The sequence below is a fragment of the Microchirus variegatus genome, assembly GCF_963457635.1.
Source record: "Microchirus variegatus genome assembly, chromosome: 12".
Lineage (NCBI taxonomy): Eukaryota > Metazoa > Chordata > Actinopteri > Pleuronectiformes > Soleidae > Microchirus > Microchirus variegatus.
Window position 1 is genome coordinate 9,161,066 of NC_139813.1, and position 144,179 is coordinate 9,305,244.

The 144,179-nt window shown below is 40.1% G+C and overlaps 8 protein-coding genes across 9 annotated transcripts; 5 read left to right on the forward strand and 3 right to left on the reverse strand.

The window, feature by feature from the left end:
• Window positions 1-13,148: 13,148 nt before the first annotated feature.
• Window positions 13,149-45,244, forward strand: vsnl1a (visinin-like 1a; the record flags this gene model as incomplete). 2 transcript variants are annotated; one of them, XM_083898749.1, is made up of 3 exons in its annotated part: window positions 13,149-13,310; window positions 41,916-42,131; window positions 45,047-45,244. In XM_083898749.1, 3 exons carry the CDS (start codon window positions 13,149-13,151, stop codon window positions 45,242-45,244), a joined length of 576 nt encoding a protein of 191 aa, XP_083754875.1. The 2 variants fall into 2 exon arrangements, with proteins under 2 accessions (XP_083754875.1, XP_083754876.1); XM_083898750.1 differs by lacking the exon at window positions 41,916-42,131.
• Window positions 45,245-48,762: 3,518 nt separating this feature from the next.
• On the reverse strand, window positions 48,763-51,025 carry sf3b6 (splicing factor 3b, subunit 6). The gene is made up of 4 exons (XM_083898990.1): window positions 50,894-51,025; window positions 50,122-50,240; window positions 49,428-49,566; window positions 48,763-49,249 (listed from the first exon to the last, which is right to left on the reverse strand). Exons 1-4 carry the CDS (start codon window positions 50,921-50,923, stop codon window positions 49,160-49,162), a joined length of 378 nt encoding a protein of 125 aa, XP_083755116.1. The 5' UTR covers window positions 50,924-51,025; the 3' UTR covers window positions 48,763-49,159.
• Window positions 51,026-54,520: 3,495 nt separating this feature from the next.
• tdrd6a (tudor domain containing 6a) lies at window positions 54,521-66,744 on the forward strand (the record flags this gene model as incomplete). Its single annotated transcript, XM_083898506.1, has 12 exons — window positions 54,521-60,311; window positions 60,417-60,481; window positions 60,570-60,650; window positions 61,046-61,100; window positions 61,318-61,376; window positions 61,514-61,556; window positions 62,031-62,098; window positions 62,188-62,233; window positions 62,327-62,397; window positions 65,906-65,969; window positions 66,101-66,165; window positions 66,724-66,744. 12 exons carry the CDS (start codon window positions 54,521-54,523, stop codon window positions 66,742-66,744), a joined length of 6,429 nt encoding a protein of 2,142 aa, XP_083754632.1.
• Window positions 66,745-70,353: 3,609 nt separating this feature from the next.
• On the reverse strand, window positions 70,354-79,134 carry pla2g7 (phospholipase A2, group VII (platelet-activating factor acetylhydrolase, plasma); the record flags this gene model as incomplete). Its single annotated transcript, XM_083898258.1, has 11 exons — window positions 70,354-70,876; window positions 72,488-72,636; window positions 72,744-72,914; window positions 73,297-73,388; window positions 74,139-74,252; window positions 74,552-74,720; window positions 76,401-76,469; window positions 76,563-76,656; window positions 77,064-77,214; window positions 77,883-78,010; window positions 79,071-79,134. The coding sequence occupies 11 exons, from the start codon at window positions 79,132-79,134 to the stop codon at window positions 70,776-70,778; spliced, it is 1,302 nt and encodes a 433-aa protein (XP_083754384.1). The 3' UTR covers window positions 70,354-70,775.
• A 670-nt stretch (window positions 79,135-79,804) lies between these two features.
• ints9 (integrator complex subunit 9) lies at window positions 79,805-87,210 on the forward strand (the record flags this gene model as incomplete). The annotated part of the gene is made up of 17 exons (XM_083898832.1): window positions 79,805-79,894; window positions 80,220-80,347; window positions 80,430-80,490; window positions 80,853-80,915; window positions 81,083-81,222; window positions 81,340-81,426; window positions 81,567-81,687; window positions 81,771-81,905; window positions 82,635-82,746; window positions 82,934-83,114; window positions 83,626-83,686; window positions 84,743-84,914; window positions 85,366-85,490; window positions 85,741-85,908; window positions 86,208-86,306; window positions 86,400-86,537; window positions 87,034-87,210. The coding sequence occupies exons 1-17, from the start codon at window positions 79,886-79,888 to the stop codon at window positions 87,208-87,210; spliced, it is 1,977 nt and encodes a 658-aa protein (XP_083754958.1). The 5' UTR covers window positions 79,805-79,885.
• Window positions 87,211-89,264: 2,054 nt separating this feature from the next.
• Window positions 89,265-91,648, reverse strand: glrx5 (glutaredoxin 5 homolog). Its single transcript, XM_083898301.1, has 2 exons — window positions 91,293-91,648; window positions 89,265-90,766 (listed from the first exon to the last, which is right to left on the reverse strand). The coding sequence occupies exons 1-2, from the start codon at window positions 91,585-91,587 to the stop codon at window positions 90,594-90,596; spliced, it is 468 nt and encodes a 155-aa protein (XP_083754427.1). The 5' UTR covers window positions 91,588-91,648; the 3' UTR covers window positions 89,265-90,593.
• Window positions 91,649-93,010: 1,362 nt separating this feature from the next.
• prkrip1 (PRKR interacting protein 1) lies at window positions 93,011-93,874 on the forward strand. Its single transcript, XM_083899223.1, has one exon. It carries the CDS (start codon window positions 93,016-93,018, stop codon window positions 93,607-93,609), a length of 594 nt encoding a protein of 197 aa, XP_083755349.1. The 5' UTR covers window positions 93,011-93,015; the 3' UTR covers window positions 93,610-93,874.
• A 24,021-nt stretch (window positions 93,875-117,895) lies between these two features.
• Window positions 117,896-119,926, forward strand: LOC310934712 (alpha-1-antitrypsin homolog; the record flags this gene model as incomplete). Its single annotated transcript, XM_083898507.1, has 5 exons — window positions 117,896-117,913; window positions 118,209-118,920; window positions 119,107-119,377; window positions 119,504-119,651; window positions 119,735-119,926. The coding sequence occupies exons 2-5, from the start codon at window positions 118,218-118,220 to the stop codon at window positions 119,924-119,926; spliced, it is 1,314 nt and encodes a 437-aa protein (XP_083754633.1). The 5' UTR covers window positions 117,896-117,913; window positions 118,209-118,217.
• Window positions 119,927-144,179: the final 24,253 nt, after the last annotated feature.

Below are 144,179 nucleotides of genomic sequence, written 5' to 3' on the forward strand. Positions count from 1 at the left end.
CTTTGAATTATCAGAGAAAATACTAAAATGTAACTGATTTCTGTGTAGTTTTATTGCTGATTGACTGATTTATCTATGTGCTCTATGACAGCTATATGCTAAATAGAGAAAAAAGAACAAATGGCTAAACTGAAATGTATTTAGTCTTTTATTATATACTTTTGAACTACCCACGATTTATAATTGAAACAAATGCAGCTAGGTGTATTATGTTTAAAATAATGACAAAGGCACATTATATCACTGTGCCTTTGTGCCTGCCTTGAAGGCAGCTAGCATACTTGCTGCTAATATAAGCAAATGCTACGTTACCTAAATTGCACTTTTATATTTCACATGTCTGTCCAGTTAGTACTATTTTTTTCTAAAATGTCTCACCTAATGAATTCGTTGGTTTACACAGCCAGGTAACCTGGGTTAGTTAGCTGGTTAGTTAACTTTGTCGTAGTTTTTCCCTCTTGTCTTCTCTGTGGGGAAAGTTACAGCAGCTCTTGAACACTAGGGTTGCCACATCCGCGGTTTACGTGTGGTATTTGGCAACTTTTATATTTCAGCTGATAAACCCTATGTTCCACCATGTTCCTTATTTCATATCTGTGTGTCAAATTATTACGTGCACCCGTTTGGGGTAAACGGTTTTAAATGCTGTCTTTTCTAAGACAAGAACGATAGCAGACATTTGTTCTTGGTAGTAGAAGGTTGTTGGGCTTGTGACAGCGGTATAGTTAGCATAACTATACCACTGGGCTATTTGTTCCACATTGGAGGTTTCGCGCTTGTTCCGCAGATCTGGCAACCCTGGTTTATTAACCATACGCAGTTTAATTTAAATATGAGGTAAGAGCAGTAGTTTGTGCCTCATTTATGGACCTCAGTGAACTGTGTATAAACAAAACTCTGGCGTGTTTTTCTTTTAATCGGTGACAGCGGCGTCATATTGCTAACTAAATATCGTGAGAGAGAGAGAGAGGCGGGGATGCTCTCTCTCTCTCCTCTCAGTCTCTCTCTCCTCTCCGTGTCTGTATCCTCCTCTCAGCAGCAGCAGCAGTGTGTTTAGCAGCATCATCCTAAAGACCCACGCCGCTCACTTTCACTCGAGGCTGACTTTTCTCGCGCAGAAAATTCAAAATAATAATAAAACCCCCACACCATCAAACACACGAGAGACACCTTCACCCTCCAGAGGCTCGACAGAGGGGCAGATTGTGACCGTCTAAACAGCGTGTTTTCCCCCCCACGTCTTCGCAGGTTTTTCTCCAGACCACTCCAGACATCACACCGGACTTCTCCCGTCGACTCCGCATCCTCGCAAGGTAGGACGGATAACACTGTGCCTGACGCACGGAGCACGAAACCTAATATCCTCCTCACAGACCTCATTTCATTTGTAATACATATATTATTAGCATAATTCAGCACCCCTTTTCGTTTTATTTACACTCATTAATATGTATTTATTAGCGGGCTAATGCCAAATTAATGAGACCTAATTTACCGTAAAGACACATAGTGTTTATCAATACATCCTCCGCAGCTCCTTTATTGATCATGGTGCTGTTAGCACGCGAAAAGGCGATTTATCAACATTAGAAGATCATGGTTTGGTGTGGACTTACTCTCCCTGCCCACACACACACACACACACACCCCACACACACACTCTCAGGCTGCTATTAATATATATTCATCAGCAAAGTGAACAGATAAAGGCAACTTGTCACTTTGTGTTGGTGCAACATGGCGTCTTCGTATGTGGTGTGATGTTGTAGTTTGGCACCTGGTCCTGATGTTGCCTGGGTGTGTGTGTGTGTGTGTGTGTGTGTGTGTGTGTGTGTGTGTGTGTGTTTGTCGGTGTGTGGGTGTGCGCGCGAGCGTGCGCGCGAGCGTGCGCGCGAGCGTGTGTGTAGACTTGTATTTGTTGTCTATTTGTTGAGCTTTTCTGCCATAAACCCTGACAGGACAGGAGAGTAGTCCTCGTTGAGACATAAACCTGGTCCTAATGAGGCAGAACCTAATTTCTGCTAAATTGAATTGTGGTTGAAGTAACTGGTTATGGTTAAGATTGACCACCCTGTAAAGACTGTTGACATGGATGTAAATCAATGTAATGTCCTTATGAGGATGGCTGTGTGAACCTCTGTGTGTGTGTGTGTGTGTGTGTGTGTGTGTGTGTGTGTGTGTGTGTGTGTGTGTGTGTGTGCTTTGTGGGGGGGAGCTGTTTTGTGTAAATCATTGCAGGCAGGGAAGACCACCAGCACCCCTGTGCTACTTCTGCTGCGTGCACACACACAGCAATACACACACATGCGCACACATTTCAGGAGAAGCCTGGCACCAGGATTAGACAGAAAATCCACCAGAATGTTTCCAGAATCAAAGCTTTAACCTCTCCTCTTTTCCTGTCTGATGGCGGTTCCTCTCTGTGCTGGGGCTCTGTCTGCCTCTCAAGGTCATTCCCTGTTGGCAAATGATGGTAAAGGGACAGTGTTATGTAACAGCCTACAGCGTGGCTCAGGGGTAGTTCTTCATCTTTCACGACTGTAAAATCACTCATCTGACTTTTTTTTTTTTTGAGTCAGTCTTTACCTCACTGCTTATATGTCCAGCTGTGTGTGTGTGTGTTTTTTTAATGCTAATTGCCTGTGATGAAGTCCCAATGGACTATGAGACAAAGGAATATGACTCAGGTTTAGAGGCAGCATGGTTCTCTGCATTGCACTGCAGACTGACCCAGACTTGGTCCTTCTCATGTCTCCAGCTAAACGAACAAAACACATTGACATCTTCTATGTTGATTATGCAATAACATTTTTTTTCTTTAGATGGTGCAAAAATTCTGCCATACGTAAAATGGGTGGGGGGGTGGGGTGGTGTGTTCTGTGCTAACGAGACTGTCACACCTCTCACATCACACCATGATCATTACCATTTTGCATTTATCCTTTTCTCATACCAATGTGCATTTCACCCTGTGTTCATCTGGCGGACGGTGAAAATGTACAGGGTGGAGAACGTAAGAGGATTTGTGGCTGCTGATGAGCGCGTGTGCTGAGTGGAGATATTTTTAAGGTAGTCAAAGCTTCATCTTCAATTATTTATCCCATTAGAATAATTCGCATGATGGAAAAAGACAAATCGACCTCTTCAAATGCGACACTCAAACACGTGGAGAATGTAGCAGAAATGGATCCATGCCGCTAAATTCAATCTACCTAGACGATTTAAATGTGTAATAGTGTTGATTGTGGTTTTTGTTACATAAGTAATAACAGTCCAACAGGCTGCGTCTGCAGCAGTGGCAGCAGTCTGTGGTGTGTGGGTTTACTGTCCTGTATCACAAGAGTGTGGATGGTTTTGGTTGGTTTCATTTTAGCGTCGTTCATGACATGGCAAAAACATTACCATAATGAAAATATGTCATTAAAGCGATTAAAAAGGCAGATAATTCGTCAATAAGTTGATCTCCTCAGTGAAGGTGAAAAAACACTTACAAACACGGAAACATTTCACAAATCTGAGGCAAAACAGTGCAGTAATAAAAACAATTATTATTTGTTATTGAATTATTGCCCAGCCCGATGTTCTGCCCTCAGTCTGATCAATAACAGAGCAGATAAAGGAGTGAAAGCTTTTCATTAGCAGTTGTGGAAAGTGAGTATTACACATATGATATGGACAAAAAGGGTTATTTAAGAAAAAAGATGAATAAAAGATTGAATAAAGATTGCGTTTTCCTGAGTAGGCCTGCAAAGATGAATTGATTAATCGATGGTTAGTCGATTACTAAATTATTGAACACCTGTTTTGATGATCGACTTATCTTGATATCTTGAAAATGGCATATCAATAAAAAATTCAAATAAATATAAGATAACATAATTTATTTATCTTTGGTTTGTGGTCATAACAAAACGTTAAAGGAAGTCCTCATTTTAAGGTTTAGGAAACACCAACTGACATTTTATGGCCCAAACAACTCATTGATTAATCAAGTAAACAATGGGCAGAATAAGTGTTGATTGTGATTGCGTTGTTTGACAATAATCAATGTTGTAAGCTTACACCAAGTGATTGTGGCTGCAAACAAACAACTGCTAAACAGCAAATATCCATAAACTAGTATTTTGTGACATTTCATGGTGTGATGCTGTATTGATTCTTGGAAGTTCTGGAGCAATGTTGAAATGCTCTTAACAGTAGTTTTCTGACTGTCATGAATTGACAGCAGACGTTCTCCTCCTTCCATAGACATTCATTTATATCTCTCTCACTACGAGAGGTTTTTTTTTTTCACAATAGATGATATGTCGTAACATATCAAGTTGCTCATAATACAACCTTAAATCGTATCGTAATGCCCGTATTGGATTACGTATCGAAATGCCACATTCTTGCCAACACAGATGTTTACACAGGGAAACATTTCACAAATCTCAGGTGAAGCGTTTATAGCTAAATGTATTCCTTGAATGTTGTTATCAAAACATGTAAATTCTTGTGAAAATAGTGATTCTTGTCCTCAAAGGTTCAACATCGATTCAGCATTTTCAAAAATCGATAAAATTGATTCATTACACTGGATTAGGACTCAGGTTATACCCTGGATACTTGTGCTTAAATAAATCCATCTACTGCTTTATCCTCCACAGGAGGGTCGCGGGGGTGCTGTGCCAATCTCAGCTGACATAGGGCGATAGGCGGGGTCACACCCTGGACAGTTCGCCAGTCCATCGCACTTATTCACTCTCACACCTATCGTCAATTTAGATTGACCAATACCTGATCCCCATATTGCTTGTTTTTGGACTGTGGGAGGAAGCCGGAGAACCCGGAGAAGACACACACACACACACGGGGAGAACATGCAAACTCCATGCAGAAAGGCCCTTGTTCCAACTGGGGCTTGAACGCGGGTCTTCTTGCTGCAAAGGCAAGAGTGCTAACCACTACACCAACTGTGGAGCCCCTTGCTTAAAGCAGACGAAAGTTCCAATTAACGCTGTTTTTTAGTGTGTATCTGCGTCATTACCTTGTTTAAGAAGCCCTGAAGGTTCTAAACAAACAGTTCAGCCACTGCTGAGAACGCTGTGTTTTATTGTAATCTCGGGCTCAGCGAGATCTCTGAAAAACCCGGTCCGGTTACGTAAACAGCGGTTCTCCGGAACAGCAGATCGTCCTGCTCCGGGCACTAGTCCGGGCACATCCGGTTGCGTGCATTGAACCGCAGAAGAAGAATAAAGTCCGTTGTGGAGGTGTTTCACGAGCGACAGTGCCTTCTGACTCTGGGTCTGACTCCGGGTCAAAGTCATAAAAGGGACTGCGGTGGGGAGTCGTGAAGAAGCTATTTTTAAACATTGTTAAAACAATGTTTTGATAATGAGTAGCAGTGCATCCACCGTTCCAGAAAGGGGAGCTGCGCTTCTGAGAGCGGGTGTGCTGAATATACTGGCCAATCACAACACACTCTGTCTTCTGGGTGTGAGAGTTGAGTCTGAAATATCGCTGCTGGGGAACAGCGTCAGAAAAGAGGATTTCTATCGGCTCGTTTACAGCAACTAGGAGGTTTTTGACCATAAAAACAAGTTAATGTATGTAAGTAGACCTCCATAACTAACATATGTGCAACAGGACCACTCTATGTGAGCTTTAATAAATGTAAAACATAAGTGATTGGATTACATAGTACATAAAAGCTATTTAATCTTGCTATTAGTTTACTCTGATTTCATGACAAGAGAACTTTTCTTAGCACACAACGGTAACATGTACAGAATAAATTTGAAAATTGTTTTGAATCGAATCTCTTGGGCTCAAATCAAATTTTGAGATTCTGAAAGACTCACACCTACAGTATAAGCTAGGGTTGAAAAATTCCTTAATCAATAATTGAGCGTGCTATTAAACAAAAGTTGTTTACTTGTTAAGAAACACATCTTAAAATTTAAATGTTGTACATTAGTGGTACATTCATTAATATCTCACACAATGAACAATAATAGTCACAAAATAATGAATCACACACAAAAACAAATGTCTAATGAAACAATGACGCTCTTGCATGAAAAAAGCCATTTGTGTCACAGCCAAAAGGGTTGTCAAAATCACGCTGACAACGTTGTTAAAAATGAGATATATATTCATAAAGAAAATGAGTAGGAAGATGAAGATATTTTGAAATAGCTTCAACAAGGCATGTCGCCTGGTGCGTCACTTAAAAGAATTTGCAGCTGCAGGTTTTATAAAACAGTGCAGGGCTGAGGGGGTGGAATTTAAAAAAAGAAAAAAGAAAAAAAGGAATGTGTGATTTGTTTAAGCCTTTTCACACCATACATTAATCACTGAAGATTAATCCTCTCCCACTGAGGTAAAATATTTGTTTCTCGTTATATAATATACTTTTTGGCAGAAAGTCGGAGGTGCTGTGTATGACAACCGGCTCGTGTTGTGACGCAGGCCTGGGCCACCGGCAGCACACTGATACAGTACAGACACAGACTGAGCTCTGCTGCTGCATTGAATCAATGTAAATCCTGCATTATGTGCATTGTGAGCTATTGTTATGACATTCTGAACGTATCAGAAATGAATGAGCACATCAGGACTGCGCCTCTCATCAAAAATGTAATGTTCACTCTCCAGAGGCTTCCTATAGTAAAGTGTGTGTCTGTACTTGTGTTGGCGGCCTCTTAAGGCTGGCAAAAACACTGACCTTATCAGGACCAGTCATCCTCATCATGGAGACCAAAACCTGGTCTTAATGAGGTAGAACCTCATTTCTGAGGATCTAGTTTACCCCACGGAGTGGAAGTGAAGTGTTGTTTTGGTGGCTCTGTTTGTCTGTTTGTTTGTTTGTGCTTCCACACTTGCACTTGCCAATTTGACCAGCAGAGGCCGCCAGAGCCTTGTTGTGTGAATGGGGTGAAGTCTGCCATCTCTGATTTAGTATTGGTGTTAGGTTACCGTTAGATTTTGGCATCATGGTTATGGTTAAGGTGTAAACTGTCCAAATAAATGGAAATCAGTGCAGAGTCCTCAGATGGGTAACTGTGCTAATATGTGTGTGTGTGTTCCAGGTATTACTCACATTGTGGGGACCTACATCTGTTTACACAGTCATATTACGGGGATTTGTCTTCCTTTTGGGACAATAAGCTATGTTATATTATATTATATTATATGGACTTGAAGCTGAAGACATGTTGTGTGGTTGGGATTGGGTTAAGGTTAGAGTAAGTCTCCAGGAACTGTGACTGTGTGTGTGCTTGCAGCATCATATATGCTGACAGTATGCTCATTATGTGCCTGGGATGCTTTGAAAAGCAGCACTTCATCTTAATTCTTAATGATCTCACTTGTCCTGGGACGCAGAGTGCACACGCGCGCAGTAAGTAGCAGACACGCAGTCTTAAACACATGGCTGGCATGCGTAATTGTGACAGGCTGGAATTCCAAAACATACATATACAGAACATACATGCTGCGTAAAACAAACACTTTGTATTTCTCACACACTAGCGCGCACACACGCAGACACAAACACATTCCTGTGCAGTCAGTGACATAATGTCCAGACTGACGCACACTGTGTGCCGACATCTCTCCTGGGACACATCTGTCTCCTGCTGCAGCTACTGTCTTCAGGCTCCACACACCATATTGTAGCAGTTTGAATGGCACTGAGTCTTCAGCTTCACTGAAGTACTAACACACTGTCTTTTCAAGCAGAAGATAGTTGGCTTTCATAATGTTGAATTACTACCTTATTCTGGACTCAAGCATCCATTGTTTCTTAATTCTTATGCTCGTTTTTCTTGGTCCCTTCTTCATCGTCTGTCAGTGTTTGTCTTCTTCTTCTGCGTTGGTGCTCCGTGGCTGTTGGCATTAACTGCAGTTGAGGCCCCCTACGCAGAACAGCTGATCAAATATGTAGAGGAAGGCTAAGGTTAAATGAGACATTTTAAATGCCAAAAGTACAAGAAGAAGAAAAGTGTAGTCGTCATTTGAAATGTGTCTGTCGATGTTGTTTCACTTTCACTTTAGCAGTATTCTCAGTTCAGTAGCATCATATTTTATAAGAGACACTGCAACCTCTTTGTTCACACCAAGTCATTTTGAATCCATCACTGAATATCTGTTTCATTTGGAGGTTTATGTGGGGGGGACGTTTTTGTGATTTAGTTTGAGATTTAACTGAAAAAAGACGAGATAGAAGAGGAGGAAGAAGTGTATAATTAACAATATTAGTTCATGCTTTGTTTTTGGCACTGTGAGGCCCAGTAATGTCTGCTTAGAATAGTTTATCTTTAATCTCAAATATAAAACCTTGTCTTTGTTGTTTGAAGTCTGTATTTTTGCAGCAATGACAACATATAATTCACACCTTTATTCTGACGTGTGAGCACAGGTCATTATGACCAACATAGGAGAGGTCTATAAAGGGTGAGTTATTTTTTTGACACCTAAACTCGTGATTGGAGGTCAATTTAATAGATTTCCTCTTTATTCAATCTGTATAGTTGTGGTTAGCGCGCTCGCCTTTCAGCAAGAAGACCTGGGTTCCTGGGTTCAAGCCCCGGTTGGAACAAGGGCCTTTCTGTTGTTCTCCCCGTGTGTGCGTGGGTTTTCTCCAGGTTCTCCAGCTTCTTCCCTTGTTCCTCTGCTAGTTTGTCTCTATATGTGGCCCTGCGATGGACTGGTGAACTGTCCAGGGTGTACCCCGCCTATCGCCCTCAGCTGAGATAGGCACAGCACCCCCTGCGACCCTCTGGTGGTGGATAAAGTGATAGATAATGGATGGATGGATGGATGAATCTATATATTTTAGTTTGTTTGATCAAAATCCAAAATGCAACCAGATATCTGCACTGTTAAAAGCTGATATTCATATACTAATAACAGTTGTGTCATTTAGGGCCTAACAATGTGGGTAAAATATCTCACGGAAATGGAACATGATTTGCTGTTGTAGATTTAAAACAAGATGGTGCATTAACACAGGAGATACCATCAACTACTATGTTCTCATGCAAAGACGAGAACTGTTTCTCATATTTCTATGTGGCATTTTGTTACAAATGGCATAAAATATCGTAAGATTGAATTGCAGCCTTTGCAATTTGGTAACTGCGCTGATTTGAAAATGATTGTTTGTTCAGCCCGAGCATCATCCATCACTGCTTTCCTACAATGAGATGCCGATTTATGTCGACCGTGTCAATGTTTTGGTCCCTTCAATGAATTTTATATCACCATTTTCAGTGAATACAAATATTTTTTTTTGAAATGATGAATCAGACAGCAATTTGTTTGTATTGTGAAGGAGAAAAGGCGCTGCCGCTTTTGTTCCGATCCACTGTTGCTCTATGATTATAGTCATTGCTGAGAACCTCTGTTATGTTGATGTTTCCCAGCAAAGCTGCAGATGAAGGATCACAGGGTCAGCTATTCAATGAGGAAATTGGACAGACTCTTCTCCTTTTCAGAAGCAACTGAACATTCTGAGGATGTTTTCTTCAAAAGCTCTGCTTTTGATGCAAGATTATTATCTGGATACTTGTGTGCTCATGTCGTATGATGTGCACCATAATAACCACATACAGTACCGCCTCCTCACATACAAGGCCATGGTACTAGATGGCCCGCCTGTGCAGGGCTATAAATGTGTGGGTGAAGAGGATGTTACGAAGCTGTGCCTTTATCTCCGCAACTGACTGTTAATCCACAGTATTTGATGTGAGTGTCAGTTTGAGGGGGAAAAAAAAGTCCTCCTACACCGATATATTGTTGTTTTCTTCAGCGAAACAAACAACTTTGGGTTTGTACAAAAAGCCTTGTGACAAAATAAGGAGCAGTTGAGAGGTTCAGGTGTCACATGTGCTGCTCACCCCTCATGAATTCATCAAAGGTCTACTTGAAGTGAAGGGTTTTTGAAGAGTATGGGTATGTCGTTCAGAAACGGCATTGCTATGATCATTATTACAGCATTGTCCACCAGAGACACTGACTATTTATCACACTTAAACGTGTCAAACTCAGTTGTTAGGCACGGCGTTTCAATTATAATACTATTTAAAATGTTATGATTAGCCATCCAGTTTTGTGATATTGGAATCAGAGCTAATAGTATTTTACCTTTTTATAAATTTCACAGTGCTTTGTTTTCTCCCTTTGTCAGTTGGTTTTTGTCCATTGTCTTTTGTTATTTTGGATGTCATTCATTCATTCATTCATTCATTCATTCATGGCCTGTTTCAGACCGACTAGCTCTGTGACCACTTGGTTATTGAGCAAAGACAATGATGCTTTGCACTGCATCTGTTACTCCAAAGCTGTATCAGCTGAGGAATAATGCAATGTTTGTTGTACCAGCAGCAATTTAAATTCTACTAAGTTTATTTATTAATTGTGTTACTCGTTTGGTTCACAGCCAATGAGGAAGTCTGGTTTGTCACAATTTAAGAACGCTGGGTCTTGCTGTGTTTCGATAAAACATCAATTTCAAGGCAAATTATATCTCCAAAATATGTCTTGTTTGCTTCTTTGTCCATCTTTACACAGCTCCTGCTCTCTGCCAACAAATCTATATAGATCTAACATCACCATGAAGCTTTACAAAACCAAAATAAACACTTCTATGAGCGCAACTCACACTGGTGTGATAAATGTGATGCTATAGCTGGTTAGCTTAGCATAAGCAGGTGAAAACAGTTTCAGTCCACGGAACACAATCTAACATCCTGTCTTCATCGCTATGAGCTTGCGAGGCAAGATGACGTGAAGACACAACATGAGTTTTGCATGTTTGAGCCATCTCGTTTGTCCTGCATTACTGGCATGACGTTTTTGTTTTTATATCCTGCCTTCCATGATGGCGTGGTGAGCAGGGACCACTTTAGAACCAATTTTTGGAAACAGCCAGCTGCTGAAATTCATTCCTGAGCAATTATGTGACAATCAAACCCAATAAATGATGAGTGAGGAAGCCTGTATGCTGTGATTGTGCTATTTATTTTTATTTATTTTACTGTAACAAGGTTGCTGTTTGACAGCCAGCTGTTATTTGTGATTGCAGTGTCCGTGAGCACACCACAGGGAGAATGTTTAAAACGGTCCCGCTCGTGGTCTCATTAGTACACAGCACTAATGTGATGCTGGCATTTACAGAATGGTCTGAAAATGGGTGCACTACCTGTCTCTAGTGACTTTTAGGTGTGCTTTGACTTTCAACGCATATTGATTTAGATGGAAATCAGTAGACAAAGTGTAAGGCAGAACATCTGTCTCTGAATATAAGACACATTATGGAAAGTGGCCACTGTAAAGAAATTGAGCTTGGTGACAAACCAATGCAGCATGGCGGGCTTCAGTATATTACTGCAGCACCTCTTGGATGTTTGCCCGAGCCTCTTGTCCTCGCCCCGCCGCATGCAGAGACAGCTTGGCACTGCACATAGTGTTGCTGTCTCATATCTCCCTTGGTCTTTTCAAGCAAAAGAGGTGTAATAAAACGTCTTAGCAGGGACTAAGTGTTGAAATGTTCCAAAACTCTTACCGTGTTTAGGGAATTATTGTAATTAGGGGGTTGGCTAATGGACTAATCATGGCTATAAAGTCAGCAGTGAGTATGCAGATACTGGAAAAGGCAGCTGCAGTGGAGAAATTAAGGGACACTAAACCACAAATATTTGGGGAATAAAAGGTCACAGCAGGCCAAAGCCTTTAGGAGTCATTATTGTGCTTTTCAAGGGCCAATTCAAATTCCTATCTTAACCCTCAATCTTAACCCTCAAGCTCAAACCTTAATCTTAACTGGCCCTCAAAACCAAGTGTTGAGGGTTATTTTGTCACTTAGAAATGGGACACCCCTTAAATGCAGATACGTCTTCAGACTGTGGGGGGCAGAATAACGCGAAAGCTGCGTCCAGTCTGTCAACTCCAAAAAAGAAGAAGAAGAACACATTTACGTCACGATTATTTATTATGATCCCTTTGTCAGTCAGGTTATTAGGTTGTCAGTTAGTTATAAGATGATACTCATACAAATACCACAACCATGGACATATTCAGCTGACAGTTACCACACACCACGGCTTATTGAAAAGTAAACGATAGCAAACGATCGCTTGTCCGCACCGGCCGGCTATTGACAAAAGATCGTAAAATATGACGTCAGTAATCCATAATATGGGCCTAAACTAAGATAATACAATGGTTTTCATCATTTTTATATCTCTATTAACAAAGAAAATACTTAATTTGTAGCGTACTCGTTTCGCTGCTTTCGACTCCATCTTTGTTTTGTCAAAACACGCAATGCATTCTGGGTAGCCCTTGCTCCCAAGGGTGGTCTCGGAAAATCTCAATATTGAGGGTGATACAGCCCTTAAACTTGCCCCTCAACTTAATTTTTCTGAGAATCGGGACAGCACTTGCACAAGAGGGAGCGCACATTTTTGAGATTGAGGGTTAAGCAAGGAATTGGAATTCACCCCAAATTCCACAGATTGTCATTTGAAAATTAGACCATTTGGAAAGAACATTGCTAAAGGCTGTAACAGGTACACACAAGTGGATAAAAATAAGTCATTTATAATAATATGAAATGACAATCACTTTTACTCCCAGACAAAAATGATTGGGCTAAAAACCGATTAATGCTGCACAGCCCTGGGCTGTTAAGGCATGGAATTAAAAATACAAATCTGTTAACCTTTTTTTACTCAGGGAATGTAATGTCAAAGCTCAGACTGGTTTAAAAGGTTTAGACATTAAAAAAAAAGGAAACGACAATAGCAAACAACCAAAATTAGATAAAGCAGCTGCTCACAAAAACCCCCATTACCCATGAAGAAGAAGGACAAAGACTAATTTCCAACATGTGACACTGTTCTGCTGCTTCATGTTACAGTCCATTTGTTTAAAAGCTTATTTTTAGATGGAGCTTTGGGTTGCACTTTCACAGTTGTGTAGAAATGTTTTGGCCTTGATGAATCACTCTTTCAAATGCCCTTCAGAGTTTTTATGTAGGTTCATATCAGGCACAGAGACTTCTCTGTGTTTTGTTTATTATTATTTGTTTATTGAATGAGGTCTAACTTGATTCTCTTTGTGTGTGTTCTGTGTGATCTCTGTCTTTCTTTGCAGGCAAAATGGGGAAACAGAACAGCAAGTTGACCCCTGAAGTGATGGAGGACCTGGTGAAGAACACAGAGTTTAATGAGCACGAGCTGAAGCAGTGGTACAAGGGATTCCTGAAGGACTGTCCCACCGGCCGACTCAACCTGGAGGAATTCCAGCAGCTCTATGTCAAGGTAAAGCGTCGCTTACTCACTTTCAGGTTGACATTAGACTTGATGACATTTTGTGCGCTCACGAACAAGCACACATGGAGACAGATTTACTGTATGAGCATGCACAGTGAACTATAGTTCATAAAAGCCCTGCAAAGTCCTCATCATAATTGAGGTAAGGTATTGAGAAGTGGTATTTAATTGATTCCTGTGCCTTAAGCATTTGGACAAAATGATACCTTGATTGATATTTACCTTGCGTTTATGGTAACTTTGTCATAGAATAGTCAGAAAATGCAAGCGTAGTTAGCTTATGAGTTTGAGGGTAAAATCGATACAGTGAAATATCGTGATTTTATTGTGAAATAAAATTGTTACAAATAAACATCAAACTATTTGTGGCTTAGCATAAAAAAGTAAGTAATACAAATTGATATTTAAGCCAACTAGATGGTGACAAATGCGCACTCTCACTAGAGCTGTTGTGTGAGTATCGCAATTTATGATTTTGCAAATATTTAAGTAAAAATTGTGATAATATTGTATTGTGACTTAAATATCTTGATAATATCATATCGTAGTGTCTCTGGCGATTCCAAGCGATTAGCTTACATTAGCATACTTTTTTGTTGATATCTTTTTTCTGTCTAACATAATGGCAGACCAGCATATCAAATGTTTGGGAAGGGTAATGTACATTTCTGCTATTTCTGCTATCAGCTATGGCTGCGATCCTGATAGAAAACCTGACTGAGGCTAACTAACGTTCCTTATAATTAAATGTGTAGCTACTCACTCCAGACGCTGTTGCCGTGGCTTTTAATTCATGTGGTAAATAATCCCAGACCCAACGTCAGACAAGCAGCAGCCAGTCCAAACGAGGGAGCCTGACTTTAGAGGAAAAAAACAGCTGATGTCACAGGGCTGATGCCAAGTTTACTCTACAAGATTTAAAGCCCCTCATTTCAGTGAAGTTTATTGTCGCAAACAGGAGAACCTGCCCTCTGGTGGTGAGGTTAGAAGGACACTTTCTTCAGATCACACCACTGCATTCAGGAGTCCTCAGCCCCATTGTTTGTCTTTTAGAGAAAAGGATCAATAAATGTATGGATATGTATCGGCATTGATAAGTAGTATCAGTAAACAACAACACTGCTCCCTAAATGTAGTTTGTAGTAACAGCTGTCAAAACAACAATAGAAGATGCATCAGTGCCACCAGTGGTATGGTAACATCATTAGCAGAAGCACGAGTGTCAATTAATAATCATTTGTTGTTTTACAAAAAGAGCAACAATGCATTCTAAGTGGGTTTTCCCACAGCTGATATTAGCAGGGTTGTTTCGGGGTCACATGAACACATTCTGAATCACCACACAAACACTATTGAGGGAAATAGCGCTCCCATTTTAAATTTTGCAGGCACCCTGCCATGTTCAAATTCTCGTCTCCCCCCCCCCACCCCTTGTATCTGGGCTGAAAACCAACAGAGAGGCAGATATCAGAGGCGCTCAGATGATAATCTTCTCATGCTAATATGTAACCTACCGTATCTCATTACCTCAGACAGAGCAGTGTGAATTTATGCCATGATTTATTCATTTAGTCTTATGAAAGACGGATGAACACATTCATAGAAACAAAGATGATCTCATAATGAAAGGGAAATGAAAATAAAATAGCAATAAGTGGCCTTAAATATAGATTTATAGATAAACTACTTGGAGTCCTTCCCCAGTAAATAATACAAGTTTTGGCTTCTCATAAAATGGAGACGCATCTGATTTCTCAGGTGTGACCAACTGAACCTTCATGTATTTGTTTTTAATAGAAAAATAAATGTGCTCATAATCATTGCAATACGGAATTAATATTAGACTGTACTCATGCATCACATTGTTATCAAGGATCACAATGTGATGTATTTTAGTACAGTGAGCTCATTACATTATCATACAGTGTGATTAATACACTTACTCACAACTGTTACATTTCCTGATACACTACATGTAATGATGAGTGTATGTCCTTATCTTGCCGTCACATCCAGACATCGCTCTGAGTCGTGTAAGAATTGACAATTCATTTTTTATCGCTAGTGTCAGGAAATGTCTCATGACCAGAGGGTACTGTCTTATGTAAGGCATGCTTGGGCACCAATGGTCAAGGTTCCTTAAATGCCATTGGATATCTTGTGTTAGTGGTAACTAGAAGGAAAAAAAAGAATCCTTTTTTGAATGCTAAATATAGAATATGGCATGGCTGCCAGAAATTTTTACCAATTTGTCCCATTGAAACTGACGGAAAGGCATCAAAATCCTTAAAATTGAACTTGAAATAGGACCTAGGCTTCTCAGATATGGGAAGCTGAAGTATTAGATCACACACAATCACAGGGACACAAACACAACATAAATCAGATGGAATCCCTCTTCTAATCTCTTTACAGTGCAATAAGATAATCTGCCAGCCACAGTGGCGGGAAAATCTGTAGAATCTGCACAAAGGGGGCAACATGGCTTACATCTTGCAGGCTCCTGGAGAAATCCTATTATTGATGTATCCTATTGTGTTTCTAGGCAACAGTGTATCAGTGATGGGGCTTTATTTAAATCCACAGCACTGATAAGTGGAAAAAATTGTCTGCCGTGACCTCACATTAACGGGACAGATTGTTCCTGTGAAGAGTGACTCCATGTGTGTGCATGTTTATGTGTGTGCGGTGGTGTGTTTTGTGTGTCTGTGTCTGGGGGGGGGGGGGGGGGTCATACGTTTAGTAGGAGGCAGAGGGAGACAGAACGCGGTGTGATTACGTGGGTTGAAAGCGAGAAAGTGAGAGGGGCAGAAATGGTAAAAGTAAGCAAGAGGAACAAAGTACTGTATGTATGCATTATGTATTAGTCATTAGCACCAATAGAGTCGCGCAACAGCGTGATGAGACTTGTACGAAACAAGTTGTCTGTGACTGTGTGTGCGTTTGTACTTTTATGGCATAAACACTGACCTTATCTGGTCCTAATGTGTCGGAGCCTAATTTCTGAGGAAGTGATTATGTTTAGGACTAAGATTTAAATTGTGGTTTGGTTAAGATAAGTGTTAGGCATGAACTGGTTATGGTTAAAGTGAGGGATAACTCTTTGTTTACGCTGTCCAAATGAATGGAGGTCAGTGAGAGTCCTTAAAAAAATAGCTGCACGAAACTCTCTGTGTGTAAAGTTGTGCCTTTTCTTGTGCGTGCATGCGCGAGAGGTGACTGCGTTCAGTTTACAACTGTGCACCGATCTTTATTTTTCCACACTCCCACGCTCGTGCCCCAGCCTTCAGCTCTCCCCACGATTGCGCATATCTGCACCTGTGACTGTTATCCAGAAGCCTTCCCTGCCAAGGTGCTAAATGCAGTGTTACCTCCACTCGGCTGCCTGCCTGGAATTAATATATTGTTTTGGTTGGACATCGACACACTGCTGTCTCGCTTTCCCTTTTTTTCTTTTTTTGTCCGTCTGTGCTTCTTCTCTCTCCCTCTCTCTCTCTCTTTACTTCAATCCCCCGTGCCTTTGTGGAGGTAATCATCCTTTAGGTTGTGAAAAGGGAGCGAGAGGAAGTGAAAGGGATGAAGGGGGAGAGTTGAGAGGGAGAGGGCATCAAAGAACAGGAGGAGAAAAAAACTGAAGAAACAGAAGGGAGGGAAAGCAAGTGTCGCATGTCAGCTGGAAATAAGATGTGTTCATATCTGAGAGCAGCCTGTGATATTCAAATGTAATACTTTGTTGTAGCAATTTGCAGTATTTCTTTGTCTACTGTACCAGTGTCACTCCTTACAGTTTTATCTGATCAGGACTCAGGGTTATGAATTCCTTGGTATATCATTATAAAAGATCTCATTAGAAGTGATACTCTTGGTTCTTTCATCGGTCAATTTAGATAAGTATAACTCAATGATGTTGAGTTATGTTGTCATATGTAAAATGCAATCAGATGGCTCACCTGTTAAACCTGTTGGGTGTCAGTTCGCTCCACGTACTTTGGCTTCCTCCCAGCTTTACTAGCCATCAATGGCTGATATCAAATGATATAATTGAAGCTGGGCACCTCAGATATCATCCATGCAAACATGCTCACTTGGAAAGATTTGAAAAATATTGGGACACCACACACTTTGTGATATGAGTAAGATTTCAGCTGAGATGCAGCAAAGCTCCACCTCACAATACCAGATAATCTAGGCTGAAAATAAACACTGACCAAGACTAGATTTCTTTCTTGATTCTCAATGGGCTCAATCAAGGTTAAGTGGGCCCCAACGTTCATTTAGTCTAACCTTAAAGAGGCAAAAGACAGCGTTTGTTTCCTTAGCGGTGTGTTTGGTGACAGTACTTTCACATGACGATGATCAACTGATTGTGTTAGTCCAACTAAACCTAGACTTAAAAATAATGTGGCTTAAATTACTATTGCATGTTTATGGTCAACTGGACTCAAACTGGCCTGTATGTTCTGTGCATCCTCCTCACTTCCTGCCCTTGGGCTTTGATGTGTAAATAATAAGAAACAGAAGAAGCAGACAACAGTGAGCTGATAAAAAAGCATGGCAGATCTAGAGAGATGCATGTTTGGACTGATGAGGGGACTGAGTTTATGCATTTTTCAGCTTAAATAATTAATTATTTTGCATTTAATTGGATGGTTGAAGGACACGGATGCCGCTTGACAGGCTAGTTGTTTTAGTCTGTGATGCAATAGGTCAACCAGAATACACCTAATACTAACAAGGCCATATTGCGGGCATGTCGTGACCCGGCACACTGGAGTTCAATAAATCGATTCCCTGCTAGTGTTTGTACACTGGAACATGGACAACAGTCCAGTTAAATGCCATGGATGTAACTACACATGGAAACACACACATGACCGTCATAATGACGCTGTACGAGCTATAAAGAAACTCACCACAGACACGGAAACAAAACACCTCAACAGTGTGAAACATGAAGACAGTCATTGTAAGAACTCATGTGACATATATAAGTATCTGATATATACAACTCTTTTAATTCTTAACAGCTTTAAGAGAAGTTCCAGCCATTGAATTTGATAGGTCAGTGTGAAATATGTGTTCAGTAATTCAGTAAAAGGATGTTATAAAACTGAAAGGGTCCTTGAAGGGAACAGGGTTCCACACCTCTGCTCTACAATCACAATACACACCTAAGTGTGTGACAGCACCTTGACTGTCTGCAGCTTCCCTTAGAGGAATCTCACTGCTCATAAATCCAGGTCAAGCTGTCCAGGATCATTAAACTGACCTGCCGCTGTGTTTTTGTTTCCCAGTGGATTTTCACTTTTAGCCGCTTCACCGTTGCCAGACAGTCTTATAAAAATGGAAGAGTGTCTTTTCCGTGACAATTCACAGTCAAGCTCCTGCATGGCACAGGAGTGTGAGATTTCTCATCGCTGACACGTCAGCCGCTCTGGGAGCCATTTGTAACAGGATAATGACACTCCCTGAAATGTTAGGGTAATAGATTTTGTCACTTGATGTTTTTCTCGAGCTTGATGCATGCAGAGACACCAGCCACACTCACAGATAGCTGAAGATCAGCACACACACGTGTATAGGGATGTCCCAGACAATATATGATATTCACATTAATATTTCAGGTTAGTCTATTAAAAATCCTGTCTAACTCACCAACATAAGGTCCTTGTGATTTTTTTTAATGTGCCACAATGGGGACATGCATCTTATTTAATTAATATTTTTCACAAAAACATCCTATATGTGTGATGTTTCTGACCACCAAAAATACCCCAAAAATTGCCTTTGAACATATTGTTTTAACTTAATAATAACATGTCCCATGCCTCGTCCCAATTCCAGGCTCAAGTAATAGATCAGAGTCAGTATGTGGCATTTACAGTACGTCATATTAACTGTGTTTGATATCACCTTTCATATTTTAATACAGTACCTCATTTTGTCCTGCTCTGTCTTGCGCTGTCCTGTCTTTTCTACTCTGCAGTGGGTGAATGTTGATGTAACTTGAGTTTATAAAGACACTCTCGAGTGTTTGAACAACAATATAAACCCAAACACACCCTGCTCGCCAAATATGTAGAGAAGAAGTTTAACGACACAAACACAGCACTGGATTAGCTCACAGCGATCTGGTGACACTCCCACCTTTTCTGTCCTTTATGAGCCGTACGTGCTGCTGTACAGACGAATGATGAGTGAGTCTGTTCTTTCTTCTGTCTCTCCAAACTTCAGTCGGGAATATTTTTATTTTACCAAGTGACCGTGACGACATTGGATCAGGATCATGCACCAAAAAGCTGATTGTGTGTTAGTTTGTATGCCAGTTGCCAGTAACATGAAACGAAACATCACTGCACATTGAAGTTCATTACGACACACAGAGCACCTCAGTCTCTGCTCACGTTACTGACTGCATGTGTGTTTGGCTCCTGCAGGTCATAGGTCATGGTTTAGCATCATAATATGCGAGGTCAGGAAAACAATTTGACATCCTGAAATGAAAAACGTCAACACAAAACTCTTGGTTTGTAGCTTTGAATTACATTTGATTCTGAAGAGGGAGAGGAAGGCTGTGCTGTAGAAGCGTTGTTGTCACACACACACACACACACACACACACACACATATGCACGTTAACACTTATTGACACAGACGCTGACCAGAATATAGATGTATAGATGGATTCCACTCTATTCTTGCTTGCAAAGCCTCAAGGCTTTTTCTGTTGACTGGAGAGTGTGTGTGCGTGCGTGCGTGCGTGTGTGTGTGTGTGTGCGTGCGTGCGTGCGTGCACATCCGTCACTGGCATTCAGTAGCTTCCCTTTGCTTCTCTGGACAGAGAGACAGGGCATAGGAAGGTAAATGGAGCGACAGACAGTCACTGACATCATCTGGCCAGCAGCCTGTTTTCTGTGAGGAAACATATGTTGCCTGATCACAGGAGACAGAAGACAGATGGATGGGACAGTGATGTGGTGTTAGATTGACGTGCAAAATAGTCTTTCTCTCATCTGTCTCTATCCAGAATGAATTAATTAGAACATTGTTTCGTAATCATTTAAAACAATTTAATGACTGCCTCAATCTGAATAAAAGATCAAAACAACAAAAACAGCTAAAGCTGAAATAGATATTTGATAAATCAAAACATCTGACATTGTGGCAATTTTGACTTTTTAAAAGGGCGTGAATAAAGTTTTCCAAAATTAGTCTTAGTCATTTTTATGGAAATGGTGTACCACCATTCTGTACTCAGATAAGACACAGCAATTATTTGATAATAATAAAATTCCTGATCAAACTATGTTACCATGAAATTGTTAAGTGCTGCAGGAATTCACTGGCCTGAAATGATGCTCTTCAGATGAGAAAAACAGATGCTAAACAAATGTCAATTGATCAGAATTTCGATTTTACTTGCAAAAATTATCAATTATACTGATTATAAATCATATTGCAATCAGATTTTTTGACTATATCTTGTAGCTTTGTTGAGGAATTCAGTATGTGTGATCGATAATAGTGTATTGAAAAACAGACTGTAACTTCAAATATATTCAATGTTTCCTTAAATACAGAATTACTTACTCGTATTTAACGAATTTGGCTTAAATTTGTTATTAGTGAAATATGTTCTTTAAAATCTGTGTTAAAAAGCTCAATATTCAAACCTCTATCTCTGATCTAGAGTTTTTGCTCAGCGTCTCTCAGTCTCAGGTTCTGATTGTAAAAATTAAAGGAAACATTTCCAATATCTCAAAAACAGTGTGGAGCCAGAACTCCACGAAGAGGTGCTCCTCTCTGCTGACGGTGTTACCGTAGGCTGCATTGACAATAACACACCTCCCTCATCAGAGTTCACTTATTATTGTATCTATTAATGCCTTTCTGTTAACACCATCACAGACCACCTGTAGGTGTGGGTGTGTGATCACTTGTGCAGACAAGATGCTGTGAACGATGGAGGTGCAATATAAAAATGTTCATCCTCTTCTTCTTTTCCTTTGGGCTGCTCCCTTCTAGGGTCGCCACAGCGAATCAGCCTCTTCCATCTAACATCTAACGTTCTCTGTATCCTCCTCTCTCACGCCAACTATCTTCTTTCACTACATCCATAAATCTTCTCCTTGGTCTTCCTCTAGACCTCCTGCCTGGCAGTTCCAACCCCGGCATCGTTCTACCAATATAGTCACTATCCCTCCTCTGTACATGACCAAACCATCTCATTCTGGCCTCTCTGACCTTATCTCCAAAACATGTGCTGTTCCTCTGATTAACTCATTCCTGATCTTATCCATCCTTGTTACTCCCAAAGAGAACCTCAACATCTTCTTCTGTGCTACCTCCAGCTCTGCTTCCTGTCTTTTCCTCGGTGCCACTGCCTCTAAAGCAAGGCTATTCAACTTAAGGCCCGGGGGGCCAGAACCGGCCCTTCAAGCAATTTGTACCGGCCCAAGGCCCATTAACCCATAAATAATGAATGTATTATTAAAAAGCCTATTTCTTTACAACACTTTACGTCCCTTTTTGGCAAATACTAGTACAGCTGTAATTGTAGGCAGTCTATGTACGTACCAGAATATTTTGCACTGTGAGCCAACTGTAGCAATTGTACCTGAATATTATTGGTACTGTTACTTATATTTCTGCAAAAATAGCGTATTGTGGCCATTGCACCTTAATGTTGTTTATATTGTTACCTCTAATTTTGTAAGAGCCAGTTGTGACTGTTCACTGTTGTGATTTCATTTAATAAGTGCTAAATAATTTATACAATTTTGTATCTACCCTGACACTTTTCTCCACCCGTTCCAACCAGCTTGAACACGTTTCTTCACCTCTATACCACACTCTCCATTGCTCTGGACTGTTGACCCTGCACTTCCCCATTCCACCATCAAGTCTCCTTATCTACATTCCTTCCAGACAACACAAAGTACTCTCATACCTGTCTCCCTGATTACATTAGCTGTAGTTGTCCAGTCATCTTGAAGCTCTCACTGAGTCTTTCTCAACTCCCCCCTGGAAACCATACAACACTCAGCTTCCACCACTTTGTCCTCTTCATCTTCCTTGTCACCAGATATAGACCAGGTATAGACCATCGTCTATACAAGATGTAGTCTACCTGTGTGCTCCAGCCTCTTCTGGAAAAAAGTATTCACTACAGCCATTTCCATCCTTGTTGCAAAGTCTACCACCATCTGTCCCTCTGTGTTCCTGTCCTGGATACCAAACCTGCCCATCACTTCTTCCTCACCTCTATTTCCTGCACCAACATGTCCATTGAAGTCTGCACCAATTACCACTCTCTCACCTCTGGGGATATTCTGTATTACTTCATCTACCTCACTCCAGAATGTTTCTTTCGCCTCTAACTCACATCCCACCTTTGGGGCATATCGACGAACAACATTTAGCATCACACCTTCAATTTCTTGCTTCAGACTCATCAGTCTATCCGACACTCTTTTCACCTCCAGGACATTCCTAACAAACTCCTCCTTAAGGATAACACCTACTCCATTTCTCTTGTAATACAACTTAAAACCTGCACCTAAGCTTCTCGCCTTGCTACCTTTCCACCTGGTCTCCTGGACACACAGTATATCCACCTTCCTTCTCTGCATCATGTCAACCAACTCTCAAGCTTTTCCCGTCATCGCCCCAAAGTCCCTACTCTGAGCCCCAGACTCTTGCCTTTCCTCTTCTCTCTCTATTTCTGAACATGCCTTCCTCCTCTCCTCCTTCAACCTAAAACGTTCACCCTAATGCTTTAATAATTTTGCATATTATCCGTTGTCCCTCTTGAGACAAAGACAAAGGAGATGGAGACCAGTTAATCTGTTGGGCCAATATTTGCCTTTTTTTAATTATCGGAATTGGGTGATGATTTAATGCAATCTCTCTGATAGAAACACACATTTTATTGCATTTATTGTCCAGACACTCTGCTTTTTTAGGCTACTTTGCAGTGTGGGAAATTGTTGTCAGTGCTTGAGAAGCAATCAGTTCACCAAAGGCCCCTGTATTCAGAGGTTCTCTGAAGTCTCCCATCACAGGACAGAATTATCAAAGGCTGTAAAAACAGTCTACCATTATGCTGGAAGGTTATCAGAAACTTATTGATCAATAACACCAAAAATATCCTGCCTAATGTCACCTCTTTACCCACTTCCTCTTCTCTCTCACCTCCTTTCCCCTTGGTCCAAGAGGGCTTGTGCCTTCCATAAAAATAAATATAAATAGCCGTTGTCATCTCAGAAGCTCTCGTGCCACTCTCCATCATTGTCCCAGGCGTACACACACAGACATTTATAGCTGAGTGCAGCACGTGACGGCTCCTTAAAGGCCACTAATTCAGTTTACATGGGATAGAAACATCATTTACGAGCTGGACTGCTTTCATTACACCAACAACCTTGACTCTCTGTGACGGTTAGAAGTCGATCAGATATGAGCTCAGATAATTTGAGTCACATGAATGGGTAATGATAAACAAAATGACTCCCTCATTATGATAGTTTCCACTGTTTAGAGGGCACAGTGGGACGAGACTCTGACAGTGAATTAGTGCACTGTAATTGTCATGGAGACAAACAGTGTTTATTTTTCTCTCCTCTGTGTTTTTTTTCTTTTCTTTCAGAACAAAAAATTGGTGTTAATTCCTAAGAGCGTCAGTGTCACTGTCTGCAGATGAGTCACGTCAGAAATGAGTTGTTGTAAAGACAAGTGGACGCACTAATAGATTTATGAAAACTGCTGTTTGGTTTCACTGCAGTGTCTCACTCCTGACTTTACATTTCTAATTGAATTATTCAGCTTTGTGTCCCACCGCTACTGCCAAGGTGAGAGCGACACAAAGAGGAAGCTACAGAGTGAAAGTTTGGATGCGCATCATTGGATAATAGTGTATATTCTGAGGGGAAATCATACTCAGGTTCAGTGGTGTTTAACCATTGGCCTCATAGGAAAACATCACTTGATGTGGTTGAATGGTGAAGGCAGCAGAGCACAAAGCATTATGTCTCTGTGGTGCAGTCGTTTGTTAGTGAGAATAACCTTCCACAACAAGAAGGGTTCAAACCACAGTCTCAGCAAGTGCTCACCCATGAGAAAGACTCCATCCCCACAAGTGTGACCTATGGCCTTCATGTGGAGGGACACAAGTGAGAAGGGAACTTCTTAACATTTCTGTTGTGTATGAATATAAAATGCTGTGACCGATTAATAATGCATTATTTACAAATAGAAATAGCAATTTAAAGTAACTAGAGCAGTGCCTGTTCAATTTGTGCATGTATTTGTACCGATAGCTTGCATTTCATATCTAAACAAGACAACACTGCACACACTGGTGCCCTTAGTCAGTGTTGGGGTAGTTACTCAAAAAAGTAATTAGTTACTAGTTACTGCTAAATTGTAATGAGATTATGAGGACAAACATCATTTAGCCTGCCCACATAGTGTTTATTGTATAATGTATATAACATGGCATGTAAAACCATATGATCCAACGCAGACTGGATCATTTCTGCGCAGTCATAAAAATCATTGTGTATGTGTCATATTATGACACGAGTACAGTCGCAATGAAATAGAAATAGAGTAGATCCTAGTAAAACGTGTTGACAGATTCTCAAGAGTGCACTTTTCATTGTTTTCACTCCGTGGTCTCAATCTGATCTCTTTAGTTAACTGCGCAAAGAGAGAGAGAAGAGAGTTCTGTCACGGGGAGTTCATAATCTGCGATGTCCAAGTTTCACTTTTGCGCAAAAGAGGCTTTCCAGCATTTAATAAGTGCTGTTCCACAGTGTACCTACATCTACATTTCTTATTATGTCCCCTGGACGCCCTGCTGGCTAAAAGCCTGTTTTCCGGCGTCTCCATATCCACCTCCATTTCCGTCCTGCACCAGCAGCTACGTTACTCAAATCGATCTCCATGACAACAGTGCCCAACAGACACACACAAGCAACACGCATGCACACATATCACTTAAATGGATCAGAACTTTACACACAGGCAAACACGGCATGGGTAACGCAGAAAAGCGTGTTACTATAGTCAAGTAAAGTAGTGTAGTTACCGATATTTTTAGTGTAATGCATTACTTTACTTCGTTACCAAAAAAAGGAATATCGTTACTGTAATCCGTTACTTTGTAACTCGTTACACCCAACACTGCCCTTAGTGAGTCTCCTGCCAAATTTGAAGCCTGTCAAGCAACACGTTGGACAGATATGCTGTTAATAGACAATTTGTTTAGTGGACTGCATGTGTTTTTGTAGAAGTAATGAAATGTACAAGTTTCCTTGAATGCATCTTCAGCAGGGGTTGCTGCTCTTACAAGATTAAGAGCTGATCCAGTTGCGTTGTTTTGGTTAATGGAGTCTCTAAACAGTTGATGAGAATGCAGCTTTTCACCCATATTTTGTGCTTGGCATGCTTCTAACCAATAGCAACCGTTGCTGTTGAGCTTCAGTGCAAAGGAGTGAGCGGTGTCTCCACATGACTGAAGAAGGCAGCACAACCATCTGCCACTACTGAAGCCAGGGTTTGCAGATGCTGATAGGATCTAAAATGTCATATTGGGGCAGACTAATGTGATTAATCAGTTGACCAGTGGTGTGGACTAGTTCATATTTCCACGGTATCTTTGGTTGGTTGTTTAACTACATTAACAACTTATGCCAAGATATCCGGTGGATTTAAATCTCATGGTCAAGTAAGGCCATCTTGCATTCGTCAAATCAGCACATGTGGCTTCCCTCACACCAGCTTTGACGTAGAGGTTTATTAGATTAGAATCTTGGCTTTCCCATTTGTCCTCCTGCTCTCCTTATGTATCTACATTTTCCCCCTGCCATTTGAAATCATTCCCATTCAATCTGTCAACTTTTCTTTTTTGATAACTCTTTTCTGTCGAGCAATCCAATCCTTTTTTCTTTTTTTTTTTTTGGTGAAAGCTTGGCTTGACATTTTGAACAGTAAAATAATTTGATTGTCAAAAAGCTGCACTCACTCATGGTAATAGGTTACTTTCTAAAATAAATGCATTTTTTAAAGCCCAGAGCCTTTTATCAAAAGTATTCTAAAAAAAAAAAGGAAGGATGGAAAAACATAAGCGGTGCAAAACCGCAAGAATTTAATTCTGCTACATAATCACATCAATATAACAGCTCGTACCACGGTTCAGATGGTTCTGTAATTGCATCTGTATTATTTCAACATTCAGATAAACACATTGGTACGGCTGTGTAAATCCACTTGCAGCCGTGGTGATGCGGTGGCCACATTTCATTTCATGGCTACAGAGCGTCTGATAATGTGGCGGCTGCAGCACAGACAGATGCTCGGAGCTGGTGTTTTCAAATACAGTTGATGAAACGCGTTTAATTATGGAGGCTAATCTGAGCGAAACCACAGCACAAGAACAGCTTTAACATTTGCTGCATCAACATTGAAAAGTCATTATTTTTTTCTTCAATTAGAAGTAAGGAATATTTAGTAGAAATGTTTTGATGGTGGCATTTTTTTTCTCTGACTGTTCTTTTGGATGTCCCAAATACAACGTTCTTTAAATTTAGCACTAACATTCCTATACTATTCCGATACTAATCTTTGGTGTCCATCTTAAAACTGTGATGAATGTAAAAAGGAAAATTTGTATAATCGATGAATCTGTAGATTATTTTCTCAATTAATCGTGTACTTGTTTGGTCCATAAAATCTCGATTGGTGTTTCTCAAACCACAAAAAGATAATGTTCTCAAATGTCAACAAAACTGATTCAGTTTAATGATTTCTTTGTCACATGGAGCAAAGATGTCATAAAATATTCACATTTAAGAAGCTGAAAGCTTGTTCAAAAGATTAATCAACTATGAAATTGTTAGTTGCAGCCCTATTTCATATACGTTTATTTTACTGTAGACAGCTCATGGAGAGTTATTGTTTTCATATTTAAAAAGCAATCAAAAAAACACTGATTTCTTTCGATCAGAGTCTTAAAGTCTGGAGTCTTTCTAGTTTCAGTAAGGCTGTTTGTTGTAACTGCTCAGATAACTGGTCCAATAACTGGTGTACGTACTGATGGAAACACATCAATCAATCAGACTATATTTAGACAGCACCTCTCATAGAAAGCAATACAACTCAAAGTGCTTCACAGGATCAAATCAACAGTTTTTGTTATTTACTGAATGATGCACAGTGATATCCGCAGTGGTAAGCTAAAAACCAGCTGATATATTGGTCGATGTAATCGTCCACTTCTACCAACAACGTCTTTATGAAGTGTTTTTCCTCTGTAGTGTTTTATTCTGTGGCTTAATCTGTTGCCTGCGGGGTTTTTCCATCGCACTTAATGGTGTAGAGTACTACTCCACTACTATCAGAGGAAATTATTACAGGGTGAAATTATTATTAGCTCGATTAAACCTGTTGTCACATTTAGTTTGTAAGCCATTCTTTAAGTGTCTTTCTTGTAATGTCTACCCTTAAATCAAGATCTGTCCGATTCAGCTCATCACATAATGTCCATATTTTTCTTTTTTACTTACTTAATTTAATAACTGTGAAAGTGATCGAGCAGCTATGGGGAAAGAGAAAAGGAGCAACTATTGTTTTGTGCCATTGAGACCTGGTTTCCCTCTCAGGCAAAGTCAAAGTGTGCACACCAATGAGTGGTCAAGGTGATGATACTTGGAAGGGGCGGATGGATGAAAACATTGGTGCTATTCATCTTAATGCAATGCATTAATAATACACTATAGAGCACATGAATACTAATCTTTTGTGGTGTAACCTTTTTTTGGCATAAACACTGACCTTGTCAGGACCACTTATCCTTATGGTGACCAAAACCTGGACCTAATGAGGCAGAAGAATTGGTTGTTTAGGACTGAGATTGGAATTGGTGGTTATGTTATGGTTAGGGTTAGATGTTAACTGGTTGTGGTCAATGTTAGGGACAAGGCTTTGTTTAGTCTGTACCAATGAATGGAAGTCAATGCAGCATCCTAAGAATAGCTGTGCAAACCTGTGTGTGTGTGTTAAAATGGGTCATAGTCACAGACTCATCTGTTTCCCGTGGGTCCCTGTGTCATGAGAGAACAGCTCGCTCATTATTTGCACGCACCTGAGGGTAAGAATAAACACACACTAGAATAAGATGCGTGACTTTTGGAAATGAGGGAAATAAAATGATATGAGGCATTTTAACGTCTTGTGGGTGTTTCTGCTCTTAGTCAAATGGAAAATAAAAACAGAGGCAACAGAGAGCGAGAGCTCATGAATGTTTGCATAAGTTGTTTTTTTCTTTTTTCTTTTCAAAATAAACTCCGGAATGATTGAGCAGCCTATAAATGCTGCATTTATGCCTTAGGTGAAATAGAGGATTTCACCTAATAGAGGATAGAGGATTTGATGAGGCTTATAAATGGAGGTTTGATGTAAATAATGAATCACAGTGTAGACATCCAGAGGAAATGAATAGTAGGTGGCGTGTTTTTTGTAATGTGGTATTTCCTAAAATGTCTCCTTTGTTTGCACAAATACACACTTCTACATTGGGTTAAACAATGAATAGTTTTCAAATCACAATCTGAAATGATGCAATCAGCACACCAACAAGGGTGTAATTTATTTTGAATAGCTCTAGTTCTGTACAAATGTAACATGTTGAAAACATGTCATAACCTTAAGTTCTCAACCTTGCATTGATGGACAGAACAGTTTTGTTTTATTCGTTGATTTTTTTGTTACCTTCCATAGAGTCTGGCCCATGTTTCACAAAGATTCAGTTGCTTCCAAAAGTTAGTTAGTTACTCAGCTAATGATGTTTAACAGCCACGAACAAAGGGAGGAGGATAGGTAACGGAGACAGGTTTAGATTACATAAAAATATACACAGTAGCCCTTTAATGTTAAGATGCCGTTGTGAGGTAATGCTCCACCTATTTCACAGTAAAAGAAATGTTCACCAATTACAATAGCCATCTAAACAAATAGCATTTCCCCAAACTTTTCTGACTACTACTTCTTCTCTTTCTCCTGTCACCTCTTCCCTCCCTGGTGGCGTCTCTTGGCTCCAGCGTAGCGGGAGACACTAGCAGTCTGATAATGCACTCGTATTTTTAGAAAAGGTGGCATCATATTGCACAAGCTCCTGTGGATTTATCTAGCCTTGCGCTTCATAGACCAGCCATTCTGGACGCACCACTGCTTTGTGAAGATAAAACAAGCCAGACCTCCTGCCTTCTCTGTTTTCCTGCCTCGCTTTTCGACTGAGTCACAGGGAGCAGAGGGGAGTCCTCAGGTCTACCTGTCAAAACCCGGCAACCAGTAGTGAGTCACACTCTGCATCCTGCTCTGCTCGACTGCTTTTTCTTGATCTGATTAGAGTCTGAATTCATAAGGCAGAAACATGGCAGTGGTGGATTGTTCCGGACATCGTCTATTTTGTGCTGATAAAAACCTTTCTTTTCCTTGTTCACCTATATTACGAGCAGACTAGATTGCTACTGATGCTGGTTATTGATTGGAAGTGTCACGATATAAGAACACTTGCCACTTCTGCTCATTTTTACCTTTAATGCCAGTGACTCCTCTCCTCAGAGGCTTCCACTCTCTGTAGTGCCATCTGCTGTTGTGCTGTCACCGACACTCCTTGTGTACAGAGTTAGTGCTGCCAGATGGGTGTTTTGTAATCACAGATAAAGCAGGGTCAGGGACAGGACTGCTCTAAAATTCTCCTTAAATCACAAGCTGTCCAGGAAGCCAGGCCGATTCCTGGAAGGTGCACAATCATTCATAATGGACAGTGGAGGGACGTCGGGCCACAGTGTCAACGCAGGGGAAATGTCCTTTTGGTTTGCATGTAGTGTCATTTTAAAGTGCTGTCAGTCTACGAGAAACTCATAACCAACCTCGTTACACTATGGTTTATGTTTGTGTCCAGGGGACATTTGTTAAAGCCCTTTGTGGAGCTGAGGAGAGTCTGGTCTGTAAAACTGTCTGCAACACACAGACTATCACAGCGACCTTGGCTATAAACGAAGGTCACCTGTATTATTGCTGTCTGGTTCCAGCTCAGTAGCTGTTGGAAGACGTTCATCCTAATATAATGTCTTTCATTGGGTCAGTAGTCAGTCGGGGCTTTGTTGTTGTTGTTCTCATATCTATAAGTAATCAGAATCCCTCGTGCAATGCTTGTTTTTGTTGCATTTGAATAGTTACTGTTATTGTTACACAACAAAAGCGTGCGCTGTGTGAGAGGGCTTTTAAGAAGCACTTTTAGCAATTTATCTGTTCCATTTCTGCTGATATCCATCCATTGTCTACAACTTTATTTGTACCAATTCCAGCTGACATGGGACAGAGTGTGAGGTACACACTGGAGAGGTCGCCAGTCCATCGCAGGGCCAACATATCCAGATTCATTCCCACCTACGGGCAATTTAGAGTGTCCAATTAATCTCTGCATGTTTTGTGTGTGACATGTGGGAGGAAACCCCACACACACACACGGAGAACATGCAAACTCCACACCTTCTTGCTGTGAGGCAACAGTGCTTATCTCTTATTCATTATTTACATTTATTATGTTATCCAAGCCACAGTCAGCACACACCCACCCACCCACACACACACACACACGCATGCACACACACACACACACACTGGTGCCCTGAGTAAGTAACCTGCCAAGTTTGAAGCCTGTCAGGCTACAGTTATGCAATTAACAGACAGACAGACTTTCCTTGCATTTATAAATAGATATATAAAGTGTGAGCAGCTTAAATTCAGATTATATACACAAACACATTTACATAACAGTGACACACTCCTCTCTCTGTTGCCCATGATCACTCACACACAAGCAGGTCTTTCAGACCGTCGCTCCCGTGTTCCTACGTCTCCCCGCTGTCCGTCTAAACCCATGGGTTTCCCCTCATTTTTGTAGCCTAGATTTGTGCATCTGGCAGTCGCTTATTCAAAGTGTCGTCACATGTGACCCACTTACTGCACCAACTGCACTGGTCTGTCAAAGTAAGGGTAGATTACACATGTCAGAGCAGTTGAAAGCAGTGACAGTGTCAGTACATGTCCACGCACTGTTAAAGGATAACAAAACTTCTGAGGCTAACGCCGCCAAATGACTGATTTTGAAAAATGCCAAGAAGTGGGCTGAGTGCTGAGTGAGGGAGAGTGGGGAGCAGTGCATGAGGGCGTGGTTTGCTAGTGAAATCTGTTGTTGCAGCTGTATGAGGTGCTTCGTGAGATGAGCCTCTCAATCGCTCACACTGTGCTTGGAAAGAGAGAAGCGATGAAGCGACAGAACTGGTGTTTATAAAAGGGGGAGGAGTCTGGGACAACCGCATCACTCTGGCTGGGTAAGATTGGACTCAGAAAGCCATTGGTAAAATTTGAATGCAGTAGCTGGTGTTTTGACCAGAGAGAGGCAGTAGATACACCGGTTTTGTATAATTTCAATATTTTACACAAAGCTGCAACTGGATCATTAACTAGACACCCATATACACTGATTTACACCTGAAAAAACGTGGTTTTGAGATTTAGTTACACAGTTATTGAAGAATGTTGATGTAAGGCTGACTTGAAAAAAGTGTCACAATCACAATTTTTCCCCACACTCTTCTGCCATACTACAGCACATCACCCTTCCCTTTCTCTTGTTAGCACTTTCCTCCTTCCTCGTCTCTTCGCCGCAGCATAACAGCAAAAGCTTGTGAAGTGATTAGAATTTTAAAAAGGTGGCATGGAATTGCACAAGCGTGTGGTGCCAGTTAGTACATTTTCTTACACAGTTAAGTCAAGCTGCTATTGTTGCCTGTTTCCACCGTTTAATTGGTCCACTGTCCTCGTTCCAGTATACATTGATTGAACATAGTGTCTGCCTTTCAGCATGACCTTCTTTTTTAGAGTTGGTGTATTGTATCACCCAATAATAAAATCAACTTCAGCTTGTAGTGTTGAGCATCATTCACTATCTTCTGACCATCCACAATTTTCAAAACGTCTAATTCTTAAAGCTGACAGAGCACAAATTCAGACTCCATGTCAGTCCAAAAATTTCGTTTTTAAAACTGTTGTCGTCGTCTTCTGTGTACCAGCTTTTTCCATTCTGTGTGGGTCAAAGCCTGGTTGTGGGAACTGTGGAGCATGGTGCAGAGCGTGCTGACCACTTTGAATCTGGTCAAACATATCTCTGCGATAGTCCCAACCACATTATCTTCTCTACCACATTGACATTAGTGCAGTTTCATACAAAAACTCTCCCCTGCCAGTGGACAGCTTTTGTTATTATGTTCAGCAGTGGGCGTGTATGTGGGTCTGTAGGTCTGAAGGGCAAAGTCACCCCAGAGTAGTTTCCCTGGACACGTCGCAGATTTTGTCTAGAGGACAACATTACTAGATAACTGAGTCTGGACAAAGGAAAACAACCTTTGCTGTAATAAACACAACAGATTCAAATAGAGCTTTAAATTACTCTTCAGTCCTGGATGCAGTGGTAACACCTATGGATACCTTGGTAACAGCAAAGGTATAGATAGATAGATAGATAGATAGATAGATAGATAGATAGATAGATAGATAGATAGATAGATAGATAGATAGATAGAAAAGGTAGTGCAATTGTAGTATTGCCAATCGTGTAATATTTGGAGAGGCACATCAATAATAGAATGATTCTAAAAAAAAGTTATCCAGCCCTAGTGTTTCACACACGTTTTGCTCTGGGGCTCCACCTGCAGACATTTTATGATACTGCACCCAGTAGCTCTTTATAGATGTCATTCATGAAGTAGATATTTGTAATTTTTTTATTTGTTGATTTATAAAGTGGAAATGCTGGTCCTCACTTTGTCAGCGACCTGGTCCTCAGTATGCCGCAAGTACAAGAGTGTGTGTGTGTGTGTGTGTGTGTGTGTGTGTGTGTGTGTGTGTGTGTGTGTGTGTGTGTGTGTGTGTGTGTGTGTGTGTGTGTGTGTGTGTGTGTGTGTGTGTGTGTGTGTGTGTGTGTGTGTGTGTGCGTGTGCACGCGCTCAGACCCTGAAGGTTTGGAAGCGGTAGCATCTACAGCAGCGAGCTGGCAGAGTTTCTGTAGCTGCCTGGCACGTCACTGAGGGTTTATGTAACAGACACACGCAGGCGCTGTCTTTCTCATGCAAACGTACACACGGAGAAGAGAGAATATCCCATTGTTGGATTATGCATGTATCCCTCCCTCTCAAGCCGTTGCGTTCTGCTCGGTGAAGTAGCATCTAAGCGATGCTTTGATGGAGCAGCATAAACAGGCATATGCAGAGACAGCCAGTCCTGTCAAGCCAAGGTCCTTGCGAGTGTGTTTCTCCAAACAGGCTTGACTGTATGTGACATTGTTTGCAAAGAGATGCATGAAACATAAGGCATTGTTTACACACCACTCTGGTGACACAGTGATGGTAGCAGATGAGCGACAGAAACCGTAAGAAACCAGTCTAAGCCACTGTTTTGAGTGCGTCGCCAACAGGGAAAAGACAGACCTCAAGTGCTCTGAAGGGCAAATTATAGACTCAGACTGACCTCGTTACTCTTGCTCATATACAGGGGGACATGAACAGCCAATAGCAAAGCAGATGCATATTGATAACAGCTCTAGGACCCTTACAGTGAGCAGATACAGTTCAACCTTGTGGGCTTCAGGAATGCTGAATTGGTCTACAGGAACAATATCATTCTATAAATTCTCTTCTGTTTTATTAAATTTAAACGTTATATTTTTGGTGGTCACTGAGCAGCTAACAGCGAATGAGCTGTCTTCTGTGGCTTTAGACCTGTAGGTAATTATAACACACAAATCAGCTCCGAGGCTCCAAAAAGTGTCTAGAGACTGTGCCGTGTTAATGTATGTTGGCCTGAGACTCTGGACTCAGGCAGCAGTGATGAGAAACATAGGGCGGTGATAGATTTGGAGTTTGTACTGGAGTTTTGTCTTGTCACTGGAGATAGCGGTGTCAAGGTAAAGGAAAGGTTTGTTTCAGCAGGTCTGCAGCTCTTCAGCTTCCCTCTCTTTTGGTTTTGAATTAAATCTCCAAAACCGAAGCAAAAAAACAACATTTATTCAATCAGTTGAATTAAGGGTTACTCAATATGACCAATCAAGGTTTGAGGAAAAAGACACTGTACATTCACAATTGATATAACATTGAAGCATGATATGTCATTGACTTTCTATAATGTAAAAATGCAATGCAATGCGTCTGACTGTTATAGCATAGGGGCTTCTTACTGCTGTTGTTTGGTATTAAAGAGTTCTAGTTATTGTGACTATACAGTAGTTGTTATTAGTTAGTATGTGAAATGCTGTTGAAAGTTCAGCATTGAGCTTGTTTGTATGTGCATCTTAATTTCAGACTTCACGGGTTTTGCCTTCGAAATCAAATAATTAAATCTCTACCTTAGAAATTTGGCTCTGCTCAGTCGTCACATTAACACTGAAGAAACACAGTCATAATTGAATAATTAAGTGATAAATGAACCAACACATGAGCTGAAAGTGAAATATAATTATTTGTTAAGGACTGGCATTGTTTTAAAACATCAAGATGTTTTTTTTCCCCATACTGAATGCTTCAAAATGATGATGCCGTGACAGAGCGAGTTCGTCAAATTATTTATTATAAACTATTTCAACTCACTTCCAATCACAGAGGCTTAAATTTGCCATTTTACAAGTGATTTTCTTGCGTCTCTGATAACAGTAATCCAGTTACATGCACAGCTCCCACTCTGCAGCAGAATGTGCATATAGCAAAAAAAAAATATGTATTTATTCGATTCAAATTCTAACCCTTGTGAGAGCTCATCACTGGAAGCTTTTAAGCTGCAAGATGTCTGACCAGCTTAAGTGTCATCTGAAGAGCTGGCCGCACTGGCCACGCAACTGAACACAGCTCTGGACCAACACTGTTGTTACCAAACACTCAAGTTATTCTCAGACGCTAATCACTCGTTACTGATGGAGCTCATCGGCGGCGGATTCCTGTTGAATCACTGAACTCGTTAACACTTCGCTGAAATCTTCATCTGCTCACTGATTTAGCAGCGGGTCACTCCTCTGTTAAGTGTGAAATGGCGTGACTAGTGAAGTGTGTCTTCTCGCACTTCCTCTCTCCGCTTCTTCCCTCTTTTGCTGCCTCCCCTCCCTCTCTGGTGCCCCCTCCCCCCATTTTGTGGATCAGTACCAGGTGCCATCTTGAAGGCTGATTATGAAAGCTTTAATGTTCCATTTAACAGCAGCATGTTTTGGGTTGTGTGTGCATGCTGGGTTAGGCCTCTTACACACACTTACACGTACACATTTGTTTTTATATTTGAGTCAGGACACATCATAGATAGAATGCATTCCCAAGCCCCTTAACCTAACCTGAAACATCACAACTCACTGTGTCTTAATCCTGAAAACCCTTTAAAGTTGTGGGTTTTGGTTTCCATGAGGACGACTGGTCCTGATACGATCAGTGTTCATGCCAGAAAAAAGGTCCTGAAGAGGTTACAAATACAAAAACACACATACACAATGACATAAGCCATATTCAGCCAGCTGTGCTCGTGCGTCTGGCTTTTCCCTCAGTGACTTAGAAACACTCTGGCACGGAGCCTGTCCTTTGATGACCGACACCAAACAGCAAATAGAAGCCCAATCAGGAGAGGGAGATTGGACTTGATGGAAACGTTAACAGCCTCGTATCTGGAGCTGTAAAGGAAGAGTAGCTTCATGTCCTGACTGGGTCATTTCGCGCGTTAAATGGCAACTGATTCCTGTTTTATGGGTTTAATTAAACTCGTGTTAAACCGCTAAAACAAGGCGAGAGTGCCCCCACCGTCATATGACCAAGGACGGTAATGAGGGCTGCATTCAGCATTATACACTATATGGACAAAAATATTTGGGCACCCGACCATTATACCAACATGGACTGTATGACATATTCAAATACCCATTTTGCAGTTTCTATGTGAATTTGTGTTCAATCATTCTGTAGAGCATTTATGAGGTCAGGCACTGATGTTGGACAAGAAGACCTGGCTCTCAATCTCTGTTCCAATCCCAGAGGGGCTGGATGGGGTTGAGGTCAGGGCTCTGTGTGGACCATCAAACACGCCAAACCATGTCTTTATAGTCCTTGCTTTGTGCACTGGGGAACAGTCATGTTGGAATAGAATTCAAAAATGTCTTGGTATGCTTTAAGAGCTTTAAAAAGTAGTTTTGAGCCATTCCTCGCCTGGTGCAGACACTGCGACTCAACATCAATATACAAAATACAAATGTAATTTATTTATAGTTTAAAGTTGAGCTGTAAACAAAACTGTCATAAGTCTCAAAAGTGCAATTTTGAAATTAGAAAGGAATTGCGAGTTAAATTGTACTTGAACTACAACATTCCATCACTGCAAATTGCATTAAAGAATAATAATAATAAGTAAACTTAAAATCAAAGAAAGACTGCGCTGCACTGTTTATACTCAAAGTTGTGATGTTGACATTGATCGTGAAGAAAGAGATATTGAACCATCTTGAGTTTCCATTTGTTTTCCATGCCATTCCATTCCGTGTGACGATGCTGTTGAACTGTTATTGGGAATGTTGAATGGCGATGAAGGACAAATTCGATCTGTTTTAAAGAACTTCAAAAATTAGTGTACAGCCTGTTGGAACTTATTGGAAGAAGAAGACTATGCACTTTCTTTATTTCTTATCTCTGTTTTTACATAGCAAAGTGTTTCATAACCTGTCAGATTGTCAAAAAGCCACAGTGGCTTTATCTCACCCTCTTGGACATCTCACCCACATCGCTTACCCTTTTCCCCTTTCCCATCTGTCCACGTGCTTCCTCCTGTTCCTCTAGGCTCAGGCAGATGAGCCGAGGCATGGCCGTACATACTGGGGCAGGAGGCAGTGCTCAGGAGAGGAAGCCAGGTCACATGTGCCCCGAAAACATCAGGCTACATCCTGTTCTCTCTGGAACAATCGCACTAAAGCCCCCTCGCTTCTGTCCCGAGGAGGATTCTCTCCTCAAATTAGTTTGGCCTCTCCAGGGCAGGAGGGCAGATCAGGGCCTGAGTTAGGGGAATTTGAGCTCTATCACTGTCACACAGCCTCCAACACTTTCTCTGCCACTCTCAGTCGACTCCTCCTCATCTTTTTGCCTCTCTCTTGCCGTATCTGTAATTCCTAATATAATTTTTGGTCAGTTAATTATTGACTAAAAGGTGGGTAAAACTTTAAAGAACAAAAGAACACATGGCTCTGACTGCTTGCTGTTTGGAACAAAAGCAGATTTTCTTCGAGTCTTTTAAATGTGTTGTCCTCCATCTTGAATAAAGCTCCTATGATAATATTGGACCAAGGGATCAGTTTGGGTAATTACCCAGTTTTTGTTTACAATTCATAGTTTTGAGCATATCCAGGCTTCAGAATTACTCTCACCTCTCCCATCAACATGCAGTAAATAAAAGCTGTAAGAACACACCGGGCATTGTCTGTCCAGTGTTGAAGATCATAGAAAGGTTAGAAAATAGCAATCAGCTGCTGAACATAGTGGAGATGTAGCTGTAATACTTCCCTCAGAAGCCAGCACAGGTAAAAATAGACCTAAGAGAAGAGTGAATATGACAATTTGATTCTTAAAGGGGTCTGAAACACAGCTACAAACACTTGTGTCGCTGTATTTCTGCTCAATTTGTACAAAAAAAAGTAACATTTTGCCTTAATAGCCATATCAACTATACGAATAGGTCAGTATTGATTAAAATGTGAAGTAAGTCTTTTATAGTGACATCTAGAGGAGAGGCTGAAATTTACAACAAAGAACTGCTCCTCTGCTCACTCCCTCCCTTCCCTGAGCGCTACGGTATCATCAGCTGGTCAAATGTCTTCCTCGTCGTCTTTCTCTGTGTCAGCAGATGAGGTTCGTGAGGCGAGAGAGAGGGCGAGCTACCGCGGCCGTAGCAGACAAAGCGGAGAGAGTAAAGCTACTCTACTTTGGCTACAAGTAAAGCGACGCTTGATTTGATCTCTCGCGTTTGTCTATACAGGCTCCCGTAGAAACATGGCGTCGTGGCAATGCAACAGCTGCCCGCGACCATGTTATTTTACGTGCCTTTTTGAAACACTACGAAAATTAAACAAAAACTATTAAACAGTGACTAGACAATGCAGGAGCACTTAATATGTATAAAAAAGTGGATTTTGGATCATATAAACCCATAAATACTACACAGTGTCCCTTTAACAGCTTATTTTACTGCCCTCAAGTGGCCAGAAAAAGAAGTTAACGCAGCTTTGACTGATTGAGCTGAGCACAGTATTAATCTTTACATTAAATAATAAGTCTGTTATTAATTAATCACTAAATTTAAACTAATTTGATAACTGGCATGAGCATTTTATTTTTTACCTTCTTTGTGAATATTGTCTGGTTTCATTGCACTTTGAGGATGTCGTCATTTTGAGGTTTCAAAAATACTGATCTTCTTTTAACATTTCCTGGCTTCTTATGTACCTAACGACAAACTGATTAATCAAAAAATACTGAACAGATTGATAAAATAGTACAGTAAAATAGTTTCAGCTGGAAAACCGCATGCTGGTCACCAGCATTAATAGCATAGTACAGGCTGGTTATATCAGCATATGGTTGCGTTTTGTTGGTCGACCAGCTAAACCAGCACAAAACAAGCACAGACCAGCATGGAAATCATGCTGGTCTATAGTGGTTGTTTTAGCCAGGAGCATTACTATAAATAGACTGGTCATCATTTATCATTTAACACATGAAGCTGGCATCACTGACATCATCAAACATTATAAAAGCTGACATTGCTCTGAAAACCTGTGAATCCTTGACTGCTTCTCTCTCATTCAGTTCTGCACATTTTGTCACAGACAGGATCTCTTGATATTTCAATATATTAAAAAAAAGAGAAGAAGGTTCTTTTGTCAACAAGTTTCCATTGACTTTGCATATTCATGCTTGCAGTGTTCACTGAAAATGAGCAAACAAAGCTCAAGAGGTAACACAGAAGTTCAGGAGCGTCTGATTCTCTTCTTCATTGATTCCCTTTGTTCAAGTTAGTCCAAGTTATTTTTGTGAGATCAGCTTCAAAAGATAACAAGATGTCCACTTCAACAACATCCCAGAGTAGAATATATCCATTTCCTTTATGGATGCTGTTACTGCATCAGCAGCTCTCTTCTGTTTACATCAGTCCTCAGAGAGAAGCCTCGCTCACTCAGCTTAGATTTCCCATTGGCTCGAAGAGTTTTTACCAGAGAGGTCAAACGAAAGGTCGTATCTAATGAATCACTGGGCTTCTGGCGGCCGCCCACAGGGTTCATCATCTCCAGTAGATGACGAGCCGAGCAGAGGCTCAGCGGTCATCCATCTGCAGAGTTACTGCGTTACCCTCTGACCCTCTGTACATGTAATGCTGGGATGCATGCGGAGGAGCTTTAAGCCGATGCATTTATTAACTTGTGTTGAGTGGCTTTAGGAGACACTGGACAGGAATGGATCAATATGACTGTGTATAATACATTTTTACAAGCGTCCTTAAAAAGCACAAACATGTTTTATGTTCAGCAATAACAGTTTTTACATGTTTAGACTTGATCTCCAGCTGTGAGAGCACATGAGTGGCTCTGTCAGCTCTGTGTCAGTGACTCTGTCCTGTTGTTTGCTTGGATCACATGTATTTCATGGATTTGGCAAAAAAAACTTGTGGACGTGACTTGGATTTCAGTACGACTGGTACTGAAAGTCTATACTAAGGGTGTAAAGTGACACAATCATACGTTAATATATTATACAATGATAATATGATACAATGATATCAAGTCTTTTGGTTAGATTTGCTAATATTGGTTGACATCAACAAATCTGCCATAGTACAACTGATTTTCATACTGCTCACAAATAGCAACTAAAACATGATTTGACATATTTTACTTGAGTACAGTCTTGTAGGAACTGTAGGTAGGATTCTCATTCTCATTGACTATTGGTCAATCATTTCATTCATCTAGATCAGGGGTCACCAACCTTTTTGAGTCAGAGAGCTACCTTAAGGGTAAAAAATAATATGGAGGGCTACCATATAATATTTTTTTGTTTGTTTACCATTTAAATGATTAATATTATGCATTCAACTGCATACACATTCCTTCCAGTGCTTACTCCTAACGATTACCAGTTTTTATAAACAATATCAAAGATATTTTACTGACAGATCATACGGATACATGCAAGTGAGGTGAAGTGAAGTGAGCCCGCGGGCACCGTATTGGCTGCCCGCGGGCTACCAGGTGCCCGCGGGCACCACGTTGGTGACCCCTGATCTAGATTCATCAAGAACAAGCTCCTCCTCTAACGCTGTATAGATAAGACACAAGTATTGATCAATGTTTATGGGTGTTTTCATTTTGGTACATGATATTGTTCTTCACTGAATAGCCATATTGATCCAGATTGATCATTTCACCTCTAGTCTATAACCCGTCTAAAAGCAATGATTCCCAAAGACTGGGTAGAGACCCACAGATGGCTCACAGGAGATTTTTTTGCGGCCCCCAAAAAACAATTGCATAATTTTAAAAAGTAATAGTAGGTGTTACAGATATGACTCTAAATTAGTGACTACACAATGCACAATACACTTTTGGGGGGAAAAAAACTAAAAGCAAATGCTAACATGTTAGCGTGCTAGCATTTGGTAATTAGCAATAAATGGAAAATGCAGCTCAGGGCTGATGAGAAATTCACCAAGCAGGTTTTATTTGCAAATGAAGTTTGAATTACCTTTTCGACCAAATGATGGCACTAGATGTTATTATTGTTTATCATCGTGAAATTAGATGAGTCTGATAGGATCCATTAAAGCTGAATTACTTGAGTAGATACAGGTGACACCCATGTATCTTAACAATTGTAACACTTCAGATTTGTGTGAGAGGGAACTGTAGAAGTCATATGTGTCAGGACACATTCGGTGTGTGTGTGAACATTAGTGAGAGCAAACCAACCACTCCACCAGCCGCAGGCCACCTGCCGTGTGTCGGAGACCCTGACCTTCCTGTGCAGGGGCCTGAGGGAGGACGACTGCTTCCCTTCAGGGATCAATAAAGACCATGACGGTGTAATCACTGTTGCTTATTTTAGAACTTCATCTGCATCTGAGAGGAAAGACTGCAGGCTGCAGATGGTTTGAAGTCACAGGTTTTCCCCGGGTAACGAAAAGTGAAAAGACGAATGATGCTTTTAAAAAACCCGACAGGGTTCATGGTTACATAAACGTTCAATAAAATCAAAGTTGATTACTGCAGGTAATGAACGTCCGTCTGTTCTTTAAATGCACATCATTGCTTGTCATTATGTTTCCAGCACTTAGCTGCAAACTGCTGCATCTTAGTTAATGTTAAGAAGCAGGTTTTTCCAAACAAGCTGTAAATAACAGGGGTTTCAAAACTGGAACACATGATCAGAAAATACCCCCCCCCCCTTTTTTTCTTTATCATTCCAGTTCTTCCCTTACGGTGACGCGTCCAAGTTCGCCCAGCACGCCTTCAGGACCTTCGACAAGAACGGCGACGGCACCATTGACTTCAGAGAGTTCATCTGCGCGCTGTCCATCACATCACGAGGCAGCTTCGAGCAGAAACTCAACTGGGCCTTCAACATGTACGACCTGGACGGAGACGGCAAGATCACACGGGTGGAGATGCTGGAGATCATCGAGGTAACCACCGTATTGATTTCACATACATCGTCCTCAGGGAGTTTGTGGGATTAGATTCATGTTTTCTTCCCGGTTTGAATCAGCTACTAACAGGCCATAGATTTTACATTTACAGTGTGCAATATCATTTTAAGGCTCCCCTGCCTTCCACAGTAAAGTACATGACACAGCACAAGGTCTTGTTCACTTTAGAGGCTGCTGAGTTACAGATCGTGGCACTATTTTAAAGGTTTTTTTTTATTAGGACAAGGTTATTCAGCAGAGGTCTGAGCTTGTTGGGCCTGACAAAAGACACTAATTCTTCATGTTCTCAAAGAATATTAAATGAGCAACAAGGGGATTGTGTTCAGAGGAGAATCATTGCAAAGTTGTGGAACATTTATTAAACTTTAGGGTTAGGAATTAATGAATGCATTCTTATTTTTTTCTTTTTTAAACTCCACACAAGTAACACAAATGATGTATGGCTTAGTACATGTTCAAAAAGGAGCAGTAAAGAAAAGGCATTCCTTTACTGTGAGAGGCCGTTTGAGGAATAATTCAGTCTTAAGCTCACGTTACATCATACTCTCTCACAAACAGTACTATAGTGGCGTACATTTACTATCATACTCTCTCACAAACAGTACTATAGTCACGTACATTTACTATCATACTCTCTCACAAACAGTACTATAGTCACGTACATTTACTATCATACTCTCTCACAAACAGTACTATAGTCACGTACATTTACTATCATACTCTCTCACAAACAGTACTTTAGTCACGTACATTTACTATCATACTCTATCACAAACAGTACTATAGTCACGTACATTTACTATCATACTCTCTCACAAACAGTACTATAGTGGCGTACATTTACTATCATACTCTCTCACAAACAGTACTATAGTGGCGTACATTTGCTATCATACTCTCTCACAAACAGTACTATAGTCACGTACATTTACTATCATACTCTGTTTCACGCTATTATGGATGCAACAGACCTGGAGCAACAGGTGTATCAGGACGGAGCGGATCTTCTCCTGAGGCTGCTGTAGCCTACATCTGACTGAATTATTTCTCAAACGCCCTCTCATACTCTAGAGTTTCTACTTTTTCATCTTCTCAGTCCATTATTAATATGAATATTATTGCTGGATACAACCTGATGAAATATAAATAATACATTGAATACCATATAGACTTGAACAAACTACACTAATTTACTATACACTTAAGACATACTGTACCCTCATCCATACATCTCTGTAGATCTGACTGCTTTGTGATTCCAAGTGATTTCAATCTGCTCCCTGTCCCTCACGTTGTGATTTGAGCCCACTTGAGATCATTTGATGTCCAGCAATACATTTTCCACAACCCTTTACTTGTTGTTGACACGGACACACACATGCGATCCTAAAATCACTGCTCCTTTAGTAGAAGGTATATTTTGATATGAGATGTATTTATTTTTCCTGTTTTTCAATTACATTAGTCTGTCACCTTTCTTTGACAGATATAAAAATGTGTACATTTTAGGAATAAAGACAGAAACAATTTGCTTTCTTTGAGCAGTTCAAACCAAAAGCCAACTATCTATATATCTAAAGAAAGAAAGAATCAATGAAAGAAAGAAAGACGTGCGTTTGTCAAGGAGAAAGTGTAGCAGGTCAGTATTAACAGGTCATATAAACCACAGATTCTCAGATTGTTTGGCTAAGGACTCCATGCAAGATAAAAAAATACACCTTCATGTATTTCCCTTTGAATTATTGTGTCATATAAAGTTGATTTTACAGGTTCACACAGTGGTGCGGTGGCTAGTCTTGTTGCCTCACTACAAGAAGATCCCCAGATCGGATCCTCGTTGGGCCGAGAGCCTTTATGTATGGAGTTTGCATGTTCTCCCCATTTGTGTTGTGTGTATGTTCTCTCTCCAGCTTCCTCCCACAGTCCAAACACAATGTGAGAGTGAATGGTTGTTTGTCTCTGTATGTTGGCCCCCGCCTTTCGTCCTATGTCAGCTGGGATTGGCTCGAGCTCCTACACTCATGTTGAGGATAAATGGATTTATGGATGTTGGTTTAAAAAGTAATCACTGTCAGTCACACTATAGACCTGTATTCTGTTTATCAGGATAATGTTAATTTATGAATCTGGAGACTTAATAGATTTTCCCCAGACCCTCATTTGAAAATCACCACACTAATGAGGCAGTAACATCTGCTTTGTGACCAGTGATCCAGCTGTGCTGTCTTTTTAAGAAAGGAAACGTCTACTTTCACTAAACTTGGGACACAAGCCACAATTATCGGTAATGTGACAGTTGTGTAGTGAGTCCCCAGCTGAAGACTGTGCTTCCTTGATTCCTCTTTCCTCACATTAGTCCTCACATAGCAAAGAAAAGGACACAGGTGAAACAAACATGGATACATATCATATACGTATCTATCATATAAAGCAAGTTGTGTCTGGGTGTCTGTCTGTGACCGGCATATCCTGCTAACTGTTAGTCAGATCGCCCTAAGATTTTGGATGTGTCAACAAGGGGTAGACAGCGGCTCATCAGCAGTAGCTGCGCTGTCTGGGAGTGGAGAGGCTGTCCTCACGGTGGGTGAGACATTTTCACACAGTCTGTGTCCATTCACCAATATGCGAGCACATATTTATTTAGCATTAGCATGCAACTTTTTTGCGGCTAACTTGGCAAACCTGTTTCCAAAGGTAAGCTAGCGAGGCTACGATTAGCATTAGCGTAACTAGCTGTTTTGTGACTGCCAGCCATGCTGGAATCTCTTTACAAGGCATATTTGACTTGCGATATGCACATACTTCCCACAGGCCATGCACTAGTACATAAGAACCTTGATTTTCTAATTTATTTTAAAAAACCTGCTGCTGTCCTCTTCCTCCCCCTGCAGGCGATCTACAAGATGGTGGGCACGGTGATCATGATGAAAATGAACGAGGACGGCCTGACCCCCGAGCAGAGGGTGGACAAGATCTTCTCCAAGATGGATAAGAACAACGACGACCAGATCTCGCTGGACGAGTTCAAAGAGGCGGCCAAGAGCGACCCGTCCATCGTATTACTGCTGCAGTGCGACCTGCAGAAATAGGCCATAGGGCCAGCGGGGCGCTCCGCCATCCGCCACGGACTGCACAGAAAGAATTTCATGTTCCATTCAGTTTGCAGCTATTTCCACTGAAAAAAAATTATTATATGCTTGGACTACCTTTCAATGGATCTGCTTCTTGTGTTTGAAACACTCGTGTGCATGAGAATGTTATTTGCTATTTTAAAAAAAAAAGAAAAAAGATCTACACACAACATACACGGGGTGTGCGGGGTGCACACACTAACAGTACACACAGACACACACACACACACACAGTCTCTCACCACACATTATTAACACCTCGCACAAATAATATATATATATATAGATATATAAATATGAATATATATTTAAATTATTTAAAGATCAACTGCCAAAATGTGAAGTGTGCAAAGTATTTTCCATACACTTTCATTCTACTGGAGCTTGCGCATCAGTGATGTGCTGCGTTGAATTTACCGCTACTCTATTTATTGTTCCGAGTTTACTGACGCTAGCTGTGCGTGTTTCATTATACTGAGTAACGTCAACCGAACCAAACTCCTACGATTAATGTATCTGCCTCCAACACGACGACTCACGCCATCGTCTCGAATATTAGCTCTAGAAGAGATGGTTTGTCCAACTTTTCCTTCCAAAAAACATGCTTGTTCCGTCTGGAAATTATATTTAAAAAATAAATAATAATAACAACGTAAATGTAGTTAATTTGCATGCCTTTAGGTTCTGCCTTAAAATGCTCCTCATTCTGCATCCTGTAATCGACAGAAAGCCTTATCAAAGCAGCGTGTGGCGACACTTGGCGGGGGAAAACCGTGAGAAACCTTTTTTCTTTTTTTCCAAACATGGAGCGAACGGGCGGGAATCAAACACAGTATCGTCATATGGGATGTAATTTTTGTGATCTGTCTGGGTGTTTTTTCTTTTGACTGCTTTAACTGTGGGAGCATGTTTCCTTGTAGATTTTGATGTATTATATGTTGCTAAGAACTAAAAAAAAAAAAAAAAAAACTGAAAAAAAAACCAACCCTGCATTTAAACACACTTTGTGAATTAGGAGATACTGAATGTGGAGATAAAAGTGAGAGAGGAAGAAAAAATAAGAGCTAAATTGGTAAATCGTTGGACAAACAAATATTTTAATCAGGACTCTCTGGAGAGTGAATGAAGCGTAGGAAGAACAATTATTCAAGCATTTTTAAACTTGGGTTAAAACTATGTGTCACCATCACATTGTTAACTTTCCCCCCCTCTGACTAGCCTGCAGGTTGCATATCAATGTGATGAATTGTGAGGAGGTTTCTCTGTAGACTCTGAGCGATGAAGAAGAGCAGCCTGTGCAGCAGTTGACGTTATCGTTTTTGTCTTTTTCAGTGGAAGTAAGCGAGTGCTGGAGAAGTGAGAGGAGCAGTGAAATGGCGTTTCATGATTTCACTCCAGAGGAACGGCCCTTTCTGTAAAAGCCATGTGTTGTTTCGTAGATTAAACTATTCACCCCCCTCCCTTACTTCAAGTCTTTCCCTCAATCAGTCAATCTTTTTGTACTTTTTTACTCCCTTCTCTCACATTGCACACGCACCGATGCAGACTTTGATGTAGAGAAGTTCAGTTAAGCGTGGCGCCTCCTAGAGAGGATTTGGAAATGAGCGCTTCAGCTCACGTTTAAACAAATGTACCCAAACATGTCAGAAAGCACCACAAATACTTGCATTAATAAATACCACCAGTGTTTTAGGAGTGAAAAGAGGGCTACAGCGGTGAAGTGGCGTATAAAGACAGTGTTGAAATAAGGACCTAACAAACCCATCCATTGTGTTCTCTCTCTCTCGCTCTCTCTCTGCACTGTGGCTCGTCCCTGTCAGGTCTGTATTCTGAACTTCTTTACATCTCTAACAAAAAGGCAATGTTTGTAATTACATCCCTGCAATTACTCTTTACTGCTATCAAGATACCAAATGTAAGCGAAGGCGACCGTGTACAAGGATTCTTTTTGTAGCATGTATTGTGTCCCCGACAACATGGCTGCACTATTCCCTGTGTTGTGATTTACTCTAATAAAAGGAACTCTATGGGCTCTTGTGTCGTCTGATAACTCAACAACCTGATGTAGATCAATGCAGAGGAAATAAGTTCCCATACAATTTAGCAGTTTAAAATGATGATGTATTTCAGTAGATGTTTTTTTTTGGTACTTATTTTGTCTTCTGTGGCTTGCTACAGCTGATTTTTTTTTGTGCAGTTTCCATGGAAACGTGCAATTCTGAAGCACCAAATCTGACTAAATGTTGGTAGCACACACGTACTACTATACAGTGAGTGTTACTGGAAGCTCACTGTTGCACACTCACACACTGGGCACGGTATATTCTCTCAAGTAGTGAGTATCTCCATCGGGGCTTCAACTAATGATTATTTTCATAATTGATTAGTTGTTTTTTTCTCCTGAAAATGACTTAACGTGTTTCCCAAACCATACAAATAATTATGTCCTCTTCAAACTAAGAAACTTACTAAACAAAACAAAACGCTTCCACATTTCATGAGCTGAAATAAAGAAAATAATACATTTAAAATTAACATTTTGTTTGTTGAAAATATTATGCATATTTTTCCTCTATAATCTATGTTATTGTAAGTTTAATATAGCTTTTGGACAACTAAAACTTAACCAGGTGACAGTTAAAAGGCTGCTTTAAAACAGTTGACAAATTAAAATAAAAGCAAAGCTTTTAAAGCAGGATGCTTCATCTTTAGAAATCTGTCCATATCACAACATGTACTTGATAAACACGTGGGACAAAGAAGTTAGAAAATGTTTCTTAGTTTTAAGTTGATCAGCTCTTTTTCTAACAACACCAATGACAATACTTCTTTCAGGTGCAGTTTACATTTTTTTTTATTGTCTGGCTCTATCCTGGGATAATATCCCTACTTAACCACTAGATGTCCCTGTTGAGGTTTTTCCCCCACAAGTTGTGCAGAGTGCTTGTACTTTCCATATTTTCTATAGGAGGGCAGCACAGTGATGGGGTGGACAGCTATGATGCCTCACAGCAAGCATGTTTTTGGTTTGAATCCCAGTATGACTTGGGACTGTGCATGTTTCTGGTTGTCGGGTGAGGTTAATCCCAGTGAATGTGGGTGTGATTCAGTGAAATGTTTATTTCGATTTCTCCATTTGGTATGATAGGTGTGAATATTTTTTTACATCTTACATCCACACTTCTCTGTAGAAAGTATGTGATATTTGTGTTATATATGCGACACATTATCACAGATAATAGAGGTTGATATAGAAGCTGGATTCCTCACATCCACAGAAAAGTCCAACTTAAAGCAATAGAAAGAAGGTATTATCACAAGCTTCAGGCACAATTCAGAGCTATGTAAACCTCTTTCCTACCTCTGCAAATGTGGGAAACGGGAATGTGGGAATGTTCTGTCTATTGATCAAAAAGGGCACTTCCACTACGTTACATATACAGTGTAAAAATAAAAAGACAAGAGCTTTCAGAAAATTGAAAATTTATTTTACAGAAACCTTACACTACATCATCATTATTGATCACCTCACATTGCAGGTCATGTCTGCAGAAATATGAGACTGAAAACAAAAGGAAAATAAAATAAATCTGCACAGGCAGATTTTCAACATGTCACCCCGGGTGAATAATTTATCGAGTCACCACTTTAAAACCTGGTAAACATTTTTGTTGTTAAGTCTGTCGATTGCTTTGATGGGAAATTAAACAAGTCTTAGTCCCGAAAAGTCAAACTGACAAGTGAATTATGGGAAACAGCATTTGTGACTGGCACATTTCATCTCTGTGCCTTTACACAACATAAACACTTTGTACAGATCAAAAAAGAAAAAAGCTGGATTTAGAAAAGGGAACAAAAATCTTCCCCAGAATGTTACTTTGGAGGATCTGTGTTGATGCCGTATTTCTCTTTCAGAAGCTTCAGCTGTTCCTCTTTCTTCTTTGTGTCCATCTTCTGGAAAGCCTGAAAAGAGATGGCAAACCAAAAACTTTAATTTGACATTTGAAATTAGCCCATAGTAACATGTGTTTAAAACATAAAATTGCTTAAATGTAATACTTTAGTCTGACTTTTACTACACTATTTTCCAATGCTCAGCTGTTTGAACTGACTCCACCCACACAGTAATAATCATACATACTCTGTTTGCGTTGTAGTAGAGCACCACCAGGTAACGGTTGCAGACGTTGAAGCCCGACAAGTGGTCACAGGCGTTCTTGGCATCGAAGATGTCTTCATATACCACATAGGCTGTTCCTCTTGATTCAGGTGTGTTCCCCCTGAGGAGATGGAAACAAAACAAAATACACAGGATGTGTTAATACAACATTTTCATGGAACTAGAGCAATTCAACTGCTTTGGCCAATGTCATCTGCCCGGGAACCCACACAGAGAAATTCATTTTAAGCTATGTTTGGACCAATTAATGCGCTGCACATTAGACGATATGACCAAGAATAGTGTGATAGTTCTCTACATTGTCTCTGTTATTCTGACAGTTGACAAGTTAAGATACTTTTTAGTGCAGAATAATTAGCTTTTGTTCACAGATCTGATGAGACATAAATGAGTATGTTAACATACCCCTCAACCTGAAAATAAGGCAATTTCAAGGATATGTAATTATTTGTTTATATGGCTTTACCACTTTTTGTTTTAGGGTAAGCGGGGAGTTGATGTCTTTTCCTTAAACTGTAATTTTGGTTAATGATCACATGAAAATGAATGCTTTTGTTTCTCTTTGTTCTAGGGCAGCTACATGTCACCATCCCATCTCTGCGCTCAGTGAACACATGTAGCCCACTGAAGGCTTCCATGGAGTATTAAGACTTACGTTCTTATTTGCCGTATTGGTCCATATTTCCCAAAGATGTCGTACATTTCCTCAGCTGTGATCTTGTAAGGAAGGTTCCTGATGTACAGGATTCTGTTTACCTCGGGGGGTAATCGTATCTGCAGGGAAAACACATGACACATATTGTAAGACAAAGTAGTAATTACACAAATACATAATAATCACTACTAAGCCAATTCAGTTTCAAATCTATGTCTTATTGTGTGTAAAACTTAGTGTTTTGAAATGTAATGGCACAATTAGAGACACCGTGTTTCCTTCACTATGGAAAGGAAACACGTGTACTTCAAGTACTTTGATCGTTTATGAAATAAGTTGAACTACGCTACAGTATCTTCCTGATTATCATTCCATATCAATCTTTATTCCAGATTGTTTCAGGTTATATAACAACCCTGAATTCTATAAAATCCTGCTTCGAGGTAACAACAAGCAGACGTGAGATCATCTTCGAGCCACTTGTGTTCAGCTGTTTATATAAGCGTGCGTTATAACCATTCAATAACTGCGTTTCAGATCGAAGATAATCTCGTGTAATCCACTTCACTTAGCAATTACTATATTATATTACTTGAATTATCAACTGAAAAGAGAATAATAGCAACACAGCCTGTGTGATTGTTTTGAGATTATTAACGTGCTTCCTGGCTAACACTATGCTAGCGGCGGCTAACACTAGCCCCTCGACAAACCACCGCTGTTTGTGATACTGGCCACAAAATATACACCACTTCGATTATCTTGAACTTACATTAGCGCGTTTCGCTGCTTGCATAGCCATGATGGTCGGTTTATGTGTACAATTCTAGTCCCCAAAACGACAAAACAGATAAATATGGCGGCTCTCGTCTCCCCACGTCAAAATGGCAGCGGCCCCGTCTCCAACCGATGACGCACTTCCTGTCTTCGACTTGTGGCCCATGGATGTATGTGGCCACATGGAAAATACAATGCTGCCACCTACAGGACGATAGACGGCACTACAATTTTTCAGCTTTTGGTGAAACTGACTTTTTTTGTTGTAGTTGTTACAAAGAGCTTCAGTTGTTTCACAGAATGAAAGGAAACAATATATGGTATATTAAGACTTAGATGAATCAACCAATGTGGGCTCACTCAATATATTGCTTAGAAAGTGAAGAAAAGTCAAAGTCTGCTTAGGTTTTGCTCTAAACTGTATAAGCATTATTAGTGAACACAATTTTATATTGATATTAATTTGTCTTATACAATTACAACAATGTCTACATTTTGCAATCACTGAAATTATGAAATCACCTAATATAAACTGAGGTTCAGTGATGTGCAGAAGTACATAGGACCAACTGAAACTGTTTGGCTTCGGACACAATTACACAAGTGTTTGGCAGGACTCAAGACCACGATGAAATCATCAGCGTTAGCTTCTCTCACTTCTGTTTGTATCCAGGTTATGAAAGAATGGGTTGTGTCAAAATGATTAACACACTGTTTCTGTGGTGACACTGATTCATGCCTCTGCATTTGACAACAAATCTTACAAGACTCAGCAAATCATGTCCTTCAGTTTCATCCTGTCTGTGCAAGGGACAGTGCTGGTGAAATAACTGCTGAAGCAACACCGTCCTCATCGACCCCTCAAAAAGTGTCTTTAAACCACAAAACACTTGTCAAATCAATTCAGTACCACAGCTGGCCTCAGGCTTAAGTTAAATTAGCGGCTGTTTAAAACACAACGTTTTTTGACACATTTAAGAGGTCTCGGTATCTTTAGATATTTTTAGACACCCCAATGGTGTTTATCTTAAGTTTTTTGGTTTTATTTTGTAGGTGTAGATTGCAAGGTAAGCGCACATTTGCACATCTGTTTAAAGTTTTAAAAACCAAAGCATTAAACTGGTTTTACTAGTTTGCGACAAACGCAATGTCTGCTGTTGTTGTTTATTATTATTACTACTATTATTATTATTATTATTATTATTATTATTATTATTATTATTGTTGTTGTTGTTCAATTCAAGATCAGTATACAACTATGATTAATGCCATTTAGAATGTTACATTTGTGTCAATAATAGTCAAGCACAGGTGATGCTGAGGTGGTGGGAGAGGTACAGGGAGTTTTTGGACATTTTTGTATGTGTATGCATGTTTGTGACACACAGAGAAAGATGAGGTGACATGGGATTAGATTAGACTAATTTATGGATATATATAACACATTAAAATAATTAAAAATGACTGCACTTTTAATACAATAGTAGAAAGTAAAAAGTCGTTTGGTCACTTTGTTTTTCAGTAATGCAACAGCGCCACCTACAGCACATGTCACAAAAAAAAAAAAAAAGGTCAGGGGGCGGTTCCAGCAGCACGCGCGTGCCGTGGTATTACTTCGTTAACGTTTGCCACGAGGTAATAGTTGCTAACGTCAGTCTGCGGTGGTATTTTATGTTTTTTTCTTCAAAATTAAACTAAAATAGTTTCAAAGGCGGTTTAATTATCGTCTGAGGCATCAGTTCGCTCCAACAGAAAACCTCCAGAAGTGGACTGAGATTGCCGAGGTGAAGGAGGAACATTTGGGCGGTCTGAAAAAGGTTAGTCGCGTCGTGTGTGTGTGTGTGTGTGCAGGGTTTCGCTGGACGGACATTGAGTTGTTTTAACGTGTCACTGCCGGTGTCATGAGTGTAAAAACAGTATCCGGTATCTTCATGACTTAAATTGGGTGAGTCGTTGTGTGTTACTAAATTCTTTAGACTCGTTGAAATGTTCCGTTTGATCATTATCAAGCTCAACGTTGCACCTGTTTGTCGGCCATTTTCATAGCTACTGCTAGAAGCTAACGCTAGAAGCTAAAGTTGACTGTCGGCCGCGAATTACATTTGGATGGAGAATTAGCCACTGAGTTCCTTTAGCAAGGTGAGGTGTAAAAAAATGACCAATAATGGACAACCTGATGTTAGGGCCCGTTTACATACACATTTGTGTTTTTTAAACGGAGACTTTCCCCTTCACTTGTGCCTTCTGAAAAAAAAAACTCAGGCAAAAGTGGAGATTTAGGAAAACTGCGGTTTCACAATTGCATGTAAACTGAGAAAAACAGAGTTTTAAGCATGGATGTGTTATAAACTCTGGATAGAACACCGCCCCCTCTGCCTTGAAGACATTTTGTCACGGTAGCCACATTAGGTACTGCGACAAAAAATACTCATGGGGCCCAAAAAGCAATTTTCCCATTAACCACAATAGTAAAAGACACAGTAATAAAAGTGTCCACATGACACATCGAGACATGCACACAGGCTTTTATAGATCTTTTTTATTTTCTCTGTTTTTAATTCACGGTTTCATATTTGAAAAATCTTCCTAAAGCCATAAAAACCCTAGAAAAATCTTATTTCCCAGAGTGACGTCACAGCTGTGTACGAGCACATATAAACTAAAAGTCACGGTCAATTAAATAAACCATTTTTATACATGAACATGGAAAACAAGGGGGTGGGGGGGGTGATCTCTGAAGACATGCTGTTACCTGTGAAACACGGGTGCTCTAAAACACCCAACATTAGCACTTGGTACTTTCCTTCTGTAAATTGAAAATGCATTTCCTAGGTCCTTGAAACGTTAATGAAAAAAATAATTTCCTGTAAAGTTTTGGAAAAGTCATGGAAATATTGCATGGATAATATTTTGGATGCGTATTTATGATAAATAAAATGATGTAATGTGCAATTAAAATTTAAATTGACACGTAAGTGTCAAGCGGAAACAGGCAGATCACTGGCACCGTGCTTAGCAACTAGAGCTGAAACGATTAATCGATGAATCGATTATTATTCGATTACTAAATTAATCGCCAACTATTTTGACTGATAATCGGTTTGAAACAAGTCTTTCGAGAACATCATAATTTCCAGCTTTGACAAACACTGATCAACGTTTTTTAAAATTTTCTGACATTTTATGGATCAAACGATAATCAGATTTAATTATTAATTATTTAATAATTTGAATAATAATACAAAAATAATCATTAGTTGCAGCTCTTAGCGACCCTCCAGTCCTCACATGGGTTTTGAGATGCTCTATTCAACGACAAAATGCCAGGAAAGTGTAATTTCAACGAGTGTGATATCATTTCACTGCATCTATGCAAATAAGGCGTACGGAGACGATCATTCAGTCCTCAAGATGAAAATAGGTAATGCACTATAATGTGCAGACTAGGGCCTCAGCTACAAATTGTTTTTGTTATTGATTACTCTCTTGATTGTTTTCTCCTTGTCTTAAGACCTTATGTAAATCAATGTGTAATGTTTTTCAGATAATATCCAGTGCTGAAACAGCAGTGTGGATGACCGATGACGGATCATGGGTGGTTGATTTTTAAGGAACTGCCACGATGTCCTCAGTCCAAGCACTCCCAGCACAAGGATCAGATGTAACTATTTTCATAACCAGGGTCCACTTGCATCCACTTTGTACGTTTGTAGAGTTCTGGGGAAAATTTAGCTTGGAGAGGACTGAAGAATACGAGTGCTTGGCTCAAGACATTCAATCTGTTGGAAAAACATTTGAAGAACATGAAGGAAACCCTGGTGATAAATGCTTAGTTCATGTAGATGGCATTTGGAACAGGGCCCGCATTGTCTCAAGAAATGGGTCAAAATTCAGTGTGTTTCTCTTTGACAAAGGGGTGACGTCTTGCACCACCACAAACAAGCTGGCATGGGGTAAAAAGGAACACTTCCTCCTACCGCCTGAAGTGGAATTTTGTGTGCTAGCTAATATATTACCACTCTCAACTGAGGGCAGATGGTCTCCAGTAGCTCTCGAGTTTTTGAAAACTCTCTCTGGGAGATCTGTGAAAGCACATGTGCAAGATGTACTGGTGTCCCAGAGAACATTTGTCCTGCACATCCCCTACCTCACCAAACAAATGTATGAGATGGGATTTGCCAAGAAGTTGTCTCCAGACATGTTCCACAAGTTCATGCTCATGTCACTGAAGTCCACCGGTGTAGCCCAAGTGTCATCACAGACTCAACTGATCTCTATGGATGCAGGTGTGAGACTGCACAAGCAAGAGCTCTTCATGGTCCCAGAACTTCCGGCAGGAACTGTGGAGACGGTCATAGTCACTGAAGTTACAAATCCACAGAGGATCTTTTGCCAGTTAAAGGTCTTCTCACAAGAGTTGAAGAAACTCTCAGAGAAAATCACACAATGTTGTGAGGGCAGAATGATGAGTTGCACTGTGGGTCCAGAAATGATTGGTTTTCCCTGTGCTGCAAGAGGAAGTGATGGCAGATGGTACCGGTCTGTTCTACAACAGGTATTCCCAAACAATGGAGGCGTGGAAGTTTTGAACATTGACTATGGAACAAAACAGCTTGTTCAGTTGGATAAGGTGAGACCACTGGCTTCAGAATTCCTCAGGATGCCTGTTGTGACCTACATCTGTTCCCTACATGGAATCATTGACAGAGGCATTGGATGGACAACGAGCCAGATTGAGTTTCTGAGAAACCTTCTTTTGTGCAAGACTGTGATTGCTAAATTTGAGTACCAAAGCATGGCTGAGGGTGTACACTATGTCACTCTCTATGGTGATGATAATACAGACATTAACAGTCTGTTTGGGTCTAAGGAAAGCTGTTTGCTGGAGTATGAGAAGACACTAAAAGATTTTGCCCTTCACAGCCCTGCATATAGCCATGAATATCAAGCCCAGCAAGGAAAAAGAAAGATGTTGACATCTGTGAAGACTGAAGAGGAAAAAGAAGGGAAAGGAGTAGTTGAAAGGTTAGCAGCAGAGGAGCTGTCACTGAACTCAACGCATGTGGCATTTGTTCTCCATGTATCCAACCCATCAGAGTTTTGGGTCCAAACGCAGAACTATGTGAATGAGCTGGATAAACTGATGGACGCTATCTATCATTTGTACAAAGAGTCAGAGAACAAAGACGTGGTGAGAGAGCCAACTGTGGGGCTGTACTGTGCTGCCAAGGCAGAAGATGGTGACTTCTACAGAGCAGTTGTGTCTGAAGTTGATGAGACACAAATCAAGGTGTTTTTTGTTGATTATGGAAACACAGAAGCCATTGAAAGGAATAATATCAGATTTCTTCCTGACGAGCTCAAAAAGCTACCACGGCTTGCTCTGAAATGCAGCCTGGCTGGTGTCAAACCCACAGATGGGAGATGGAGTAGAATTGCCTCTGAGTTTTTCACCAAAACAGTCACAGACAAAGTACTGAATGTTCATGTGATGGCAATACATGATGAGTACTATGCTGTACAGCTAATGGACCCAGAATCTCTGCAGGAAAAAGACCTCAGTACATTGATGTGTACTTCTAACTTTGCTGAAAGGGCTGAGGCATCGAGCCAAATTAAAGGCAGTGTGTCCTTCCAACCTGCCACTCTGCCTCTCTCACAACATCCACAAGTCAGATTCACAGATGTTCAAGGGAACAAGGGATTGTCTTTCCAGCCACACAACACCATTGACCCTGTCATTGGGGAAAGAATTTCTTCCTTCAAGGAGCACATGTTTCGCATTGGGAGTGTTCTTGATGTTTCTGTGTCCCACATCGAAAGCCCAAATGACTTCTGGTGCCAACTTCTGCAAAATTCAAGTCATTTGAATTTGCTAATGCGTGACATACAGGCTCACTATGCAGGTAGTGAATTTCAGCCTAATGTAGACATGGCTTGTGTTGCACGTCATCCTGCTAATGGAATGTGGTACAGAGCAATTGTAATCGACAAACACAAAACACCTCATGTGGATGTGTTGTTTGTTGATTTTGGTCAGGCAGCAACCATCTCCATGTATGACCTGAGAAAGATAAGGCCAGAGTTTCTCACTCTGCCTGGTCAAGCTTTTCGATGCAGTCTGTTGAACCCTGTTGACCCCTCATCTGCCATCAATGAGTGGAATGATGTTGCAGTTGCAAGATTCCACAAATTTGTGGAAACTGCTGCTTCTAACTTTGTGACTTTAAAGTGCACCATATATGCTGTCATGTACAGAGAGCAGAAGATTCTTTTCAACATTGTGGATCTAGAGACTCCATTTGAGAGCATCTGCACCAGCATGGTCAATCTTGTCAAAAGTGCCCTTCCCAAAAATGTCTCTGGACCCTCTTTCCATCTGGGCACATACTACTACTCAACGCACAATGTGAAAACTGGGACAGAGGAACAGATGACAGTCACATGCGTGAACACTGTCGGCCAGTTTTACTGTCAGCTTGAGCGGAACACTGATGTGATAGAAAATCTCAAGATGAAAATAGGAAAACTTTGCCATCAGCTAGAGAATGTAAAACTCCCATCATTGTTTGGAACTTTGTGCTTTGCCAAGTACACTGACGGACACTGGTACAGGGCTAAGATCAAGACCACAAAGCCAGCAATCCTGGTTCACTTTGTGGATTATGGCGACACTATTGAGGTGAACAAATCCGACTTGCTTCCAGTACCCAAAGAGGCTAATGATGTCATGTCTGTACCCGTGCAAGCAGTTGTCTGTGGTCTCTCTGATGTCCCTGCTACTGTTGCAAAAGAGGTCAACAGCTGGTTTGAAAAGTTTGCAACAGAATTGAAATTCCGAGCTCTAGTTGTGGCCAGAGAACCTGATGGAAAACTGCTGGTCGAACTGTATCACAAAAACACTCAGATTAATTCAAAGATGAAGAAGATGTTTAACATCGAGATGAACACAAAAGAGAGCATTGTCAACCATCGCCAGAAAGCAGTGAGACAAGAGCACAGGCCCCCAAAATATTTTTCGAAGCAAACTACAGAAATGGATGACCAAACACAAAATGTCAATCAAAGTAGTTACTCTGCCCCAAAACCAGCATTCCAAATGAGGGATGAGCCAAAACCTGTCAAGACGTCTGCAACGAAGCCTTCACGCTATGCTTGTGAAAATAACCAGAAGGTCAAGGCTGTGCCATTACAGCTGTACACACCTCCTCCCCAGCGACAGTCCTGTGAAATAACACCAAGTGATATGGGAAATGGTTCTGAGAATGCGAAAAGTGACCATGTCAAACCAAGAAAAGAGAATCTGTCCACTGACACCAACCAAATGGTCAAGTCCAAGACCTCTCATACAGACGCTCCGAAGGAAACTGTGGAACAACTCCCTAAACTTGCAGACTTGCCTTCAAAATCAATAACACCAGGTTTGGAAGCTGACGTTTATGTCTCACACTGCAACAGCCCATTGAGTTTCTACCTTCAACTTGTCAGGGATGAGGATGAAATATTTTCTGTTGCTGAAAGCCTCAATGATCCCACATCTCTCCCAAAAACCAATGTCATCATTGAGGTTCATCCAGGTGACCTTGTTCAAGCAGAGTTTGCAGATGACTCCTCATGGTACAGAGCTGTTGTGAAAGAAATCCACAGCAACTCAATTGCTCATGTTGAGTTTATTGATTTTGGAAATTCAGTAATGACACCAATTTCCAAGCTGGGCAGACTTCATCAGTCTCTTTTACTACTACCTATGTACAGCACACACTGCATGCTGAGTGGTGTCACTTGTGAAAAAGAGGAAATGCTTGTACCAGAAGTGCTGTCATCTTTTAAAGCAGTATGTGGTGAAGGAGAAAAGCACCTCAAGTGCCGGTTCATCAGGCAGTCAGGATCTGTGTGGGAAGTCAGCCTGGAAGACAGTGGTGTTAATGCCACTTGCAAAGTACCTACTACTTGTTCAGCTGATGGTTCTGAATTTGCAGTGGAGAAACAGGAACAGGTGAAAGTAAAAACTCAACAGGACACGGAGAAGCCACCATTGAACCCATGCTCTCTACAATACCGTCAAAAAGAGTTTTTAAAGGGACAACAGTTACAGAGCTACATCACAAGTGTAAATGATGCTCATTCCTTTTGGTGTCAGAGTGCTGACTCAGAAGAACTTGAGAAGATCACATCTGGTGTCTCAGAAGTTGGGAATGCAGTAAACCACAAGCACATTGACCCAGACACCCTTTCCCCTGGCAGCCCGTGTATTGTCCTCTTTTCAGATGATCATCTTTGGTACCGTGCAGAGGTAGCTGACAGAAAAGGAGATGAACTGTCTGTGATTTTTGTGGATTATGGAAACAAGTCCCAAGTCTCCATTACAGATGTGAAGGAAATACCAGTTGATTTGGTGGTCCTGCCTCCCCAGGCCTTTTTGTGTGAGCTTGAAGGCTTTAATTGTTCATGTGGCTCTTGGGCCAGTGGCGCGGTAGATGAGTTTTGTGCACGCACAATAGACAAGTTGTTAAAGTTGACTATTGGCAGATTAACCAGGGATGACAAAACCATCAAATACTTTGTGCAGGTGGAATGTGATGGCCAGATCATGAATGACGTGATGAAAACATGGTGGAAAAGTTCCACAACAGAAAACAAACCTGACACAGGTGAACTGACTACGTCGTTTGAACCGTCACTGCAAAATGACCCAGCTGTGAAAGAGGTTGCACAAACTGTGGATCAACCAGAGTATTCCAAAAGCCAAGACATTCTCCCTCAGAAAGAGCACAGTGAAGAACAGTTTTCTAAAAAGCTTGTTGACCCTCACAGAGCAGATGAGGGTAAACTAGTCTGTAGTCCGAAGACCAATGAGACCCCCAAAGAAGAGGCTACCCAACCTGAGGATCAACCACAGTACCCCAAAAGCCAAGACATTCACCCTCAGAGAGAGCACACTGAAGAAAAGTTCAGATCAGATGAGGCCAAACTAGTCTGTAGTCCACAGGCCAATGAGACCCCCAAAGATTTAGACTCTTCTGAATCCCAAGTGAGGTATCGGACATCATCTGCATGCAATATGATGGCTCGACATGAAAAAAGTGATTCCATTGAAGAAGCGAACACAATCCACACTGTGATGCTACTTCAGACTGAGTCCAAAGACACAGAAGACTCCATAGAACCTTCACCTAATGACCAAGATATTCTTATCTTGAACTCTGATGACGACGTTTGTGAAAGTGACAAAATCCCTGAAGAGGACAGTGTTTCAGTGTTGGACACTGTCGAACCAGATGACATGGAGTGTCCAGTAGATGATAAAGAGGACACGGACAAGTCAGAGATTCCAGCAAAAGAGGTGGCATCTTCAACTGAAGAGGTGAAGACCTACAACATGGGAAGCAGCTATGATGCCATAGTTTATTCTGGTAAGTTATATGTAAGTCACAGCTGAGTTCAACTTGTTGTCATGTTGTCGGTAATGATTGTATAAAGTGAATCATTTTGTTTTTTTATTTCCTTTGCATTTGCAGTTTCAACCGGTAAAATTGCCACAGTGGGTGACTGCTCTCTCACCAGTGTGACAGCAGTGAAAATGGTAAATTGTGTTACTGAGACTTTTGCATATACTGTGTGTGAAGATTTCGACACAGCACAGTCTGATCTGTGTTATCTTTTCTCTGAAGGTTCCACGTGATACATTTCATCCCAGGGAGAGTATTAACCTACATGAGTGCATAGATGTAATTTCTGAAGACTTGGAGCAGGTGAATATATTTGTTTGTATCATTCCAAACGGTACATAATTGGGGATGTCCCAGCAGTGATTTTATTTTTTTTGTCATATTGCACAAATTTATCAAACCTTTCATACTATTGAAATATTAATCACTCTGCAGTTAATTTAAGCTGCACTTATATCCCAAAATATACAACAATATAATATCACCATTTCAAAAGAAACTTATGAAGTTATCGCATTTTCTTGTTGACTCTGCATCTGGTGTGACAAGATGGTGTAACTGCTGTGTCTACAACAGCGCCATTCGTAAAAATTCAAAAATTGATTGATGTTTTTCTTGTAATTGGATGGAGTAGTATGCAACCTTTACTAAAGAGAGCTGTCCATATACCATGTAATTATGCGTTTGTCCTCCAACAGCTTGATAATGACTTGGTGCTGTCCTCCCCTGTGCTTCCTGACCAGCAATTGTGTGGTAAGCAGTTCCTAATTAAAAAAATAATAAATAAAAATAAATCACACAACACTCCATACAGACCTGCCAACCTCTACACATTTTGTGTAGCAGATACACATTTTGACATTCAACTACGCTGCTACAACCACTCAATTTTGCTTCATCCACAATAAATGTAGTAAAAACATAGTAATACACAGTATGCGTGATGTGAAATGACTGTTCGTCTCCCCAGATGCTCCAGATCAAGCTGACTGTGGCGTCTCAGAGATGCCATGTGTTGCATATATTGAGGTAAATCCTTTTTTTCTTATGATTAGTGAATAAGGAGCTGAACCTGTTGCAGTACATGACAGTTTTGATAAGCTGCACAAGACAGTCTTGCATGATATAAAACAGGCAGATGAATGATGGATAATGTTATGTTTCAGACCGACTTCATGACGGAAGACGAGGCCTGTGCTCATCATGAAGGTACATACTGTTGTTGCCATTATCTCTTACTTTTGTAGTCAACCTTCTGTCTTTTTGAAAATGAATTTAACATGTACTGTATTTGTACAAAGTGTATGTTTAAAATAACATGTAGAGATAAGGGGAGAGGTATTGGTAATCCAGGTACTTTTTTGAACACACGAAAAAGTGTATAGTTTTTTAATATAGGGTGGAGTTTTATCAGCCTGCACATAACGATTGAAAAGGGGCATATGTGGTGAGCAAGATGAGGTATGATTTGGATGAAGGGAACCTTTTAATCTTTCTGTGGTGACACAGACTTTGCCACCTACTGATCATAACTCCAAATATTTGCTTAACAACAGCGAATGGAAACATACATAAATGTGCATTTTCTTGTACCATATTTTTGAAAATTGGGATTAACTTGCATTTCTCGGTTTTTAAATGCAAAGCTTGTTATAGTGATTGTTCATGTCTCTGCTTCCTCAGCTCTGGTAGTTGACACTGATGAAACCAGCCAGTCTCAAACCTGTGCAGCTGCCTCTACAGACATGATGGTAATGAATTACATTAGATTAAATATTCATCAATCAAGTTGCAAAACTTGCCATGTCTGAAAAGTGAAATCTGTTGTTTTGCTGTTTAGGGTGATGAGTTTGAAGAGGTGACGTGTTTGATAGATGCCTGCACAGGTATCAGACTTCACTACAGAATGTTCCAGGAACGTTAATGTTTACTATGTGTTAGATGAACGGTGAGCTGATTTTCCTCACTCTGCACTGCAGGTACACATGATCCAAGTGGTGACCGCAAAGTCACCAGTGCTGAAGAAGATGACATGATCACTTGCATCACAGTAAGAGTTTATGCTTGTTGGTTTCATCCCAGGGTCAACAAAAACTGAACTGAAGAATGGTATATCAACAAATTGCAGTGATTTAAAAAAAAGTTACTAGCTAATTTCTTGAATGTAGGGCTGGGCGATATGGACCAAAAGTCACATCTCGATATATTTTGGTTGAATTACGATATACGATATATATCTTGATATTTTTTCCGCAAAGTGAGAGCTGTGAAATGAAATGCTCAGTCAAAGTCAAAGCCAAATATGAGTAGTTTTATTGAAAACTACTCATATAATAATAAAATGAAAACATAAACACTGTATAACAACAGGAGTGCCTTTTATAAAATCAAAGCTCCATAAGGTGCACATTTAAATAAAAAAATAAAATAAAAATAGCCTATAAAATAGGCCAATCTTTTTCTGAATTTAAATGTGTGTATATGAGAAAAGTACAATATCAAAATGTTTTAGTTTGACAACTATAAATGGCTTTTGAAAATCAAATTACAGATTTTCTTTTCTTATAAAAGAACAAAATATGACAAACCCTAGTAAAGGACAGCATTTATATATAGAGACAACAAAATAAAGTGCTCATTTTCAGAAAAACATTTTTAAATATCAGCTTCAGATTACCGTTTTGTTAACTTATCTGAACAGTCTCGACCAGTTGCACAAGAAACAGAGCAGCAACTCAATAAACATTTCCCCCTCTTTTATTTTACTTTGATAAACAGTAGTGCTGTCACATGTGCTGCTTGACCACATATCGCTGGTCAATGCTAAATGGGTGACGTTAGCGAGCCGTTTTGCAAGGCTCTGTCTGACTTCACATTTGTGGCAGTGCTTCTCGTGCACAATAGTTGCGACTGGGAACTGGGATGGACTCGGGTCCATCGTTTTCATTAGCTTTTCATTAACGTGTCTTTGGCAATGTGAAAGGATACCGCTTTTGTTATTGCACACCACTTGTCTGGAGTTTTGTCGGGTTGTGGACGGCTTGCGCCTGTGGGTTCTGCAGCGCGCAGTTTCACACACTCTGCATATTGCACTTTGTGCCACGTTTTTAAGTGGTGAAAAAGATTCGTATTGCTTCCATCGCTGGCTGCAACATGCTTATGGCACTCCCTACATATAGCGTGGTTTTGTTGCTTGTCCGATGATTTGTATCCAAAACATCTAGAAATGATTGAGCCACTGCTTTTTCTTTTACTAACCCAGACGCTCTCCTCCGCACGCTCCGCAGACGTTGCTGCTTTCTCCATGTGAAGCGGAGTGTCTGTTCCTGCCCCTCCCCTCTCTGTGCATGAAAGAGCGGCGGGGCAAGAGGAGCAATGCAGAGAGCTCCGGTCAGCGGCTTGTCTGGAGCAAGGATCACAGCGCTAATTTATTATTTTTAATATCGATATACGCGATATGGTCTAATTCCATAAAATATAAAATAATTTAAAAAATATATTGATATATCTTAAATATCGATATATCGCCCAGCCCTAGTTGAATGCGTGTCTATTTGCAGATATTGCGAAATTGAAGATGTTTCTTGAATGCATCTTAAAGCTGCTCCTCTTAACATGCTCTGATCCCTTCATTACTTTTACCTTACTAGCACCCATGCACTGGACTTTAACATTTTAATTACATTTTTTTGAAAATGGCCTTTATGCTTGAAAGCCCATCTTTTCTATCATATTTTCAAAAAAGCATTGCCATGTCAAATGATGACAAAGCCCAGCAATCATTTCAGAAAGTGTTCTATTGGCATTTCCACACACAGTCATCTCTAGGGATTTCACAGAATGGTCTGAAAAAGAGAAACATCCAGTGACTAACAGATCTGGTGAAAATGCCTTGTTTGATGCCAGAGGTCAGAGGAGAATGACCTTTTGAAGCTTCTGTCCGATCATGCATTAAATCAGTCGGAGACAACTGAAACATTGGTAACTTGTTGCATGATCCTGCTGGAGGGGTATCAACAGAAGAAACTGAGATGAATTGTGAGCCACCGTCTCCAGCCAACAGCAGAAAAACAGATTTATCAGTCCAGTTCAGTTGTGGTAAATCTGCCTACTGCAGCCTCAGATTTCAGTTTTTGGCTGATGAAAGCTTTTGTGCTGTTGTATCCTGCTCTGCTGTCTCACCACTCTACTCTGACCTCTCTCTTCAACAAGGTGTTTCTATCCACCAAGCTTCTGCTCATTGGCTGTTTTTTGTTTCTGAGTGAAACTCTAGAATCTGTTGTGTAAAAAATCTCAGATCAGCAGTTTTTGAAAATACTCAACACAGGCTCGTCTGGCACCCAATTTCACGACAAGGACTAAATCAGAGATTGCTATTTAATCGCTATTTCCATATTTATTTTAATTCCATGTTTGTTTTAATGGTAATTAATCCGAATGGGAATCAGAGCAGTTAATTGAATTCCTGAAAGTGTATTTATTTACCATTAAATTGAATAATTTCTTAAATTTCAGGTCCAGGACAAAGTACTTGGTGAGTCATTTCTAAGAACAATTATACAAAATACAAATAAAGAGGGGTTTAATTAATCTAATCAAATCTTGGACTGTTTTTATCTCAGCAGTGTTTTATGTGTGTGTATTTGAATATTTACAAACTGATTACTTTTATTACCACCAAAGCAACTAATTTGCCTTATCCACAGAATGACTGTGCCTCATATGTCCTATGGTGTTATTTTATTTTGTACAGTGTGATGATACAGCGAGAGATTTGTATTCATTTCTTACAGGAGCCATTTTAGAGCACGATATGGAAATTGGAGACATGTCTCTGCAGGATGAGGTAAAACCTGATGAGGTAAAGGCTGTTTTAATTCAGTTGATTGGAGTTGATCATGGTCAGACTGTGCAATTGTGTAATACTTCTAAACTTGACAAACTTCTGCCAGTTTAACATTTTGCATTTCTTTTTTATTTGGTTGAAAATACATTGCGGTTAAATAATTTCTCATGATTATTAAGTGCATCACCTGCATTCAGTTATTTGTCCATTTCAGTCGATATATTTATGAGAATATAATCGACATGCTTTAATTTTCAGCTGTCAGTGCACTGCATTATCATAATAACAATTTTGCTGTGGCGTCTCTTGCCACCTGTATAAACACCAGAGTGTAGAGTCTGTAAATCACAGACACAAAACCAAAACTCTGGAAAGATAAGTGTAAAGTAACCTCAGTTAGCAGTATTGACTTCTTCTCCGTCTCTAGGATAACTCCACGCCTGAAGAAGTCATTTCTGCTCTTCACGAAGACAAACTTCCTGGTTTGTAGTTGATGTTGTGTTGTGTGCATTCATTTCATTTATTTGTTGTCAGATTGTATCGTTGCCATATTCACATGCTTCTGTGATTACAGCTTTGCCATTGAGTGACACTGAGCCACAATCCGACTGTCCAGATTTGGTAACATGACAAACGATAATCCACTTTCTAACATTAATGGGAAAAAATCACACCACATGTGTTGAGTGAATTTTCTTTTTATGTTCTTCAGACTAGCCCTGTGGATGAGTTGCCCAATACTGCTGAAGATATTTGTTTGACAGATGTCTCCACAGGTATCAAACTTGATGATGGAGAATTATTCCCCCAAAATTACAGAGAATTCCTTCTCCTAGATGAATAATCACTGCACACCCTGCTGCCGGTTTATAATCCTCATTATACCATTATCTCCTTGTTCTTTCAGACAAACATCCACAAACTGAAACAGAGGACAGTGAGAAGATGGAACACACACCACCCAAACAAGAGGTAACCAGTTCATTCTAACACCAGAGGGTTTATATCTAAATGTGAATATAAAACGTGATGTTTGAAAGCAGAAGGCGTTGAGAAGTAAAAAGGTACGATGTAAATCTACTTGCATCATATTTGATAATTCAGATGCTGAGAATATACTTGAAACAAGACTTAAAGTGTCTGGGGTCATTGCCTGCAGTCAGGCTGTGTGGTGGGATTCACTGAGTGTGTATGTCCTGAGCAATCTGATCACAAGTAGTGATTGATCAAAGTGTGACTGTTGGCATTAATGCAGCAGTGTGTGTGATTTGTGGTCATTGTTGTTATTGTTCTGCCTCAGTTTGGTCTTCATGAACAGAAATCATGCACAATTATTTCTCAAAAAACAGGCTGTCAAGTACTATACTATCAGACCTGACTGAGGGAGCGTTGGAATGTATATACCCATACAGGGGCGGGCAGGGACAAGAAGCATTTATCTGCCAAATGACTTTTGAGAATGTTTTGCATGGGCACTTCATGGTGTTTTCACTTGCCTGTGTCTTGACATGGATCATTTCCTGTGTGCAGTGTGGGAATGTCAGTGGTTGACACAAGATCTAAACACTGCTATTCTGAGAAACAGAGAGAGTTGTGTGGAGCTGCTCGACTTCATCAGCATTGTGTGAACTACTTGATAAAGAGTTGAATGTAACTGTTATCTTGTTTTATTCAAAAGCAACAGCATTTGTTCTGAATGCACTTCCTTTTGAACACAATCAGAGCATACATTCCCTCCTTTGTATGCAAATGCATCATCTCTATTCATGAGGATAACACGTTTGTCTGACTGCAGATGTTTGTGTGTGTACTTGTGACTGGATCAGGCCGGATGTTAATAGCAGGTCTGAACAGGATCTGTTAGATCTCAGGTTCACTCCATTGTGCAGTTTTATTGTCGGCTCTGTTTCTCAGCAGTTGTAGCAAAAAGTAAATGATGTATGACATTTTTCAAATTGGTCTGACCAGTAAAATGTGTTTTTAAACATATTTATTTTCATAAAACACCAAACACTTTTGTTTCCATGATGCATAAACTTACATTGAATTTTGCCATATTGCTATTGAAGAAAATTCTGTACGATACATATTGTTACTGAATTACTGGCCAACCTGATTGTGTTCTGATGCTCACTCACTGTGTGAACATCAGTGTCAAAACAATGAAAATCAAACATTTCACTCATCACTGGTAATCATTACTGTACTGTTTGAACTATTCTATATCATTGCATTAAATTTCCTGATGATTTTTCCAGGATTTTCAGGAGAGCGATGTTTGTAAAGAAACGTCTTCCCCTGATTACAGCTTTGGTGAGTCATTTTAAGCTGCATGCAATTCCCCTGGGATTCCACTCAATGCGTATGCGTCTCCGTTACGGCATCCACTTTAGAAAATGTCTCAGCTTCCACTGTCTTATGCCGTGTATTGGCTGCGTCGTTGCTCGAGCAGTCCCTTGCTTATACAGAGAATAGGAAAGAGTTCCATTTTTACCGGACAATGGACCACAATGCTTCACTTCAGCAGAATTTAGCGCGAGCGGAACTAGAAGTCAAACACCGATACACGTGTCTAGTTTGTTTTCAGAATAAAAGCCCCCAGTTGACACTGTAATGGTATTTTACGTATCTACATCGACACTCCAGTCGGTTGGTGAAACATCTGTTACTTTGTGTTTCCAGTACATGTGTTTTTGGATTACTGCGAGAAATTTCTGTCTCAAGGCTCCAGCTTTCCTACTGTGCTGCACAGCGGATGGGTGTGTGAACTAGGGCTGTAACGATACACAAATTCACGATTCGATTTGTATCACGATTTTTGACCCATGATTCGATACATTCCACAATTTTTTTTAGATTTAAAAAACATTTTATTCAAACATTTACTTATATAGCAACTTAATGTAACATTTAATAACAAATATTTTGGAACACTGAACAGATTTGAACATAAATAAATAAATAAATAACCAAAGATTTCTCTTTTTTCTGTAACAAAATAATACTGTTGAAAAATACAAAGTAAATGATCAATCAGACTGGGATTTGTCCCCAAAGCATGCTGGGAAGTGTAGTTCTTCATGAGAAGCAGTTTTGTTCCAGTGGAAATAACTTGTTTTGATAAACAGCAAAGGTAAGACAACATTTCCGCTTGTATTTCTTGAAAGTCAGTTGTTTTGCTCTTATTTTGGGGCTGGATCCGTGAATCTTGTTCGTAGAGTGATAAAAATGGTACCGTTAGAATCTGTGAATTCTCCGCTGTTTACATAATCACGCTGACGATCCGGTGCCGCTTTTCAATGTGTGCGCTGTAACAGGTTTTTTCCGCTCCTGCGGGTTTACTCCATCGGTGTTTTAACTGTGTTTGGTGAACATAAGAATGGTTTATATGAGCTTTTAGCTGAGTTTCTGACCTTGCTGTGGGTATGTAGTATGTCTGTGTTTGTTAAAGTTAGACATGGTTTTATGACGCTTTTGTCGCTCTGTCTGACGCAGTAAAGAAGAGATTAACGCGATTAAAAAACATAACGCGTTAATGATGACTGTAATTAATTAATCACAATAAACGCGATAATTTGACACCCCTAATAAAAACAAGTTTGGTAGCACTAACGGCTCATATCATGTGGCTGACTGGAAAAATAACTGGGAGTTAGAAAGGGCGTTTCGCGATTCTGTTTTCTCAGCCACGACACAGGTTCGTGGCTCTGAATATCGTAATTTCGATTTCGATACGCATATCGTTACAGCCCTACTGTGAACACATCCAGTGGGTATTGATGGATTGATCACACGCAGCAACAGTGCAATGCGCCACAATACGCATTCAGTGGAATCCCGGGGTTAGTCCAATACGCAAAAACTTTATAGGGGTCACATTTATATTATACAGATTTGTGAGGTACCACCCATAATAAAGTGCCATGGCAAGCAGGTGTGGTTAATCGTTTTTTGCAGTATTTTATATTTCCTCTGTGTTGTATCTGTATTACTTAACTTTCCATGTCTTTCCTCCCACTCAGAGCACCAGCTGTCGAAGGTAACCCATCTCACTCTGATCATAAATGATGGGTCTGCTGACGTTCTGTATGATGAACAGCAGCCCAAGGAGTAAATGTCTCCCATTTGCTCCTGGTGTCACTGTCAGACTCCAAACAAAATTGATCAATTGCAGACACTTAAGTTCGTTGTAATAGGTTTGAGTTAAGGTTTTCTTTGTTATTTTGCTCTGTGTGCTGAAGGGCAGTGTTGATTTGAGTTGACTCAACTGGTTGTGTGTCTGCTTTGACCCAACATTTTATTACATGTTTTCAGTTTTCGAGTTTGTTGGCAGTGTAAACATACACACGTTCCTCTGCGTTACTTGGAGTGAGCTGTTGTGTTGCCGATCTGTTCTGATAAACTGCCACCACATTCTTTGTAAACAAATGTTGAGTATTGAAAAATCTTTCTTTGAAGATACATTTGAATGGTACCAAAGTGAAAAAGAATGTGTATATATTTTGTTTCAATTGTGTGGAAACATGCATGCTTTAAAGACATTTTTGTTTGTGTAATAAATATCAGTACACCTGTTTAAAATGAGTCCTGCTTTTCATGAGTTACCCACCTACCCTCATTATATAGCCCCATCTTTTGATGCCGTTTTATTTGCTTGTTCTCTGCAATTATCTAAATTTGCTATCATTTTTCAGAACTCAAAACACAAGCTGAGTACATTTAGTGAAACGTATGCCTTATTGACCATGATTTACATGGGAATTGGTCTGAAGAAGTAAGGAAATGGAAGAAACGTTTGTATACAAACCAAATTTATTGGGTTTCTCGTATATATAAATTTAAATATATTGTCAATTCGAGAGTAAAAATGTAAAAGGTGGTTGCATTTCATTGGACAGTACTGAGTAATAACTTGATGTAGTTGTGTAGTGTTTCTGTGCTTCTAATGTTTCATTACTTCATTTGAATCAGGATGATTTAATATAGATTAGCAGCATCTTGTCTAAAACTATAATTGGTTCTTGTTTTTCAAATACATCCCTATCATGTCATTCAGGCCTTATCACAGCAATCATAGAAAAACAGCTTTCAAATCATTTAAAATCATTTCTCTTGGAAGCAGATGTTAATATGGAATATTTCATGTAGTGAAAAAAAATAATGCACACTGACTGAGAAACAAAACTAAAAATTAAAAAAAAAAAATAACCCTTGCACACTCTTGATTCATGTGCATAAACTAAATGTATGCATGTGAAGCAAGAGTGTTGAAGTCTGTTACCCATTTTTTTTAAGTGAATATTTCACTAACGGTGAAACAAGCTGATTGTATTAAACATTCAGGCCATGTGAAACAAACACTAGAGTATTGTCACTGTTGATGAGGTAGAGGCTGGCTGTCCTCTTCATTACTACACCAAAATGTTACCTTCTCTGTCCATTTTCAGAAATAGAACGTGTGAAATGGCAAGAAAGAAAGGCCCGCCATGACATTTTGAGAACACCACACACACAGTGAGGTGGTTCAGCTGATGGCCTGGTAGTCCCACATTTTCCTGCAGTACATGAGGCACAGTGGCAGTTCAGATGGAAGAGTGAAGCATGGTAATATTCGTTCCTGGAATGAGGTTGTCGTCCTCGCCATTGATGAGAGGGTCCCATTGATTAAAGTTCTTCTCTAAACCTGCAAAGTTCAAAATGGTTGTGAGCGTTATTCAGAAATCCGGCAATGCACAGGGATTGAAAATATGGATGTCTCCTTTTAAAAGGTCCAGTGTGGATATACTACACATGAAGTGTGTTATTGCTTTTTTTTTTGCAGCCTTTTAAAGGCAAGTTAGGCAAGGGCCTAAGTGTGTGTTTTGCATTTTGAACCTAAAGCTTATAATGCAACTGAGGAGGAAAAGCTCTAAAAGCATAAACCAATGGAGGAGAAGGAAATGCCACCCATTCCCTGATCCACTTGGGAAACAGCGCATGAGCAAAGGAGTCCTCTTGCATTCCATTTCAGTCTAGAGTTGCATACATACTGACTCAATCTCACATCCCTTTCCAGTAGTGGCTATTTCTGCCCTCTAGTGTATGTTGTATTCTTTGAGCACCAAGTTGTGCAGATCTGTTGGTATCCACACATACAGTTAGGTCCATAAGTATTTGGACATCGACACAGTTCTCTTTATTTTGGCTCTATACACCACTACAATGGATTTGAAATGAAACGAACAAGATGTGCTCTAACGGTACACTTTCAGCTTTAATTTTAGGGGATTTACATCCAAATCAGGTGAACGGTGTAGGAATTACAACACTTTCTATATGTACCTCCCACTTTTTAGGGGACCAAAAGTAATGGGACAATTGACTGAAAAGCTATTTCATGGACAATTGTGGGCTATTCCCTCATTATTTCATCTTCAATGACACAGGTAAAAGTTCTGGAGTTGATTCCAGGAGTGACATTTGCATTTGGAATCTGTTGCTGTTAACTCTCAATATGAGATCCAAGGAGCTGTCACTGTCAGTGAAGCAAGCCATCATTAGGCTGAAAATCAAAACAAACCCATCAGAGAAATAGCAAAAACATTAGGTGTGGCCAAATCAACTGTTTGGAACATTCTTAAAAAGAAAGAATGCACCGTGAGCTCAGCAACACCAAAGGACCTGGAAGACAACAGAAAACCCCTGTGGTGGACGACAGAAGAATTCTTTCCCTGGTGAAGAAAAAGCCCTTCACAACAGTTGGCCAGATCAAAAACACTCTCCAGGATGTAGGTGTTTGTGTTTCAAAGTCAACAATCAAAAGAAGACTTCACCATCGTGAATACAGAGGGTTCACCACAAGATGCAGACCATTGGTGAGCCTCCCCTAAAAAGTGGGAGGCACATATAGAAAGTGTCGTAAATCCTACACCGTTCACTTGATTTGGATGTAAATACCCTCAAATCAAAGCTGAAAGTGTGCAGTTAAAGCACATCTTGTTTGTTTCATTTCAAATCCATTGTAGTGGTGTATAGAGCCAAAATAAAGAGAACTGTGTCGATGTCCAAATATTTATGGACCTAACTGTACGTACGTACGACTGAGTGTAACGATACCAGGAACCTGTGCAGTCCGTGTGTATAGTCCGTGTCCATGTAGGGTACATGGACCACCACAGAAATGGGGGCAGATGATAAAATCTGTCTCAAGGACACTAACCTGGCCCTTCAATATCGCTTATTCCCACACTCTGGATATTTAGCAAATGCTATATGCTGAAATATTCCGCAAGGATCAAGGACTTGTTGTTCTTACCAAGATGGCGCTGCAGAAAGGCTAGTGTTGCTCTGTTGGAGAGGTTGATGGCGATCTCCGGGTCGATCTCACCCTTGAGTTTCATCAGTTTACCGATCCAGTTCCCTGTCAGGAAGGTGAAGTCTGGGAAACTCTGGTGGACTGTACCTCTAGGAATCGTGCATTTGAAGGAAAACGTCAATGTTAATTCAGAGAAAATAACAAGAATCATAACTCTGTCTGCGAGCGACATCAGTTCTGACACGTCGTACAGTACCTGATGGTGATCATTTTCCTCGGTATGACGGCCGAGTCAAGCTTCTTCATGCGGCTGATGTTTCCCGCCCACTGGAACTTCTCAGAGTTGATGAAGAAGATCGGCTGCTTCACACGAGGAAAGATCTCCTCGTCTAAAGGAAACATCCAAGCGTCCAGCGCTACACCACACCTGATTTAACAGAGACATGGTAATCGATACGATCCACATCTAGGGTTAGTTATATCATATCATTTAATACTGGTGTCATAAAATGCAAGATTGTGTGCTGCAAGTTCTAAATGAAACTATTAGTGTACAATTGAATTTCTTAAATTGTATTTTCTTGTTCCCTCGCTCACCCTCGTATGGAGGATAAAGCGGTAGAAGATGGATGGATGGACAGATGTATCCTTGCTCCTCTATGACGGTAAACTGAATATTTTTGGTTTGTAGATTTGTTGACAAGTAACAATATCATCATTTTAAGGGTTTGGAAAATGCATTTTACAATAATATTGTATGGTATTGGTAATACTTAATATTCTTGATGGAATTATTAAATTCAACCTACTTGAATTTAACCTCTTTACACAGAGCTTCAATCATTGTCGCTCCTCCAAAGGAATGTCCCATCGCTGCTATCCTACACAGATCCATGGAGTTCTGTCAGTGGAGGAGAGGATAATAACGAGTGATTAGTACGGTGTTAATATTAAATCTCAGCCTTGCTTAAAGGAGAACATCAACAAATCCCTTAGGAAGAAAATATTGTGTGTATCATTATCTGTTGGATTTGCTTTGTTCTTGACATTTATGTGAACACATTTGCTGCAGTATTGACCATGGCTCGCTTAGAAAAGAAATGTGCAATCTCAGTGGTACTGCCCTTGTGTCAACACAGATTAAATTAAAGGTTTTTCTGAGTTGTTTGTAAATGTTATGACTCTACTTGTTATGAACTAAAACTAGTTACATAAAAGCAGACTGTGTAATGTAATGTGATAAGTAAACATTTAAGTCCCATTCAAAATTGTACTGAATTGAAGTTGGACGAACACCGAGATAATGCAATTAGTCTAGTGGAATTGCGGCTCCGTGTAACCCAAGAGTCAGATAGAAGCTCTCCTGGTTGCTCTGCACATGCTCAACAGTTCCCACTCTCAACTTTTAAAACACAGAAATAGTAGAAGGAGCCGATACACAGGAGAATAAGACATATAATATTCTTCAGTCCATTGATAGTGGGCAGACTCAAAATTGTGCTTAACATGCTAACAACCAGCTGTAAACGAAACCAGAAACTGCTCAATACTGACAAGCTGAAAGAGGACGTGTCGCCACCTGGTGCAGCGGAGGCAAACACACCACAATGAATAGATCTAATCTACCGGATGAAGTTCATGAAACGTTTACCTCCAGCGTCGTCCAGTCAAACCGTGTTTTCAGGGCATTTTGCATTTGTTTCCCCGAGTTGATTTCAGTCAGTTTTTCCAGAGCCAGAATGCATTCGTTGGCTCTTTGTTTCACCTGGAGGGAAGAGAACAAGTCACACAAGTTCAGAGAAAAAGGAAATAAGCGCAAACTTAAGACTGACACACTGTTAAGGGTCATATTTAAAAAACCCTCAAACATATGTGGTTTATATTGAACACGAGTCATACTGTGAGTGTTTACTGTGTATAAAGGTCAGATGTGTAATCCACCTGATGTTATTCCTGAACCCTCACAACATGACTATGGAATAATTTCACCACCTTCAACTTTGACACAGTGACTCTGATAATAGCTTGCTAGCTAGCTTTCCCTTCCAAAGCAAACCCGCTCACCTGTTTATTTCTCAGAGGGAACTCCATCTCTCCCTGCTGCAGAACTCTATAGTACATCCACTCCTGCGCTAAGTCTGGGGCTGAGGCTGACGTACAAGGCACAGTTTCATTCGTCCTCTCCGACTCTGTCTTGTCTCGAAAATAAAACGTGGCCGACGCAGACTGGTCTCTGCAGAGTGAATAATTGTGAGGCAAAAAGGAATAGATTGGAAGTTGGAAAGAAGGACAACAAATCAATTAGTTAAATGAAAGAACATTCAGAATATATAATATGACACTGGCTGTCATTTCTGAAGCAAACAAACATTGTAGTTGTAGCTTCTCAAATTTGTAATAATTAGTATGTAATATCTTCAAATTGTTCAAAACAACCTGAAGTTTGTGATCATAAAATGATAAGCCCAGAAAATAATCAGCAGATGACAAAGATAGTCGTTAAATGCAGTTGTAGATGAGAAAATAACTCAATAATAGGAAGTTTTACTTTTTTCTTAACCAACAGGCCTACAGGCCTAACCCTAACCCTACCCTCAATGTAAACAATTGTATGTCAATTATCTAAAGAAGAAGTGGTTATTCCTGTTCCTTTTTTTACCCCCTGATACACAAACTAATGAACACAGACACTAAGAGCAGTTTAGTTGTCAACTTTGTTCAGCTTTTGTTAGAATGCATAATAAGTGCTGTGGTCAAAAGGGCATTTTTTTCCTGCTGCTGCTTTTCTAAACAGACTTATTTGACATTGTGACTGAATAACCACAGACTGAACAACCTCTGACCGTCACGTCACAACTACAAACCAGGTCAACACCACCACCCCTGCACTGCCCACACGGCTTTTTCTGTGGCTTTAACGCACTGAAATAACACCTCGATCGACGTGAGTGACAAACTAAATGCAGCCATTATGTTTGTCTCCATATGATGCCCTTGTCTCTAGACTGAAAAGAAATGTGATGACCTGGTTCGTACCATTGTCTGAACACCCTTTCCACTCCACACATAAACAGACAGAGACTGACCGACTGCCTGCTGTGCCAACATTCAAGCACAGCTTCCTTTTTTTCAGTGTATATGTCATATGCATATCCTAACCTTAACGATGAATAGAGTTTATATAGACTGGACATGTGTCGTCCTCTTCCTTTGATTGAAGTACTGACGAGGGCTGAGCGGCTGCGGATGCTTTTCTAAGGTTGATTTGTGATAAAAGTCAAGCTTCCGCTGTATACAAACATCACTTTAAAGATATAATATGTAACATTTCTGCACTCAAATATCTAAACCCTTTTTTGTAATCTGTATTTCTATTTAAGGTAAAGGACTGTTTCACTTTGACGATATCAGCTTTACCGTCTATGCTATCACCCAAAAAAGGGGTAACCACCCTATGGAAACCTTTATGTGAGGAAGGAAATATTCTGTACTACTAGTTGAACAGTGTGTTGTCTTCTGTATCGTATATTTTATTGTGTGTATTTGTGGATGGTTATTATTATTATTATATTATTATTATTATTATATTATTATTATTATTATAATAACTATTGCTTTTTGCAGCATGTTCTGCCAAAGAAGCCCTCCCTGTACGACGCAAATGCACAGATGAACCAGACAAGACAACAGTTCCCATGATCCCACGCTGCTTCTCAACTTCATCATATGTGGTGTTTTGTTATTGTTTTGATTAAGAGACCCCCTAGTGGCAATTAAGTATAAAACCTAACATTACATATCCTACATCCTTTATCCTCTGTGATTTCCTAATTGCATATTTTGATTTTGATTCAAAAACTACATCAACATAATATGTTAATATTATTAGCAGGAAGTGCATCTAATTATTTACCTGTGTTCAACAGACGCCACGATGAAACCCTGAGAGGCCAGTTCTGCACATATAGCTGAATACAGAGTCCTGATGAAAGAACAAGGACACGTCAGTCATAGAAGGAGAGAGGTGAGCTGTCATGAGCAAATACTGTAGCTGTATCATGAATATAACATGTACCTAAAGGCTCCCAGACCATGGGAGAAGATAACTACAGGACATTTTTCATTTGATTTGAAGGGAGCATCCAAGTAAGCTGGGATCTTAAAGGATCCTGGAAATAAAGAAAAAACATGAGCTTCATAAATCACACTGATATTGAGCAAAAAAAACAGCATTTAGATGGATGGTACTGAGGAGAGGAGTAGGAATATTATTAACCGTCATAACAAACAAAAGCAAAAACCACAAAGATTTTCAGTTGTTAGAGAAATTAAGAGAATCCAGTCTGCTTGGAGATCATCTGCAGCATCAAAACAGGTTTACACCTGAAACAGACGTTCTCTCCTTAACCTGATCACTGTATTGTTGTCATAACTGATGGTGTTTTTATATTGGTCCCAGATAAGCCTTGCTTTCACTTTGTTTTCCTCTGTTATTACTGTTCAGTGAATTCAATTCCTCACGAATGCACAAAAACATGTCTGAACAGGCCACACTGTTATAAAACACATAAATTACCAAAGAGGTAGTTGAAAATGCCTTCACTGAGAGTTCTGTTGATTTTCATGAAGTCTGCCAGGCCGTTAAAATACTCCCTGCATGGGATCCAGTCTGGTTTGTCTGCTTCCCCAGTCTCTTGACAAGGATAGTAGAGGCGGAAGAAGCTGCCCTGTGTGGGCGAAACACAAAATGGTAAATCACACAATTAGGCAACTGTTGTTTATTGTGATGTGAAAAGTGATCTTCTTCACCAAATGTGAGAATATTCTACACTCTTTCTCTGTCGTTCTGAACTTTAAAACTTTGTTGAACCACAGCATGAGTGACTATTTAAAGGTTCAGTGGGTAAAATGTCTGTAAAATTGTTTATATATTTGGCAGAAATTGAAGATTGAATTTGTATGTGTATTTGTGTGAATAATTGCTGTAGACGGAACAGTTTTTACAGCAGCAGCATTAGGTGTAATTACTGACATCATGAGTTTAGGTACATTTCTTTACAGGTGTTCTTTAGTAAATGGGAATGCTGATTTACCAATTTGTTCCAAAGTTTCGGTCACATTTTTCAGCCAAATTATTTAACTTTTTCCTCAATTTTGTTGTAATTGGAAATTAATTAAGTATTTGTCACACTTGGCAGATCACACACACATACATTAAAGACAACAGGGTGAGAACATTTTCTAGTTTAAGTACATTTTCTATGCTACTGTTCAAGAAGACTGAACGCAGATGTAAGAACTACACAACCACATTTTGTCCCCTTTGACTCATTTGTCATGTTATGTATGAGCAGATAAGAGATAATAGAGAGTGCATGTGTGCTTCGACTTCTACCTTTGTGCTGTGGTCCATCATGAAATCAGTGCATCCCACTGGGTTAGGGCCCTTGGCAGGAGGGATCCCAAGGTGGTGACTGCCAGTGTTCCCCATGGCGAAGACACTCAGCGCGTAGCCCCTCTGCTCTGTCAGATAAACAACAAACTAGTAGTATTTAGTGAGTACTTGAAAGGAAGGCAGTAGAGCTGCAACTAACGATTATTTTCGTAATCAATTAATCTGTCGATTATTTTCTCGATTAATCGAGGAATCGGTTGGTCCATAAAATGTCAGAAAATTTAAAAAAAAAACATTGATCAGTGTTTGTCAAACCTGGAAATGACGATGTTCTTGTATGTCTTGTTTTGTCCACAAACCAAAATGATTCAGTTTTAATGATTTCTTTGTTATGTGGAGCAAAGACTAAGAAAATATTCACATTTAGGAAGCTGAAACAATCAGAAATCTTGTTTTAATCATGAAAAAAGCTTCAAACCGATAAATCAATTATCAAAATAGTTGGCGATTCATTTAGTAATCGATATATCAATTAATCGTTTAAGCTCTAGAAGGCAGTAACGGTGATGATGGTAGAAGGACAACAGTCCACGAGATTCAGTTTTGAATCAAAAGAGTAAAAGACACAAATTAATTCTGGATTCAACTTTAAAAAGAAAATAACAAACTGTGGAACACGGATTTCTTATTATAATAATAACCTATTTGATTTAAGCCTCTTCTATGTGAATATGTTCTGCTATCACGTTTGGTTTATGGACCATACAAAAACAAATGATTAATGATGACACAATCACACTTATCCTCACTAACTACCAGCAGATTATAGATTATAACTCCCAATTTAAAGCATTTCACTGAACCAACACTTGTCAATACATAATCCATATATTGTTACATTTAATGTGTGTTACATCAGTGTCTATTATTTGTTATTAACTGTTTTATTCACGTCTTTAATCGTTACCTTCATATTTTGTAAACACATTTAGAGTAAAAAATAACGAAGACGAAAGTAAATGACTTAGTTGTAAAAGTGTGTCAAAGTCTCTGACTAAACCTGTGGGGGTTTGACCAGGTTAACAACATCATTTGACAGCTTTGGAGACGCTGGCAGATATACTCGTATTCTCGCTGTCCGTAACATAAAACATAATATAAAAAATAACATGTGTTTTCAGTCCATACCTGTCCTTGTCCACTTGCAAATCCCTTTAATTAATAACTGGACAAATCCTCCATGAGAGAACATCGACCTCAGGCGAGCTAACCAACTGTCCTCTCGTTAGCTCGTCAGCCACACAAACGCTAATAAAAGTTTTTAAACTATAAACAACGTCCTGCGGTAGAAACAGTAAAACCACGTTGGCTGCCAGTGATAATACATCAGTTTCGCAACATTATCAAGGAAGCGGTTTGACTTTGTCTCGATCCCTGAACCGATATGAATCACTTGGGAGTGGTTTGACCGCCTGTCACTGTTGTTAGCTATTAGCATTAGCGTAGGAGGAGGCTAACTCCTATGACCTAACCCGAACCATTGAGAAAACCTCCTCCACGTTTAACTTTACTCGAGTTCTTACAACACATGCTCATCACACGTTTATGCCAAGACACTGAGGTTGTTATGAGGAACGCTGCAGGGATGTCAGTCTTTGGAGCAACTGACAGCCCCGCACGTGCATTTGTTGACAAGAATGATCTACATTTTTTTTTACCGACATTTATTTATTTCATCATTGATTGATTGATTAATTAATTTCTAGAAACCTGCTGTTTTCCAGGGCAGATATTCACAGGATACATTTGTGCTCTCTTATACGCCCATTATTCTGTCTGTGTGTGTTTGGTGACAGTGACATGACATTACACTCCTCGTCTCAAGGAGGCAGTAGAGAGTGTTGAACACCGGAAAAACAAAGCGAGCGTGTGGAAGGAAGGATGCGGTGTATGCATAGCCGACTGTCTTGAACTCATTTGTCAGACAATATTTGTGCGCAAGAATGAAATTGGTGAGTGATTGTGTTAACAGTAAAGACTATAATTAAATTTAAAATAGCCAAGCAAACCCTCGTTTTTATTAAAGCCTGTTAGCACGTACTTTATGGCATCTAGTTCAAGCTGACTGCTAGCTTGGACTGCAAATAGCTCCCTGTCTCATTCAGTGAGGCTTAAAAAGGCAGCCAGCAGTAAAGCTGTCTAAATGGTTTAATTTAGTAATTGTAATTTTGTGAGCAATTGTATTTGAACGAGACCGCGTCTCTCCCCTGTACGCCACAAGACATTCATGCTGCTTCTTCTGTATCTGCATTTAACTGTTTGTTTTTCCTCTATCAGTACTGTCTGTCTGGTCATCCTACGTTGCCTTGCAATGTTCTCAAATTCAAATCCACCACCGTCATGCTGGACTGTGGACTGGACACCACCTCTGTCCTAAACTTCTTGCCTCTTCCTCTTGTGCACAGGTAAGTCACTGGCATCAGTGGCACCTTCTGTATGTTCATGGAATTTTTTCAAAATTTTCTGAACCAATGTTTTTTTTTAAAGCCCAAGGCTCTCAAAGCTGCCTGGCTGGATATCCAAGGATGGAACAGTAAACCTGGAAAAGGTAAACCATATCCATGTGTAAGATCATCTGAAGTAATTTGTTTTTCCCTCTGTGAAGCATTAAAGCATCACTCTGTACCTGCAGCCTGATTATCATGTTAGTCATTAGAGGGTCTGATTCTGGTCATTTCAGTCACTAGCTATATGATTATTACGTTACACACTTTTTTACAGTGTTCCTACCCACTCACTAAGCACAGATTTAAGTGCAAAGTGTCAATGAAAGCAGCACCATTGTCTGTCAGTGACCATAGACATTATTTTGAAGCAGTTATTTTCCTCTAAGGTAAAATAAAGTTGTACAGTGTTGCTTTAATATGTAATGATTTGTATGTAAAATGATGTTTCTTTACATTTGTCCAGGAGCTGAAGGAGTGTGCAGGGAGAGTGTTTGTGGACTCACAGCCAGAGTTCTGTCTCCCTGAGGTGAGAAACCCAGCCAACACATTAAATGTTTATCTAATAAAACAGTGATCGTAACTGATGATAATATGCTTTTTCTGAAGGATGTTAGAATGTGATAGACAACAAATGCCATACTTGAAATTGGGAAACCTACTTGATCTGAGCTAATTCAAATTGTTCAACCACAGAGAGAACTGTTGGATCTGTCGACTATCGATGTCATCCTCATTTCCAATTACCACTGCATGATGGCCCTGCCCTACATCACTGAACACACAGGCTTCACAGGAACAGTGTATGCCACAGAGCCCACACTTCAGATAGGCAGGTAAGGACATTCATCCAGAGGATTTAACTTTGTTTATGGCATATCTTGCACCATAAGGGACAGTGGTTGGGTTTTAAAAATGCTTACATGTTATGCTTCCTGCTTTTCTCTGTTCAGACTGCTGATGGAAGAGCTAGTTAACTTCATGGAAAGAGTTCCCAAAGCCCAGTCTGCCACCTGCTGGAAGAACAAGGAATTACAGAGGTATATATGTACTGTTTGAATTTATCAGTCATTTACAAATGTTTACTTACTGGTTTTAATTTAAAAATGTTCTGTAATTTAATGTTACTTTTTGACAAATCTGTTACATAATAGTGTATAACACATTATATTTGTATTAGGTTGCTCCCATGCCCACTGAAAGATGCAGTGGAAGTGTGGACATGGAAGCGATCCTACAGTATGCTGGAGGTGAACTCTGCCCTAAGCAAAGTTCAACTTGTGGGTTATTCACAGAAAGTGGTAAGAGTTTAAATTGTCCTGCATATTCAAACCTATTCTGCATAAAACAGTCGGTATCTCCTATTCATTCATTTTCTCTACAGGAGTTATTTGGAGCTGTAGAAATCTCCCCCTTGAGTTCCGGCTACTCTTTGGGCAGCTCTAACTGGATCATTCAGTCTCATCACGAGAAAGTGTCCTATGTGTCGGGTTCATCCCTCCTCACCACACATCCACAGGTAGTTTAACACACTGTTTCCAAAACGTTTGATATGGAGAGTCACAACCCAGTTCACAATATAAAATGTGATACATTTCCTGATTACGCCTGTAAATAATTATGTAATGGATTATTTTCATTATCAATTAATCTGTTGATTAATTTCTGAATTAATGGAGGACTGCACAATGTCAGAAATTGTTTAAAAATGGGTGTTTCCCAAACTTGGAACACCAAGAAGAAATGATGATGATCTCTTGTCACAAACCAAAATCATAAAACGTTTTCTGTTACTCACATTTGAGAAAGGTAAACATTATTTTAAAGGGGAAATATTATGCAAAATCAACTTTTTAATAATTTAAATCCTTATATTTGGGACTCTGTAGGTCCTATCAGTTGGCAAAGTGTGAAACAAGATGACTCATGTTTTTGTGGTCCTCCTCAGTCTAAGTCCTCTCTCCCCCATTTACTCATTTACTTCTCCAGCAGTCAGTTTTTGTGTATCTACTTATGAGTTCAGATTGGGACAGTGCACAGCTTCTTAGTTGTACCAGAGTCCTGTATAAGCTGATTAATATCTGTAATTCTCTGACAGAAAACACAAAGTCATGTATCTGTTAAGCAGTGAGTAACAGGCTTTGGGTTTTGTCTGATTATATTCTGGAAAAAAACCTGGGTAGATGACAAAGCTCCTCTTTAGTGGGTTTTGATGAAATTTCAAGTATCTCTTTTTCTCTTTTCCCAGCCGATGGACCAAAGCTCCCTGAAGAACAGTGATGTTTTGATTCTGACAGGCCTCACACAGATGCCAACTGCCAACCCAGACGGCATGCTGGGAGAGTTCTGTAATAACCTGGGTAGGTTCAGGTGTATTTGTGTAATTACCAGATTAAATGGCCGTTTCATGTGGGTTTAATGCAATTTTGTAATAAATATTTTCTGGTGAAAGTAACCTATGCCTTAAACATTGTGAAATTCACTGATGAATGTCATTGTATGTGATCAAAGCTTTATATTTTTTTGTTCTTTTTCTTGAACCTGTAGCCATGACTATCCGTGCTGGGGGCAACGTGCTGGTTCCGTGTTACTCGTCAGGCGTGATATATGACCTGCTGGAGTGTCTGTACCAGTTCATCGACAGTGCAAACCTGGGGACCACACCATTCTACTTTATCTCCCCTGTTGCCAATAGCTCGCTGGAGTTCTCTCAGATTTTTGCTGAGTGGTGAGCACCTATTAATCAAAATTCACTCTTTAAAAAAATCTGTCCTTTGTTGACCCAAATGAGCACAAAAATCTCACATTAATGTGTTAATTGTGTGGTGCTGTTCTGCAAAGCATGAGTGCAGGTAATGAGGTGATTGAACTGCTGCTAAATGTTTTATGTTAAGACTGGAGAGGGCGTGAATGTTGCCAGTGATGTTGTTTTCAATTAAAACAATGTCAGTAAAGCCAGTTTCCTCATGAAGTTAAGTGTTTGTTTTAGTGTAGTGTCGTCTGACGTCCTGCTAATAGATTTCATTGCAGCATGTTGATAGCGCCTTGATTTTCACTTATTCATATTATATTTAAGATCATTCAAAAACATGCCTGTTGTCACCATGCTGATTAGAGTTATTAGAATTACAGGACTCTGTATTTGATTGCTGTTGATTTCTCCACAGGATATTGCTCAGATTTTCTGATTAGTGTTATGCTATAGGGTTAGGTTATATCCTCTTTTTTTTTCTTTCCAGGCTTTGTCACAACAAGCAATCAAAGGTGTATCTTCCAGAGCCTCCGTTCCCTCATGCTGAGGTGAGTCACGCTGCTGCGTCTCTGGTCGGTGAAGTGAACACTGCTGCGTTTCAGGGATAACAGATTTTTGGAAATCCTGGTGAAATCACTGTCAAGTCGCAGTAAAGAAGCTCACGACTGGTCTGCAGTTAAACCAGTCACAGTCTGTGCAGCTCTGACACTTTTGCAGAATCATATTAAATATATTTGTACATTAGAATCTCTTCTCTGTGTATATATAAATTAACCTTTTATATGCTGAAGATCTTCCCTTTTTTGTTTTGGTACAATCAGAGGGAAACTTATTCGGCTGATAAGTGGTGTTAGTCAGCATTTCTGTGGGGATAACCAAACAAAACAAATACTGTGTTTAAAAGGACATTGCTAACAGAATGGTTGTTTAATAAAAACATGTATATAATCATGAGATTTTGGACTAATTTGAGACTAATGTTCTCAAACTGTCCTTATTTTTGGAAGACAGCCAACACTTGTTTGTGTTGGACACTGTTAGTGTGTCCAGCAGCAGAGGATACATGTCCTGATATAATCTGTACAAACCAACAAAAGTAAGCAGAGAACTCTGCACTACAACAGTAATTATTGCAAAATTATATATTTTTTTAATAGCAATACAATACAAGTTATATGTACTAATGTGTCACGATACAAACACACTATGTTATACTTAAGACGTGTGACATTCTTTTTTAAAAGAGGTAATCTTAATTTGTTCACCATAAAATATCTCGCTTATTCTACTTATGCAACAAAAATTTGTAAAAATGATGCCTGACAACCTTTTACCTTCATAACCCAAACAGAGTCTTAAGCATCTACTCTATCAATCTTTTGCTTTCATTAAAGATTTCTGTGGACTGGAACTATGAGAGGTTCCCCATTTTTTGAAGCTTTTGCGTGACTGAAAATAATTAAGAAAAAAAAAACATTTTCACCCAGTCAGAACTGAATACTCCTCTCTGCACATGTCACTATATTGACAATCAAAGAGATGTTAAAGATGTTTCAACTGGAACTGGAAGCCCTGATATTAACAATAATTTCTAAATGTTTCAGCTGATCCAAACCAACAAACTGAAACACTACCCCAGCATTCATGGAGACTTCAGCAGCGAGTTCCGTCAGCCGTGTGTAGTTTTCACTGGTCATCCGTCTCTGCGCTTCGGGGACGTGGTTCACTTCATGGAGCTGTGGGGAAAGTCAAGCATCAACACCATCATCTTCACTGGTAACTGCACAAACCTTAGTCAAAACCTGCATGTGAATGACATCCTGTGTACAACTGCTAATATCACAATTATATTCAGTATCCATTATTCTGTTCATTCATGTAAATATGTGTTTCTCACTCCCAAACCTAACCAATTATCAGAATATTTGGTGTTAGGGCGGCAATGATTAATCAACTATTGATCTATTACTAAGCAATTAATACATTATTGTCAGCTGTTTTCATAATGAATTAATCAGTGTCAAACAATAATCATTGTGAGTATCTTTTAATAATTAAAACAAGCTGTGATAACAATTTCAGTTTTTTTGAGGTTAGTGAAACGATTATCGACATTTCTCATAAAGCCCTAGTGGGTGAATAATTTAGTTGATGAGTAACTGAATTATTTTAGCCTTAATCCTGTGATTGTGAAACACATGCATTGATTTTTCTGTGTCATCACCAGAGCCAGACTTCTCTTACCTCGATGCCCTGGCTCCCTACCAGCCACTGGCTATGAAGTGTGTCTACTGTCCCATCGACACACGGCTCAACTTCCACCAAGTAGCAAAGCTGCTGAAGGAAGTCCAGGTATGCTGTGAATATCGCAATGTTTCTGGAATTATTCTATTGTCAAATATAGTCACGTACCTTCCCTACAGAGAGGATTAAAGATACAGTGTGTAAAATACTCTTATCTTTTTTGGAAGCATCTGGAGAATAAAGGCCTTTTGGCTCAGTAAATTTGAGCATGAAAGTGAAGTGGACCTCCTGTGAGATGTTCACCACATGGGCCATTTTTATTGAAGCAAATCACTGTCCTTTGTTGCATCTCCTGCAGCCTCTCCATGTGGTGTGTCCAGAGCAGTACACCCAACCTCCACCCAGCCAGTCCCACCGCTCTGATCTGATGCTGGAGCTGCAGCCTCCTCCTGTGCCCTACAGACGCTGCTCTGTACTCAACCTACCCTTCAGACGCCGATACGAACGCGTCTACATACTTCCTGAGGTGAGGCTGCGCATCACAGCGGAAAGTCGCATGAATATATTCCTCTTCAACTTAACTCATTTGAAGAACTCAATAAAGTCAGTCGATAATGTTGAATAAAAGATAAATCGCTGCACCTTCAGAAACAGATGGCGAGTGAGTTCTATCGATTCCCTCAGGAAATGGGGAAACAGTGACATATGGTGGATAAAAAGCTGTCAGAATTACAGATTGAAATGCATTATGGAAATGTTCAAACTCCTTTCAACCAAGCAGGTGGCCAATTTTCATGTCTATAAGTCTGGTTCTTCTGTTCCAAGTTGGCCAACTCCCTGGTGCCCTCTGAGATTAAACCTGGCATCTCCGTGGCAACGGTGTCTGCAGTGCTGCACTCCAAGGACAACAAGCACACACTGCAGGTGTGAAATGATACCACGAAATACATATTTGAGTGTAGCTGTGATATCTGTGCACACATTTCACTGTTTTCTTTCATTTTTTTGCATCACCAGTCAGTGCCCAAACCCCCTCCAGTGCCTCCCAGCAAGAAGAGAAAGCGAGTTATGGAGGAGCCCCCTGTGGTGCAGGCGCCCAAACCCCTGCTGAGTGGAGCGGTGCCCTTGGAAGCTTTCCTGGCCACGTTACAAAAGGTGTGAAAAGTTCAGACACGAGTGGGAACTGCATTATTGCTTTTATAAGAGCCAGCAGTTACAGTTAATTTGTGTTGTTTGCCCTCTTGTCATTGACTGACATTTCCTGCAGCTTTACTGTTCCCTTCAGAGCCATGACTATTATCCCATTCAACGTGACATTGCTGGGATTAGCTTTTATTTTACAGCAGAGACCGGGGATTTTATCACAGAAAGTTCAAATAAAAAAAACTAAACCAGGTTTTTTTATTTGATTAAGCATGCTCCTGCTATAACTGATTTTATTACTGCCCACTACTCCATCTGTTTTTTTAGTTTGAGTGAAATCCACCATCTGTCTACTAATGGATGGTGCTTCACACAACTACTACTTTTCAAAGTACATCTCATTTCATGTGCAGGCACTTGCAGGCATCCATCTTGCAAAAGTTAAACAACAAAATGTGTCCCAAAAATTAAACTTAATGCTGTGTTTTCTGTATATCTTTATTTGCAGCATGGTATCACAGAGGTGAAAGTTGAGGAGACCGTAGACGGACACATCCTGCACTTACAGGCTGAGGACACACTGATCCAGCTGGAGGAGGACGGGACGCACATCGTGTGTGACAATAACGAGCCACTGCGAACCACACTGAGAGACCTGGTGCTCCGCTTCCTGCAGAAACTCTGAAATCTGTCTCATTCCTTCCCTTGGTTTTTAAGTATCCTCGCTTTGCACGGACAGCAACAGAATCAACATGGAAGACGGTGAGAGCGGGTGTAAACAACTGACCCCACAAACAGTCACATTGTCAACACTGCAAGGTTTATTATAGTTTCACTGTAAAGTTTTGTAAAATAGTATTTTGTATTAAAACATACTACAAAAATTATTTCAGTCACTGCAAACTCATCATGTCGGAAATATAGTTGTGAAAATGAGGACGGGATCAGTCGCGAGTTTTTCCAACGGAGGAGGAAGAAGAAGAAATACAACAAAACTATGCAAAGTTAGTCCCTTTGAGTTTACTGTATTTCACATAATATGACTTTGTGTTTTACAAGCTCTACAGTGCAAATTAAATCCAAATCTTAGCTTGTGACTAACTCCTCGGATGAAGGTAATATAGCAGAGCTTTTAATGAGTTACAAAATGCACACAGCTGTGTGTAAATATGTCTTTCTCAGTCCTGTGCACCTCCACAAAAACATAAGAGCAAAGGACATTTAAACATGTTATATCAGGATGAACACGCTTAATTTAGAGGCTTCGGTTAAAGACATAAGCAGAGGAATAACATGCTTTTTAGCCTCAAGAAGTGCTACACACATGAAGTTTTTTGGTGCACTGCTTGTGTCCACATACAGTATGTTGCTACATTGCTCTTGGTATAGATTAGATGGCTGGGAATTGAAATAACATTAAACTATGATTTTATTAGGGGTGGATCTAGACATGAGACGTATGGTGTTATAAACTTTAACAAAGATATCACTGTTGCAATTGCAGCTCTAAAAAACGTCCATCATCTGTCTGTTAATTCAAGGAACGCCTGTTTGCTCCGTCTGTCTGACTGTTAATCACATATCTGTCCAATGGTTCACTTGACAGGCTTCAGACTTGGCAGGTTACCGGTGAAGGGTGTCGGTGTGTGCTGTGCTGACTTTGGTGGCGTTTGGACAATGAATGCTAGAGATATTGTTTAAAATGTGACGGATGCCATGGCATTGCAACCATGGTAGTAAATTGTACTTGAATGTCCTCTGTTAAAAGAAGACACCAGTGTGTGCAGTGTTGACTTTGTTTGGATAAGAAATGCAAGAGAATTCTCTCTGTCTGTTAATCGCACATAAGTAGAATGGCTCACCTGACAGACTTCAAACTTAGCAGGTGACTTACTCAGGGCTTTGTTTGGATAAAAAATGCTAGGAAACGGGCACCGTGATGACTTTTCCTCGTACTATCGAGAACATGACTGATGACTGATTGCTTGACCAACCTATATGATTTCTGTATTCTGCGTTTGACAAATCATGAAAAACAGCTCACACCTTGGGCACAGTATGAAGGAAAAGTTCTTGGTTTTGATACTTTTATACTTGCAATATGTTTAAACTGGTTATTAGCCTGTGCCCAGCTTCAACATTAAACAATCGAATAATCAACAACCAATTGAATTAACTGCCTCTATTATCAATAAATTTTTTGGTCCCTATCTTCTTTATTTTCAAACTGAAAGTAAACTGAATATCTTTAATTTATGAGGGAGACGAGACATTTGAGGAAAATAAAAAACGGGTCACTGTTACGGGTGACTATTGGGATAACAGTTTAGTTGGGTTTGTCTAGGTTATTTTCTTTGTGGCTGTTTCAGATAACGGAAACACAAATCTACTGTGTGTACTACTAACCAGGTTACAAACATGTTTTGTTTTTGTAGCCCTGAAACATGGCCGCTACCATTGCTCTATTATCAGTGACACCTGTGCTTTCTCCACATCTCCACTGTGAGAAAGACTGGGTGGGGCCTTGTAAGCAGTGTGATCCAGTTAACCCCCTTATCTTGGTAACGCATCAAAAAATTCCTTTCTCCGGTTCGTCTGAGGTACTCGGTGTCTGTTGGAGGCAGATAAACTTAACGCAACATACCGATACATAAACTACTGTACACAATTAAATATAGCGCTCTGTCCCTGCCTGTTGCACTTAATAAAAACCAGCAGTTCGCTTATTTGTGTCTCAAAAATATTTAATTGCTGCAGGGTTTCCATAGAGCTAAAATAAAAACAAATAATAATAATAATATGCTTACAATATACAATATATTACAGTGTACTACACGACCATTGTTTTGATAATACAACTGTGTCCAGCAGGAAGAACCTCTAATGTAGAATTGAAAAAGTGAGAAAAGAAGCAAAACCAAAAAGAACCCAACCCTTCCAAAACAAAGCACTCAACAGATTGTGTGACAGCAGACATCAACATATTCAACAACTCTGTCATATTTAAGCAAAGAGAGACGGTGTTGCATTTTAGCAGATGAAGACATTAAAACAGAGCAGACTTTAGGTGTAGTGGTTTTTTGGCAGGAAGAACAACAATGGAACATAGACAGTTCCATTGCATGTATGTTGACAATGCACATGTATAAAATGGTGTCACTGTGGTGTGGTCCACATATGGTGTTCGCTACGTTCCTTATGTGGTGTAATCACTGTACATGCTGTTCTTCCAGGCAGTGCATTTGGAAGGTTTCTGGTGTGACCCAAGAGCATCACACAGAGCTTCACACAGAGCTTCACTCAGCCCCGGTGCAACCTGAGAGATATTTGGTCTTGAACTGACAGCTGGAAAAATAATGAGTGAAAAGTAAAAGTAGCAAAGGCATGATGAGGATGAGCTGTTACCATCATTTTAATATAAAACATCCAACCCAGATCATTAAGTGTTGACTTGACATTGCTGTATATTATCTGGTTTTAACAGGTTGGTGAAAACAGATTTATTTTTAGATAAACTTAGATTTTTGCGAGATTTAAATGACAGGACAAAACCCAGTCTTTGCCTCCTTCTACCATGTGGTAATATTGAAGATCAAAAAAGGGGGGTTGATCATGTATAACAAAGCAACTGCATTGTCACAGTTTCAATCTGGTATTTCTGATAGCAACAGTTTTGGCTGTTTTCAGTGAAAATATCCACTTGTCAGGACTTGCTCAGCGCTAAACATAGCAAAGTTAGGGACTAGTCATCAGAGTTTAGCAGTGAAAGGAGCAGAGGAAAAGAGATCGCTACAGAAATAGAAAGAAAATGACAATGACAATCTCGGTATAAGCAGAGTAACAGGAGCTCCATATTACACTGTTTATCGGTACGACCGTAATTAATCATAGATAGTCAAGACTCTGGATGGAGTGGTGCCACCAGAAATGCTCACTCTTGTAACTTTCATCTGCACTCCAAGTTCACTTTTTCCATGGCTGCCTGGAGTTGGTTCATATGAGTCGGGGATTGAACTTGATTACTGTGTCCTCTGTCTTGTCAGCTGTTTTGAAGTTCATACTCGTCCTCTACTTGGATTCTTTCTCAGTGTTCAGCAGTGCAGAGTCGATCCCCAGCTTCTTGAACTCCTCCACCAGGTCTCCGTTCTGGTGCATCTGGAGCAGGATGTCGCAGCCTCCCACAAACTCACCATTGAAGTACACCTGAGGGATCGTGGGCCAGTTGGAGAAGTCCTTGACACCTGTGGATGGCAAACGGTACATTGTCAGTGTGAAGTTTACAAAAAGCAAGTTATTACGGTTGAAGTTTGAATCCTCACCATATACTATACTGCACAAGTTATGTTATATACTATACTGAGGAAAGTGCCGATGTAACCCAGATCCAGTGAGTATCTTCCTCATTCCTTATCGTAGCTGCTAACACCGTTTAAAAGGAGGAAATACGAGTTGAGCTGTTGAATGTTTAGCTGGAAAAGCCATAGTTATTTCAACGTATGTTCATGACGTTTGTGTTTGAAGCGCCACACCCTGTGGCCCTGCTGCAGGCCACTGATAAAAGCAACAGAAATTTTAACTGAACAGAACACTCAGTTGACAGTGTGTTTGGTTTACTTTAGCCGATTAAACATTAGAGTGTAAACAATGAAGTGTAAACAGATGCTACCAGAGCATCACCAGCAGGATGACTGACTCCACCTTCGCTGTCCATTACGGATAAGTTTGCTAGTGCGACACAAACTTGTAGTGAACACTTCACTCACTGACCTTGTCTGAGATCCTGGTCTTCCAACACGTTGTAGGCAGCGTAGTCGACCACCCCGTGCATCCGCAGGATCTGCACCACGGCGTTGCTGAAGCCGCACATGGGCTGAGCCGGAGTCCCCTTCATGAACACCACCACCTTGTCCTTCTTTACTATGTCACCAAGGTCTTTATGGACGTCCGAGCACAGAAACCGCCGTCCCGAGGCCGACCACAGGCGTCCGTCGGTTTGTCTGGGAAAATAGACCGCTGTCCCTGACCGCAGACACCGGGCAGTAGCTCTTATTAGGTTATTCATCGTATTTGGTTTGTTTTATATCGCTATAAACACAAATATAAAATAGCTAACGCCGAATGACTTGCTAGTCTACAAGCTAGTTGGAGCCAGTCACCTCATTCACGCTGGAGGGGGCGGAACCATGGATGTATAATATGAACTGGATAGAGCTCCGCCCCCTCTGCCTTGAAGACCATTTTTGCATGGTGGCCACTGTGGGTACTGCAACAAAAAATCCCATGGAGCCCAAAAAGCAATTTTCCCATTGACCACAATAGTAAAAGAGACGCGTGTAAAAGTGTCCACAGGACATCTCGAGACATGGACACGGGCTTTTATAAATCTTTATATTCTATATTTTTAATTTATGGAGTTTCATGTTTGAAAAACATTCCTAAAGGCCATTAAAAAGCCCAGACAAATCTTATTTCTCAGAGTGACGTCACAGCTGTGTACGAGCACAGCCAAGCGCGGTCATGTGGCGTCTCGGGAACAGCGCTGCTGTCAGTGAACCGGACGACATGAAAACTTCATGAGAAATGGGAATAAATGAACACAATGAAGGGGTTTTTGTTTACATTTTTAAAATATTATGACAAAGCAGGTTTTAGTTGTTTATTCGGCGCTCATTAACATTTATTTTCAAACGTATTATCGATGTATTAACGAGCTGTTTTGTGGATTCATTGAGGAGAGGAGACTGACATGCTGCACTTTATCACTGTGTTCAGTCCCGGACATCGACACACTGATGACGGTGTGGACTGTGGAGCTGTGACCGACAAAAACGACATGATTCCTGTAACACATATACAGTAATAGTCACGGTCCTAACCCAAATAAACCATTTTTATTGATCGTTTTAATCTTTAACTCCGTCATTGTACGTTTCAGCTTACTATATTCACTTCGCTATCGTTGGTTTTGCATTTATTTACAAATCCATGGTTAAAAGCCGAAGTTAACGTGACGGCGGTATCCATGAAATCCGCTAGCGCACGTTATTAGCATACTCCCATCATGCCTTTCGCTGTTCATGTACGCGCCGAGCAAGTTGATAACGCGGACGGCTCGTTCACACATAGCCGAGATGAATTATGGTAGGGACACGACTGCTCATGCTCTATGGGCCCCGTAACCCGGAAATAAACGCGGAAGTCAAAAACTTTTTGGGTATATGATTGGACGTCTGCGCTCTAATAAAGTATATTTTCATTTGCTGTTGAAGTCGCACGTCATTTACGTAAGCTACCCGTAAAATGCAACTAAAAGTGACAAATTGACAGCAACAACAATAACACAACACGTTTCTTTAAAAAATGATTGTACTTGCTTTAGAAAAATCCGATATGGGAAAGTAAAACATTTTTTTTTACCATCTTACGCAATAGCTTAATAACTTCCGGGTCGTCGAGAAGAAGCCGGAAGAGAACGCTGACGACTCGAAAGATGGCGGCGCACACGCAGAAAAACAACAAACAGGGGAAACCTCCGGGCAAAGCTTCGGGGAAAGAGGCTCAGCCTCTCATAATTGCCAAAAGCCCGGCAGAGGAGCAGCGTCTTAAGTTGGAGAGGTTGATGCGGAACCCTGACAAACTTGCTCCCATCCCGGACAGACCGAGGGACTGGAAACCACGGGCTCCACCGGAGTTCGTCAGGGACGTGATGGGCTCCAGCGCCGGCGCGGGCAGCGGAGAGTTCCATGTGTATCGACACCTACGCCGCAGAGAGTACCAGAGGCAGGACTTTCTGGACAAAATGTCCGAGCATCTCAATAAGGACGACGACTACCTGGAGAAGCTGGAACAGAACAAGCAGGCTGCCGACGAGAGAACGGCCAAGCGCAGGAAGAAGCGGGAGAAGCTGAAGCAGAAAAAGATGATTGTAAAGAAAGCAAAGCTTGAAAGTAAAAATAAGGACGCAGATGGAGACGAGAAGAGCTCAGACAGCAGTGAGGAAGAGGAAAAGAAGAAGGAGGAGGAGGAGGAACCAGAAGCTGAGGATGATGCAGAGGCTCCCAGCTTCATCATGGGGAAGAAATGACTGTCCTGCAGTGAAGCGATGAAACATGGAATTGGTCCCTAGTTTAACACAAGTGATATGCATATTAGAGAAACAAAGACAAGTCAACTGATGGACTCTATTTTTACCAATGGTGTGATTTAATAAACAGGATAATGCTACTTCAATGTTTGTCAGAAACATGCAATTCTTCAGAATCTTCATAATGATTTAAAAGAACAGTGTATGTAGATCTGATGTGTAGGGATTTCTTGTATTTTTCTTTATTGTATATTTTTTTTAAATAAAAAAAGACTACATAATATCCCAGTGTTATTTTATGTGTTTGCTTCTTTGCAGCCTTGTGAGACTGCCCCTCGCAAAATCTGTTGCCCGTGGGTACAGCAAGGCTGCGCACAGCAACCCAAAGAATGAAAAGGCGTGACTTCAGGAGTATCAGGAGTTTCACGTGCGATGTTCTTTGGACAGGAAACCTGCTTTCCACGGAGGTGGTGCCCCGCCCGTTTTCCATGGCTATCACCTTTCTTGAGGCAGGTAGATTAAAAAAACCTTGCAGCTGGATATTGTTTTGCAGCAGGAGAAGCTGTTCCTGCCGGGCACTATCAGCTGTCACAATAACATCATTTTAACTATCATTTTGTTCCTATACCCCCTCACTAGTTACTACTTTATTTTAAGAATGATTTCACTCATTTATCACTCACGTTGTCTTCAGAAATTTCTGTCCAGGCCTTTTGAGTACAGCCCTCTTTTGGAGGCTTGAAGTCTCAAATCAGTTTATCTCCTCTGGAGTCAAAATCTGATCATGTTAAACCTTTCTTCAAAATCCTATTTGTCTTCTGTCTTTGCACAACAATTAGATAACAGATTAGAGCAATCAATGGTAGAGAGATGAAACAACAGGGTACAAAAAGCATTGGTCTCGCCAGTCATTAGTCTGTGTCAGCTGTTCAAATAGTCAAATAGGTCAATTTGTCTTGTGATAAACTTGACTTATTCAGAGCAGCCAGTGATGCCAAGTTCAGTATTCTTCAGCGTTGACCTCATGCAGCAATCCTCATCTGTTCAGTACTTCGTTGTGCTGCTGTGATTTATGAACAGACGGTGTCATTTATAAGATGCAAATTTCTCCGGGGGATTCTCTTCTCCGTTTGAAGATTATTTTTTCTTAATCACGTTTTAGATTTATCGATGTTCTCTTGTGAGGGTGAGGCAATATTGGCACAGAATTCTGTTGTATTTATTATTGTGAATAGTCATGGTTATATTGCAACTCATTTAAATTAATGTCCTAGACGCTAAACATGGCATATGTCTACTGTTAAATTAGATGCTTTTACTTAGTTTTGTCTGTCATATATTTTCCAGTGATAAATGATCCAAGCTGATATAAAAGTTGCATACTCTCAACGAAAATATAAATGCACGAAGAAAAACTTGTAGTTATGTGACAAAATAGAGTAACTATCAAAAAATAACAGTTTATCAATAAAGTGGCTTTAATTTGCGAGCATTAGGATCAATTTCAAAACAAAAGTCCTGGAGTAATGGCAGGAAAAACACAACGGGGGTCGATGATCCAAGTTCACAAACTTCAATAACGTGTGAGTCCACCATTAGCCTCACTCAGAGCGGTACACCAGCGACGCATGGACATCACCAGGTTGTCGATCGTGGCCATTCCTCCAGCAGAGCCACTTAAAGTTGTCCGGTCGTTCTGGGAAACTGGAACACAGTTCACTGTCGTTCCAGTCTCTCTGAAAAGAGTCCACAGGCGGTTGACAGTGGAATGATGCACATTCAGTTCATGACATGCCAATGGCACACTCCCTCATGATTTGTGACATCTGTGGCATATTGACAAGTGACAAAAGTCCACAATTTGGTGTGCCCTTTTATTGACCAGACCATAAGGTGTGTCTGTGTACTGGTCACGCATATTGACCACCACTCTGCCACTTTGCTCCATGACTCTCGTGAGTTGAAATACTCAATCTGAGATTGTAGTCAATAGGAGAGGCCAAGTGACACTGGACTACTGGGTTTGAGCAAAACAAATCATTCCATAAACAAATGCATCAAGAATCTGAGCAAATGTCATGACGTTCTATTTTTATTTTTTTATTTTAAGTTTGTGCGTTTATATTTTTGTTGAGTATACATAGATGTTTGTCCAGTTTTACATAGCTGTACAAGAGTTCATTATGTGTTTCTATGCTCATTGTTATACTGCACCAATGAATAAAACTTATATTTTGGAAAATAAAATGTATTTTCATGTGCACTTGAAAATATATATAAGTTTTATGTGTAAAAGTAACATCACAATGATGCTGTGTTTGGTGGGTTATGTATTTATGTCCCTTTTAAATGGTGCCATATTTGTAAAGAATATGCATATTTGTGGGATGAGCATTGATGTTGAGTGTGTGGATTGCACCCATGGAAAATGTGCCAGAAAACTAGTGGGATCAGCTTGAACGTGCTATTCCTGCCAGAGTGACAAATGCTGGTTGAAAAATTGGGTTGTCATTCCACAGCAGTGTGTGACCAAGCTAGTGACACAAAGACACAAAGAAATAATCCACCAAACACACATTTCCTTACTTTTTTGTGCTAAGTTAGGATAGATAAAATACTTAATCACTGGCCATGGGGAAGAGTGGAATGAAAACTTTTATAATACAGTGTAACTTTTATGAGTTCTTAAAAATAATAATTTATATGCTTTTGAAACAAAGTTTTAATGCGCTAGAATGTCTGAAAGACAAAATTTAATAAAAATGTGTGATAAAGATTCTCACTCATGCTGTGAGTAAGAATCTCATACTGCAGTGGATCAACATAAAAAGACAGTGAGAGAACTGTTTGATCTGTTGTGACTTACATGTGTGCTACATTCAGAAACTGATCCATTTGATATGCTATCCCTTTATCATTTATTTAAAACCCGAGGGATCATTTTCTTTATTCATCTTTTTTGGTATAATATCATGTACACACCACATGTGGTGTTGCATTGTATATGAAACTGGGCTGGTGTTTTGAGTTTTTTGTTTAAAATCAAAGAGAAACAAAAGTCATTGAGAATGTGCTATTAAAGTGAGGAGATTTATACGGAGATGGTGAGTTGTCTGAGATTTACAGGCCACATTTACTTACTATGGCCCTGCAGGAGGATCACAGGCAATCAGTGGTACAGTATAGGCAAGCAGATTGCAGATATAGTCAAGAGCCAGACTGTTCAATGCTTTAAAACTAGTATAACATCAAGTCTGAAACCCACAGATAACCAGTGAAGGTTTGGTGTAGTGTAGTGTGGACACTAAGCATTAGTTGTTTGTATAAGCTGTAATTTTTGTATGTTTGGCTTCCTGATGCCAGAATACAGGGTTACTACGCAGCATGGAAAAGTATGCAATTTAATTAGAGTAATTTCCAGGTCTGGATAAGTATGGAATAAGGGAAAAAAGTATGGAAATTTTTTTGTGTTTCCAGACTATTATCTCACTTCCTAAAATTAAATATATTAATATATACAAATCAAAACAAGTTGATGACAACTTGACAGTTTGACAAGACACTGATATGAAATAATCAAGCTGGCTGAAGAATGGTGTCTAGTTACCATGGTTACTGTTACTGTGACTGCGATTCTCATTTATTTATTATTTTCCATACATGTCGTCGAGCCAGCCACCTTTTGTCTACCGTGATAGTGTCATGGGTCAATGCGAGTTTTCTGAAAAATTAGTGAAGGATTTTAAAAGCATTTATTTACATAATAAGCATCTAACAATTGGCATTCAGGTGTTTAATATTGACTGAAAAATCCTCAGAGAAGTCTGGAAATTTGAGTCTGGAAAAGTCTGGAATTTTGAAATGGAAAATGTGTAGGAACTCTGAGAATAAAGTGCAGTGCAAAAATGGAATCTGTACAAGATAATTATGGTGTGCAGTACTGATGGTGAAAAGGCCTCCATTAGCCGTCATCCAAAGTAGACTACCTATTGGGATTCACACAAAATTGCCATCTTGCCTTGGTAAACCAAGGCAATCATTTCTAAATCTGCTAAAATCAAAACCCTGGCTTCCCTCTCTCATTCATCAAGTCTGTTCCCAGCATGCTCTGAGAAATGCAGGTATTTATGTCAACAAGTCACTCTGAACTGTTTTATTACAGGTCTTTACAGGTCTTTGTTAACAGTCACCTAACATTGTGTTCCCAGCTGATTCTTTCATGTTTATTATTTTAAAACCCCAACACATTGTGCAGCTGCCTCCACTCACAGACAGAGCTATGTGAGCTACAGCCTGCCAACAGGACTCAACTCACGCTGAGTCGTCTCAAGGGGGAAGTGGAAGGTATCAGCGTGTTGGGACAAGAAACACTGCCTCACTTTGCATTTTCTTCCTCCTTTTTTCTGTAGTGAAACCTCAGAGCACTTCTAATTGTTACAAGTGTCTGACATGTTCTTTTGAAAATGAGCGGTTCTCTGAAGAAATCATCTGGAGGGATCAGCGATCAGCATCAGCCTCAAGGTACAGTGACGAGGAATACTTGTCTGGAGCTGGGCTTTTATACGCACCCACTGTCTTACAATATTAATGAAATCACTGTCTATAAACTTTATTGTACTTTTTAAAAGCGAACTTTCTTCTTAGCTGCCTTTCTAATAGTCATTTTCCAGGTCGGTGTGTTTGGCATTGTGTAATGTACGTAATAAAAGGGACATTAAAAGACAAGGTTGCACCATTTATAAATACCTTCCTATTGTGTAGTCTTTAGGGGGAACATATGCTCCTTACAATAATCTGTCAGAGTTTTGCTGCGTATTCCATTACACACAAACCCTGCTGCTCACTGCATTTAATAAGGCTTGTGAAAGCGTTGGTGCAAGACTACTAACTTGTAAAACTGCAACATGCTGAGCCAAGTCTCTGTCTCTGTTTCCACAGATGAGAGGAACGCGGCGCAGACGAGAACCTTCACTAGGTGGATGAATGTGTTTCTGCAGAGAGTAAGGACACATGCTTGTCCAGCTTAACACATGCGTTTTACCTTTTTTATTGTTTAAAAGTTATGTTACTGTAATCACAGATGAGGTTTATGTTTTGTTGTTTCCAGTGTGACCCTCCACTTGAAGTGCACGACCTGTTCACAGACGTCCAGGATGGCAGAGTACTCATGGCCCTGCTGGAGGAGCTGTCTGGCTGCAAATTAGTGAGAACCAAACCTAACACTGCAAAAATAATAAGCTTTTCACTTTGCATTTGCAAACTGGGCTGGCTCAAAATGGACATGGAGGTTTCACTACATAGAACCAACTGTCATTTTTTTCTTTTCTGCTTTTTGCTTCCTTTTTTAAAGCGGACCTAGACCGGAAGTTCCAATTAACGCTGTTTTTTTTAGTGTGTATCTGCGTCATTACCTTGTTTATGAAGCCCTGAAGGTTCTAAACAAACAGTTCAACCACTGCTGAGAACGCTGTGTTTTATTGCAATCTCTCTCAAAAAACCCGGTCCAGTTACATAAACCGGCTGTTCTCCTGAACAGCAGATCGTCCTGCTCCGGGCACTAGTCCGGGCACATGCGGTTGCGTACATTGAACCGCAGAAGAAGAATAACGTCCGTTGTGGAGGTGTTTCACGAGCGACAGTGTCTTCTGACTCTGGGTCTGACTCTGGGTCAAAGTCATAAAAGGGACTACGGTGGGGAGTCGTGAAGAAGTTATTTTTAAACACTGTTAAAACAATGTTTTGATAATGAGTAGCAGTGCATCCACCGTTCCAGAGGGGGGAGCTGTGCTTCTGAGAGCGGGTGTGCTGAATATGTCACTTCCGGGTATTGGCCAATCACAACACAGTCTATCTTCTGAGTGAGAGAGTTGAGACTGAAATCGGCTCGTTTACAGCAACTAGGAGGTTTTTGACCATAAAAACAAGTTAATGTATGTAAGTAGACCTCCATAACTAACATTATGTGGTGGCTTGTACACCTGTGATTATAGAATTTAGGTTTTCACAACATTATAGTCACTGAGAAAAAAGAAGTCGGCCTCTTTTGGGAGCTGTGCCTCAGTGTGGAGTCCCTGCTGCAATGCCCCTGTTGGCAAGGCTATTAAAGAAATTGAAAATAATCTGTTGTTCCCAAAAGAGCAGACCTATTGCTCAGCAAATAAGGACCCTGTGAAGCTACATTACATAACAGCACCTCATTTTGAAATAATGTAAAACATTTTCCCTTTATCATCTCGTAAAACCACACTATTCAATACTCTGCCGCGTTTGTGATAAATCTCCTGCGTGCATAATAACTTATATTATGAAAAAAAAAAGTTATGGCAATGTTTATTACATAATGCATTAGGGTTTTTATTATAAAATGCAGGAGGTTTTCACAGAATGTGGCTTTATTTCATAATAAAGTGAACATTTATTACCATTATTACCAAGTGCATTGTTATTCAAATTATGCAGATTTAAAGAAATGGTTCATATTTCAACACACATGCTTATCTTTTCTTTTCTATGTTGATTAAAGTACAAAGCTCCAAATTACAACCTGCTTAACTTATCTGGGCAGATTTGAAAAAGGACACAACGTCCAAATTAAGTGGTAACTGGCTGTGATGTCATCCATAAGAATCTGCTCTTATTTTGAAGCCTTGAAATGTATAATTTGCTCTGTTTTATCTAAATGGAAAATAATTTACAAAATCAACATTGACATCATATTCTGCTACAGAACACCTGAAACTATTGATTGCGATCATGACCTCCTCAGTAACATGTTTACTGATGTTATCAATGTACAGTGAAATAGGCTCATTGCCAGCGGTGTCGCCACCCGGTGGGTATTCTCACATCCTGATTGACTTCACAGATAAAACCAAAATACTCCACTTGTAAAATTCAGTCAATCTGTTTACATCTTATTTGATTTGTCTGCTTAAAAAAATAAAATAAATAAAAATAAAAAAATAGGCACATTTGACTTTATCTTAGTGACTTCCTGGAATCCTGTTGTTGCTGTGGTGTAACCAAAAAAAACAACAACTTCAGGAATTTCTTGAATCACAAATCCACTGCGCATGACAGAAGAAGTGGGAAAACAAAAAATATCTTATTGTCTCGGGTCATTTTAGAACGAGACAAGCCAGATGTTTGTCCGTATGTTTTGCCTTAATGCTAGGATGAGCACACCAGCTGCTGAATGGAGCATCATATGTAGCTACCACACACACACACACACACACACACACACACACACACACACACACACACACACACACACACACACACACACGGGGTAATGCTTTTAATTTGTAAAGAACTTTGGTCAACTGTGTGTGTTGTTGTAAATGGCTATAGAAATACAGTAAAGTGCATTACATTACACACACTAATATTTCATATTTAATATCAGCTTTACAGGTTTAGGTCATCTTCGTGCCGCATATTCAGACTCAACAACATTTCCAAGGCCCTGGCTTTCCTGGATGATAGACACGTGAGTGTGTTTGCGTGTGCAGTGATGTTGTTTCGACATGCATTACATTCACGCTCAGCTCCAGAAAAACTAGATTTTTGAGTGATGTCTCCTCCCTGCTGTCACTCAGGTGAAGCTGCTTGGCATTGATGCCTCTGGTATCGCTGATGGAGTTCCTTCTGTTGTTCTAAACCTCATCTGGAACATCATCCTTCACTTCCAGGTAGGTTTTTTTTTTCCTTTTAAACCTACATGACATCACTCTAATATCTATTCTATGATATTGTCAAACTTCTTGTTGCTGACCTGGCAAACACCTTTGCTGTTTTATTACAAAAACAGGTAAAGGAGTTGACGACAGGCCTTCGGAGATGTTTGTCTTCCAGCCTCTCATCTTTACCAGAGAGCAGTTACTCCTCCTCCCCTGACCTCTCTCTGCAGCCAGATGATATTGGCATCTACTCCTGCAACACCTTGCCAAGCAAAAGCAGAAAGGCTGCCAAGGAGCCAAAGTACCACGGAAAAGCTATCAAGACTCTTCTGCAGTGGGTCCAAAGATGCACGTCAAAGTGAGCATAAACAAGAGCCAATCACTTACAAAGTCATTTTGGTCAAAGAATCATCCAGAACCACATCTTTCCCAATTATGTAATTTGAAATGTGTAGGTTTGGGGTGGAGGTAAATGACTTTGGGAAGAGCTGGAGAAGTGGTCTGGCATTCTTAGTTATGATTAAGTCGATAAACCCAGACTTGATTGACCTGAGGGAGAGTCTGTCCAGAGAACCGCAAGAAAACATTCAGCAGGCCTTCACGATCGCCCATCACAGTCTGAACATACCGCCTCTGCTGGAGCCTGAAGGTAAGAGCTAATTGATTACCAAAAACAAATATCTGAATAATGTATACAAAGTCGCAACTGAATGATGAAGAGAATGACAAAAAAAGAGCCTGCAGACTAAGATGAGGTTAAATTAGCAAAGGTCATTCATGCATGTAGTGTTTAAGAGTGTTTCAAAATCATTTTCTGCATCCCATTGAGTCCCAAAGTGTGAGCTACAGCCCCCTGATGGGTTGTGAAGGTACTGCAGGTGGGCCACAAGAGCTCATTAAAGTTTAAAATGTTCAATTTTGTCATTAATTTTCAAAAAATCGTGCAATATTAAGGATTTGTTTTTAATAAAGTTCCCTAGCAAATGATTGCCATGTAGTCCTTGTGCTGGACTCAATCCTGTATACATTTAGCTGGAAGGGCATCTAGCATTAAAAAAAATATATCTGCCAAATCAAATGTTTGGATCATCTGGACCCCCAGAGAGGTCACCTCATTATACCCTGAACTTAAAAACACAACATTGCTATTTGTAAGTTGTACAGCTAAATTGAACTTACTATAGATATAAAGTAAACACAGATTAAGGATATTAGTTACATATACTTACATTCTTTAAGGCAATCATTTTCGAGGTTTTATTCTCACGTTAAGTCAAAGTATCATGTTTTGTCGTGTAGATATGCAGAAGCCTGATTTAAAGGTCAAATGTTTTCGCCCTGGTTATAAAATAACTAACATATAATTTAGGGTTTTGTTGGACCGCAGAGGATTTTTGGAATTTAAAAAGTTTTTTTTTTTCCCCAATAGCTGACATTGAAGATCAACTGTTTCTCCACCTACAGGAAAGTCTTGTAACAGTCCATGTTGCTAATGAGTGAAAGCTTTCACCCCACAGACCTGACACAGACGTCACCAGATGAGCGGTCCATCATCACTTATGTGTCCATGTTCCTGGGGCACTGGTCACACACAGATGAGGTCAGTGTGGCTTTTTCAAGCATGGGACAATCATGTGTGAAGTAATTTTAAAATGTAAATATATTAATAATGCTTCAAAAAAGACAACAATCAGGCGGATTTGCTGGACTTTCATCGAACACAGTTACATACACTCTGATTTATCTTAATATTTAGCAGGTTACACCTGGGAGCTGCACAATATGGCCAAAATATCCTACTGTGAATATTTTTGACAGATACTGCAGTTGTGCCATCATTCATATGTGATATGAGGATTATTGTTCCATCTTACCTGTCATTTTTAGATTAGATTTATTTTGATTTTTTAGCATCTGTCAACCAAACATTTTTTCTCTTATCTGAAGATCAAGATTTCATCATAATGCTGTCATGTAAGATAGGATAAGATAAGATAGTCCTTTATTTGTCCCGCAGTGGGGAAATTTACATAAACAATTATTTTTATGTGACATGACATCAAATAACTGCAGTATCTTTTGATTTGGATATTGTACTTGGTTATATTGCAGTTTCAGTTATTAATATTATTGACATTAATCACAGAACTCTAACAGTAACAGAAAGTTGGTTAATATATTTTAAAGCAAGCTCTGCTTTCAATTTTTATACTTCATATTCAATGGATACCATGACATGACTCATTTTTAAAAAGCATGCAAAGTAACACATGAGCACAGGTTGTGTGGTCCATAAAATGTCAGAAAAGTAAAAAGTGTTGGTCAGTGCTTCACCAACCTCAAAATGCCACATCTTGTTCATCATATTTAGTTCAGTTAGATTTAATTTAGTTATAGGAGAAAAGAAACTAAGGCCCACTTTACATTACGCTTTTCGCGACCGCGGGAACCCAGTGTAAAGAGAATTCCCGTTGTCTTCAAATTTTCTCCCGACAACTGCGAAGTGGTCGCCCGACAACTCAGCGGGAGTCCCTGACAACGTCAAAGTGCGTATAAAGAGAACGAGTCGGGCTCGCGACAGCGGGAGATCAGGGTTTAGGCGATTAGCATATATTGCGTGCTAATTAGCATATACCGCTGGACTTTTATTCCAAAAAAAAAAAATGGCGGGGGTGAAGGATGGCCTCTGAAACCAAGTGCCTGATCAGTATCTGGTCCGAGGATGAGATCCAGAAGAAGTTGGAGTCATCCAGGAACAAGATGGCCTACGTAAAAATGCAACAGCGGATGCGGGAGGCCGGCTACGATCGTACAGTCGAGCAAGTAAAGAGGAAAGTTGTAAACGCCAACATTTCGAAAAGTGTAATATAAAGTGGGCCTAAATAGTTCATTATGAATCGATGAATCTATTAATCGTTACAACTCTAGTAACCTCCGTGTACACACTGTGTCACAGGATCCTTTGACGGATACTGAGGTTCCTGAGATCCCTAACTTTGGCTCTCTTGAGTCGGTCAGCCTCGGAGAGACCTGTGCTGACAGTGCAGAAGCTCAAGCTTTGCTCAGAGGTTTGGAGAAGAGCAGCGAGCAGCTCCTGTGGAAGCAGTGGTCCACAAGATCCTCCTCGCTCCGCACAAAGGAAGCAGTTTCATCCGACCTCTCCTCCAGCGATGGTGACATCCTCTCATCTCTTCAGGGCCAAAATATCACTGAGCAATCTGCAGCCAGTGCTGCCGCCTCACCTTTCAACAACAAGAGAGGAAGGTGTAGAAGCACTAAGCAGCCGCCCAGTCCAATGGATGCAAGCATAGTCAACCCGGATATCCGATCATGGATGGAAAAAGGGTCAGATCAGGTCAACAACAAGCCAAGAGTTAACTTTTCTTTGAGTTCAGAGGAGGGGATCTACAGCTTATCAGTGCTGGACTCGGATGAGGAGGAGGCCTACAGCTACATCCTGGATCTGAACAAAGAGGTTTTCCAGCCATATAATCAGCCAAAGAGACAAGTAGCAAGAGTGGAAGAGGAGACAGTGGAGGAAATGCATGCAGAGTCAAAGTCCTCAGAGGGAAGTGAGATGTTACATGGTCAGGAAGCCCCCTCTGTGCAATCTGAATTCAAAGCCCAGTCTCTGCCTCACAGGAAGTTTGATTTGGACACAAGAGGAAATATTTCCAGAGCGATGACAAAGAATAGACTTGTGTGCGATGTGCAGCAAGAAGATGAAAGCACGAGCAAAGAGAAACCAGGGGAGGAGAGAGTTGTTAGAGGGCAGATTAATGATTCTGGCGATTCTGTTGACAGAGAGAAGGAGGAGGAGACAGTGGATGTTCAGCTGGTGACACATGGAAATGATAAAAGAGAAAAAGCAGAGATTCACAACATTTCTCGCTGGCAGAATCAGGTCGAGAAAGAGACTGTCACAGAACTTGTTGTAAAAAGTGTGCAAGTGAATAAGAAGAGGGTAGTTAATGAAGAGGAAGAGGAACATTCAGCCTTTATGAAAGGGCAGGACAGACAAGAAGAGGGTGATATTATGAAGGAAGACAGGGGAATTAAAGACAGCTTAAAAGAGGGATTTGTGGCAAATGATGAAATATTAAGTGCTGAGGTTGTGTGTGAAGAAGAAGAAGAGGAGGGAAAAAAGAATCAGAAAGACACTTTTCCCCAAACAGAAGCTTTGGCCAAGAACAAGAACAAACAGGAGTACACAGACAAAGTCACACGATCAATGGACTTTACAAGAGCAGAGGGAAAAGACACAGAACTGAAGATTAGGAAAGTTAAAATAAGTGAAGAGACGACAAGAACCAATGATCATGTGGAGGGAACGACCTCAGACGGTGACACTGATGGAGTCGTCATTCATGCTGGTGATAACAGCAGCAGAACACGCTCTCACTCATTCAGGTAGGCTTTGCTGTTTGTCACTTTCGAGTAAAAACACACTGTATACAGGAGCCAGTTCACAGTCAGACTTTGGGCAAAATATATTCAAAAATGTACACAAATATATTTAAAAGTTAGATTATCATTGGTTACCACATGAGTTTCAACTATACCTGAATCAGGTATGTTTTAATTATTATTATTATTTTTTTAAATTAAGTAATAAGCTGTGGTAGTAAGTATGTAATCAGTCAATCTAGTTTATGCTCTAATAGTGAATATAAAACCATGGGTCTACTAATGCATAAATTATATCCCAAATGTCAGTATTATTTCTGACTTGCAGGGCCAGGTTTAGGATTAGAGCAAGTCAATTAAATCATGAGTTTTATCCACATCAAAAATACTCACCTTTTAGGGATCGCGGCCCTCTGTTCTGAGCTCGGCTCATGACCTAAGCAATGCCTCCGTCTCCGAAACTCTGTCGATATTAACACGTTTTACTGCATTTATTATCCAATTCTTTTACAGTCCTTTTTTCTGCAAGACCAGTGCAGAAGTGTCAGCCTCTCTTAAAATCACTTTATTTACATTAACCTGAAAGCTCCTATGGTTACTACTATTATTATTATTATTATTGAATTATTGATGATTAATGCCAAAACAAATCCTGCCTACTGTTCCAGTATAACAGCAGCTGTCGCTAGTAGTTTAGCTGTAGAATGCTCGTGTAAGTTAATTTGAACAACAACAGTTGGCTGAAAGCAACTCGATTTTATTCCGTTTGAAAATACAAACGCTGCAAAACTTTATTTTTTAAGAACGAAAACAGTCTAAAGCTTGTGTGGCAGGTCGTCTGCCACTGTTGGCTGCTCAACACAAATCACCAGACAGTCACTCAGCTGTATTCTTCTTATATTTTAATCTTCTCACACAGCTGAGAAATAAATCAAACCCACGCTGACTCAGTCTGGCTTGTGGGGCGCACAAGGCCACTCATTCTTAAGATAACAAAACTCAAACTAGACGATGCGGCACGTCCGTTTTCTCCTGTGTTGTTGGCAGTGGGAGAAATCACTTGACTGGTGACAACTCATCAGGTGTTGACTTCTCTCCTGCAACCATGGCAACACTTGTGCAAGTCATGGAAATACAAGTAAATACAGCACTTCATTACGTTCAAAGATCTTAACTTAGGATTTTGGCAAATAATTACAAATAATAACACATTTGACTGAAATTGGTGCAAGTGCCAACGTCCCTAAATAACATAATGTGGTTTATTGGCTCCTGTTGGACTTTCTAGTATAACATGTAGCAAGAATATATGAAGGTAACAAGTGATATATAGAATATATAGAATTAAAATGATGCTTTAGTTTTTCACACAATTTATCACAAAAAAATAAATCATGCTTAAAGGTGCATTATGTAATAAATCTAAAGCAACTGGTCATAAAATCCTCCTAATATGTCACAGAGACTCAGGAATAATGTTCATATAACAAACTGAACTCACCAACAACAACAGTACAGACAAAATATTTGCTTTAAAAGAAATATTGTGCAGACTGCAAATCATGTTTATGTTTTGAAATCATGTTTTTGCATGTGGTGCCACCTACCGCCGTCTACCAATCATTTGCAGTCTGTAGAGTCTTAGCTGCCGAGCAACCAATTTGAATTGAAAATTTGAATGTAGTAACCGTTTTTGGCCACATTCTTACATAAGGCACCTTTAACAAGTAAAATAGTGAATACGTGGAACAAAACAGAGCACTATAGAGCACAATAAAGAATCTTGCATTCATAAATATTATCTATGTATTAATATATTCAAGATGATTATAACATAGTATTTAGTGTATTTAGCGCTATTATTGTAACTGAGGTGCCATAATGGATATGTACATTGAATTCTGTAATCATTAAGAAAGCAATAGATCATTAAATGTAGGCCATAATTCCGTAAAAAAATAAAACTGGGTCACTCTCGTTTGCTCGTGACAGCTTTTGTTTGTTCATGTCACCATTTGCAGTAAATGTAAACTTTTGAAAAGTGTGATTCTATTTCTGTTCGACTTAAAAAAAGAAAAAAAAGAAAAAAGATTATACCTTCTACAGTTTTGTCTGTTCAATATCTCTCTCTCACTAAATCCACTTCTGCTTCGATGGGACAGTCATTGTTTGGGGGGCAGAACTTTGCTCTAAGAGCCAGTTCTTCCACACAGACTAAACAGATACTTACATTTGTGTCTCTGCTTTGTTGTTATTGATTATGCATAACTTTTGTTTCTTGATAACACATATATAAGTAGCTAATTTTAGTTTAAAACCAATTCTCCTGTGTTTTATCTACTTTGCAGTGGTGAGGGAGGATTCATTCTTCAGTCCTCTGCAGCCTCCTGTGACATAACCCCATTAGAGCTGCAAATTCTCTTAGCCCTGTGGATCCTGCTCTACTGCTGCTTCATCCTGCCTGAAATGAACCTCTGAGGCCCCCCCGCTGTAAAGCCTTCTTATTAAGCTATGCTTATTAGCCCAGTTTCCACTAATGAGCCAAACAGGGACACTTAGGGCTGCGTTGACTCTTTATCTGTGTCACTAAATTTCCCTCAAGGCAACATTTAATGATTATGTTTGCCTCTCGCTGCCAGCAGATATAATTTGTCACTTGGGCTATAGTCTCAGATAAACACATTGTTTTCTGTTGTTGCACAGATTTTCAGCTGCCCGCTCACACACTGCACACATGTTGGTTTTTGTGTGTTTTTGCTGAACCCACGTCCAAGATGCTTTTGTTTGTTTACTTTAATGGCAGAATTGCTCCACATGGTGGCACTGCAGCATCACAGCGGGACGTGTCTGGCATGACAGACTGCCCATATAGCAGTTTGCTGCCTGCTGGGTATTCCATATAGGGCTTGTTGTTTAATTAGAAGCCGTGTTGACATGGTGTGATTAGGCTCATAATATTTAATGAGCACTTTGACATTTCTTAGACTCACTTGCTGCGTTGAAGTAAAAGTTCACCAACAATGTAGACATTTTCTCTGACATTTTTATGACTTTTGTGATAAATGATAAAGCAGGCGCTTGCTCCTGGTTCCATCGCATAAAACATACTGTATTCTTAGGATTTTACTTTGTGAAGCACATTATGATGGAATACCTCAATGTGCACATTAAAGGTCCAGTTTGTAAGCAATAGTGACATCTAAAGTTGAGACAAACAGAAGAGCAGCAGAGTGTACTAAGGTTGCCTTTGAATTAGATCCCTGCTTTGGAGCCTGAGGAGGCCGACAGCTCGAGGGCCGGGCTTCGGGCCAATTACCACATCATTACCTCGGACTCTGGTCTGGCTTGGGCTTTGTTTTAACCTTCCCCTTAGAAAGATGTGTTTGTGTTTCAGCTTAAACCAATTTAAACGGTGACACTTGAACACAACAATCTGCTCTGCGCTCACCCCCCCCCCCCCCCTCCCCCCCCCGCTCCACGTCACTCACATAACTGTCACTCATTCACAGATCAGATATCTCTGACACCTCTCTCCTGTCGACTTCAATATAAAAGTTTGGAGATGGCGAATTGAAGACAATAGAGAGGGGAAAGGCAAATTAACAAAAATCTATTTAACAACCCAAAAAATGCTTTAAACACTTTTCTAAATGAATTTAATATAGAAATAAAATTAATAAAAAAAGTATACTTAATTAAAAATGCTCTGATAAGGTCGGAGTCTAATGCCACTTTGAAACCCCCCAATTAATCCAATTTTAATGTATGTAGCATTAACAGTCAACATGTTGTAATTGGTTTAAAAACTTAAAAAAAGTCAGGGTTGATTTGGTTTCTGAAATTCTGAAAACCTGGCAAGGCCTAGATCGGGCTCCACCCCCTAGTTCAACTATACATAGACAACATCATGGAGAGCAGAGAAACCCAACAAATCACACAATGAAGCTAGGCATCGGTGGAGAGAGAAAAAAACCCCCTTAAATTTAACAGGAAGAAATCTCTGACAGAACCAGACTCAAAGATGTGCAGACATCTGCCTCGACCGGTTGGGGTGAAAGGAAAAATGGGGAACAGAAGGAGGGGAGAGAAGGGAGGTGAGGTAGAGACAGAAGAAAGAGACAAGGAGCAGATATACAACAATTCTATCAACTTATAAGTTTAGACAGAGTTCTGAGTCTATAGAACTACAATGTCATTTATATAAGCAGCTGCAGAGATTGTTGATAAAAAATATACTGATATCAACTTTAATTATAGCATTATAATAATGGTGATGATATGTATGATAATAATAATGATAATAGCCTCGAAACTAGATCTGGATGCAGAGTTCCAGGGCCGGGCTCAAGCCTAGAGGCCACTACTTTGAATACCACAGAACAAACAGAATAACACACTTGCGCTCTTTCCACTCTTAGATTCTCCCACTCTGTTGTTTCTTCCCCCCTTTTTTGTTGGTTGAGTCATCAGGTTTATGTGGGCTAGAGTCATTCTGTGTCATTTGTGCAACATGTGTCGTAAGAATTATGGTGACCTCTATCAACAAATACTACAGCTACAAAACCAAATAATTGTGTTAGTGCGTGATTAAACGCAATCATACAACAACATTAAAAGTAGTATGTAACATTTCTGTTAATAAACTCTCCTTAATGTTAAATGTTACACACTGTACTTTTAAAACTGGAGCAAAATGTAAGTACACCTGTTGCATAACTGTTCAAAATCCATGTTGACCAGAGTGTATTTAGGGGGGGAGTGTATGCACTAACCTAAAATGTCCATGAAACACAAACACGCACACGCACACACACACACACACACACACACATACACACACACACACACACACAAAAAATGGTGAAATTCTAAGAAAATAAAAGCGTGCTGCCATTGTTTGCTTGGAGCTCAACCCACAGGTCAAAAGCTCAGCACCAAAGATCGATGCACTTTCAACATTACCACCACCCCCGCAGCTGAGGAGCTGGAGTTTGGTGTTGTCTCTGAATCAGACCGAACGAGGGACTGCAAGACAAGCCGCAGTGATGTCAGTAATGTGGAGTTTTATGTTGCAAGCACTGCTTTAAGTTTTTTATGGAAGAGAAAGCTCTTCCAGCAGGCATCTGCGAAAGCAACGAGTGGTCAAGCTGTTCACGCAGTTTCACGTACTGGCCCTAACTACATCCTTGACCTGTTAACTTTACTGTGACCTGACCACCAGAACCACTGCGGAGCCCGATGTCCAACTGTAGCTAGAGCACTCCATATTTATTCCCGTCCGCTGACCTGGTATCAGACCCATGCTGCGCCAAACGCTTCTGGGTCTGAGAGTTGGAACCAGGCACTGGAGGCCCCTGCAGCTCACAGTCAACTCCAGTGTGAACACCACCATCATATCTGCTCTCACAGATCTGCAACATAGCGAAGGAGTTGGAGGTGGAAGGGGTGGAAATCTGGGGTGAATGCACACTCTCCCACATCAGTGTTCCTTGAAGAAAAGCTGTGTTTTTAGCCTACGGGGACAAAGGAGCTGCTGGTCTACTGCTGCTGTGTTTGATTAGTTTGTGTCGCTTAGGGAAATCTGAACAATGGATTTCAAACACCAAAGTCATAAAATCACATATTTGAACTTAATGGTGGATGCAGAGCTTGGGCAATAAATCCTGTTTGTCGTGATGTAAAATCACAAATGTTGTAGTAGTAGAGGGTTTTACAAAGCAACACAAACTTTAGTTTCCAGTCAGAAAAGGCTGTCAAACATCGAGATAAAGGCCCCTTTTACACCTGTAATTAAAATGTGTTTTCTGATTGCAATTGGATAGCGCCTTACCACCAAGTGCAATGAGTCTCTGATGAGTCTCTGATGCATCCCTGCTCCACCCACAACAACTGAGGGTGCATTCACACCAGCATTGTGGGTAAACACAACCAAAACATACATGCGTGTAGAACCCTAGCCGGGAGAAATGGCTTAGTCCATTGTTGCAGCGTATGTGTTGTATGTTCACATAAACGACATAAAAACCCAAGTACCCGATGATAGGATTTGATGCAGCTCTATGTTTTGCTCTTATGTGGTGGAAACAGAAGTTGCCCTGAAGTAACCAAGAGATGAGTGAGTTTTCTTGTTCATTGTTTGTCTTCTCCTTCAGTCATTCTTGATGCAGCGCCGCCTCAGGCGAGGAGGGGAATATGTTATTCAAAAGGTTCGATTTGTTTCACTGAAGTTCAGTTTGAAAGAAAACTCAGACAGGCTGAATGTTGCATCCCTAAGGTGAACTGTGTCCCCAATCGTACCGAGTCTGACGGGCTATTAGGTGTGAAAATTACCTAAATGAGCGGAGATACGTTGTCGGCTCAACAGCGGTGAAAATAGTGCAAAGTTAGAAGATGACTTCTTTCCCTGCTTTGTAAGGCAGAGGATTCTGTACAATATCAAGACTTCACGTGCAGCTAACGTTGTTTTTGTTGTTCATATGGGATCACACAGGACGTGAAGAAGAAGAAAGGGGGAGGTCACATAAGGCGGGATGACCATGACTGGATAGTAATCGGATCTTAAAGCTCACATAGAGTGGTCCTGTTGCACATACATGTTAGTTTTTTTTGTGAGCGGAAGCATCTTGTGTCTCAGGCTGGCTTTTGGAGCCGGTGGTGTTCTTAGTGCAGTCAGTCACCTCATAAAAACCTGAACTACCACTTTAAAGGAATAAACATTTAATGTGAACAGACAGTCAGTAGTCAAACAAACACCTCTACAAATATATTCAAATGGAAAGATTAAATGAAAATGAATTTCAGCGAAATTAGGAAAAGTAATGTTTGCTCACAATGCATCACCACCCCACTGCACAACATATTAGAGATGAGCTTTTTTTCATAAGCTCTTGTCTTTTATGGAGAGGAGATGCTCACTTGTGACAGCTGGTAGCAACATATTCACACAGAAGGTGCTTTTTATGGGCGTATAACCTCGCTCTTTTCCAATTTATATTCATAATTCATCTGTAACCTGTTCGTTTTCTTAATGACAAACAAATCAGAGTCCAATGAGGTGCAAACCATGTCAAACTATCCCCCACTCTGATGTTTTCAGAAATCGTTTGTCTTCCTGAATTAAGCTTGTAGAGCTTCAATTTGGAAAATAAAGCTTGAAGTCTAATATTGCACAGTGTTGTATAGTTGTAGAAACATATTTGTCTGTTGACTATAGTTTTTTGTTTTTTTTAACCATGCAATGGAAAAATCTACAACAAAAAGCAGAAATAGAGGAATTATACACATATCGTCCAAAATAGGGTAAAGTTCGTACTTTTGATTTATACTTGCCCAACACCAGTTAGGTAATGGTATGCACCATATGAGTGTACGGAAGTGGACCTGTGTAGATTACAGCATGTGGCCTTTACATAGTGTGTTTGCTTATCTGTGAGTGTACACGTTATTGATCCATGTCGCAGAGGAACGCGATGACGGCGGTGCCCCGCAGTCACTTTCAGTCTGTTGTTTGGGAGCACGATGAATGATGCTGAGTAGGTTCTCAGTCAGCAATAATTACTGCTCTCTATACATCAGTGAGTCAAAGCCTGCAGTCTGGATCACACAAGTTGTAACAAGACAGCTCAGAGCAAATCCATTAACACACAGATTGTTTTCACAGGCGGGCAGAAATGTGTATCCCTAAGTTCCAACTCAGGAAATCCCACAGTTTGGAAAATCTCCCGAGGTCTCATCACTTTTCCCAGACTCGGTCGACTTCTCTGGAACATCATCAAAATATATTTGTCTTTGTCACAGTGGGATACTCCCCCGCCCTGGTATAAGCATTTGTCTGAGACCCCTGAGAAACATATCACACATAAACTCTCATCGATAATGTGCAATAAAAACGCCAAAATACACTTTCTTCTCATCCCTCTTTTTTATTTATTTGCAGGCCAGTTCTTTTTATTCTTTCTGTCTGTCACCACTCCTCAGGCTGTTCATGTGGTCATGCGGCTGGAGACAGAAGAGTTCAAATCCAACAGCGGGGGCGATCTGACATACATCATGCTGGAATCGTGATATATAACAACCTCACGGGACTTGTCCTGATCTGAGGGAACATTGTTGATCCAACACATGTCTGGAATTCAGTGAAAATCAAACACCTTTTTGTTCGTCCAAAAGAAAAATGATGAAGAAGCGATACCCAGGTGGACGGTCGTGTCGTGTCCCTCTGTTGCTCGTCATGTTGGACAAAATCGAGCTGAGAACAATTGAGGCACTCAACAGAAAGAGATGAGATAAAAACATGGCAATGTGTTCCTGCCTTCAAAGCCAGCATCAGGGGAAACCATATAGACTGTAGAGTACAAAGGGATGTAGTCTTTCCGAAAGTGGGACAAAAATAGTAGTTAGCCACCAGGGGGCGACTCCACTGGTTTGCAAAAAGAACTCTTTGGGGAAAATGAGCCTCCTTCTAACATCAGTAAACATTTCCCTGAGGAGTTAATGGTCTCATTTGCTAGTTTTATGGTGGCACTTTAATGAATAATGTCCCCATTTAGAGGAAAATAGACAATAAAGCCCATCAACTATAAGTGGACATTGGTTTGATCCAATCGGGGCCTTGTTGCAGGTGACATCTGCAAATTTACTGTTTTAAAAACTGACTAGGAAATCGCAAATCAAGATACTTTTATTAAAAGTCAGTGGGGCAAACACGTATCTTAAAGGGCCCATATTGTGCAAAATCAACTTTTTAATCATTTAAGTACATATATTTGGGACTCAGGGGGCCATACCAGTCCCAAAAATGTGAAAAAACAAGACTCAGTCATGTTTTAGTTGTTCCACTTAGTGTAAGTATAGCATAGGAATTTACATACACGCCGCGCGGCGCATTCATCGTTTTTCTTCGATTCTAATGTTTTTATGATCGCGAGAAGCCAAAATCGTGGTCACCATGCATTACGGTGAAACGCAGTAACAACGTGTAAACGGACATTACTATGGGGTATATGGAGCGGGGGTTGGGACGACGGTGCTTGACAATAGGTGATAAGTGGCGACAGTATGGCTGTGGATAGTAAGTTAGATCGACACTCCCCTGGAAGCAGTGGGTGTGTTTACCTGGGTCTCATTCACATGTAAATGACCAGGCACAAAACCGAGCATTCTGAAAAGGGCTGTTTTGGCAGAGTTATTGAACTACTATTGTGCTTCATCCTTATGATATTTTGACTTAAGCATGACACAGACATGTTCATTAGGGCATCAGGAACTAGTTTAACTTGGGTTAATGGGGTATAATATGGGCTCTTTAAATTGTAAATAAATTGTGTTCAACACAAATTAAAAATGTAAATGCCTTGAGAATTGTTATCTTTTACCGATTTTAAACTGCACTTCCTTGTAGAATCAGTTTTTTTTTTTTTCATTTGCAGTTTTGAAATCCTAAAGCCAAAGCACATCACCATCCGCATATTTGATGTAGAAGGTTTTTTTTTTTTTTTTTCTGTTGATGCATCATCTGAAGTGACTTGATTTGAGGGGAATTGGAGATCATACTGAAAACCCAGAGAACAGCAGCTAAACTGCACCGTCTCCTCCCCCTGTTTGTTCTGCAGCACCTTTGAAAGTTGCATAGACAATTCCTTTATTTTCACAAAGTGACAAAATGCATTTAAAATTGCAGTGATTCATCCTCACAAATGAATCTCTGTGACTCATTCACAGGCATAAAACATGTCCTCCATTACAAAAGCATTTTCTCTTCTGTCACTTCTTTTGCTCTTTGCAGCTGTTCCCTCGCTGCTGCGACGTATCTGTTTTCTCCTATATTTATCATCTTGGGCAATTATTGGAAATCACTTTCTAGGAACATAAAAGATAATTTGCCAACACACATACACACACGCACACACATTTGCACAGCATTCGTAGTGAGGACACTCATAGACGTAACCATCACAACTAAATGCCTAACCCTTACTGTAACCTCAACCCAATACTAAACCACCCACACACACATACACACACACGCACACACACTTTTCTATAGCAGGCTTTGGAAGACATTTGCTAGACCTTTTTTTTTAACCTCAGCATATGCGAGCCCTTTAGAGAAGGAGGTGATAAAAGATGACAAATAGAAGATAGTTTGATGGATATGACAACAGATCTATCACAAATAACTAGAAATACCAGCCCATTAATCGAGGTAGGTTCAGCTGACTGCTGGGAAGAAGGTCAGCTCACACTATGTTTTTTTCACACATGGATCTCCTTGCTGTGGGGTCTCAAGATCCAAGACCTTGTAACTGTCAAACTAACAACCTGAGAGCTTAACAGCAACCCAACAATAGATTATAAAAACAATCCTTAATCACACATTTGTGGAGATTTTCAGACATCTGGCTATAATTAGCCTATACTTCTGACTTGATTTATATTATATATAACAGTAAATATTCCCCATAGGGGTTAATGGTCTGAAATGCTACTCTCAGATTTAGGCTGTGTCAATGATGTTCCCATTTATAGGAACATATAAGATGAAAGTACTTTACAGTCACATATGAGTGTATTCCAGTGTGACTGACAGCTTGTTTTGTGCAGTTGGTGCCAAGACGCAGGCGACGTCTGTGATCTTCTGCTCTCAAAAAACAACTGACATGGCAGCAGTCAAACCACAAATTAGAACGCTTCACAACGGGTGTAGGTTTTTCAACCGGAAGCCTATGCTAATTTTTATACACAGTCTATAAGCGAGACAGAGCTCGGGGAGAAATGTGTAACCATTTGTACTGATGGTGCGTCAGTTTGCTTCACGGATAAACTGTGTCAGCCTAAAGGTTATTGATGAGTTCTGTATGCTGCATCGACAAGAATCCAAAGACATGGATTCAGATCTTCACTGTTTGGAACACAGCTCGTAATTTAGTGAAGCTGAAGACAGTGACATGACACACTACAGGGCAGTAAGCCTATCCTTAATTGGAGACAGTATTATGAAGGGAGTCCTTGGGTTTGAGAAGCCCAGCTTTATACAGCTATTTATGAACAATCATTTTTTAAGCCACATAGACCTCATATTAGAGTGGACACAGTCTTATATACACTTATTTTGAAAAATCTTTTGAAACCAGAAGCTAGGGAACACAATTTATAAAATTGACATCGTGTTCTATTGAAGAAGACGTAAAACTAGTGATTGAGATCATTTAGTCTTCAGGAAAAACTGATTTACTGATGTTATAAATCAGTGTTTCCCAATGGGGAGCCACTGCCCTGCATGTTTTTAAGATGTTTCCCTGCTCCAACACACCTGATTCAAATATTCAGCTCATTATCAAGCTCTACAAAAACCCCCGACAACAAGCCGCTCATTTGAATCAGGTGTGTTGAAGCAGAGAAACATCTAAAAACATGCAGCAAAGGAGTCCCCGAGGACCAGGATTCAGAAACACTATTGTAAATCAAGTGAGAAATACTAATTTTTCCAAAGACTTTCATTCAAATGGTGGCTAATCAATGAAGTTTTACTTCCTGGTTATACTCACCCTCAACTAGAAGACTACATCCACTTTTAATATATATTCTATACTGAACAAACATTATGAATGAGGTCTGGAATCTTTTTTTAATGATTACTGTCAATTTGCAATAATGGCGGCAGCAATATTCTTTAATCATTATGATATTAAAACTGACTGCAGTCGAGTGTAACGGTGATGGAAAAATGACATCATCCTACACTTGTTATCATACCTGAGGATGACTTTTAACTTTGATGTTGCTCCTTTAGAAAAGGCACCATTTGATGTTTCAGAGCAGATTTCAAGTGAAAACTGAAGAAAGACACACCGACTAAAATGAGGGTCAGCCGTGTCTCCTTGAATCCCGACAGACCTGCGATTCCCCGTCGTATCGCTTCGTTTCTTTAAACATGTGATGACTTCTGTGAGCATGTGATGCAACACATTGCAAAACAGATACACTTACAGTTTGTTTAAAGCCGTCCATTAAGTCACTGGAGGTTCTTTATGCTGTGCAATGTGAGTTCTGTTGCATCAGTGAAGATAGGCCGGCCTTATATCTCTGAGTACTGATCAGACATGAGGCACTGGTCCTGGTTAATCTTTGACCAAGTTGTCTGTTGACTCTCAGAGTCGGTGTATAAAACGGGGAAGTTTCCGTCAAACTCTTCGGCAGCACAGAGGACCTTGAAAGTAAGTGAAGCACTTTTGAATCTGGTTTTTAGATGACTGATGATCATCGAACACGTTTAATTACTAAACTTGATTAACGGAGGTGAAGCTTTAAAGACATAGTAACCAAATATCATCATTTGAGAAATTGATCATTTCTGTATACATGTTTTATCTGTGGATGTGTATTGATAATTTTTTTTAAAAAGTAGGGTTTTATATTATGAAATACTTTTATTTCTAAACATTTGTTCATTAATATTAGTGGGAGTTACCGACTGTTATTAAACCTAATTTACTTGATTTGATTTGACAGGCTGTTACGATGCGTGGTATCTTTGCTAGTTGTGCTCTTGCAGCTCTGCTGCTGGCTGTGACTTTAGCACACCCACACGGTCATGACCACAGTCAGAGCCACAGTCACGGCCACAGCCACGGCCACAACCATGACCACAGTCATGACCACAGCCATGACCACAGCCATGACCACGGTCATGACCACAGTCATGACAACGGCCTGACCTGCCGCAAGCTGGCCAATCCTCATGCCAACTTCGGCTTTGCCCTCTACAAAAGCCTGAATGCCAAGGCTGCGTCTGGTGAGAACATCTTCTTCTCGCCACTGGGCATCGCCACCGCCCTGTCCATGATGTCGACAGGAGCCCGTGGTACAACGCAGAGTCAGCTCTTCTCCACCTTGGGCTACAGCGCTTACAGCCAGGACCAGATCAACGCAGCCTATCACCACCTCTTAAGCATGATCGGTGAAGGCAAGGAGTATCAGCAGTTGGATGTTGGCAATGCTGTTGCAGTGCGCACTGGTTTCAGTCCTCTGGACAGCTTCCTCACAGATGTTACGCACTACTACAAGGGTGCGAGCTTCATGGTTGACTTCAATAAACCCGAAGAGGCTACAGCTGAGATCAACCGATTCATTGCCAGTAGAACACAGGACAAGATTAAAGATATGGTGAAGGACTTGGATCCTGACATGGCCATGGTGCTGATCAACTATGTCTTCTTCAGAGGTAGGAAACATACACAAACACACAGACACTACATCTGTAGAAGCTCAGAAGCATGTGTTGTTTAAGGAAAGAACAAACCACTTTATTGTCGCACCATTTTACAACTTGATACCGCTATCATTTGACGTATGCACACACTACATTTGCTTTCTTCTTCCCCCCCCCCTCCATCACCGTATGACACAGGACAGTGGGAGAAACCTTTCAATCCAAACCAGACACACAAGACACACTTCAACGTGGACGAAACCACCAAGGTTGACGTGGACATGATGAGAAGAACCGGACGTTTTGACTTCTATCAGGACTTCGACAACCATACCACCGTCATCAGGCTGCCCTACAAGGGGAACACCTCCATGTTGATTGTCCTGCCTGATGAAGGCAAAATGAAGGAGGTGGAGGGCTTCATCAACAAGGACCACATCAGCCACTGGCACGACAAGCTTAACAAGAAGTAAGAGAGATATTTCAACGTGGTAGTATACTAGGAAGGGGGATATTATACAGAGATGTATTTAATTTCCTTATAAAGCTTGCACAGAGTGTGTTTTGCAAACCAACTGTGCATTCTTTTTCCCAGCTCTGTGAGTCTGCACCTGCCAAAGTTTTCTATCAAAGCTGATGCCTCTCTGGGCAGCACGCTTACTGAATTAGGAATCACTGAAGCCTTCTCCAACGAAGCTGATTTCTCTGGCATGTCCACAGAGGTCAAACTCAAACTGTCAAAGGTAGGTTCAGCAAATATGTCCTTGCGTGTTTGTTATCTGAACTATCTTATCACTGACTCCATCCTGCTCCGATTCCTCTACAGGTGTCCCACCAGGCTGTGCTCAGCGTGGATGAAACTGGAACAGAGGCAGCAGCCGGCACCACCTTAGAAATTATGCCCATGAGTATGCCCGAGACCGTGGAACTCAACAGGCCTTTCCTGGTCTTCATCCTGGAGCATTCTACAAGGAGCATCCTCTTCATGGGCAAGATCAACAACCCCACATCCACGTAAATTTGCTTTGAAACGGGTGTTTGGTGTTTGTCACGTTTTCACTCTGCAGTAAGTCTCAGTAGCTTCTGAACATTCTCTTATTTTTACTTCCACATTTGAAAAGCACTGTTGCAGTGACCTTAGAAGAACTGGTGAGATAATGAATGAAATCTTCTATGAAGTAAAATATGTGTCTGATGATACATTTACTACCCACTAATATCTGAACCTGGCAAGGTGAAAAATGTCTAATTACAATTTAATGCATTGTTTCCATCTCATTGTTGGACTGTAACACACTGAGCCACCGTTGTTATTGCAGTGTTGCTGTTTCAACATGAAATAAAGTCTTGTCATGAACAACTGACATGTTTGCGTTTACATTTGTTCTTACATATTGTTATATAAAGGTGCATTATGTAATAAATCTAAAGCAACTGGCCATAAAATCCACCTAACACGTCACAGAGACTCAGGAATAATGTTCATATAATAAACTGAACTCACCAACAACAACAGTACAGACAAAATATTTGCATTAAAAATAAGTTTGTTTTGAAATGTTTCGTTTTGGCATGTGGCGCCACCTCCCGCCATCTACCAATCATTGCAGTCAGTAGAGTCTCAGCTGCCGAGCAACCACGGGTTGCCAGTTATGACAGAAAACGAAACCTAAAAGAACTCGGTATTTTGGATGTAGTAACCGTTTTTGCCATGTTCTTACATATGGCACCTGTGTTTACGCGTCCTCCTCGTGTGTGTCTGGGTTTTTTCCGCTCGGTTTTCCCGCAGCACGTTTTGAGCTCGCCTCTGGTGGCTTCCTCCCTCTTCTCGCCTCCACAGGCGTCCCATGATTCTGCTCTGAGTGTCACTGAGATATAAACAGAATCAGTGGCCACCACAACCATCTTCTGGGTAATATATTTCTCTTTGCCGCCATCTGTCAGAATTGACAGGCCCTTCTTGGTTTTCATCCTGGAGAGCTCCTCCGGGAACATCCACTTCACAGGAAAGATCAATACGCTAGAAAAATGAGAATCGTGATCATAGCTGTCATCACAAAGACCATGTAAAGATCAAAATCATTGATTTGTTACTTGTCATACCAATACTTTAGCAAATGTACTTGTGTATGTGTCTCTGCATAAGTGTATTTTACTAAGGGTTGAGGTTTCCTTATCATAATATATAATGCAACATAAAAACACATTATTTTTGTTGAATTATCTTTAGTGGGTAATGATATACTCTTCTATTCGGGTTAACCAGATCGTTGTCATGCTTTTATTTGGTCATATAAATATGCGAATACATGTTGAGTCATGTGAATGGATAAAAACATTTTGCAGTATCATGGCAACGAAACCCCAGGAGTTTAAGCGGTTAAGTTTCAGATAGTGATGATACAATAGAGGCAGGAAAATGTGACCTGAAGGACATGAGCCTCACACGGCTCATCGCCCTTTGACCTGTCAACAGACGAGTGGCTGCAGAAGTGCTGACACAGCGCAGCCTCGTCAGTGACCACTAGTTCTGTTGTCCATGAGAACACGAGAAAAAAAAAGAAGCATCAAACATCAGAATGCATAGACCTCTGTAGAAAGAAGAATCTATTGAATTTGGTCAACTTGCTTGAGTTGTGTAAGCTAACACAGATTACATTGAGTTACATTCCACAGGCACAGTTACAGTGCAATTATTATTATTTATGGACAACTACTGGTACACTGATTAATTTATGACTGGTCAAAGGAAGGACATATAAACTGGAACACAACTGATCTGCTGGAGAAGGTACCTCCCTCAGATACCATCATATACTGTATGTTCTTTAATTATTCTCTCTGAAGTCAGGCTGTAATTAAACACTCATTCACACTGTTCCGCTGCACTTTATCGTGAATTACAAAGAGAATGTATTTCAAGTGCAATTTCAACAGCTTTAACGCATTTCAAGGACTGGCACATTTTTCAATTGGCTTGTGTTACATTTACAGATATTAGATGATTATTAAATATAAACACTTTTACAGAATCATGAAGCAATTGTTTTGCAAGGCGAAAGCTTCCCGGTAAATTACCAGGTTTTGGCACCGTTCTAAATTCTGCTGAGTTAGTACTTGGAAGGAAGTGTACTTTGCTGTGAACCTTACACAGATCAGATGTGAAGCTGTGACTGTGCCAAAGCTGTTTGTTACATCGACCAACAGTATTTGCGTATACAGTGTTTATGCCACATAATTGATGACACTGTGTTACGCCATGCCTCGTGACGTAGCTATACTATATTTCTGAGACTGCTGAAGACAGTTTGTTTGAGCAATTAACTCAGTCTGATGTCGATACATGTGAAGACTCAAATAAAAAAACACACATTTCCACTAGTTTGAAAAAAAAAAGGTACAGGGAAGCATGTTTCATTGAAAATCATACCTATTGATTCATTTAAAATAAACAAATAAAACAAATGATCAGGACCTTTTTCAAAATGAAAATAAATGAAAGATGAATACACAGTTTGTGTGAGTAAGAACAGAACTTTGAGTTGAGCTGTGAGTGTGTTCTTTGCACAGCAGCCATTTTGACAGACACAATAGCACAGAACACAGTCACTGTTAATTTGATGAGCAACACCTGCACTTTTCCTGCTAAAACCTGTCAAAGTGGCAGCTCTGCATAGGGACACATTTGTAATAAGTGTTTAATGGCACAACACTGTTTGTTTAACAGCGTGTGTATGCACAACATTCCAGCTTTAGACTGACACATTATCACAAACCTTTTTGTCCATCAATTTGCATTAGCTACACACCCACAGCGCAGCTTATGTGTCACTGAACAACCGTAATTCCATATTAGTGCAGCTATTGTTATTGTACATGTATAACTGTGATACTGCTATTGCTATACCTGTACTGTAATGCATTATAAATTATCATTATTGATGTAATTGTGTGAAACATGTTTTCTTGATCAGTTGCTCTTTGCGCATAACATTTATTGTTCAACTGTTTGCTGGGGAAGAGCAATCCTGAAGGACAGATTGTAAAGCCTAGTCAAGCTGAAACTGTGGTTTGTGAATCTGAGCTATATAAATAACATTGACTTGAACAGATTTAGCTTGAGCTCGTGTTCTTCACTAGTGGGCTAATTTGTTGGGATTTTCCAGTTAAGGTAGCCTCACATTAGTCACGCGCTGATATCTGGTTTTCATCTTGGGTAAGAAATTGTGCTAAACAACATGACCTGAAAGAGTGACCAGTAAATCATGCAGAATGCTCTGCATTTTGTACATCACTGCCAACAACAGCCCTTGCATAACTGCTGTCTTGAACCGAGAGCTGGCTTGAGAATATGTCTACATGCTTAATTAATTTGATTCAAGAGCCAAGCTGGTCTCATGTCTGCAATTAAACCCACCTTGGCACAGAGTTGGGGGCGATGAGCAGAAAACAAACCAGGTCATTGATCAATTTAACCCACCGGTGCTTCTGGTCTCAGCTGATAACATTGTACAAAAACAATGGCAATACAAAGATTTCTCTCTCTGGGTGCTTTTTTGGGCCAGTGTGTAAAAAATTAGGTGGAACTATTTTAATTTGTCAGAAATAGAAGCCAAAATAAATACACTATTTATATATGTACAGTCATCTGACAATATGAATTATTGTTTTTCATTAGCCCAGAATGAGTCTTTTATATAGAAGCTGGGTCAACTCTATTGAGGCTGCCATTTTGGACCATCTTATGGCGCTTTTCCACTATACAGTTTCAGCACGGCTCGACTCAACATGGTTTTGTATGGTTTTCCATTACTGTAGTACTGCCTCAATGTGGGCGGAGTCATCGTAACAACTACATGAAACTGCAGTGACTTCGTTTTACATGTGAAACACACAAACTAGTGACTTGTAAAGCCGTTGTTTTCTGTGTACTGAATCATGAGACTGAAATACGGCAGAATGGGTTTGCGATTCAGCTCGCGATCGCCACCGGCATTGTTCAATTTGAGTCTTGTCACGCCACTCCAATCAGTGGCCGGCAGTCTGTTGACGTCATGTATAGTATCGCCTCAGCTTGTTTGGAACCTCGCCAAAGCAGGTATTAAAACAGTACCAGATACCAGGTATGATCGCCACTGAAAAGCAAAAAATGTGCAGAGTACTGGAAAAGTAGCCAATGATGGACAAATTATAAAGGACTTTTGCTGTTCATTGAAGGTCACATTTTACACACTTTGCCTTTACTGAACACTGTTGCATGATGACCATCACCCACCTCTGAAAACGGCTCGGTTTTTTTTATTCTGCAGCTAAAAAGAATTATAGTTAATGGTGGTATTTCATTAAATACAGAGCTGCTGGCTGGTTGGCTCCTTGTCAAAAGTAGACCTTGAACTATCACGTTGTTTATTTCAAAACCACCTGCTGTACAATCCTGATTATTCATTCAAAAGTATAAATATTGGATTTGGAATGGATGCATTCCCATTTAGCAGCACATAATCTATTGGGTCATTAATCACTGCAGAATTATTATCTGGACAAAGCAAATGACTGGTCCATGCTTACCTTTGAGGAATGGTTTAAACTGCCTGCCTTTAGGGCGTGGATGGTGTACAGTGCAGACTGTACTCAAGTCCTCAGGGATAGCAGCATATATTTTTAAATACACTTAATTACAGTTCAACACATTCCAACCTTGAAAAACAGATGTCTTTTTATATTTTCAGATCATAGATGACTTCATGAAAACCAAACCAAAGTGCGCTGAACCATACCAGGTTATCATACTGCATGTTAATTATTCATATACTGCATAATCACTGATGCATATACGATTCAGTGTTAAAAACCATTCATTTAATATCAATAATGCACATTGCAATACCGTCTCCATATCAAACAGAAATGGGAGACAGAGTCAGACGGAAGTACGTATCTGAGGTTGACTGCAGTGACACCTGGGAACACAGAGTTTTACTCAAAGAACATAACACACCATTTTGTGATTATTATGAATCATGGCTCAGGATGAAGACCGCTTTCAAATATTCATGGCCGCCAACATGAAAAGTAACAAACAAAAACTGGCCATCAAAGGGCGTCTGGACTGTCACAGAAATTAACCCAATAGGGCAATATACTGCAAATAAGCAGAGCAGGAATCTCAGTAGACCACATCATATGAGTCGTGGTGCATGCTGGGAGGCATCCTTTTTACACCCACTTCCCAGCATGCTGTGCTTGAGGACATGGTTATGGATATAATGGACAACTGAGTAAATTTACTATGGCGTATTGTCAGAGACATCACAGCTGCCTGTTGAATATTGCATTTTGAACATTTAGTAACAAGTAACACGATGTAGGTTTGCTCACGAGGTCCCTCTACAGGTGGGAAATAATATTGTCTGTTACAACTGTATGACAAATATGTCGTTATGACACACAGGGGACTGTAATTTATGCAATAAAGTAGAATTTTGTTTCATCATGGTGCCGTCCCGAAACCTGAACTTCCATACTGCCAATGCAGGTGATCCACTCAGGCTTTGATGGCGGTGCCATCAAAATGACTGTGGCCATATCATTGGAAGGTCGTAATCCTATATAGTGTTGCTTTAATGCTGCTGTCAGTGATGTTGTGTGTTGGCTTCCTCTCTGTCCTGAGTGTTCACCAACATACAGAGCCTTACTTCACAAGTCCTTGCAAGCAGTTCTCTGTCTTGATTAGATAAAGATGTTGTGTGACGCATGAAAGGATTTACTGGCAGAATGTTGAGATTGAGAGATACAGGTCACTGACCAAACCACGCAGGTCCTACACACTGCTTATTTAAGGTGACACACTCATGAACCAGTTTTATTGTGCTGTGAGGAAACATCTCATTGTGCTGATTTAGCTTGTTAGTGTAGTGTTTAGCACTCTTGCCTTCCCCAGTCCAAAAACATTCAATATGGGGATTAGGTCAATTGGACACCCTAAAATGACTGTAGGTGTGTGTTGAGCTGAACCAGAATGGGTCTGTAAGAAGAACTACACTTCCAAGAGTTCACCAGCAGCAGCAAAATGGCTACCTGTCACCTGATCAGTCATTGTCACTGATTTAGAGCACCTGTGAGGACATGGAGGGACTCACTCATTCAAGCAAACACAACATCAGAGAGAAGACACTTCCAAGTTCACTTATAGGTTCAGTCCAAAGACTCCAATGGTCGGTGAAATATTTTATTTACTTTCATGGTGTTTGAAATGCTGCTTAAAATGTTCAAGTTTATGTTTACCTGCTGTGTAGATTCAGTGATGTTGTGTTAAATTAGTTTTCTGAACAATATTTCATTTTGAGTTTGAGAAATGAAAGGTGTGAGATACAAAAGAATAGCACAAAGTTAAATGATAAAACTTTACTAAAAAAATTTGGAAAATGTATTAAATTAGATTTTCTTTATTCTATTTAATAGGCTTAAGTGGTTAATTAATTTAAAATCTTTGTCTTTAAAGTTTTACAACCTAATTTACCGACCAGACCAATCAACTGACAAAGCCAAAAGGAAAATTAAAGTGATTGAGTCGGAAAGTTGAGTTTGTCCTTTGGATGGTGAATAAGAGAAGAACTTGTGAGTGTGAGAGTGGATTGTTGTGTGTCTCTATGTGGCTATTTGTCTCCTTGCTATGGACCGGCAAACTGTCCAGGGCCGTACCCCACCGATCGCCCTATGTCGGCACCCTCCGTGACTCTCATGAGGAGGATAAAGCGGTATAGGAAATGGACGGATGTACAGTAGGTACTGAGATGATGGTTATGGCGTCAGGGATATCCATTGTGTATTCTGAACCTTTTTCAGTGACACATGGACATTTTGGTTCAGAAACGTCTGTGGTTAGTAGTAATGTTCGCTGGCAACAAATAATCCTGGCAACTGGGTTGATTACAGCTTTCAGAATTGAAGCCATTACATGTGCATTTAAACTAAGGCCCCTAAAATGCTATTTTTGGGATCTCAAAACGGCACCCTTGCATTTATATACAACCAATAAACACATTTGGGGAAAATATTGATGTCATAGCCCCAGCTCTCAAGGTTTATGAGCATGCATATATTAGTAGAGTTAAGTCTGCACTGGTGAAAGCCCCCAATCCCCCCCCCCCCCCCCCCCCACCAAATGCTCTGGAAAACATCATAAACTCAACATTATTTCTCGGCCTCTGCACAAAAACGTGTTCATTAGTGTCGAGCTACACGACTACGAGTGGAAAAATCTCTCAGATCTTTCCGCTTTGGTTATTATTCCTGCTTGAAGAAGATCAAATGCGTGGTACGCATGCAGAACAAGACGTGATGTGACACATTGTGAAGTGGGCATCTATAATGCATACAGAATATACTGACGCTCTCAGGTGGCTCGTTCTCGAGAAAGGGCGTCTCGCAGCAGAGACGCGACTGACTCGCGGGGGCCACGGAAAAAAAGTTGACAAAATATGCACTGATGAAATAACTGTTCTCATGTCCCGCTGACGTATACCAGTCGTAAATGGCATTCAAATCACATCTCTGCTGCGAATGGAAACAGGGATTGTTCAAAGATTCTGTTTGTTCACATACGAGCTGTCATATTGTGTGATCACACCAATGGATTTTTCTGATTTATGGTTAAGATATTTAGCTTGTTACGTTTGCGTCATTGGATAACAAAAATGATTGGGCACAGCCACACACCCACACATCCAACACACAAGCAGCATCTGTAGTGAGGACATAGACAAAATGCATTAAACCTGATTATAACCCAACCATAAAAGCAGGTCTTAACCCTGAAAGGGCCCTTTAAAGTTGTGGGGCCCAGACAAAATGTCCTCACAAAGATGGGTTATTATGATTTTGGACCTCACAAATACACACGCAAACAATCACAATCATTGCGGCAAGTATTGGTTGCAAAGCATGTCCGGATCAAATCAGTCCTGCTCTCTTTAAGGTGAAAAACCAACAGCTGTAGCAGAATCTCAGTGGAGCTTGTTTCCTCTTTCAGCTCTCGACTGTTTTGTTTTTTCTCTGCAACTTTTGGCTCACAACTTTCAGCAGGCATGATTAACATTTAAAGCGGACCTAGACCGGAAGTTCCAATTAACGCTGTTTTTTAGTGTGTATCTGCGTCATTACCTTGTTTAAGAAGCCCTGAAGGTTCTAAACAAACAGTTCAGCCACTGCTGAGAACGCTGTGTTTTATTGTAATCTCGGGCTCAGCGAGATCTCTGAAAAAACCCGGTCTGGTTACTTAAACGGCGGTTCTCCTGAACAGCAGATCCTCCTGCTCCGGGCACTAGTCTGGGCACATCCGGTTGCGTACATTGAACCGCAGAAGAAGAATAACGTCCGTTGTGGAGGTGTTTCACGAGTGACAGTGTCTTCTGACTCTGGGTCTGACTCCGGGTCAAAGTCATAAAAGGGACTGTGGCGGGCAGTCGTGAAGAAGCTATTTTTAAACATTGTTAAAAAATTGTTTTGATAATGAGTAGCAGTGCATCCACCATTCCAGAGGGGGGAGATGTGCTGAATATGTCACTTCCGGGAACTGGCCAATCACAACACACTCTGTCTTCTGGGTGTGAGAGTTGAGTCTCAAATCTCGCGGCTGGGAAACACCGTCAGAAAAGAGGATTTCTATCGGCTCTTTTACAGCAACTAGGAGGTTTTTGTATGTAAGTAGACCTCCATAACTAACATATATGTGCAACAGGACCACTCTATGTGAGCTTTAAGTTAGAAGTTTAAGTAACTGGCTGAAAGCTGTAAGCAGAGAGAACTGCTTTCCTGACAGCGAAAGAACCATACATTTCCTCAGCAGAGGTCAAAACAGCACAGAGAGTGAACTAATAAGCCACAAGTTGCTAAATCTTTCTCTTCATGATCAACAACAAAAAAACAGGGTATGGCTAAGAAAATGTAGACACCATAACATGTCCACACCCCCTTTTGTGTGAAAATGTGCCTTTCAATTTGACTGAAAAACAACAGCATGAAATCATAAACCATATTTTTTTTTTTCAGGTATGAGGAGTCAAAGTCACAATGAAGTCACGTCATAGCCAACAGAGTGAAAAATGAAGAAATACAGATTGCTGAGTTTCCTTTTAACATGCATCTATCAAAGGTATTCTGAAAATCACTTTATTCTTACATGTATCATATGTTGTCTCTGCACTGCCCCTTTTCATGTGTCAATATTCACCATGTTAGGTGTAAAACAGCAAAGACCTCACTACTGAGCGTTCCTTCACCCATTTCCACTCCCACACCTGATTCCACTTAACTGTCATCAACCAAGTCTCTACATCCTTCCCATTTTCTTTGTTTTCCCTCTGACAGGAACACAGGCTGCACGTGAAGTCCCCGCCTGTGTCTCACATCTACACCAAAGGTAATGCATGAAACAAAGTGAGTAGATTATTTTCACGTTGTTGTATTTTAATGGTTATTGGACCATGTACGAAATTGTTTCTGAAAATGGACGTGCATAACTTTTAAATATAAGCACATGTTTGTTATATTAAAAGTCCAAAATTAGGCCAAATTAGGTTGACATGACTCTCTCAGTGTTTCTTAGTATATCAGTGTTTTGATCACATGTGTGCTGCACAGGAAATCATGTTTTTTTTATGTAAAGACGGCTACATAGCGCTAGTGAATGGAGACGGCTGCAAACGGCCTCAAAACAGACAGAAGAGCCCTGGGTCTTTCAGCAATTTGAAAGGCTTCTTGACCTCGTACACTCTATGCTGCCTCTGTATACACAAACGCTCCCTCAGTCAGGTCTGAGGGTCTGAGTCTTATACTGCTTGACCTAAGCTTGTTTTCAGAAGAAGGATGCAGAAAGTAAATAATGTGACATCTGAATAAACGGAGGCAGAACAATAACATCATCAACCACAAATATTACCAAATGTTAGAGATATAAAAGTATTTGTTCATGAATGAATATTGTTCTTGTAGCTTTATGAAGAAAGATCTCTTGCTGTATGTATGGCCTTGGTCGTTCTCTAAAAACTTCAACATCACTAATATACAAGTGTTTGCTTGGAGAATACATATAAAAATGGACTTAATAATATACAACAACATGACCAGTCATTAAGGGGTGATGCTGCTTATTGCAAAAAAGCTCAGTTTGAATGGCAGTCTATAGGACTATTGAGCCTTGTCCCCACTTAATCTGGGGAGGTTTTCCTGATGAGATAATGGTCTCAATCACTATTTTGGGTTCGTATTGAAAAGCAAATGATGTCAAATTTAAAAAAAAAAAATGATATTCCCACTTTGATGAAAATAGGTGACAGTCCTGTCCAATTGCAGCCTGGTTGCAGGTGACAGTTGGCCTGTAACTGCAGTTTGCTGCATTCACCCAGTGTGTGGAGTGGCTGAAGCCCCCGATCTCTCCGTCTTTCTGTCTCTTAAAGGAAGCAAGAAAAAAAGTGAACTGAACAAAATGCAACACAGCAGTTTTTAGGCATCGTGCCAGTAGTTTTTTACATTCAGTCGCCGGCACTGTCAGAGCACTTTCTGTCATCCAGAAGAGGTGTAGTCGTTGTGGTGACAGGAAAGTTACAGTATGCCTGGTTCAATCGGTTTCAGGTTTGGGAAGAAAAGTCTAGCAGAATTAAAGTGACTCTGTTTTCAGGTCGTTCTGATGTGCGTGGCTCTTTAAACATGAGTAACCACTGACTATTAAATGTCAATATTGCCTTTAGACTATATGTTATGTGGTTATTTTGTGTAGGTGGATCAAGTATGAAAACAAGAAAAATCTCGAGTTTCAAAGTCGAGATCTCAACTTTCCAAAAAAAATGTTTTTTTGAAATCGTAATTTTTTGAAAACATTAAAAAAAATGTCTTCTTTTATTGAAACACGAGATTTAAATTTTTTGAATTTCAAATTTTTTTTCGTCATTTTTTTTTTTTTCCTCGTGTCACTTCAGGGGCTCCGTAGAAAACAGATATTCCAGCGCAGCTGCAAAAAAGTCTTCTGACCTGCTGAAAACAAGCCTCATTAATCAAATCAGCTCTCCAGAGTTCAAATAATTAACTCCTGATGGAAATCAGATCAAGAGTGACAAAGAGATGCACTGGGACAGAAGGACTCAACAGTCAAGTGAAGTCAGATGTCTGATATGACAGACGTATCCCTGATGGCAACAACAGTCCCCGCGCTCTGCATGTTTTCAAGCATTACATGACAAGGATACACAGACGACGGCTGATTTGAAACGTTTTAATCATACTTTATCTGCGAGCAGAGGGCTACTGGACGGGAGTGGGAAAATGCACGGTCTTCTTGCTCAGCATTATGTTTTGCATCTCGTTCCCTTGTTACTGTAATAATGATGGATGAAGAAACAACAGACTAATTTGTGGCATCTCAACAACAGTGCTAAAAAAAAAAAAAGTAACAGGGATGCAGTTGCTGTCAGTGACAGTATTCTCCCCTTTATTTCTCCCTAGGCTCTTAGTTATTAACTCACAGAATGAGTCCATGCACATTAAGTTATTTTTAATTACTCTGCACTCATTATATGGAGGACAAGATGTAAAGTCACAGCAACACCTGAAAGGGCATTGGTTAGCAAAACAAGGCATAAATCAGTTCAGCATCTAAGACAAAGGAAAGTACAACAACAAGTCCATATCAGAAACTTAAAACTTGACAACAAACATTTTGGAATGAGAGTAAGATGCATTGATATGGATTTGTTCTCTCCTGGTGTAGTGGACTGTCTGGTGTGACACACGTCGGCGAGCGTGGTGCAGGAGCTGGAGGTGTTAGGAGGCAGCGATGACTCATCCTTACATCAAAAAACGGTCTCATTTCCATGTTTATATTTAACCGTCTTGCTGACATTAACCTCAAAGTCAAAGAGTGCGATTAACCTCATCTTCCCTGTGACTACGGGACTCATCACAGGGAGTGTTGAGAGAGTCGTTTGTCAATGCAGCGACGCCAAGTGAGCCATTGGTTGTCAGGAAGTACCTCGCACACGTACATCTCACGTCTCGTTTTCTGTTTGCACGCGTTAAACATACTAGTGTGTGTGTGTGTGTGTGTGTGTGTGTGTGTGTGTGTGACAGGTGGAGTAATGTAAATATGAGTAATGGTGCTGCAGAATAATGTAGAGCAGAGCTTCCCGAACTTCACTTCAGGTGCTGTGATGACTGCTGACTTTTAAATTAAGATTGTTTTTTCCTCAGAGCAAAGATGTATAACATTTGTTTCAATTAATTTGTCAAATGGGAGAATGCTTATATCTCCCACCAAGGCCCACCAGTGGACCATGGGCCACACTTTGGGAAGCAGTGAGTAATTATTGAATTATTCACAGGTTACTAATGCTGATTGCCAGTTATTTTGGTAAGTTATTAATCATTTTGAGCAATTTTTTGAATGAACATGTTTCAATTTCTTAAATATCAGTATTTTATAGGTAGTTACTTCTTCACATAGGAAAGAGCAAAACAAGACAAAGACCTAACTGATGATTGAGAAAATAACATTTCAGATTTATCCATGACAAAAGCAGTCAATAGTAGCTGCAGCACTAGTTTGTTTGTCACCAGGACCTGGAGAATCTCCTCACTGACGGTAGAAGACGTGCAGGAACAACCAGGGTTTGAGAAGTGATGTGAGTGGAAATGTGAAACCTCTGGAGCAAAGTTTTTAAATGCATTGATTTTCCACGGGGCCCACGGTTGGTGTAGCGGTTAGCTCTCTTGCATTTGCAGCAAGAAGACCCGGGTTCTTGGGTTCAAGCCCCGTTTGGAACAACTTCAGAACAAGGGCCTTTCTGCAAGGAGTTTGCATGTTCTCCCCGTGTGTGCGTGGGTTTTCTCTGGGTTCTCTGGCTTCCTCCCACAGTCCAAAAACATGCAATTTGGGAATGGTTGTTTGTCTCTATATGTGGCCCTGCGATCTGCCTATCCACGGCACCCCCCGCGACCCTCTGGTGGAGGATAAAGCGGTATATAATGGATGATTATTCAGAACATTATACTTGAATTTGAAGATTGAAAATATACAGTTTGTTGATTTTTGTGGGAAATGCATCAGCCAATTATTATTTACAGCGTAGTAATTTACAAGCTTTCAGATATCTGTAATGGATCTCACACACACACATATGCAGGTTTGCCCAGCTGTTCTTCTTAATGTTGCAGCCTACACAGATTGTTCTCCTTAATCGGAGCCCTAAACTTCACCAGCTCCTCAGAAAGGAGGTTCTGCCTCATTAGGACCAGATATTGGTCTCCATGAGGATTTCTCATATTGACAATGTCGGTGTTTATGACAGAGAACGTCCTAAAGAGGTGACAAATACAGGGATGCACACACACAATCACAAATGCACACCAGTAGGGGGCACTGTTGTGCCACTGGTTGAGGCCTTGCACCTTGCCATTGTTCATTTAATGGTCCACTCATTTGAGTTTGTAATTTAGACCAGAATTAAAGCACAGCCGCTCCTCCGTTCATTGGTCTACTTTACACTTCAAAGTCAAATGAGTCTAATGCTTGGAAGGTCATGGAAGAGCGATCTCTCTCTCTCTCTCTCTCTCTCTCTCCCTCGGATCATCTCATCACAAGTGTGAGCTGTCCCACACTCTCAACCAGCGTAAACACATTGACCCCCCAAAAAACCCTATTTATTGATTCATTTTCCTTTCAACTCAACCAGTGTAAACAACTTGGAAAAAACCCCAAAAACCTTTAAATGATATAAAATAACTTTCATGAACTTTTGTGTAAAAAGTTGCAGATTAGCACTTATTAATTTATTGATTAATCTAACTTTTGATCGAGACGCTTGTCGAGCGCTTGTTTAATATTCTGTTTAAGCGTGTGTTTTTCTGTCGGACTCAAATCTATCTTCACATTGGCTTTGACACAGTAATCAGCCGAAGGGACAACACAGCGGTTACTGATTACACAAGCGTCCGTAATAAAAATCAAATGAATATATACAGCGCACACATGTGGCTCAGACCTAATGCACCTAATGAATGTCTGCTTATAACCTCGTTAAATGTGCATCAAAGCCGACGGAGTAAACGAGTCAGGAGCGAGGTTGACAGAAAGAGGCTGCGTCTGCTTCAAAGACAAACAATAAGGAAAGTGATAATGTTTATTATTTATGTCTGTCTTGCCACAGAATATAGTGTCGTACGATGAGAAGATGTTTCATGTTGAGGCCTCCGTGGCAGGGAGAGGGGGGGAAAAAAGGCACAAGAAAGTAAATAAAAGGCGCTCGTACGCTCGAAATATTTGGTTTGGAGTTCTTATTACGGTAACTGGTGCTGACAGTCCAAAGCCCGTCACGCACTAACATCACTGACCTGCACAAACACACGCACTGCAACCGTGTGCGAAACCATCCTGAGTGGCAGCCGACTTGATGTTCGAATGTGTTGCTAAACGCCGTGACCCCAAACTCTAAAAGTTTGTCTTTGCCATTGACAAATGGGATCAGACGTAGTGTGTTTTAACACTGAAACCTGCTGCGTTGGACGATTGACTGCCTCTGAATCACAGTCGCAATCTATCAGTGCAGGTCAGTGGTGTGACAGCAGCTGCGTTTCATTATTATTTCCCTGTCATATTGCATCAAACCTACAGAATCATGCCGCTCTGTGCGCGTGCTTGATGCATGTGTTGACTGTTTTCTTTTGACACCTGCAGCTCTAAGATGTGTGGATGATTGTGTCTTATCCATCACAATCTAATGCATGGTGAAATTGCTGCATATCAATCCGGAACATAAATGCACAGGCACATACTGTATATATGCATAGATGCCTCCTTCATACCTGGCATTAACATGCATCTTGGGTGATTCCATCACAAGTGGACAGCGCCAAGTGCATCAAGTCACACCAGGCATTAACATGTGACTCCACACGGTGTAGAGTGATTATTTGAGATCTAGTTTCCCTGCTCTGTATACTAATAACCATGCACTTTATACACAAGGCAGAAATGCACTTCCTGTGCCTGCTCCACTTGAAATTAGAAGCAGAAGAGTAATAAATCAAAACAATGCTGAATACATTTTTTTTTTCTCATTAATTTCCGATTTTGTGGGTTGTGTTAATACTCGACGATGGGTGGGTCTGACACTGAGCACACGTTCACAGTTGAGTAAAAGATTCAGTTACACTGTTTTACAATGTTATTCCTATGTAAAGTGCTCAATAAATGCATTAGACCACCCAAAACCATAGCTGCCCTAAATTGGTAATTTATATTTCTGTAATGGTTAATACATGTAGATGCTCTTTAACTGAAATTGTATTTTTAATGCTGAAATATAATTGTTATTGTGATCCATTCATTTTCAAATCTACTGATTTATAGAAAAACCTGAAAAAATTGCATATTATTTCTTGATAAGAAATAATATGCTGGTGTGTACATTTAAAAAAAAGGAAAAGGTAATTGTATTTCTTTGATTGAAAGTATCTTTAGATATGCTAATAACACAATTTCACAACAGAAAATGATTGAATTTTCTGCTTGATTAATTTCTGACTTCTCAGCCCAAATGTTGGCATTGAAAGGTGAATTCAGTTCGTTATTTGCCAAAAAAATAACAGTAATATTTCTGCTTTTTTAAAGATTTCTAAAATATATTTGTATAAGTGACAGGTGGTCTAATAAATGTGTCAAGCACTGTACTGTATGTAACTTTCTATCAACCAAATATGAGTTCAACAAATTTGATATAATAAGAATGGTTGGCGACTCTAATGGCTGACTACGTAGCAAGAGTTGCTAATGTTGCTGAAGTTATAGCAATGTGATGTTTGTCACTGTCGTCTGCACCTTGTCTGACAACAATATTGGCAACGTTGAGAATTTAACCTCGTCTGATTTGTCTCATGTCATGTTTCAATTAATAGGATTTTATAACTAGCCACGATAGATATACCAAGTTGTAGTTGCATATTTGGCCGATGCTGCTTGGAAGGTTGAACATTTCTAAACTTCAGAAACATGAAATGAGCGAAGTGATGCCCATGTACCCACAGTTCAGTTTGGCCAAAGTTGTTTGCAGCTCCATTCAAAGTGAATGGAAAGTGTTGATTTGTGAGTTGTGCGGAAAGTATACCATTGAACGTGACTAGAGTGATCAAATTTTAAAGCTGGTCAATTTTTAAATCCTCCGCACGTCTGAAGAGCCACAAATCAACAAATCGACCTTTTCTTAGTCTGTTGTTTTCTCAAGTTGTGCCCTCTCTAAAAATGCTGATGGAGAGAGTTTTTACAGTTTTGTGCATGGTAGAGTTACGACGTTCTCTTCCCGCTGGTTACGCTGTGCTGTTTGTTTACTCTCAGGATCAGCTGATTGAAGCTAAGCCGACCGGCTGGTTTACCTGCAGAAATCTGGAGGAAATCACACAGAGGAGGAAGAAGACCACAGGGGAAGAGAGTGGGGTCTACACAGGAGAGGCTTTTGGATACAAAAATAGTAAATACTATTCATTCAATTTTTTTTAAATTATATTTTCCTGAGTATATCGTACCTTAGTTTAGCTGTAATCAAAAAATTATTAATATGCACTGAGCAGTGTAGCTGTACTCTCTTTGTATCTCTTTGTATTTTATATAGTGACAGTAAAGTATGACGGGCCGTGTAGGCCATAATTCCTTTTTTTACCTCTCACATACACAATTTTACCTCACAAATTCACAATTTTACCTCTCACATACAATTGCTTTACCTCTCACATACTCTCTTTTACCTTTCACATACAATTGTTTTACCTCTCACATGTAATGTGTAAAAACATGTAATGTGAGAGGTAAACACATTGTGAACATACATGTTTTTACCTCTCACATTACATGTTTTACACATTACATTGTGAGAGGTAAAACATTTGTATGTGAGAGGTAAAATTGTGTATGTGAGAGGTAAAAAAAGGAATTATGGCCTTCAAGGCCCCTCATAGTAAAGCTCTACATCCATCTTGTATCTTCATGTTAACATTATCATCCATTTCATTTGTATTTGACCTGTGTGCATCCTGCAAGTTCTCTTGCAGTGCATGACCAGCATGTTCACAACAAGCCTGGAGAGGCGTACACAGCTGCAGCAGAGGTGATATACATTCATTAGTGAGAAAGAGCAGCCAAAATATAAAGTTCCACTACAGACAACAATTCAGTGTTTTGGCAGCAGGGGTTTGATCAGAGGGCAAATGGTCAGGGATGAATGATGCAGTTGCATGAGTTTTTTAAGTATTTTTTCAGACTTAAAAACCCTGGCATGAATTTAGTCCTGTACTTAACCTGTCTTTTGACCTGTCCATCTGAGATTCGTCTCATACGAACCGAGCTGTTGAAACCACTTCACCACTTACAATCTGTATGTCGGAGGGAATCAGTGAAGACGCGCAGGATCACAACAGATGCACTGCATGTGTTGACATAAGCAGGCCAAATAAACATGTCATCCCAGGAGCGTTGTCGTGTGCGGCGACGTGACTCAAGAGCCGAGTCGTTCCTGTTGAATTATTTGGCACTTGAGAGGACATGATCAAGTACTAATAGACAGCAGAGGAAACAGCTGCTTGTTTGGAACATCAAGCACAATATTCTCAAAGAAAATAAATGGTGTTCAGCTAAAAACTCAGAAAAAAAGTAGGCCACACTGTGAGAGAGGAATCTACCCTCTATGGGACAGTTAACAAACATTTGCTTTCGGCCAAAACCCATGTAGTCAATAACAACAATTTACTTTATACCCTTAAGTATGTTTTTAGTGTAAGTGTAACATTTATTTAAAATCATTTTGGCAAGGCCCTTGCTTTGGCTGCCGTCTTGCACAGCCATGTTTCTACGGCAACCTGAACAAATGTGTTTAGAGGTGGATGCTATGCAAATGAAGACAAAAACCTCAGAGTGGGCGAGTGGATGGAGTTGTGAAAGAGTGTGTATCCTTTTTGGTATACGAAAGCCACCGTAGTTTCCTGACCCACTTGGTAAGAGGCAGGGCTAGCAGAGGACTCCTCAGTTGGTTAAAGGTGCATTATGTAATAAATATAAAGCAACTGGCCATAAAATCCTCCTAATATGTCACAGAGAGTCAGGAATAATGTTCATATAAAAAACTGAACTCACCAACAACAACAGCACAGCCAAAATATTTGCATTAAAAAAATATTTTGCAGACTGCAAATCATGTTTATGTTTTGAAATCATGTTTTGGCATGTGGCGCCACCTACCGCCGTCTACCAATCATTGCAGTCAGTAGAGTCTCAGCTGCCAAGCAACCACGGGCTGCCAGTTACGTCAGAAAACGAAACGTAAAAGACCTCTGTATTTTTAATTTGAATGTAGTAACCATTTTTGGCCACATTCTTACATATGGCACCTTTAAAATCAGCAGTCTCACCATTAGATGTCACTAATTCTTAGGCACTGGAGCTCGAAGAATTTCCACTTAATTAGTATCATTTTACACATCTATCAGACACAACATTTAAAAATGGAACCTGTTTTAATGTCATGGTAAATCATTGTATTCACAAATGACTACTATTGTAACAAGAAGCGATTTGTTAAATGTCAACAGCAACATTGCTCTCATGAAGCAAATGGCTGCAAGCATATTGGAGTTTCTTGTGCCCACCCGCCCCTGTGCTGCTGCTGTATGCACACAAACGCTCCCTCAGGCATTTGTACTGTTTGACAGAACCCATTTGTTTGTCAAGGACGCAGCAAACAACATATGTTAAGTCATTTCTGTGCTTGAAAACCAAACAGAGGCAGAATAATCACTTCAACGACAAAAAAAAAAAGTTGCAAGTTTAGTTAAAGCTAAGGGCTAGTTACTTCCACTTCACTTTAAAATCTTCCTTTATTCTCTACATTCACCCATGTTGTTACCATTGCAGCATGGAGATTGAACAACTCTTGTGTGTGTTATTCGTGCACTAATGTTCTCCTGTAGCAGCTCAGTAAGGTGCAACACTGAGGAGCAGCACATATGTAACACATCATGATGAATTGTTAACCATGTGCTATTTCACACCTGATTTCGAGTTAAATATAAACGAGATGTCGACGTGCTGAAGACAGATGTCAGTTAATGAGATTTACATGCTGTATGTTAATGAGCTAATGTCTAACAGTAAGTTATATGTCATAATTTAATACACATTATGATTATTGTGGTAATGATGCATAGATCACGATTCATTTACCTCATTATTATTGATCACTAAATGATTCCTGTTTCAGTGACTTAGGACTAACATGCCATTTCCTTTTCCATAACAGTTATTTGTACTTTGAGTGTTATTAGTAGTCATTCAAACAGATGTTTTGTGGTTACTTTTAAGAGGTATTTGTTCACATGAGCAGCTCGACATTTTGGGAAATGAGCTCACTATGAGCCTCCTCTAATGTGCTGTTAACACTGTGTGAGATTTGTTCATTTTGTTTCCTTTAAACTTTTTTTTTTCATTTGGCTGCAAATTAGTAATTTTTACATTTAACTGACTTTTTCAGATACCCCTTAATATTAAAACCCTTTAACAAAGAGCTTATCACAGACAACGCTTTTGCACAAGTGCACTTTGCATCACAATAATTCACAATTCACAATTCCAACTGTTTCTGAAAGCTGAGAAGTAGTCATTTCACTCGTGTTGTTGCAGGAAACCAGCCAATCAGTACCTTTGTCACCAGAGAGGAGAGAGCTGAAAAAACTCTACTGTACCATAGTTTCCATTTTTTGGACATTGAGACAAAAACTAAAATTTCCATCCATCCATTATCTACCGCTTTATCCTCCACCAGAGGGTCGCGGGGGGTGCTGTGCCTATCTCAGCTGACATTGGGCGATAGGCAGGGTACACCCTGGACAGTTCGACAGTCCATCACAGGGCCACATATAGAGACAAACAACCATTCACTCACACACTCACACCTACGGTCAATTTAGAGTGACCAATTCACCTAATCCCCATACCGCATGTTTTTGGACTGTGGGAGGAAGCCGGAGAACCCGGAGAAAACCCATTTAACACACAAAATCTGGTACAAAACATTGTTGTTTTTTTTAAATTGAAAGCTATTCTAGAAAAATGGGCAAAAGCAGTTATAGCAATTGTTTAAAAATTCATTATAATGCAACAAATTCACTTTCATGATTTGGAATAAAACAAAATTTTAGACAAGGAAATCTGTAAACCTGAACATCAACTGTCGTAAACAAATTGAACTCGTTTTGGAAGATGATATTCAATACCTCGCTGTCTGTCTGTTATTCATAAACATACATATGGCAGCTTGTATACTCAAAGAAAAACAGCTAGTTTTACTAATCTGTAAGAATGACGTCTTGTTGTCTGACCTTTACGTGGTCAGACAGCAGCTGGCTGAAAAACAGCCCAACACATCAGAACCTGTGATTCCTATAAATTCACAAACATCATTCATTCTTACATTGAGTGACATAAATCTTCTTATCTTGACTCCTGGCAAGACGGAACATTTCCCGAAACATCAAACTGGTCCTTTCAGCACGTTGTCATTGATTTGCATAAAAAAAACACTATACGAAGCAAAAATGCTGAATTAATTATTGAGTCAATGCATCAATATATACTATACTGACAGACATCAGTCATTTTTTACACATCAATCTTCTCTTCTTCTATTTCCCCAAAAGATATCAAACTATTTCTTTAAGTGTATTGGCATAATAATTCTACTGAACAAGCAGATTGAAGCAAAAATACTCAATTCATTATTGTGTCAATGCATCAACTGTGCTTTACTGTTAGACGGCAAACTTTTGTTTCCACTGCAGTTTTAGTTTTGTCGTAAATGAGCAGCAGGAAAGAAAGAAAAGAACACGGGTACTTTTTCCTCAGATCTTGTGTTGTGTTGTTTCATAGAAAAACATGATAAATGCTGGACGATTACACTATTCTCTGCAGTGTTTTTGGAAACAGAACTGCCGATGCATTTTTTTCCCGATTTAGAAAAACAAAGTGAAAGCTTGGCTTATTGGACATTTATATAAACATGGTTGGTGTTATTGTTCTATTGCCATGACACTGTGGAGTCTGTTCCAATGTCCTAATGGTGTGAAGTTAAAACTGTGTGTGAAGAAAATGGTGCATGAGAGTACAGAGAGGGGTATGGTAACAGCTGACTGAAATTGTGACAATAATTCTGCTGCTCATGTTTCACAGAATGGCTCTGCCTTTCATTATGGGCTGTTTGCATACAGTATGTTAACGCTTCAGCCTGTTTTCATTCGTCTGCCCAACTCCATCAAACGGCCTGTAATAAACAGAGAAAGCAACTAAAGTGGAACTCCTTCAAAGTAAAAGATTCTGTTGCATGAATATTTGAAGTAGACATTGTGTTACCTCAGGCTTTTTACACTTTTTGATTTGAAATCATCACTTAAATCTGAAAGTCGAGTTCATATAGCAATATAAAGTGTCTTATATTCTTTTTTTTCAGCATAACCTATAGGTAATCTGATAATTTTCACCAACTATATAAACTCACCTGAGCAAAAAGTACAAAACATTTTTAAAATCAGATTGAATTTGTGAAATAAATTATTGCTACTTTATATTATGACTAAAAATGTGATTTAAAATGAATCATAACTTTGACTCAACAACACATGAGAAGACGAACCCCCCCCCCCCCAAAAAAAAAATATTTTAAAAACCCGAATATGTTCGGAGCCCCTGAAGTGACATGAGAAAAAAAAAAGAAAGTTTCCATAAAATTATGAATTTTTTTTTTTGAATTTTTTGGAAAACTCGAGATCTTCCTCATGTCACTTCGGGGGCTCCGTAAATATGTGACCTATAAACACACACCCCCAGGATGTCCATATAAGGAGTTGTGTATTATTCCCACAGCATGGGTACTCAATGACTAAGAGTTAAGAGTTGTGATTTGCAAGTAATAATTTTTAAATTTGTGATAAAGATGCCATCAATCAAGATGATCTATTTAAATTATGTGATTAATCACAATTAAGAAAAACTTAATTGTTTGATAGGGCTAAACCACAGAGTCTCTTCCAGCTTTAGGAGGAGGACAGTCTCCTCGTCTCACTTTAACTCCACTTTCCATTTTTGGGCTACTTTTAGTAAGGTTAGGTTGCATCTTTTGTCAACAGTCTGCCCTCTTGTGAGAATAAGTGAAAGATTTAAAAAAAGAAAAGAAGAAAAATATGAGATTTCCTTCTCTCTGCTGTTCCAGTACAAGCTCTGACACTCTGAGTGTAAATGAGTGCAGTGACTCTGCAATATATCTGCAAAAGCTCAGCGGCGTAAAAAGCCTTGATATTCAGGAGGAATGTAGAGAAAGTCATGCGGGGAAATATCACCTTCGACATCTCTGCTTCAGGGCAACATTTCATCATCTCAAACCTCTCTCCCCTTCACCTGAACTCAATCATACTCTTTACACATTCTCCACGGAGAGAGAAAGATGAATCTGAAAGTGCGTTGTAAAACACACGTGAACGCTGCCTCCATTTGCAAAGCCGCTTTTAGAGCCGTGGCGTATTTTGAAGCGAGGCGGTGACATGATGAATAGACAAAACAAATCCTGTTCCCGTGGCTTAGAGTGGACTATAATCAAGATGAATGTTTGTTTTTGATTGCTCGCTACTGTCAAAACCGCTGATATGTGGCAGACTCTTTAGCGGCGGAGAGAGTCGGGTAGAGACAGAGTGACATGGAGACTGAGGGAGAGAGAGAGAGACAATCAGTGGATCATCTATTATGTCCAGTGCTTAATGAAAAGGTTCTGCTGTGGATGAGTTAAGTGTTTGCCAAAAGGAGGTCTTCAGAGGCTCTGTCTGCCTTTAGCCTGATGTCATGATCAGTTTAATACTTGGGCTGCTTGTCCTCCACTATTGATCCACTGCTTAATGGCTTTCTGTGCACAAACATCATTCAAACTGCACTTCATTGCTTTTGTTTGTCTACTCTTCGATTCCTTCTTACTGCACTTATCCATTAAGATACTAAAGCACACTTGTCCGTCCGTCTGTCCAATCTATCGCTGGAGATTTTTTTTTATTGTCACACCAGCGTACAGAGATAGAGATAATAAGAACACAATTAAAATGTATTCTAAAAAAAAAAGTACACTATATAGACGATTAATCATCGACCATCATCAAAATATCATGGTTTTTAGTTCAAAGTTTCTCTATTCTACCTTGTCTTTGAGCCAAATACATTTCAAGGATAATTAATTACTCTGTGGACACTGTCCACTGATAAAAAAAAAAAATTTCAGTTCGGAGATGCTCTGAAATATAGGGAGATAATGTGTGTGGAGGGCAACGTGAAGGATTTTGCAGTGCTGCACCAAACCTTAGCCGACTTCAAGTGCTTTACTTTAGTCACAAGGTGTTTCACAGATGGAGCCGCAACAAGCAATTATTTTATTATCATTTAAAGGGACACTGTGTAGTATGTATGGGTTTATATGACCCAAAATCCACTTTTTTATACATATGTGCTCCTGCATTGTCTAGTCACTGTATAATAGTTTTTATTTCATTTTCGTAGTGTTTCAAAAAGTCATGTAAAATAGCATGGTCACGGGCTGCTGTTGGCAGCGAGACGCCATGTTTCTACGGGAGCCTGTATGGACAAACCAGAGAGAACAAATCAAGCGGCGCTTTACTTGTAGCGGAAGTCCCGCCTCCACTGACGGAGCAGATACGATATACAAAAGACACACATATACATCTGAATAAATATTAGAACCTCATCTGCTGACATGGAGAAAGACGACGAGGACGACATTTGACCGGCTGAGGATACCGTAGCACTCAGGGAAGGGAGGGGGTGAGCAGAGGAGCAGCTTGTTGTTGTAAATTTCAGCCTCTCCTCTAGATGGCACTATAAACTACTTACTTCAGCTTTAAACTGATGATCATTTTGACAATTAATTTTTGTAATCCTATTCACAGACTCTCACTAATCACACCATTTGATGGTGTAACACACTTGGATGTAACATCAACCATTATGGGATGAGAAATTGATCTTTACTATGAGTATACATCCACACTAATAAGTGTTAATAAGTATTTTAACATTGCACTATAATTACTTGTCAGTTTCAATATTTAGCCTGAGGACTTTTAGAAATCAAATGATGACCACTGTGCCAGCGCAGTGTAGATCATGAAGTACGAGTGATGCTGACCTAATCTTT

Excerpts from the sequence above, each read along its gene's own strand:
- sf3b6 (XM_083898990.1), bottom strand. The coding sequence starts at position 50,923 with ATGGCTATGCAAGCAGCGAAACGCGCTAAT. Across the intron at positions 50,241-50,893 it reads AAGCAGCGAAACGCGCTAAT|ATACGATTACCCCCCGAGGT; the intron begins GTAAGTTCAAGA and ends TTTTCCCTGCAG. Across the intron at positions 49,567-50,121 it reads CCAATACGGCAAATAAGAAC|GGGGAACACACCTGAATCAA; the intron begins GTAAGTCTTAAT and ends CCATCTCCTCAG.
- glrx5 (XM_083898301.1), bottom strand. The coding sequence starts at position 91,587 with ATGAATAACCTAATAAGAGCTACTGCCCGGTGTCTGCGGTCAGGGACA. Across the intron at positions 90,767-91,292 it reads AGACCAGGATCTCAGACAAG|GTGTCAAGGACTTCTCCAAC; the intron begins GTCAGTGAGTGA and ends TGCCATCCACAG.
- prkrip1 (XM_083899223.1), top strand. The coding sequence starts at position 93,016 with ATGGCGGCGCACACGCAGAAAAACAACAAACAGGGGAAACCTCCGGGC.